Genomic DNA, 129386 nt, shown 5'->3' with positions numbered 1-129386 from the left:
ATGGAATGGAGAGCTGAAGATCTCCACCACATCCACAGACATGAGAAGGGGAACTATTTTTTTCAGAAGGCAATCTGTACCTGGGTGTAAAAAAAACCAACCTCACTGAAACAAGGAACAGAAGCAAATACCTGTCAGCTTTGAGAATCCCATTCAATACAGCTTACTGTAGCTTTTAAGTGAAATATCAATTATTTTCCAGGAGTACTACCATCAGTGTCTTGTGGGAAGAGCTTATTTTTTGAAATCTCAACACAAGTATTTCAAGCCTTGCCTTAAACTTTCTTCCTCTGTAGGTAAAACCACATGCAAACAAACAGATCAAGGGCACACAACCGACATCTCCAGCCCACAAGACTGTGGACAGAGATCCCAAACAGACTTTGATTTTCCTTCCAGAGGTGTGTCTACGCCAGACTTGGCTTCCATCTGGAAGTAGACTGAGAGTCCCTCCTTGGTCCAGACATATCCCCTGTCCATCTTCAAGCCCAATCAGGAAGGTTTTTTGCTGCCCAACTAAATGGAAATGGTTTTCAGAAATGCAGAGATCATGTAGAGTACCTTGTGGTAGAATACTCCACAGCTTTAAGTAGTTACGGTAAAAACAATTGGAAAATCATGTGACTTAGCATATTGAAGTAAGATTGCAAGACTTGTGGACAGAGAATAATATCTGTTTTTTTCAAGCTAAGATGGCCTGCATGTGCATAAGAGGACTTTTCAGATCTTATTGAAAGTTGGTAGGTATTATACAAGCCATACTGATCCACCTGACATAAAGCAGATTAATTCGTATATAATAATGCCAGACATCACCTAAGTAGCACTCATGCACATGTTACCTTCACAGATTGCTTTAAGATGCACTATCTAGAGTCGTCTGTGGGTAACGTATCTGGACAGACACAGTAGCAACAGAAAAATCATTAAAAGGAGGACTTACTCCTCCTGATTCCATATGAAACGGAGTAAAAATTCCATACAAGATGGAGTAAAACTGAGTTAAGTCAGAACTAAAACTTTTTTTTGCCTCAATAGCCCCAGTAAAGGGACTGCACATACAGAATGAACTACTTAGCTGGTTTCACAGAAATGGCAGTCTAGAGAAAGATTAAAGGATATATTGCACATTCTTACAGAAACAATACCTGAAAAATTTGTCAGGCTACAGAGTGTGAGCATTCACCATTAACACCTGCGCTTGGTATTTCCACAGTTCAGATGTCAATTTCCATACAGGTTTACCCAAATACTAAAAGCAAGATTTTTGCCTTCCAAAACCTCACCTTATAACTAGGTTCTAATTCTCACAGTTCATTTATAGGAAAAAGCACTTAACCATTGTTAAAATAAAGAAAATTGTACTTTATGGCAGTACAGACAGTGACTGGAAAGGACCTTCCTAGATGTGACCCAGTCATACACATAAGCTGAGTTTTGCAATACACGTTCCTAACGAGTAGACAGTTTTGTTTCCTCATGCCCTGGTTCAGCTTTAGTTACTAACCTTTTCAACCCATCCAGCTCCATAGACAACAAGATTTAGGAATCTTACTATTATAAGACATAATAAACTTGTTTAAACACCACTCTCCTGACACGTTTTTCTAAGCATGCAGCTGAGAGAATACAAGAGAAGGAACAAACACTTGGCTTTCCCAACTTCTTTGTTTCAGTCTCTAACTCCAAATGGCAATTTATATTTCAACAATCAATAGTCATACACTTGTCCAAGTCAGTAAGTCTGATGGGCCTGGGGAAGAGAAGGAAAATAGGGAACACTAGGAGACAACAGCATAACCCCACTGATCTGGGCAGAATCCAAGACTCCATTTGCATCAGTGTAAGCCTGTATTACAGCAATACTGGCTGCCAGCACAAACACATTCTCCGGATGCAGGCACACCAAGGCCTCCATCACTGTTCTGTCTCCCTCCCCACAAAAATCAGGACCCTGGCAAAAGACAGGAGCAGCAACTGTAAAATGCACATACTACTAATGAGAAACATTGCTTTTGCTGCTGCTACCACTACAAAAGAAGAGGCAGGTGGCATTTAGCTAGTACAGAATTAAATTCCATAAAAATGGGGTTCTGTTAGACAAAAAGGCTTAAAATACATACTGAGGCAGAAAGGCAAGCATACCATTTCAGGACCTAAAATATAAACATAGTCTGAAGTCTTACTTTTTGTTAGGTTGCATCCAACTGTTCAAGCCCCAGCTTCAGTAAAACTATTCACAGAAATAAGAGCATCAAAAGTACCCTTACTGATAAGCAGCATTCCCCACCTACCTCATCATTTTGACCACCAGCTTGTAAGACATTTCTCCCCACTTCCTCATACAACTCACAAGATACCCAAGTCAATAACAATCACAGTATTTTCACAGAATGAAAAAGCAAAATTATTTTAATACGCGGGGTTTGTTGTTTTGTTTGGGATTTGTTTTTTGATTGTTGTTTTTTGTTTGTTTGGGTTTTTTTAATGCTCTTAAGGGACAGTACTACCAGTACTGGTCCCTTGTTGCAGAAAGCTGTCCTATAACAGCACATGGCTCCCCAGACAGATGTTACCTGCTGAAACACCTGCCCATATTAAGAGCAGATTTGACTTACTGTCTTTGCTTATCCTCATCAGGAGCCTTTTGGTTCTTCTTGACAGACCACCAAACACCATACAGAGCAGTATAATCTCTACTGGTGTGGGAGTGACATTCTAACACAACAAATCTGAGGTGTAGGTGTGTCTGGCTTTTTTCCCCTAACACCACAAAACAAACAGAACAAGCAATCTACTCAAGGCCACACAGCTATCTTCCCTGTGTTTACACTAAAAGCAGTCATGTGTACTAACATAGGAGGCATCTGTTACCAGTGTAGAAATCCGCTACATCAGTATTTCTTTTAATTTACATCACAGGCTACATAACTATGGTTAGGCAATATTACAATACACTTGGAAGATTAAAGTAGTTTGTGGGCAGCGTAGACTAGTAACTTTCTCTACTGTGTTTCAGACAAAGCAAGTCACATTGTGTCAGCTGACAGTTATCACCCACTCATGACAACAGGAATTTCTAGAAATTAAATACAAAGCACTGCTGCTTTGGTAATTATATAATTTTGCCTTTGTGTTTACAGCTCCAGTGAGAAGGAAAGTAAGTATAGTTCAAGATACCACTGCCATTTCCAAAGCATTTCTACACCCACAGATTCCACTCTTACCTTCAAAACACTACAGCAGTGATATTCATTGTCTATAGATTTAACTTTCATAAAATAGAAGCTGTGATATATTAAACAATCTGATTTGGATATGCAGGGAAATCCTCATAGGTAAGACATTAAATCTAGAACAAGAACAACTGGAACCACAATGCACTTCTCTAGATCTAGGTCTACAAATTCTTTCGACCCTCAGGAGGCGTTAACTTTAAAAGGCAGACCTAAGTCACACTGAAGTTACAGATTCCGCGAGTACTGCCACCATATGTAGTCCTGATCCCCTTCCCTGTCCTCTCCTAAAATCCACAACCATTAATCATCCTACTCAGTAGAGCGAACAATCATACAGCAAATCATGTAGCAAATCTTCAGATAAATCCTGTGATCTCGTACACAGCACCAAGAAGAAAACAGTTTTAAGCCTTCCGATCCACCTCACCAGAGCTCATACAAATGCCAGCATAGGTGCAGCCAGGAGGTGGCAGGAGAACAAGAAAGGAAGGCCAGAAGCAGTGAGAGCTTCTCAGAGTGCTCATGGAAATGCCACAACCCTGCAGTGCCAGCCTACACCAGCACCACAGGCTACAGCACGCTTCAAGCTAACAGTGAAATGGATGAAGATGGCAGAATTGAGGCAAGAGAAAAAGAAAAAAATACTTTCATTTTGTAAGCTGTTGGCTCCTCCCTCCATCATTCACTAATACAAGGCATCAAGTCTATATGGAGCCAGTGAAGCAAATCAACAAAGGCAAAAGAACACACTGAGAAGGCAAGATTTTTTACAATACAGCAAGAGATGCCCTTTGGTCTATCGATTGTTTTGATATGACTACTTAGTTCCATTACTCCATCAACATCAAATCCGTAAAAAAAAAAAAGCATCAGTTCATTTATTCCAGACACGGTGCCATTAAAAATAATTGTCGTATTCTTTGGAGGTGCAAAATCAACAGGTGGTTTTTGTGTGCGTGAAGTTGAAAGAAAGACATATCCCTGACCAGGGATAGTTCAGAGATTTTCTTAAGACCTTCTGAAAATGAAGCAACCTACAGACTGCTCTTTCCACATCCCAGAGAGAAGTTGACCACTGAGGGAGTCTTAATGCTCAGTACAATATCTGGATGCTAGGCATCAAATCTTTACATTTAACGATTGAGCTGTGTAACAAAGAAAAAAAAAATGACAGGATTTGGAGCTCTTACAGGCTAATCTGTTCCTGGAAACAAGATAGTAACCCTGTTGATGATTCAGGAACTCCCTGCAAGCACGTGTCATTTTTATTTTTGTAATTTAATCTCCAAGGAACTCTGACTGGGGCCTCAAAGAAAATACAAGCTTCTCTTAAGGAACAGAAGTATAGTGTATTTACTTCTGCTGTAGTCCAGAAGAGCAGAGAAATATTTGCTCATTCTTAAAGGAAACCTGAGGATTACTCAAGAAAGGATATTTAACCTGAAAGACTTACGGCACAAGACAGAGATTGCTGATAGGTTATCCTAATTTTACTAGAAAAATAATGGCAGATAACAGATCTCTGAACTCAATGGAAAACATGATCAAAGCCAGACAGATTTCCTAAGACATTATCTTTTGGGGCTCTTATTTTTGTAGTTGTGCTGAAGACTCGAAGTCCTCAAAGTATTTGATGAATATTTCTAGCACAAGTTGCTCCAATATAAACTCTACAAAACGATCCCTCAGAGCAGATCCAATCTCCTATAAGTGGGAAGGGTTCCAGGTTTCAATGACCAGGCTTTATTCACTACAGCACAAATTGCAACTTAGGAAAACTTCTAAGGAACATACACCAGTGTTTCTCAAACCCAAAACAAGAAAGCAGCCACTCAGAAGAGTTACACTCCAGCTCTACTGAAAACTCCCACTAAAGTTAAGCATGTGCTTTTGGCAAAGCCACTACTTTTATGTGGATGAGTTGCATCTGAAATATCACATAAAAGTACTCTGAACTTAGACTAACGTTCAGAACAGACACCTTCAATTCTGAAAAACAATCTACAAGAGCATCAAGCAGCAGCATCTTTTAAGCCCTTCTGAACTGCCCACTTGACTAACATCAGTTCTTTGACATAAAAGCTCTACACTGTACAACTGTAATTTGAGGAGCTATTCAAGCTATCGTTCATGGGATATTTTCAGCTCCACCTGATTTCTTAAACTAACAGAAATACATCACATATAACACATATATATGTTAACAATTTAAACCAAATTAAGGTATCCCTAAGCTAAAAAAAGAATCCCAGCACTGACATCTGATCTCAGGTAATGAGCATGCTAAGAAACGAATGGATGTTATCTGTAGTCACGTTAACCACTTGTTCTGGTTAAACAATGCTGTCTCCATGTCATGGAGACATGATGTGGAGCTGAATCCGTAAAATCTCTCTTTTTTAATTCCCTCCCATTCTAAGTAACAGGATCCATGCTTTCAAACACCAGAGGAACACTCATCCCAAATGAGGCACCCTCCCAGCACCAGGGGATGCTACTTATTGGGGGGATGGGATGCTAATGCATGTTGGGTTTGGGGACAGTGCTTTCAAAGCTTGCTTTCTTTTGCTGCCCTCCACCTCATACACCAATTGCATTCACAACACACCCAGGAGAACCTTATTTTACACACCAAGCAGGATGATCACCAGCTTACAGGCCACAAACAAAAATAGCTTTGTGACCACAGACAGCTCAACAACCATGTAATTATTTTCCCTACCAACTGACTTTCTGGTAAAGAAACACACTTGGGCGACTTTCAAAATCCAAATAGCTGGTAAACGTCTAACACAACACTAGAAAACATTAGAGATGTGACAAAATGGGATCCAAACACCTCACAATGCAAACTGCTGCCAGCTCTTCACCAGACTAGATTTCTCAGCCCAAAGACACAGAAATAAGCTAATGCTTCAGAAGACCCAGCAGGCAGGTTTGTAGAACACCCTGCACATGCTACCACAACACAAGGAAAAAGAACTAAAAAGACAAAGACCAAAGCTGCTCCAGACCAAGCTCATGCTTGAACAGCTCCAGCCCTTCCCCCAAGAGCCCAGGCCCAGGCAGGTCGTGAGAAACCCTCGACTGTCTCGCTGGAAGACTCTGCATCTGCCCCAGGGGAAGGAGGAAAAACAGGCTTTCCACCTCTCAGGATTATGCCAGGAACAACACAGTGCCATTAAGAGATCAGGGCAGCAAAGCCCATGAAGTGACACCATCAGAGCTCCTTCCAAAGCAGACGTGAGTCTCTGCAATAGTCAACAGCAAATGCACCAGCAGAATTAGGAGGTGCAGAGGTGAGATACAAACACTTCCTAATCTGTGCCTTTAGTAAAAAATAAATGCCTCCAAAAGAAAAAAAAAAAGTGATAACAGGAAACTGCCATCTTCACAGGCTGACAGCATGACTGGTTACACAAGCAGCACAGCTGAAGAGGAAGAAAAAAAATAAAGAAAAAAAAAAAAAAAAAAGAGCTGAACACCACCTTCCCATCTCACTTGGCCCAGCCCAACAAGGTCTTTCAGTTGAACTCCGTTGAACTCCCTCCTGCTTTGCATAAGCAGACCACCACTATGATCACCTTATCAAAACACCCTTTGCAATCCCAGTGTTCTGCACACTTTGCAAAGAAAGCCACTTTGTTGTCTTTAGGGAGTCATCTCGCTAACTGCCTATCCATTAGTTTCAAGTCAGAAAACTTTACAGATGAACCTTCCACCTCCACAGGCTTGTCAAACTGAAGTAACTTAATACTCAGGGCAGGGTAGAAAGCTTTGCTGTCTTGTACCCTTTACTCTATATATCTATACCACTGCATTCATATTCCACACAACATTATGTACTTCCCTGAGCACCTTTTAATAACAAGTTGTTGAGCGGAAAGAAATGCATATCAAGGGATTCAGCTCCATATCCCAGCACTCTGAAGGCTGCCATTGCATAGAGACCAAGGTCCAATATCTCAGGTGTCTTCCTTCAGATGCAAGTTACTTGAGGCTATTCCCTTTGTTTTCTACTCCAGGAGTTCCTAGATGTCAGAGTACACGTTTCAGCATTGATTTTATACCCCAAAGCAAGAGCAGAGAGCTCTCGCCAAGCAGAACAAATCACGCTCTTTTTGAAATATTAAAATTCATGGTATTCAGCTGCCTCTAAATACTGCACTTCATTCAGCTTCCTGTAGCTGCAACTGCAGCAACTGGAAGCGGCCTCGTTACCTCCAAGTCCACCAATTATTTAGAGAAAACACTTTTCCAGAGAGACTCAGGTATCAATTATTTAATCTGAGCAGGAAACAAAAACCTTTAAAACAGAAAAAAAGATTTCTGTAAAGGGCTATTCGGCACATGAACAAATTTGCTTTTGTACACTAGCAACCTGTCTGAAACCAAATGAAAAAGCCCCTCCAAAAAACACACATAAAAAAAGCCAAGAGCTCATATGCACACACAAGCTCAGCAAGTGCCGGAGTCTATTAGTGCCAAAGGAAAAGTCCCACGTACATCAGGGGGCTTCAGCACTGGTCTTCACATGGAAGACCTTTATCAATTTGTTATAAATTCCTGCTCTCTAGACTGGGAGTTTAAAACAGAGAAGATCCTTTGGAACACCAGGACAACATCCAACAATGCTTACTGCAAAGATCAAGAGGAAGCAAAGCCCTGTGTTTACTACAACCTTGCCTTTCACATTCAGGTTCAGATTAAGGATGAAGACAGCCCTAAGATCTTCAGCTTTTGCACAGACTTCTAGAGACAAGGATACAGAAACAGCTCTCAGAACAAATACATGTAAGCAGGCACTCTCAATAAGAACAGAAATTCATTCACTTACATATATATATCACGTACAATCTTTACTACAAGAAAAGGGATAAACCACTGCTGTTTTAATCCCAAAAAGGAAGAGATACAGGAAACACTGAAGCTAAACAAGTGCAGGTCCCCCCTTCCAAACAGGGGCTGAGGCACACTTTGAACCACAAAGGAAAATAAATTTACTTTTAAATCCTGCTAAGAGCTCTGGGTTTGGATATAGTTCTTCTTGTGGTCAGCATATTTTATTTTCATTTGCTAAAAGTTTTCTGCATAAATGATAACAGAACTCAAGCATCAATAATCAAGCAGAATGATACTTCTCCTCTCTCAAAGGACTTCACTTCCAAGATTTATGTCAGATTGGTAAAGAAGGTCAGCAAAAAGCCCGTCCATTCAAGTCAGTGGTTTCAACTGCAAACACTGCAATCCCTTATCCAATGAATATTTGAGGATTGCCATTTTCCACAGGTTAAATCCTTTGTTGTAATCCTCAACTGTGACATGTCTAAAATACAAGAATTTACCTGATAATGTTTTTTTCAGCTCACTGACCATACTGAAAGCAGGTTTTGTTCAGTCATCCAGAATAAAGAGAAACTGTTTGACAAAGCAAAAAAATCAAATACAAGACATTCAACTGTATCCAAGTAACTGAATTGTGGCTGTTCTCAAAGTAAAGCCATCTGAATCTAGATGCTTCTGTTCCCCCCCTCCTTTTTTTTTTTTTTTGATTGCTAGATTAAAATCAGATCTCAGACTTTCGGGGGGGACCCAAACTATCAAACTTTAAAACACACAGATATCTAACCTTGGTGATCTTCACGCTGATCACCTCCAACATTGTTCTTAACCTGTTCTTTGGCTCATGCTCAGCCAAAAGCATCTGATAAAGTGTCAAGAAGAAGGATCCTGTTCCTCGCCAAGCCGCACTAGGAGCTGGAAGGCTGCATCGGTACCCTCACGCAAGCTACCAACACTACAGCTCTAGAAGAACCATAGATTTTAGGACTGTGCAATACTAGTGAGGAAGACACATGACCACCCTTTGGGGATACAATCAGAAATCACCTGGAAAAGGTCTATTTCTTAATTCCCCTTTAGCAATAGCCTGCAACATTTACTCCGAAGTAAAAAAAAAAAAAACAAAACTTGAGGGTTTGATTTACTTTATGTGAGGTACTTCAGCTTAAAGCAACGTGAGAACCATAGCGTGCTCATGGACTTTGTGAATTGCAGCTGCTAGCTTTGGAAATGCACCACAGATGCCAAAGCACAAAAGTCTGTTCTACCAGAAACAGTAAGTTTTGACCCAGGAAGCCACAGTGCAAAGCAGTACAGCACAAAAAGCCCACAAGTAAAAAACATTCTTGATCCACATGTGAGTGAGGCATAAATACCTCCTTTGTCTGGTGTCTGAAACACACATATTTTACCATACCCCACCCAAGTGGAAACTTCTTTTGTAAAGGCAGAAAATTACATAAAGGGAAGATCTGTAGGAACCGTTTTGCAATAGCTCTGAGAACTCCTCTTCCCCCACACACCCCTCAATGAGATTTCTAATCTAACACAGTGAGATTAGAACAAGAGTTTAATTTATTCACGCTCAGGGGTGCTCAAACTGTACCACATCTAATACACGATGGAAAACTTGATAGAAGACTACGAGAATTAATTGTAGGCAGAAAATTTGTCAGCAGAAAGTTCCCCCCCCCTTCCCCCCGCCCCCCATCTTGTAGGTAATGGCCATCTAGTAGCCACATACCAAAGCTTCATAAACTAAATTACCCTCTAAGAAAATCAGAGGTCAGTCTGAAGACAAAACACTCTATAAGGGATCAAAATGCATACTCCTCAGTTATTCATTAGAAGTCAGCCTACCACTTAAGCTTATTTATCCAGATTATCTACACATTTGCATCCGGACATGACCAAATTCAAAACACACCGTATCAACAATTTTCTTACTACACCTAAGAGCAAAAAGTTACATCTTCAACACCAAAGAAAGTGCCCCAATTCGACAGCATCTTAGGGCTCAGTGAAAGGGCTTTTTATGATCCTTTCAGTATTACAAGGCCTAAAGCTAGCAAAAGGTAGCCCAGAACATACTCCATTTCTGTCCTGTCAGGTATGTTATCCATACGAAGGCTCTTACACAGACACTGCTCCCAACAAAAGATAACTTTTTTTCCTTTTCTGCCACACTCCCCACTCCCCTCAAGGGGGTAGGGAGGAGAGGAAAGAAGCTTTAAACAGGAAAACAGCATAAGATTAATTATTCTACAATGTACTAAATGTCAGACAAAGCTTATGCCCAGAAACAAGAATAAGACTCAATTAAGACTCAAGTGAGGCTTCTTCTGATTCAGTCTTCTTACCTGGAGACTAGAGATAACGCTTGGACACAAAGGAAGCTACTGGATCAACTTACACCACATTAAAAAACCACACAGAGCACACACCAGACAGAAAAGCAACTTCCAATGATAGGGATTTAGTTCTAGACCTCATCTTTAGCAAGTCCATCTATGAGTGAAATCAACAAAAACAAAGCAAAATGCCAATCACATAACTTGCTTGCATATTGTTTTTCAACACTACTATAAATGCATCTCCAAACTTTTGGGAAGCTATTTCTAAAAACTGCTGTTTCAGTGGCATTGTAATTTTGAACATGAAAACCTTCTAAGGACAGGCAACATCACTGTTCTTCCCTCTCCACCCCACAGGAACAGCTAAAAGGACATACATCACACCCTAAAAGTACCTTCTTCCACTGTCATTATCCAGAGGCTAAGAACCCCATTCCACCAACACAGATGTCCTGGATTTGGTTTTTTTTTTTTAAAAAAAAAAAAAAAAATCAAACAAAAAAACCCCAAACCCCCAAAAAACTGCAAAGTAGTTACCCCCACAGCTCATTCCTACTTCACAGCAATGACTAGCTCTGAATTCCCACTTGACCTCTTCTCTCCCCACACAATTCCTCCTTCTAGCAGACAGTTGTAGCATCTCAACCATCCACACTCAAGCATTTAAAGCTTCACACATTTATTATAAGTATAAACTGGTTCAGGAAGTCATAAAAACGTGCGAGTACTGACGCCTAACTCACTGATGGAGATAACCAGAAAGAAGTTCATCACCTCACTGAGCATTTACAAACAAGATGTACCCTGTACTTCTATTCTATTCTGTACATCCCTTTTTTTTTTAAAAAAAAAAAAACAACAAACAATGCTGGAAAAAATCTTATCCCATCAATTATCTTAAAATATCCTTCCCTCCACCAAGACCTCTGAAGACCTACTAAGGAAGGTAAAACCAACGCAAGTAACTTACCTTATTTTTACCACTTTTTTTTTAATTCAGAAAGGCTCAAAATGAAACCACTAAGCCTACATTGAGCACGTGAGGTAAAGTCAGACGTATGCTTAACAGTCTTACGCAGGTACTCAGAAAGTGTAAAATCGTGGTTTGTCCTACACACACACAAAAAAGACGGTACTGAAGTCAGTTAACACCATGGATCCTCCATAATATCAAGACCTTCCCGCTCAAGCTTAAACCCTCTCCCTTGAAATGCATAACGGCCATTCCCTTCCTTAAAAAAACCACCCTAAGTTTACAAAGGGGAAAAAAAAAAAAACAAACCACAAACACAAAACACCTTCCCCACATTAATCATGCATAATGCATTTTACTTTAACTCCCCTCGTAAGGTCTGTAGCAGTCACAGGCCACAGAAAAAAAACAAAAACAAAAACAAAAACAAAAAACATTCAAATGAAACGACAAAGACAACCAGGTAGAAGGCAAAAGACCAATCGGGAACTGGTGATGTGTTAGTGATCCAAACACCCATTCTGGGGCCCCACAGGAGCCAAAACAGGCCCGGCCTGTTTCGGCGGGAAGCTGAAAGGCTGTCGGAGAGGTCCCTCGCTAACACAGCTTACAAGTAAAGTTAAAATTAAAAAAAAAAAAAGTTACAGGCCTCAATCCTCGCACACACGGAGCAGTTGCTTCTGCCAAGAGCAACGCCTGGATCGAGGGCAGAGGCTGACAGCAGCCGGTGCAACGGCGGAGTAAGGAGCTGGCAAACACCGCCCTGCGGCTGCAGCACCCCGAAAGGACTTCTTTTAGTCTTTCTAAAAATAAATTATTTTTCTCCCTTGTGGCACCCCACTCAGTGAAACAACTTCACGTGAGCTGCCAGAGGAAGCCTCGCCCGGCCTCTCCGGCTTCCTTTCACGGATACGGACAATAGCAGTTGCTCGCCATAGCCCCGCGTTTTCGGCAAACAGGAAGTCTGAGGGCTGCTGCCCGCTCCGAGGGTGGACAGCCGGGCAGCGCTAGCTCCCCGCCCGGTTCCATGGCTGCTGGTTCACACAGGATGTTGCTGGGGAGAGCCGTGCTCCGGGCGGGGGTGGTGAAGAAAGGGACATTCCGCATGGCGGGGACGCGACGCGACCCCTCGGGACAGATGACTGAGGGGGCTGCCTGGGCCGGAGGCAGGGACTCACCGGGAGCTGCAGCCTGCTCGCTAAGTTTCGCCAAGCTGGGCGGCGGGCGAGGCGGCGGTCGGCGTAAATCAGGGGTCCCTCTGCTGCCTCGGCTAGTCCATGGACACGGCGCGGCTAGTCAACAGCGCCAGGAGTGCCCCTCCGCGGAGTCGAGCCGCCCCGCCGCTCCGGCCCGTGCTCCGAAGGAGGCCCAACTCTCCCTCCAAACCCCCAGGCTCTTGCGGGCCTCCGGGCGGCTTCACCTGCTGTGACCCCCGCAGGCGTCCCCCAAGCTGGCGGCGGCGCTCCGAGAGGACCCCCGAGGGCGGGCGGAGGCTGCGAGCGCCAGCGGCCCCCGACCCTTCCCAGCGGCGGGAACGGGCGCCCCTCAAGTTCCCGTCGCCGCTTTCGCGCGGGCGAGCCCCCGCAGCCCCCTTCGGCAACCCAGCTAGAGGAAGACTGTGAGCGCTCAGTAAGGCTCTCGGCTCTTTTCTTTCAGACTAGCTTTCTGGTGGAGATGGCCGCGTCCCCCACCCTGCGGAAGACGCTCCGAAAGCTGGCCCGTCCCCTCAGGGGCGTGTCCTCCGCCCTCAGGGGCTTTCGGAGGGAGAGCCAGCCTGCCCGGGACAGCGCTTTCAGTGTGGCACTGAAGGCACAATGGAGCTTTACCTGGAAAGCTAGAAGTCGAAGGGGAAAAATAAAATAAAACAAAACGACCTGATAGAGTATTTTGAGTCTCCAGGCGACCCAGGGCTTCTAAATCTCTTTTTCGAGGTGCTGGGAAGATAGAAAGGAGCGGCTGAGTCGTGGTTTTTAAACTCGTGGTATTTGCTCACACCTGAGGTAGTCACTGCCTGGCAGGTAGGGAAATGCCCTTCCCTGTCAAGCTTAGCTCCTAACTTCCGCGCACTGCTCCTCTTCCCTTCTTGTCTGTACCTTATGATCTTTCTTGATACAGGGAAACACTTCTGCTACCTTCATTCTCTTCCTCATATATAGAGCGAAACTTACTTTCTTCAGTGCTTCACTAACTGTGAAAATACATTTGTGTGCAAGGAAGGGAAGGCTGAGGAAGGTGGTTCAACACCAGAGGTGTATTACAGGCCTTCTCACATTCTCTACTCTTCCTTCACCTGCTCCAGGGCTTGGACTTTGGAGACTTCCTTATTCCCCCCAGATCAGGAACAAGCACTGCTCATAAAGCAGCAATCTCACAAAGTGCTCAGCTAAAGGGTGAAAGGAACCTTTGAGCAATTCAACAGGGTGAGCTTTGTACTTCTCTTGTGAGGTAGCTCTCCGCTAGGTCAAGGCTGACAACCAAAACCATGCTAGAATTAATGTGGCATAAATGCACACTTCCCTCATGTCCCATCCCACTTGGTGGATTTCGGGGTAAGTGAATGTTTTGTATCCTCTCTCTTAAAAGGGTTTTCCTCTGGACAGCAGAGACCCTTTGTTCGGCAAAGGTAGCAAGTTAATAACCCTCTTTGGTCAGTAGATTGACAGCAATAACAGGCTTTAAATAGTAACATTTGACAGATCGGATAAAGATAACGTTTCTCAGATCACATAATAGTAATATTTCACAGATCAGACAAAAGTATGGATTTCCCTACTTCTATCTAATAATATGGAAAAAAAAAAAGAGTAAAAGAGAAAGAGAGAGAGAGAGAGAGAGAGAGAGAGAGAGATCACCACTCCCGGGATGCCACAACATCTCGCAGGTCCGGTCTGATCTTTGGTTCTTCAGTGGTGGGTGCACACCTGTCTCTTGATTATTGGTATTTTTATTGTCCCTTTGCATTAATATTTATGAGTCCTGTTCATTTTATCCCCTCCTCTTCTTGCTTTCCCTGCTAATTAGGACACAGGCGCAGAATACAACATTTTGGGGGTTCCAAGGGGGTTCTGTCCACTACAGATAAGGGAGCGGGCAGATAGAGTCCAGTGCATCACCCACCCACTGGTTGCATTGTTAAGATTCCTTATCATTCCCTACATGCAGTTGTTCAAATAAACGTTTAAAAAAAAAAAAAAAAGGCAGGGGAGGGTTTGCAGGCCTCTCTGAGGTTGCAAACCAAAGTAAAATTGAATTGACTGGTAAAGCTGAAAGAAGATGCTTGAATAAGAATCACCTGAGTTTTAGGGAGGGTCCAAGGGGAGATAGCAAAGGTCATTGGATTATCATGTAGTAAAAAGAACTAGAAAAGATCCTTTCTCCCTCTCAGAAGTATTTAAGTTGTCATACAGACCACTGAATTACATCTCCAGAAAGTCCAGAGCCAAGGCAGAAAGCTCCAGTGTGCTGCTTCTGTAAAAGATGGGAAGACACAGTGTGCAACAGTAACTGCTAAGATTCAGCAGGGGAAATGGGAAATTTCAGGGAAATTCAGCAGCTTTAGGATGTAAGGACTATGGAATTAGGGAGGGCGTTCATCAGTAAAATAAAGGTTCTCTTGCAATTTATTAAAATAGTCTTGTAAAATGGTTAGTGTCAGCAGTTCACAAAGTAGTTGAATTGACTGTGTTCACTGTTAGCACAGAGATAGTTTGAACAACTTCTCTATGTCCCATTTATTTGCCTTTGACATTATCTCTGTTTTGTGTGCTTCACTGTGTTGCCAAGAAAATTAAGGTAAAAATCTCATCCATCACAGAAACATTAACTAAGTTCTAGGGTAAATTGGAATACTTTTAAAAGACAGTCACTTTAGCAGTAAAAGGGTGTAATAATACTGCAGGAATGAAAGTGGTATGACCAGAGTTATTCACTAATTCCACTATATCTGCTCAGCGTTATCTTTACCATCAAACACAACTCTTCAGTGGAAGAAATTTCTATTTATGCAGGAAGGTTTCTGGAAATCAGAGTTAAAGTTGGAATTACCATATGGTACTTATCATTATGAGGTTAAGGGGGGGGGGGGGGGGGTGTGTGCAGGAAAAAAAAACCCACAGAAGCTACTGAGAGACTTTAAACAACTTCAAATACAAAGTAGCTGGACCTGAGAGAGAAAGTAGAAATATTTTAGGGAAAACCTTTACAACATTTTTGAGATCAAATAGAAGAACAGATGGAACTTCTCAGATATCAAATACAATTAGAGTGAATTAGACTGAATCAGTGATTTAACTTTATTCATCATATCCCCACAGTATTTTCTCCATCCCCCCGGCTCCCTGTGCTGTTACCAAGTGGCTATTACACCTGTCTACTCCAGCTCCACTAAATCAGCCTCTGACAGCAGTCTGTGGGGTAAAGGAAGCCACTCACACACTGGCAGTATCTAAAATTAGTAGTACTAAACTATAACATATAAGTAAGGATTACAGTGAGTCTGTTAATAATTTATTATCTCGACACGCATTTAAAAATATCTACATACCACAGACTGTATTGTTCAGTACGGTATATCCTTCCTTTAAATTTCTTACTTTAAAAATGAAAACACAAGGTCGCAGATGCCTTTTCTAACAGCTCTCTTCTAGCCTAATCAGAATCCACAGAGGTCTCTTCCTGGCATCTTTGTTACGCAAATCTTTTACTACAGGAAAAAATTCAGGTTTACCGCTGACTTTCATTTTGGTTGAGGTAGCAGTGACATCCAGCGTTCAGACAGAAAAAGAAATTCCCTCATTCTTTTCTTTCTACCACAATCCATCACAGGAAACGCATCAGAAAATGGCAGGGATTCCTTGGCATTCTTTTCTTTTCGTGGATATTCGCAAATGGCACCAACTGCAGGCAGTTTGACAGCATTGAGAATGGATAACCCACGCAGGGAAACAAAAATGCAGAACCGGAAATAAACGGAGAACACCCTCTGAGACGGACCATCTTTCTCATGGCTTTAAAAGACACCGCAGGTAGGAAGCGTAATCTGGTTTTTTAAAAGTAAAAAGCACTTTCCTATATTACACCTACCTCACTGACTTAACAGAATTTTTCTTCTTTATTTTTTTAACCCTGTTTTTGTGCTGAAAAAAAGATGAACAGGCTTACAAACAAGGGAAAGTTGATCAAAGAGAAATTACTACAGGGGAGTTTTTTTCCTCAAGCCCGGAATAAACAAACTTTCAATTATTAGAGCTTACAGAAACCAGCTGAGTGTTGAACTGTAATGTGATATTTGAGGCACTCAGAAGCGATTTAGATTTTGTGTACCTGTTGTGTTAAAAGAAAAAAAATCAAAACATTAAATGCATATAAGCAATAGGGCCAGCAGAGGTAGCTGTTGGCACAACAAAATCAACAACTATGAAAAAACTTTATTTCAACGAACATTCTACATGTAAAGAAGAAAACATTTTTAAAAACCGGATAGTCAGACCTTGCAGTCTTCAGCACTGGAAATTCGCTTTGAATTAATTTATTCCTCCTTCACTATTTTGCTGACATTTTTATTTCTTCGAGACTGCCCATTTCCAATTCCTATTACCTGTTGCTAGCTCTTAGGCACTGCATATTTTCTATCATCTTCTCCATTTGTATTTTGTCAACATGAAGTCCAGAAAGGATGAGTCAACTCCAAATAATCCCAAGGTTGGCTTAAAAAAACCCTGATTTATCAGAAATAATTCTTCAGAACATTTTCAAATACTATTTGGACATTTTGTGGCTCCAAATTTTGACTTGATCTCTGAAAGACAGGGTTAGAAAACTTTGAAATGTGGGTAAACTGACATAACTTTTGAATCAAAAATACGTTGTCCCGCTAGCCATTTACGGGAACTATCACTGTTAACAGTAGGAAAACACTCTCCCAGACCTAGGTCTGACATGGCTACTGTATATACATATGACTTTGCTGAAGCTGACAGAGCAGAAAACTTTCAGTCTCTGTGAGTACTTTAATAAACATCCTCAAAAGGACTTCACTGGTCTTCCTAAAAATGTTTCTACACTAAAGGAACATTTCATCACGTTGTAGCATTAGTGATTTAGTTGTTTGACAGCCATTATACTTCAGCTAAACATTCTAAATGTTGGACATGATGACTTCCTGCTTCTGCTTCCAAGATCACAAAACTGGGTGGGCTAACAGCAGGGCTGCAACCCCGTGGCACCCTTGTCATCACCTGGGCTTCCTTCAGTCTGACTGAAAGAACCAGCCTCCAGCTCTGTGTGGAATTCAATTGGATATACACAATATTGTAAGCAGATGCTCTCCAGATTTAGCAGGCTCTGAAGGCACTTCACTTTATCTTAAATTTCTTGGAATTCATCTGGCTTCCATCCCATTCTCCAAGGACTGTTTATGCCTCTCATATTTCATGTTTACATGAAAGGCATGAACAGCCCTTGGAACAAGGCCTGAAATCCAGGTCTAAGATCAGTCCCTTCTTTACCCGTCTCTCTGCAAGATTCGTTCTCTGCAAATGGCAAAGTTTTCCAGTTCCTACTGTAAAGAAAACTGAAAACTCTATAGGAGTCATGATCCAGAATTCTCTGCCTATTTTAAGATCTTTGTTATTAGTAGCATCTTGCAACTGTTAAGAATGAGTAGCTCACACTCATTTCTTTTAGTATCTTTTGTGTTTCCTACCACTTGCACCCCAAAATAATAATAGGCCTACCGCAGATAAGTGGCCACTTACACAATGCTTTGAACTTTGCAGGTTTGTAGAAGAGTTTTAGGTGCCTTGTGTCAGGCACTACAGCTGCTTTCTTTCAGTGGTAAAACTCAGGACAAAAAGCCCTCAAGCACAATTCTTTATTTCATGGAGCAAATATTGGGCAGCTGTCTGGCTGCTCTGGATGTCATTCATAGGAGCCCACCTCCAGTCAGTCATTTTATGTCTTCAGGCACCCAACAGCTTTTTGACACCATCTTATGGGCATATTTACACAGGCAGCTCAGAACACAGAGACAATACATGGTTCTCTGCACCTGTCCATGACTCCTAGGAGAGCCTTTATAGAGAAAGTCTGTATCATGTAGTCAACTTGCTGTAGACTTTGCTTCTCCACTCTCCAAACTCCCGCTCCTTCCTCCATCCCCCAAAACAGTCAAACACAAATTTCAGCTGATAGTAGCATACTTTAGTCCAATTTCCATTTAGTTTTCAAATGAAACACCTTGGTGATCGTATGAATCACCCAAAATCTTCACTGCTAGTGGTGTTTCAGGGAACTGTAAAGAACAGACTCTGAAGAGCACATAAATATTTTTAGTTAAAATTAGTTCTGTCTGGACATAAATATTTTTTAAAAAGTCAGAATTTCTTCCATAATGATGCAATTTTAAAGCCTGCATAACTGATTTAACACAGACCAAGGCCAGGCTGCAGTGTTTGTGAGGCTTTAGAGGTTTAGGCATTTAGGTTTCATACAGCCAGCACCATGTATGACCATTTTTTTGCACACAATACAAGTAGATAGGCACTGGCACACAGTGCAAAAATGGGCATATTACCAAAGTTTCAGAGGTGCAAAGTATTCCTGTTAGTGCCAATGATACACAAAGGTTTCATTAATTTTAAGGCCAGAAGAAAGCAGAACAGTTCAGACTGACCTGCTGCCAGGACAGAAGAATCCTTCCCTTTTATTCTTCTGGTAGCTTAGTACATTCTAGCCCGCACATCTTTCCAAAGCCTTTTACCTAGCCTTTTACGTTACACCAGCTAAAGAAGGATATGCAACACTTGATATTCCTCTTGAAGTGCAATGTTAAAATTTTGTTTAGACTTTGAAACATAAGCACATTTGGAAAATTCATGCTGTCACATTCATACTTCAGTCTAGGTACATATATTTGGCTAGGTATGGTGCTGGCTCTCATGGATCATACTCTGCAACCCTACAGCTGTTTTCAGGAGTAACAGCCCAGCCACTCTACTGCAGAACTCAAGCCAGGATGGAAACTCTACCTAATCTGCTCTCTGATATTGTTCCCTTTTTTTTTTTTTTTTTCAGATTCTTAAACGCAAGAAGGAACTTGCCCTCGTCCCACAATTATCTTCTGAAATCAATGTTAGATGTTTTCAATCTTCCTTGCAGGGAATCACACAAAGCGATGGAAGACCTAGAGCCAGTAGTTAACCACCAAGAAACTTCCCAGGTAGACACAGTGGCATGTCTCCAATGAAGGATCTCAGAATAATCTAGACTGACAGCATTTCTTCTAGAAACACAGATGTGTTTACATGTTAATGAAAAAGCAAAAAGCGAAGGCGTTTCATTTACATCAAGTTTTATTATCCTTCAACCTCAGCTGGTACTCCACTACCCCAGCCTTAGCAGAGTTTTGCTCCCCTAGGTAGACAGGTTTTCAACTGACTGTCTCTGACTGAAAACATCTAGGCTAGGTCAGATTTTAGACCCAGCCTTTCATTAATACAGTCAGACACAAAAGAGCAGTCGAAATCCTGACCACCTGAAAGGGTGCCAAGCAACAGAAGGAGATCCAGGAGAATTTTCATCATTTTCTATGTTTGAACAGACAATCTTTCCTCTGCGTTGATCACTAAATAGTTAAGAAGCAATTAAACTGCACATTCAAAAAACAGCTGCATTTACATTTCAAGCTGTAATCAGAAACGTGCAACTGTTTTTCCACTTATGAAGTGTCTTGTTTTATCTTCTCAGCAGCTTCAAGGACAGACGGAAGGCTGACTTTGTCTCCAAATTCTTTCTCACGATGCTCCAGTAAAACACCCTAGTCAAAGACACAAAACAGAAAATCATACACTAGCCTCTCCATGGGAGATCAACTGTCCAGCAACTGAACAATTCCAGTAAATAAACTTTTGGTCTCACAGGAAACATAAAAGCCTCCCAGATGGCCTGCAGTACCTGTCCTCCTGCCCCAATCACATATACTCCTCCCAGGGTGAATCCTTCTCCTTCCAGGTTACCACTATATCCACTTTTCCAAGCACGGAAGAAATTTTGCCAGACTCCAAAGCGAAAGAAGCCTGACATCATCATTTTTCGTCTGCGTGGACCATAGAAGCCCTTCTGCAGGGAAACAGAAAATATCTCAGCAAACAAAGTGAAAAGGACTTTTCCTCCCAAATGAAATTCAGGAAGCCAGCCAACCCTGTATTCAAGAATGGCCGCAACACACAAAAGCTAACCAGGCAGAGCTAAAAAGAAATTGCCCCTGAACTAACCTCTGTAATGCACTACCTGATCAGTTATCTCCAGCACAGACAGCTAGTGGTATTGTCACCATTCGTGTGGATTTTAAGATGATCCAGGTATTTAAGCCCCATGTACATCTACATCCTTATTGCTGACAACAAGGTTGCTTTGTGATAAACATCTTTTTTTCGTGTTTTTGAAGTACGGCAATAAAAATGCTGGTAAAGAGATAAAAGTGGTGCCAAGTCCTGAAATTTTATCAGGTATCTGTTTTGGAGTTTGTTTGGGTTTTGTTTATTTGTTTGTTTTTTAAATCAGCCTGATTCTTTCACACAGGCAGAGTGGTGAGGGAAAATAAAGTACCTTCTAGTTGATTGTGAGTATTACATATTCTTTTTCCTCCAGAAGGCAAATGGTTTCTAAATGCATCTTCTGGGCTAATGAATAAGCAGGGCTGTGGTTTTGTAGGACACAAGACTGGTGAAACAGCATGTGCCAGTGTACTGGGACAAGCCACATCGCTGCAATTTGGCCTGTACATCATGAATTAATTATGTCTGTCACCTTCAGACCTTGATTCACACATCACAAGCATCAGCAAGTAACAGAGCCAGTGGAAGAAAGGAATAAATATTAATAGGCCACATTGTTTATCTGTTGAAGGGGAGGAGTAATCCTGCAACAGCATGTTACCACTGCATAGCTACAAAGCAGTCTGTAAGCTGAGCAGGAGATATATATATATATAGATAGATACATATATATATATATATATATGCAAAGCTAATTAACTTCTTAAACGACAATGCTACTAAATCCTTTTTCATTCAGACCACATTCTGTCTATATTATTCATACAAGCTCTTCAAAGAGGACATTCATAAGCTTATTTTTAAACAAAAGAACACCACCAATTTCACTATACCTTTTCATCCAGGAAGATTTCTCCTTTGAAATAATGCTGAAAATCCTCCACTTCAGTCTCTATCTTCTCTTTCACAACAGCATAGAGAGGGATACCCAGCTTAGACAGCTGAGGTTTCAGAGAGGAGAGCTCAGAAGCCTCCTAAGAGAGAGAAAAACAAAACCCAACCAAACATTTCAGGCAGTAAATGGAGGTTGGAAAGCTTCACCCTGAATTTCAGGAGCATCAGAAATATACATAAATTCTAGCTCGAAGCACAAAACAGAAATAAACTTGTAAATCAGACATTTAAGCTAGCTCTACTCCTAGGCAGGTCTTCATTAGATTTACTAAAATCTTCTTCATTAAGCATGGAGGAAGGAGATTTTCTGAGCATTTACTGGATAAAATATTAAAATCTGGGAGAAAACATATTTTTCACTCAAAGCTGTAGATATACCTTACCTGTGCTACGACTTCAACTATCTTTTAAAGTAATACAGAATAGATACTGCCTGTGCATCACTTAACTTTCCCAGGCCAGAATTTCCAATCCTCTCTTCTAAGTAGAAATACAGAATTATCAGCCCTTTTGCAAAGTATTTTGAGGGCTCTGTGCAGGAGCAGGCTACGCAATTCCAGAATAAAGTAATGGAGTGAAGATGCACTCTCCTTCCCATATCCCCTTGTGAAAATAATCAGGGAATTTCTTCATACACCTTCAGTATCCTAGAAGCAATACTGCTTTTTCTGGTGTGTAGGAGTGTGAGGTGCCACCACTCATCTGCTGGGTGCTTTCTTCTGCTGAAAGAATCCCAGCTCTCAGCCTGTACAAAGACCTCGGAGCTTTCCAACAGATCAGAGTGCACACTGAAATATGTTTCTTCTCATCTCCAAAGAAGAAAGGACGTTTTTACTGGACAAAACTTCCACAAAGAACTCCATGCTTTAAAAAATGGACACAGTTTACATGAACACCCCTCAGCCACGCAACTGAAATGCCTCAAATCAAAGGCTTGCAGGACATCTAGAATTTACCGAGTATCAAGTTGCAGACAGATAGGGGTGAACAGACAGGAGAAAAGAGACTAGAGAAAGACATCAGTAGGTGAAAGGGTAAGGGCAGCTTTCCAGTTCACTACTGTGTCTTTTCCAGAGGAAATGAAAAAGGATGAATCAGCATCACAAGCAAACGCTTGAGTACTGAGTGGTGAGAGTTAAAGGATCATAGCTTACGCTTGTTAGATCTTTCCCCTCTTTTCTGTTCTTAAAGATCTGGTAATTTTTTTCTGTTTTTCCTCAACAAAATGCCTTATCATCTTCCTAAAAAGGGAGTTAATAACAATTTTATCTGGGATTTTTTTTTTATATAGTTCAAAACTCTCATAACCACAAAACAAAAAAGATTTGGATTGCGACCTAACATGCCTGAGAACTGATGGCCCAGGCTAGTGCAGTGGGGTGCCCTGTAAAGCCAGAGATCACTGTCTCTGGAGAGATAGTGATACCATCAAACCGTGATCAGCTTTTTGAAGAAAAGCACTTCAGCAGTTCAGTGGGGTTTATTTTGTGTCTCCTTGCTTGGCTTTTGGGAGGGGAGAGAGAAGGAATAATGTAAGAGCATAGTTAAGTTTTAAAATTATCAAGAGATTAGACTTCAAGCAGCATGCTAGGACTAGACCTGATATGGTTTTCTTCACTACTATTTAAAAATGATACAGTAAGAGAAAGCAAAGAAGTCTATTTTTGTGGGCAAATTATAGCACCTAACAGCCGTACAGCCTTACCATAGGGCTGTGACCATTTCATCTAGTCTATGAAACTGTTTTCTTGTTTGTGTAAAGAGCAGACAAGCGCACCCTAGCAGAATACTTCCTCTCTCCACCAAGGCAGGGACAACCCGAAAGAACAATTCTCATTTCACTTTGTCCCTCAATAGTTCAACTATGGCTTTTCTGCTACTTTAGACTGCTTGAGTTGATACCTACAATACTGGGCAAGCCCATGGCACCTTCACAATGACTGGAGCACTCGACCACTACACGGCCAGATCCAGACTATGAGATGTAGAAGTGCCGTCCTGTTAAACTTAGTCTATCTTAAATATCAAAAAAAGGATGCAGATGATAAAGATAAAAGACTCCATATTTCTTAAGTTTACGGGCCTTAATTCTCAAGGATCCAAAGGCATTATTCCAGTAGGATTTGTGACATCCTTTGCAGTGGATAATGGAAGCATGTCCTCACCACTGATACCAGGTCAGTGATCCATGAGGTAGAATAGCCAATTTTCAATGGCACCATTGTGTCCAAGGAAGTATTTATTCCTTCTTGGTACTGTCAACAAGGATCAAGTTCAACATCCTTTCCAAGGTGTAAGACAGTGGGAACCAAGCGCATTTTGTCTCTTGTAAAAAAATAAAAACCTACTGCCTGCAGGTTAACAGATATGGCAAGTCACCTGTATTGAACCATTCACCAGCTCAGAGTCAGTGACAGTGGGGAAAGAAGCAGCTTTCATATTATGGAGAAGTATTAATGGAACAAAAAAAAAAAGGGCAACTGAACTGGGCAAATGCTTTGAGTATAGAACAATAAAAAACAGAATCACAGAATCATAGAATGGCTTAGGTTGGAAGGGACCCTAGAGATCATCTAATCCAACTTCCTTGCCATGGGCAGGGACACCTCTCAACTAGACTAAGTTGCACAAGGCCTCATCTAACCTGGCCTTGAACACCTCCAGGAAGTGGGCATCTAAAACCTCTCTGGACAATCTATTCCAGAGTCTCACCACTCTTGCACTGAAGAACTTCTTCCTAAGATCTAGTCTAAAGCTATTCTCCTTCAGTTTAAAACCATCTCCTCTTGTCCTGTTGCTGGACACTCTTGTAAAAAGTCCCTCACCAGCCTTCCTGTAGGTTCCCTTCAGCTATTTGAAGAAGTCTTCTCTTCTCCAGGCTGAACAATCCCAGTGCCCTCAGCCTATCCCCATAGCAGAGCTGCTCCAGCCCCTGGATCATCTTAGTGGCCCTCCTCTGGACTCATTCCAACAGATCTATGTCCCTGTTACGATGGGGATACCGAAACTGGACGCAGTATTCAAGTTTAGACAATTTAAAAGCTTTTTCAAACACTTTCACAGTTAAAATAGAAAACAGTTCTTTGCCCTAATTAGCTGATCAGCAGTGTGACTGCCTCTGTTAAAAATTTGAAGTTCTGAACCAAAAATAAGAATTAGAAAACTAAATTTCTCTCTCCTCAATTTTTTCCTGAAAGAAAAAACACCCCACAATTCTTTGAATTGGACTGTTTATTTCTACTTAGGAAGTCAGCATTAAAAAAAAAAAAAAAAAAAAATCACTAATGAATTCCTGTCTGACTGTATGTGAAAGGCTCAGTCAGGCATGTAGTGCATTCTCCTGCCTATGCTACACCTGTTCAGAGAGGAAAGTACTTTAATCTTTAACCTTCCATGAATACTACACATACTTAAACAGTTACTACTGATGGGAGCAGATCCCTTAATTAAGTGGTTGCAATATTAATTACTCCATGTTATAGAGTAGTGAGTAACGACATAATACCTATTTTTCCCCATAGCTATTGGAAAAATAATGGCCAAGGTGCAAGTGATGGCTGTTCCCAGGCACACGGTACATTCAAATCGTGTTTTAAGTGTCTAGTCCCACCTCTGTCTAAGGAGCCTAATGCCAACTTAAGGACCAAATTCTGTTTGCCAACCCACCTTGTTAGGGAACAGGAACTCCTTGTCTTCAGACTCCTTACCTTCCTGCCTCAAGTTCAGCATCCAGAACAGTCAGGGACTCCCCTTTCTTTATGCACGTCTCTTTTTTGCTGATGAGCTTTATCTGATGGCTTTCTGCCACTCCCATCTTGGGCTGCTTTTGACCAGAGACTACCTGGCTCACAGAGATTTATTTTGGACATATGGAATACAACTAGCTCATAAGACTCATTACCAATTGGATTTCATAATCTCCCTTTCTAATTACCATTGGCTAGGCCCCTGGCAGATGTAAAATTCATGTAACCACCACCTTCAGAAGGAAAATGCTCAGGACTTAGACTATACAAACCTGCTGCAAAGAAAACTAAACGTGCTGTTAGTTGGTGAGCAGTTTGGGCTAGGCAACAGGACCTTTCGGATACTTCTGATGTATTTAATGACCGTCCTATTCCCCACCACCACTTTATTTAAAAGAAACCTTTGCAAGTAGAGCTCAGCTCTTCCTAATTAATCCCCAAGCCCAGTGAGTACCTCTCTGCACAAAAATCATCCAGGTCTTCGCACAGCCATGATCACTGCACCATTCTTCTTCCATAGTTCACCTGCCTTGAATGTTCTTTGTTCTGTTTATACAGGAGAAACAGCACCAACAATAATATCAGCCATATCAGTTTATAATAATTAATGCTTTAAGGATAACACAAAGCACTGCAGAGAATTCCACATTCAAATACAGTTCTATTAGAAAAATAAAATCAATATGCATAACAAGGTATTAATGCTTTATTTAATTTTTAGAACTCTGTCATGTTTCATCCAGAAATACCAGTTTTGGTTGCTTTTCGTTCACCAGAATTATGTGCTAACAAGGACACAAAACTATGCATTATAACTAGGAAAGACTAAGAAAAACTCTTCCAACCCTGGCCTTACCAAAGTTCTTATGAAAGCCCAGTTGTCAAAGAAACATCCCGAATCTTACCTGATCCCAAAGTTTTTAGCTCTATCTCCTCTAAAAACTCCAATGTAGCCTTTTCTGGCTTGGACAAAAATAAGTCTGTGTTAGCAAGGATGATCCCTGTCACAGCTGCACCAACGGCTCCAAGACCAACAGACCACATGCCCATGGTGAAGATCCCGAAGTCAGGCAGGAAGAACATTTCTAGAATGAGAAAGAAGAAAGCAGCTCCAACACTGCACATCAACGATGCCAGACAAGGAGGAACTGTATTAAAACAACTGAAAGCTCACAAGGATATTTTTTGTTTGAATAGAGATGATCTGTATATTTATTAATGTACTGAACTGTGTTTTAGAAGATCTAGATTACATTCCAGTTCTGTGCCTGACCCACATCAAAACTATTAACAAGATATTCTTACTTTTTCCTGCTCCGACTAAAAAACATTCATGATTAAAGTGCTCAGGTGCAATGGGGAAAAAGATGATTGAAGTACATGTGTGCAATAAAAAGCCTCTAACAAGATGACCTCTATGTTAGCCAGTAACTTAAATTATTACAGTAAGCCAGTAGTTTCTTTCAAAAAACAAGCATTTGTAGATTAAATGTCTTTTTTCCCCCCTCATTAATCTATATTAAGCAGTGAACTTTACAAACATACCACAGAAGACTTAAAAAAAATTAATAAATCTATATCTGGTTCACCATAACTGGTAACCTTTCCTGTTCCTTACAGTTCCACATTAGAACCAAAGCAGGCACCAAGCCAAAATTAGAGCTCATCAGTCATGCCTGCAGACAGAAATATGTAGATTTGCAACCACTTTATTAGACACAGTGATCCAACATTACAAACATGCACCTTCTATATGCTACCCAATTTCCACTCTTGCTAAAGCAGAAAGTACATCAGGAACAAACTCACACCCATCAGTTAGAACTGATAACATTGCAATGGAAATCATTACATATGCACACTCAAGTGTTAAAGCACAAACACTGCTTGTTGTTACCAGTAACTCTAGTTTGGTGGCAATTTTCTTTAACCACCATCCATTCACAACCCGCCCCCCTCCCCCAGCCCAATCCTGACTGCTGCACATGTGTCACAAGCCTGGAAAAGGCTGACAGCCACCTTCCAGTGAGGCAGTATCAGTTATGAGGATGCTGGAAAGCACACTTAGCCCTGCCTCATAGACAAAATTCAAGATCCAGCTCTGAACAGTAACTGGTACAAGAGTCACTGGAGTTTTGAAATATAAGAAGTCACTGTACACTTACATCACAACAGTTATGTGTTACAAAGGGCTGTAGATTTGCAGTCACCCAACTTCAGTATTAGACAATATGAAGAATCAAATTTTTTCCAGAGCCACCTGCAAAACCCTATTACCCGATAGACTGTTTTGGTCAATATTGCTGTCCATATATACTTTTGTACAGGAGACATTTTTTCCCCTTCACAAATATAGGAAAATATTACTGTTTTGACCTGCAACTAGCAATCAACCAGAGACACACATAATCTTTATCCCAACAACTATCTGTTGCCAGAATTCAGAAAGTAAGAACGAGTAGCTCCTCGCTTTTGTGCCTAGAATTTTCCGGGAGAAAAAACCTTTCCATCCTTAAAACTAGCCCCAGAATACTACGGACAAACAAATACAACCAACTGCCTACCTGCAGAAATAGCTAGAAAATATTTTGAAACAAGATTGCTTTGCTCTTTTAACAGCATACTTGGTACCAAGGAAGACAGTATCGCAGCATCTAGAAACGTCAGTAATCCATGACACCAAGCAGGAAACAAGGCCAGTTTACACAAACATAATGCAGATAAGAGAACACATTCTACCCCATTTCACCACTTAGTTCTAACCAAGGGAAAACTTCCTTGACCATATCTGCTTTCTCTACACACTTTTTTCCAATACAGTCATACTGTAATGACAGTTTTTTGATATCTGCCTCTGACTCAGATCAGAGACCATCCTGACCCCAGAATGACAAAAATGTAACTGTAAATGTATTGCAGTTATGCAGCAGTATCTTTGTGTTAAGAGAGTCTGATTATCTCACTGTTCTTTGGACTTGAATCTTGTCTGGTCAAGAACTGGTTTTCTCTTAATTCTTAGCTACAAGAGAGGGGGAGTAAAAACCAAGTATTAATCCCTTGTGCACGTCATTTGTCTACAAAAATGTTGCCAAATTTGTGGCAACTGATCGATGAGTAGTTCTCACATAGCTTTTTATTATTAGCATTGCTAAAAGCCAGCTTCTACTTAGCTGTAGTTGATAGAGAGGAGATCATTAAGCTTAGTCAACACACCTCTTTAATGTATTTGTACTCTTTGGTCTCCACTCACTGACAAAAAAACCCACAATTCAAATATGCAACTCTTTTGCTATTAAAATAAACAGGGGAACAGAGGAAGCAGCTCCAGATGGTGATACTGAAATTCCTCCCCTCCTAAATTAACACCATAGCGACCCACTTTGAAAAATATGTATGGGAAACAGCAGCCAGGATTATGAAAACATTTGCTAATGAGACAGGCTGAACCCTGACACATCTATGTCACTGAACCCCAAGTAAAGAGACTAAACGGAAAACAGCTGAGCATTTGCACCTAGCAGATTCATTTCTGTTTACCTACTTTTTAATAAGGAAATCTGAGGCTCAAAATAACTTCACAACCCTCCACCTCACCTTAAAATACAGACGCTACTGCCTTGTGATCAAACTCTATGAGTTTTTAAACATCAAACGACAATCCACAATAAGAAGATACAACCAGGCATCCCATAAGCCATAATGCACAAGGAGAAGATACAATAGAGGATCCCATAAGCCTTTAACATTTAGGTGCACGCACTCACCAGACCCCATGCAGCCTGCAGGAGCATCAGCCACCACCAGCTCCTCCCGAATGCAAGCATAGGCAGGAGAGAAGACTCTCTGGTGCTGCTACGGGTAGCGAGTAGGCAGGACTAGGCAGGAGTCCAGCTCTGGAGCTTTTGCCTTGCAGCCAGGACCTGGCTTTCAGCAATATGTGCCACAGTCACCCTGCAGCGGTTATGAAAGAACAGCTGTCCAATCACAGCAGGATTGTTTTAAAGGTATCTTAATAACTCAACTTTTTATCTCTTATATCTTTTTTTTTTTTTTTTTTAAATAATAATGGTTACCCTCTTTATGGGGGGTGGGTACAGGAAACAGGAATTACAAAAAGCTTTTCTGAAGCTGGGAACACAGCACTAAACTTTAAGACCTGCATGCTAAACTATGCTTTTCTGTAGAACTGTGCATTTTTACAATTAATATTTTCCTTATGTTTCAGCCTATTCTACTTCTAAGCGCCCCACATGCACACTGCAGGCCAAAACAATACAAACAACCCTGGAAACAATTAAAAATCCATCACAATGCACAATTTTAGAAAAAAGTTTCAATATAGAGGCTGTACTGGTGAATCAATCCAGCATTTCTATGCTTGGTTACCTGCTTTACTGGCAACATCCCTTTGCTGAAGAGCATAATTTTCTTTGGAACTATCAGGTCTGCACACTCTCAATTGCTAAAACCTCCAGAAAGGAATGAGCACTTCTCTTTACAGAGACCAGAGGCCAAAGAAAAAGGAAAAACATCTTTTTGTGTTTTTTTGTGGTGACCACAAGAGATTTCCAAGATAACAGTGAGTTATTTTATGGTCTATCAGTACTCAGCTAACCAGAATTTAAACAAGCTTAGTCTTAATCCTGTTTTAAGTGCCCGTTGATGGCCTTCACTTTGTGTAAAGACCAGTTAAAACACGGTTTTCTAGATGTCTCATTTCCCTCCACCCACAACCGGAGAAAAAAATTGTCATTAAGTGGATAGCTATTCTTAAACATTTATTTTACCAGTATAAACAGGACCTATTGCAGCTGTGTCAAAAACCCCCTGGAAAGTCTGTGTGTTCAAGTTGACAATAAAACTCAGGGTAGCACATAGACTTACTTACATAGTTTTCCTAAGAAGGCAGTTGAGCAAAAGTGGAGACGCTCCTGGGCACCCTCACAAGCTGGACTGCACTAGCACATATGCTAGTCTAAAATGGCTTTGACTACTGCTCCTTCCCTTCTTCTCCTACTCCCAACCTCCCCAAGACATTCCATATGAAGCCTAAAAATCTTTCAGAGCTTTGTCACAACTTGCATATCCCAAACAATTTGAGCTGATTGTTTTTTATGAGCCATTTCCCCCCCCAAATGAGTCATATGATTACAAATATCTTTGTAATCTAACTCTATAAAGAAAATTTACAATTCACAGTAACCTGGTAACATGCTCATCAAGATTTCACGGGCTTTTAAAAACCATTAAGGATTATAAAACAGATTGATCTTCAAAATTAGCCCTGCTTTAAGTGGGGATTTGACTAGAGAAGCTTCAGTGTCCCTTCCAACTTAAATTGTCCTTTACATTCCAAAAACAATACAGAAAGAAACCTCCTAACATTTCTGATGACATGAATGTAAATAATTTTCACAACAGGAGGGATTTTTTCTTTTCACCATTGTGAAGATCCTGTAACAAACCATTCCTTATGTCGCAAATAACAGTCATCTTTCTAGCTTTCTTCCCAGTCTGCGCATGTGTCATTACTGAATTCAGTACAACACTGTGTTTGGCTCTAGCTGAAGAGAAAGCTGCTGTGTTTAGCAAGCAAATCGTACTCCTTTGAAAGGAAGTTAGTTGTTAGACCAAATAATCTCCCCCATTCTCAGACTGTTTTAAAGAAATCCAGCATCTCAACAACCCTTCTGTTTTGAGTGAGAGAGAGCAAAGAGCTCTGGCACAACACTGGAAATCTTGCAACTCTGTAGTGTGTGTTCAGAGAGAACAGATACTGCTAGATACTTTGTGTGGGAAAATTCAAATCGCTGCTCAATCAGCAAAATGGAGATACAACAGAGATGGGAGGAAGTACTTGGAGCACAGAACTGCAAAGTACTTACGAGAAGGTGAAACAGGCTAAACTCACAGGTCTGCTGGGGATCCAGAAGAGGAAAGCGGCACGCTGTGGCAGTCTGCAGAGGTGGGGGGGGCGGGGGGGGGGGGCAAGGGGAATACCGACAGACCCACTAATAATGCAAAACAAAACCACAGCGCTCCTCTGGGCAGCAAATGATCCCTCCTATTCCAACCCAGACATAACTCCTGCAGATTCAAGCTTAAATTAAGAATTATTTTTCCAGCTTTTTGGATTCTTAGGCCTTGCTTATACTTTAACTTTCACATTCCTCCCATTACATAATTCCTAACAGCAAAATTGCTACCAAAAGCAAAAATACAAGATAATCAAATACGTTTCTACTCCAACCCATAGGACATGGGGGGGCTCTATGCATAAATGAAGCTGCAACACATCAATCTCAGTAGATACACCCAGCTGAGGACAATTTTCCCACAACTTGGTTTACCCTTTCTGTTGTGTGCTATGAACCAGGTCTGATGGGGTAATTGTCCCTGTGGTTCTAGAAGGCAAGGCTGAGAGGACTCCAGACTGGTACTTCAAGCAGCCTGAAGATGCCTTCAGTGGATTTCTTAAGTCTGAGTAGTGCAATTGCACCCAAGACCAAACCAACGCATTAGGAATGACATGAGAAAGGAGGCAAAGAGTCTCTGTCTTTCACTGATCTTGCTGTGCTTGCTTACACTCAGGTTAAGTCACACAAGAAAGCCGGGATCACCAGGACAGGCAAGAGCAGGATTTCAGACCTCAGAACGTGGGGGGAAGCGGCAGAGCTCGGACGGTGAGAGCAGGAGGCCATCACGGCCATTCAGCGGGCGGCGGGAGAGCACCTCACCCCTCACGCCCGTCCTGCACGGCCCTCCCCGGCCCCCCCTTTCTCACAGGTCGGTAGCCGCGGCCGCCTCTCCCGCGCTCCGCTACAAGGGCCTGCCCGGCCGGCACGCACTGAGGCTGGGGCGCAGAGAAGGAGCGGGGATGGGGCGAAAGGCCGGGCCGGGGCGGCGCAGCCCGCCCCCCGCGGCCGGTACAGCGGCGGTTCCTGCGCCCGCCCACCCTCCCTGCCGAGCGCCCCCCGCCCGCCCCCCCCCGCACTCACAGTGCCACAGCGCTCCGCGCCGCCGCTCCCGGCCCCGCGGCCGCCGCAGGGCACGTGCGGCTGGGTGGTGCGCAGGCACCGCCCCCGGGGCCCTCCGCGCAGGCACCGCGCCCCGCCGCGCAGCGGGGACCGGCCCCGGCAGCACTGAGTGCCCTTCGGCCAGCGCCTCCGGGGCTCCGCGCCGAGCGCTGCAGCGCGTTCATCCCCGCCGCTACGGACTGGAATGAACAAAATCCTGCTGTCCCCTCCCGGGACCCATTTCCCCTCACTAGGATTGGTTTGGGTTCTGGCTAAGCAAAGAAAGAAACGAAATCTGTTTTAAGATATAGTGCTTAAATGTCCTTAAGGCAACCCCCCCCCCCCCCCCCCCCCAAACATAACAACTTAAGCCCAAGAATGTAGTGAGTTTATCATTCAAGTAATCTGATTAATGGGGCACTTAAAATGCTTATATATACATTACCTTCAAGACTATACTTGCTCTGATAAACCAGCCAGTAACATGTCACGACATCACTTAACGAACGCGCTTCTTCAGTTACTTGTGGCCACTAGGCATCGCTCCAGCCAGGAACTCAGAGGAATTGTCTTCACTACCTTGGGACCATCTTCTGAGGTCTGTCAACCTGGCGCTTGCAATACGCAACACCAAACACAGCAAGGGCGTAGCAATGACAGCACAGTCTGGTCAGTAACACAACGAGCAGCTCAGGGGAATGAACATAACCTCGTTCATGGTATCAGAGAGTCTACATTCCAAATAAATGCCAGCTACGGGTTTTCAATATGTCCCGAACTTACCTAGACCAAATGGCCTTTTCTTACCTCTCTCTTAACTGGGCGTCACCAGGCACTGCAATTAGACCTGCTCAGTTTACTTCTTATTTGCAGTTTCTGTTTATCTTTAGCATAGAGCTTGGGTTTTTGAGGAATCTCACCACAAAATAAGGTCTGTGCTAACTGGAAGCAACAATAGCACAGACCAAAACGAAGGCAACATACCACGTGTGCTGGGATGCACCAGGAAACATCACCTGGAAGCCTGCCCGAGCATCCCGACAGACCCCTTTGAGCACATGACCACACCACTTCCCAGAGGCTGGCTGCTCCCTGACCATGCTGCCCTGCTCCTACCGCAGAGCACAGCAGGCCTGCGCTGCGGGACAGCAACACCAAGCAGCAGTTTTGCAAAACAGATCCCCATTATATCATGTTGCTTAGTACATGTCAGAATGACATGGTCTCAGGCAGTTGCAGGGAAAAGATTTTGGGTCTTTTTGCCCAAAATTATAGTAGCTATGCTTTTTTTTTATACACATGCTTTTAGAAATGAAATGGATTTTAAAATGCACTAAAGTCACTCAGACTTACCAGCAATTAAAAAATAATTCATGGCAGAAACAGCATTACCAGACTACCTGAAAGAGCTGGGGAATCTGGGTGGACTGTAGGGTTTGGGGCCGCTTTTTTGCTTGGAAATCTATGAAACCAAATTATAGCTCTACTTTTTAACCAGCGTGGGAAGGTCCTCTGTCAACACCAATCATAATTTGCTGAAGTGGCTTTCTCACTGTTTCTGAAATGTAATCAGCATTAGAATATATTTACCTTTGCCAATGTGCCACAGCAATCTTTGGAAAAACATTATGACAAAAAAATGATTGATTAATTTGGTCAGCCATCACCATATAATTAAAACACTAATTTCTGCAGGCTGTCAACATGCCTTTCTTCTGAATTTCACAATGGTTGTAGCTCCACCTGTCAACATTTGGCAATGACAGAATTGCAGCTCCATTATTTTATTGCCATGGTAAGCACACAAAACAATAAACCAAACTTTTTTCTTAATGATACTTCTGCATGTTACACCTCTAACAATCTGGCAGCTGGCTTTCACAGTTCAAAGGTAGCCAGTATTCCTGAAGGGGGAAAAAAACCACCTATCACAAGATGAAAACATCTTTTTATTTAGTCTTTGCTCTTGGTAGTCCATGACAAGGCATCAGGCAAGAACAACAAGCAGTTAATCACAGAAGTAACGCTGACTTCATCTGTCCCTCTTGTAAAAAAGGAAAAATGCACAAAAATCTGAGCCCACATATCTGGATTCCATCCAAGAATATCTTCCTACTTTACAAAACAGCAAACCCCCTTGAATGCACGGACACTTTTAGTAGATGCAGCGCTCAAAAATGGTGTCATGCAAATACTGGAATCTAACCTTCTCTGCCTATGTCTCCAGAAAGGCTTGCTTTCCATGAAAAGCTACTGTGCTGCATCAGTGGAGTTGCAGCAACAACTCCTTTGTCCTTATTAGACGTCCTTACTAGACAGCCTTTGCTGCCTTTGCTTTAGAAAGGTAGAGAGGTTTTGGCAGAGAAGCTGAATGGGAATTTGACCTCTTTGGTCTTCTGTTTTTCCCTCTTGATAAAACCATATTATGATTGATCTATAGTTTAGCTTTTCCATACACCTATTCAGATGTTATTCACACATTTTTTTCCTATTAAAAAGAATAATAAAGTCCCTAATGCCCACGAAAAGAACATTTCACAGAGCAACAGGCACCAATATTTGATCTAGTTCTCAGGTTTTGAATAGTGTTCTTAAGCACATTGAGCCCTTCTCTTCCTGCTTTCATAATTCAGTTATACAGCAGTTAAACTGAATTAAGAGTATCAGTCTGCAAACTGCTTGTTTATCAGTTAATTAAAGTTCCCTAGCATGCCTGTGCATAAGTCAGCCAGCATGCACTGTATCAGTATCTATGCTAAAACATGATCTAGCATTACGAAACTTTCAATTTATATACAGAATGACAAAGCTGTGTGTTATTTCAAAAGTTAATTATTTCTGTTTCTTGTTGGATCATGCTTCTATAGATCAGCTGTAGACCAAGGGCGGTTAGACAAATGGCTTATATTAAACAAACTGTCCTTTCTATCAGGAAACAGGAGATCTCAAAAGCAACAAGGAAACAGACAGTGGTGGGCTAAGGCAGGATCTGGGCCCTATGTTTTTAGAAGGATTTCCAGACTGATTAAGATTTTCAATATTGAGCCAATAAGATTGGACGCATATAAACAAAAATACAGCTTGAACTTTTCACCCATGTGCTTCTAAAGGCATATCCACACAGATGCAAACTGACAGGTTTCAGCTAGACCAGGCAAAAGCCATCTTGTGTTTGGAGGCTGTACAGTGATATGTACTTATGTGGTGGCGTTTTCTACCTCATCCTGATTCTCAAGAAATAAAAGCACCAGTCTGTCTACAGACAGCCTGGACACAGGATCTTAAAGTTATCTTAAGACCACAGTGCGGTAGTCGCTGAAGAAACCAAAGGACCTACAGGTGCTTTAAAATCAGTTTCACCCACATGAGCAGTTCACAGTGGAACAGCAAGAAGAGATTGGTGCAACACCCTCCATCTGGACAAGAGCGGGAAGAAAGAATTAGTAAGTCTTTTATGGGTATACAGATGCTTATACAAATGTCTTTTGGCAATGGCCTAATAAACACTGAATCACAGAAAAGCCTACCATTTACAACAATGCAATAGATAACCAAAGCCTTTGGAAAGAGCGGATGAGGTCATTAGTCACAGAATCACAGAATGGTAGGGGTTGGAAGGGACCTTGAAAGATCATCTAGTCCAACCACCCTGCCAGAGCAGGACCACCTAGAGTAGCTCACACAGGAACACATCTAGGCAGGTTTCAAATGTCTCCAGACAAGGTGACTCCACAGCCTCTCTGGGCAGCCTGTTCCAGTGCTCTGTCACCCTCACAGTGAAAAAGTTTTTCCTTATGTTAATGTGGAATCTTCTATACTCCAACTTGCACCTGTTGCCCCTTGTCCTATCATTGGCCATCACCGAGGAGAGCCTGGCTCCATCCTCCTGACACTCGCCCTTCACGTATTTATAAACATTAACGAGGTCACCCCTCAATCTCTTCTCCTCCAAGCTAAAGAGACCCAGCTCCCTCAGCCTTTCAGCATAAGGGAGATGTTCCACCCCCTTAATCATCTTTGTGGCTCTGAGCTGGACTCTTTCAAGCAGTTCCCTGTCCTTCTTGAACCGAGGGGCCCAGAACTAGACACTATTCCAGAGGCAGTCTCACCAGGGCAGAGTAGAGGGGGAGGAGAGCCTCTCTCAACCTACTGACCACACTCCTTCTAATACACCCCAGGGTGCCATTGGCCTTCTTGGCCATGAGGGCACATTGCTGGCTCATGGCCATCCTGCTGTCCACCAGGACCCCCAGGTCCCTTTCCCCTATGCTACTCTCCAACAGCTCAGTCCCCAGCCTGTACTGGTACATGGAGTTGTTCTTTCCCAGATGCAAGACTCTACACTTGCCCTTGTTGTATTTCATTGAATTTCTCCCTGCTCAGCTCTCCAGCCTGTCCAGGTGTCTGAATAGCAGCACAGCCTTCTGGTGTGTCAGCCACTCCTCCCAGTTTTGTGTCATCAGCAAACTTGCTGATGGTGCACCCAGTTCCCTCCTCCAGGTCATTGATGAACACATTGAATAGTACTGGTCCCAGTACCAACACCTGAGGGACTCCACTAGATACAGGCCTCCAACTAGACTCTGTCCTGTCTGTCCTTCAGTCTCCAGTATCTTTACATCAGGTAAGTGTAACTGAATTGAATCTCCGTGGCCTATAGTCTTCCTTTGTTCCCTTTACTGCAGTGCTACCTATACTGTTATTCTATTCCAGTTTTTTAGTTTGTCTCATACTAGGTAGGACACTGAGGCCTAGTAAAAAGAGTTATTTTTAATGACTATTCAAGCCACTAGAATAGTGATCAGGTTTCAGGCTCTATAAGCAAAAACAGGCTCCTGAACATCCCGAAATATCCATATTGATAGCACCGAAAAGGCAGGAACTGCACTTCTGTGAGATCAGGACATCTGAGGAAAACAGTAATTCTGCAGTGGACCTGGTTAACCGCCCACAACTACCACATAGTCTCTATTAAAATCCAGGCACCCAACATGTTTCTAGGCTATCTCTTTTTCAAGCTGTTGGGGCAAATCTGACCTGCGTAATTCCTTGCTGTAGGCTTCAACAGTAGTTATGCACCTTGCAATCTATACAAGCCATCAGTAAGGACAAGGCTTGTGTTACTAATACAATTAAGTAAAGTGTCCTTGGCCTTAAGACAGCTAGCTTCTATACTCAAACAACATATCTCACCAAGTTGGTTGCATGCAGCTAGAAAAACTGGTGTAAATATTTTTTTATATACATATGTAAAGTTTGGAGGTAACCAATTTGTACGGTTTAAAATCACCTGTTGATTTACTGGTTGATTTTGCCGTTACTCGGAATTATTTGTTGAAATACTAAGGAAGAAAACTGGGCTTTCTCTAACAAATTTGAGCTTCTCCAGTAGTAGATGAGCTGCTCTTAATATTTAAAATCCGAGAGAGAAATTCCATAACCTCTTCTGCCAACACCTGCGTTAGAAAACCAAAATAACCCTGCTATTAAAAGTGTTGACGCCAATTTGGTTCATTTTGACAGAACTTGGCTAGGAATCAAACACACAGGCCAGCAAACCTCAGTTGCAACTTGTGGTGGTAAGGCAGTAATGAGTAGCTGGGCACAGCAAACTTCTAATCTAGCAGAGCTACAGCCACACTCTAACCATAGTCTTAGAGTTAGGCTTTTAATCCTCTTACTACATTGAATTATTTGTGCAATTCTCTTCTGCTAGAGCAAATACCAGTGTTTTACTATCACACTTAATTTCAACACTATATATCTGTACTTTGTTAGCATTTGTTGTCTTTATAGAACGTATTAACCTATGAAGGGCCACAAAATACGTATTTCATCTTTTCAATGTATGGTTTCCATTTCATTCTTTGTGGATGTCGTCTTCATCTCTGAGGACACCGACTGTGTCCACACTGACATCTACAACGCTTACTTAACTTTCATCACAACGAAAGAAAAGCAATATAACAAAGCACCTAATGCACAATCTGAAGTATCTGAATGACTCTGACTTAAACCGACAGGGGCATACGTCAAGCAGATAAATGCAAAAGAAAGACATTCTACTAAGCAAGGTACATTTCAAGTCCGCAGCATCACATCTGCAAGTTCTATTTCCTGAAACATATGTGTTCATGTGCCTTTAATGGGAATGTAAAGGACTTCCTGTAACATTTCCAGCAGAATACAGAATTAACTCATGATCAGTCTTTCTTCCTAGAACCAAGTTATATCCTAGGTCACTTTTTGGTGACGCTGGTTTAGTCACCTAGCCAGAGCTAAAAGTTCACAAAGCCATCATAGAGATTTTGCTTGAATATTTTGTTCATTAGATAAAGCTTGTCAAATCTAGTAATTGGTTTGAAGAACACATAGTTTTCTTTTAAGTTGAAAACAAAACCCCAAACGCCATACTGTCTTCTTTCAGTAACGTGTTTAAATGTATTTGCGCTCAAGCGTTTCTCCCCACACCCACTTTGCTCACAACCGCTGTCATTTTTGCCACTGCATAAATCATCAAACTTCAGTGTAGTACATACTTAAAATGATTGTGTAAGGGGTAAAACTCAAGTACTTCACGGATAAACCATTTTGTTAAGTTGAAAACAAGCATAATTTTAATGCATTTTGTTTCCTGTTCTTGATTTAACTGGTTATATTTGGGTGATAAGCAGTTGATAGTGGAGTTTGTAATGGGTGGTGTGAAACAGAGCACTGATAATATTGAAAAGGTCACCATTTGCTATGCTGCACTACCAAAACAGCATTTTTAAATTGGGGATTGTTTATGCTGCACTACCAAAACAGCATTTTTAAATTGGGGATTGTTCACGCATCTTGCAGGTTAGGCTTAAAACTCAAGACTTCTGGGAGAGAAGGGAGATTGCTTAGACATGTAGAAGGGGGAGTGGTAAGGCTAATTGCATTTCAAGCCACAACTCTTCAGGAAATGATACATGTCATTCTCCATTCCTGTGGTTTTACTATTATGATCCAAGAACATTCACAGAAAACAAAGTTAGCACCCTGAGATGATTTGGCAAGTGGTTTTTTTGCTTATGCCAGTTATTGTTCTAATAGAAAACCTGCTCTGGTTAGCTACAGTTGAGAAAACACTGGAGAAGAGCAGAGCTAGTGAAATCCTTATTAAGTTACAGCTTTTCATGTGTAGTAAGAGACAGACTGCAGGCTTAAAAGACTTACAGAATGTGAATGAAAGTCACTTTGTCTGGGAGAAGACAGGTGAAAAAAACGACTAAAGATCTACCAAGCCAGATGAGCAATATCCTAAATGCTAAATAGGGAGGACAGCGAAACCCAGAATTATGAACTGTAGCCATTAGACTCACATAGAAACCATTAGTTGTGTTTTTATTGAATGAGGGGAAGCCCTACGTAAGCATTTTAAGGATGACTCAGAGAGGCTCTGAATTGAGGCAATTTCTAGATGAGAGATGTGCCAAAAAACCCCCCATCATCAAATGCCGCAGGCCGAACTTTGGATGAAATACGGAATAAATAGGAAGAATTTTGCTTCCACTTGGAATTAAGACTGTATTCAGGCTTACCCTATTTAGTCCATTTTTAATATTTTAACTATTGCTATCAAACTATTCAGCTCAAGAACCACAAAACACCATAGATCTAAATAACTGCTTAAACAGCTCCAAAGCAGTTCATTGGGTAAATACAGCCAAACTTTTCTCCCACAGGAAGTAGTCACCAGTAATTCCCCTTCCATTACGCCAGGGTTTTCACTCTCTCAAAAAAAAAAAAACAGTAGAAAACTATTCACATACTAGAATAGACTGACAACTTATCCTTCCTAGGAAGCATTTCCTCCATATGCACGTGAGAAACTACTACACAATGAAGCCTAACATAACTTTTTCAGACATGCTGATTTTGTTAAACATGAAGCAAAGCTATATGGAATCTTTGTGCTGTAACTAAAGAAAACAGATCTAAAATAACTAGAATTGAGAAATGCAGTGGGCTTTGCACTTATGAAAAAGTTGCAAATGACTTCAAATAGCCCTGCTGTCAAGTGTATGTTTTTAACCTCCAGTGAGCCATCAAGCTTCCTGAATGTTCATACTTATGTCCTAATCACTACTTCCTTAATATTACCAGCCAAGTTATCTTTTAGGGAAAGTGGTAAGGTCACTGTGACCGCATGTTGGGTCTTATCTGATCATTACCTTAACCACCCTATGATTATTTTACACTATGCCCTGTAATTATATTCTGGTATTCTCCACCTGCATTGTCTATTCCAAAATTTTGTAAAATATTAAATAATCACTTCTTGTCACTGTATAAATAGAGCATCTGACCAGAATGAATGACCTGCAGGATACTTTCCACTACCTCAAGTAAACTTGTATTGTTTGAAGTTTTAATATTAATAATGACTAAAAATCCAAATATACAGTTTACAAATTGACCTGTTTCCTTACAGAAGACTTCAGTAGTTGCACCTCAAAACTCACAGCTAATGGAAGCTTTTAAAGACTGTCTCCACAACAGTCAGAAAATTCATAAAAATAAACAGGGTTTCATAATCGTGAGTAAAAACAAAGTTCCTAAACAAGACAAAAACAAGCCGAGTGGATAAAGGGAACAACAAAAGTCTAGTACTTTATTTAAAAAATGGCTTTTAATATAAATCTGAATACAAATATAACCAAAACACCCCACAGTCTTCTCAAACAATTCCTCAAGGTTTTCTCTTATCAATTCCCTGACAATTTTGCAAGCGCTTGTTTTCTCTGTTCTACAGTCATATATTCACAGGCTTCCAAAATATTTACTATAATTAAAGTCTGTTGAACTGTTTTTGCTTTTACCCATATTCTTCCATTCATTCCCAGTACCAGCTCAAATGGGTACAATTGTGACAACTCCTGAATTATTTCACATTTGGGAGCCAAGAGTCTGTAAATAAAATTAAAAAAAAAGTCAGAGGAAGAAGTGCTTACATTTGATAGACACCACATTGTTATCAACCAATAACTAAACCACAGTATGGCATTACGGGAGCTAAACAACATCAAAAGGCATACTGATCAAGTTGCATATACATCCAAAATAGCAATACAGTACCAGATTTTTAATTCCCCTCTCATAAAATACATGCATCTAAAAAAATACAGCACTTGTGAATTTAGTTGTTTTTTCCTGATTAGATGCAAAGATGACATTTAAAGTGAATTCTATGATTTAATAAATTCTAAAACTACACTGTTTGACAAAGTGACATGTTTAAAGTACTGTTTGATAAATTTGATACCAGAGTTAAAGATGTGTCTTTCAAAACATGACTTCCCTTCTCCTTCGGGAGACAATACTAACACCAGTAAACATAGAATATTTTGGTTTTATTAGGTGACAGCACACTGAAAAATTAAAGTGTTAAGAATATTGTAATACATCTAGGATTAAACCAAGCTTCAACAGGCTTTCTAAAGAAGAAACAAGCATATCAGGATTTAGCAGTTCACTTGTAATACACTGTTATTTCTTTACTCGCATACAGACAGAATTGGGGAAACAAGCAGAATGGCTGCAAAAATATTTGTCTCAGCTCACGCTGACTCCCAATGGACATGTAAACCAGACAAACAATTACCTTAAAAAACAGGTATGAAATAGCTGCTCTGCATCTCCACATTGTTTTTCCAAAGAACAAAAACAACCCCCCCACACCCAAAGCCAACAACAAAGCTTGACTATCATTTATCCATATAATCTGGTTTTCTTTGATAGTCACAAAAATCTTGCATTTACATTGGCATAAGTAACTCTGAAGTTCACAATACATTTAAAAGCTTATGAAACAGTTCCTGGATTAACATGCCAGTTTTAAATGAAAATCCCACAAATTTTTTAGCTGCATCCTTATTTCAATGCAATTTATTTTTCTTTGGAAGTCAGAAAAATAGTGTGTATTGATGTGGAAAGACCCCTTTAATCAGCTGTCAGTCAAATGTACATCCCCCACTATCCCATTAAGCAGAAAAAGGACAGTAAGCATTTCCAATTTTTAAACTCCAAGGTAGAAGATACATACCTGAAACCCTAGCCCTAACAATTGATTTCCCCAGGTCACTAGTTTTATTTTCCATACTGCCTTGGTGACCACATCACTTCTGTTAAACAGGTCACACAACACCACGTAGAAGAGACTCTAAATCTCTTAAGAGGGAAAAAAAGATTTCCTTCTAGGCCAACATCCATGCTCTACTCGGTAAAACCAGTATAAGTGCACTAAAACAATTACATACTCCAATTACCAAATTGTCCACACAGCTCAGAGGAAACACCTGAGCAAATCCTACCCACCATATTACACGTCAGAGTGACTACTTACTTTTTTTTAGTACTTACTTTCTTATTAGACCTAAGGAAACTTTAAAGAGGAAGCCATCTTGTCCAATGATTCCCATCCCACTTGATCTTCCACTGCTGTCTATACAGACCATTTCTGGTTCCATGTCTTTATTTGCTACAAGGAACTGACCATAAATAAGATCTCCCACCTAAACAGTAGTAGAGAAGATCACACTAGACATTTGTAAGAAATTCTCAGTTGATAAAAGATCCTCTCACAAGGCCACAAGATAGTTTTAATATATTGGTCATCGAAAAGTAAACTGGTATAATAAGAATTATTTTCTCTTCTTCTACTAAAGGACCCATCTTCCAGGCACAATTATCTTGTGCCACTACTGGAATTTGAAAGATACAAAAAAAGGTACAGAATTTTATTTCATGGACTGTTCCTCTTTTAAATACCAAACATGCATTCCTTTCTAAGCAACGTGCTCTTGTAATCATTTATCAGGAATTCAACAAAAAAACCCTCCACTAACCTATTTTGTTTTTCTTTACAGTCCATTTTTACGTTCTGGTGACGGTATTTCAGTTGAATGCAGCAGCTATGGCACGCATGTGCCACAAAACTGTTTATAACAGCATCATTAAAAATACATTTTCTACCAGTATCAGATTGTTATAAAGCCTTAACTTCAGAGCGCCCCCCCGGATGCACATTACTCATGAATTACATCTGCTGCTCGCAGTGTTACTGAAAAAGTTAAAACGTACGGAGTGAAAAAGCCTGCCATCTGGCAGACAGCAAACATGCTAGGTACATGTTCTCTTAAGAAGCCTCAGAAAGCCCACCGCCTAACCGTGCAAAAAAACCTCCGAAGAGGGTCAAGGCGAAATCATTGCAAACAAACCCGCACTCCTTTTACATGCGCCTTACACTCACAAAACGTAACAGAAGCACCACCAAGCGACATCACTAAAGCACTACCGCCAACAAACAAGAGCATTAACCTGCACGTTCGGCCTGTTCCTCTTCGTGGCGCCTTCAAAGGCCAAGTAGGACAGCGACGCCTGCTGGCTCCCGCCGACGTCCAGCTTAAACACGTCTCCCGCTTTGGCCGTCACGATTCCTATTACGTGGTCGCCCTTGACCGGAACATACTGCAAACGGGGTTGGCGGATAAACGGGTCAGGCAAGCACGGACAAGACGGAGGCTTTCCCGGCGCCCCACTGCACACACCCGGTGCCCCCCGCGCCCCTACCCGCTTCTGCTGCGAGTCCACCCAGTAGGCGCCGCCCGCCGCCGCGCCGCCGCCCGCCTGCCGGTGCCGCAGCAGGCCGCACTTGGTCACCAGCAGCCCGGCCCCGCACCGCCGCAGGCCCGGCCCGCAGAGCAGCCGGCCCCGCGGGGCCGCGCCGGCACCCAGCCGCAGCCGCTCCCCATCCTCGTCGGGGTGGGCGGGGAGGAGCAGCACATCCCCAGGCAGCACCACCTGCCCCACGGACGCCGCCGCCATCGCCGCGCAGGCGCAGAACCGCTGCCGGGCGCCGCGCAGGCGCGGGTGGCGCCGAGGCGGGGCGGCCGGGCTGAGGCGGGTAACGCCTCTGCCGGGCGCCATTAAAGGGGCAGCCGCAGCCCGGTGGGTGGGCGCCCCCTCAGCCCTCGGGGCAAGGGCGGCTGCGCCTTTGCCGCCCTGTGAAACGTAGCCGCAGAGCGCCGGCGACATCCGCTGGCCAAGGGCGGCAATACTTGCTCCCGGCCTGGGTTTTCTGCCGGTTGCTCTCTAAGAAATACCGACGCCAGGTCCTTGCCTCAACAGCCGGTCCGTGACGCCGGTGCAGTCTTCCCTTCCGGCAAGAATTCATTCTGCAGTCTTCCGCTGCTGCCAGGCGATACTAGTGCGATTAAGAGCTAGAATCAATACAGACGCTGAACTAATTCTCTCAGCTGTAACTATCCGCAGGCGTTTTAAACGCCCGATTACAAGTTGCCAGTCAAACTGGGTGGCCACGTCTGAGGTGGGTGTCAGCCGCGAAGTCCGTGGAGGAGGAGAAAGGATGGCTGCCGCAGCGCTGGAGGCCTGGCTGGAGGCACGGGAGATCCCCGCCGCGGTCGAAAGGGCACCCTGCGCTCGGCTGCAGCACCCTCCGGCCGCGTCAGCTCGGGTCCCCGGCCAAAGCTCCAAGAGCACCTCCTTCCCTCAGTCGCTCTCTACATTTATCTCCCAGCGGATACACACACGCGAACCAATTCAGTCTCGGAACTCGTGAGGGAGGACCTGCACGTTGTCAGGTGGCTGCACCCAGGACTGATCGAAGACGCTTGTCGTCGTTGTGGAAACCCCTTCTGTTACCAGCGGGAACCGTTCACCGAGAGATAGCGTTACACGCGTTTAAAACGGGTTCGCTCCTAGGATGACCCCTCCGCCACCCCGACCCGGCTGTATCGCTGCGCCGCTCGCTCATCCCCGCCGCCTGCGAAGGAACAGGCTCTTGGGCGCGCCCGCGATTTACCTCCGGCGGCCGGCACCGCCCCCTCGCCGGGCCCTTCGTCCAGTCGCGTACCCCCTGAAGGCACGTAGAGGTCGCCGTGCGCCGGCGTGCGGTGTTGCTTAGCAACCCAGCGCGTTCTGGGCGGCGCGCGGCTGGCCGCGGGCTGTAGCGGAAGCGGGTGGAGAGGCGCCCGGCGGCAGTCGGTAGGAGCGGGCGTGGGGGGGCGGTTTGTGGCGGAGGCTGCCGTCCCGGGGCTGCGTTGGGTCTTCGGGAGCTAGTGCCAGGGCGCAGCAGGAGCGGGGCTGCTCCCTGAGGGAAGGCGAGAGGGGGCAGCCGTAGGCGGCCATAGCGCGGGGCGGTGCCAGAGGCCGAGTGGCGGCAGCACCGGGTTCTAGTGACAGTCCGCGAAGCAACCGGGCGAGGCAGGGTAATGTGCCAGGTCCACCAGGGAACCCCAGCATCGCCCCAGGCGCGGTGTTGGGAAACCGGCCCGCCTAGTTCAGGGGAGCAATAAAGGCCCCAGCCTATGCCTAAATAGAGCCCGGGGCAGAGGTCGTGGGTGGAGGCTCCAGGTGAAAATGGTAGGGACAAGTGAGGTCTATTTGTGTCCTCAGGGCCCTGATAGCGATCTCTGGGCCTGCCGCTTCAGGAGCCGGTGTGAACGCGAGAGGTTTTGCGTCCGCGGCTTTTCCCACAGAGCAGCGTGAGGTGCCCCGGCTCCCTCCTGCCGTGCCGGCCGTGTGGTGGGGGGCTGCTGCTCGAGGGGCGCCGTCCTAGCGAGGGGTCCGCTGCCGCCTCTGGGCCGGGGCTGCGCCGGGCGGGTTCGGTCCCGTTGACAGCAAACGACGGGTGTTGCAGCACTGCAGAAATCGGGTTGCAGGTGTGCTGCGTGCTCACTGGCGCTGGGCTAGTAAAACCTTACGTGTGTTCAGGGATTTGCGTCTTTCCTAACTGTATAGAGTGATTGCTTCAGACCCTGGTCTTGGGTACGTACCCTAAAGACAGCTTTGTTAGTTCAAACTAAAACCTATCCATAATCGTTTGCAGAACTTCTTCCCTATTCTTCAAGTATCTGTATAGAAGTTTTCTGTTGTGTTTTTGTTTTTTTTTTTTTTTTTTTTTCTGTCATGTTGACCCAGAGTTGACAGCATATTTCTGAGTAGTTTCTGAATTACATGTGCCTAAACGGTACGGATGGTTTTGAGCATTTTTTTCTTCAGTGCTTGGTATAACTTATCTAGCACTGGAACTTCTGAGAACTGAACCACTATTGAATTTAAATAGGCTTACTCTTTTTATTAACTTGGCAATTAATAGAAGAATGTCATATTCAGTATTTGGTGGCTGGGGCAACAATTCTTAAAACCCCTAGTTTAATTCTGACGTTGATGGCTAATGTCTGTCTGTCTGTTGTTAGTAGGTGTGAATGGAATCTCAGTATCTGAAGAGATGCCTGGGAAGTTGCTTGAAAAAGGGACTGGCAGAAGTTGTAGAGTATCGGCCAGCAGATCCAATAGAGTATCTGGCACATTGGATTTACAATTACAGAAGAATCTTAGATGAAGAAAAAAAGGTGGATCCATGTTGGGCAAAAAATTTCGTGACGATATAATTGATGCTATTTAATCTCTATTTTTTTTAATTGAATCTGTGTTACCTCAAATAGAGAATGTTGGAGAGGACTGAGCTGGAACAAGAACGTGAGGCAGCCCTGGTAGAACTTGAAAAGTTAAGAAAAATTAAGGAAGAAGAGCTAATGATCCAGCAGAAACTTGAAGAACAACATCAGGTTAATAATACTTAATTATAAATGGTATATGATGCTGTGGCATCTTGTAGCTCTCTGTATACTTCTAATCTCTGTATAATGATTTTGATAGAAGGTAGCATAAAACAAATATTTTAATCTCAGTTTTCTAAATAATAACTGAAATGATTAGTCAGCACATGGAAAGGAAAACTTACATACTATGTGGTCAAATGCTATTAAAAAAAGAAGGAGCCTAAGTTAAAAGCAACCAATTCAAGACTTACATGGAAGTAGCTTAAAATAAGTAGCCTGTATTTGTAGTTAATTATGAACAAGAGCTGGTGCAAATAAAGCTAGAAATCATTGCAAAAATTTTTGGGAGGCCTGGGAGTAGTAGCCAATCATAACAGTAACGTAAAAAAAAGTAATGAGAACATATACGCAATTATAGAGTCCTGAAAATGGTTGGGAATCAAGGAATGAAGATTGCATATTTAAGCAACATGTATAGCTTGATTCAATGAGGTGCCTTTTTCTTTCCTTAGCTACCTGAAGATTCTGTTGGCATAAAGCAATTTGAATCCTATGCTTTGTGGACTTGAAATACGAGAAAAAAAGATAACATCTGTGTTTCTAGCTATGCTTTGTAAAGGAGTCATGTGAATTTGACCACATGTTTAACAGTCTTAGTGTTGTGTGGTAATGTTGACATTATCTGACTGGGTTTTTTTACATGGCTGACTTTCATGATGTTAAAATCAAAAGCATAATTTTGTATCTGTGCTGGTCTAATGAAGCCCAGTTCTAGTGTAGGATGCATTCATTCTGTTTCACTTGGTCAGCGAGGGTCAGCTGTCCTGGCTGTGTCCCCTCTCAACTCCTTGTGCACCTCCAGCCTCCTCGCTGGTGGGGCCATGTGAGGAGCAGAAAAGGCCATGACTGTGGGTAAGCCTGCTGAGCAGTAACCAAAACATCCCTGTGTTATCAGCACTGTTTGCAGCACAAATCCAAAACACAGCCCCATACTAGCTACTGGGAAGACAATTAACTCTTCCAGCCAAACCAGCACATAACCGCTCACAGAGTGCTACAGGAAACAATATTCTCTAGGCCCTAGTGCAACAACACATTCAACAAAATGTGAACACTTGGATTATGCATTTTCTGAAGCTTTGATGCAATAGGACTTAGGGTCACAAAGAATAAACGCTTTGTATTAGGTATTTCCTATTGGAAATATTAGAGGTTGCTTATGAAGATGATTAAAGTCAGTGACATTGCTTACCAACCTTTTCTATAGATCTGATTCTATATGGATTCATCTGTCTATACAGCTCTCTTTGATACTATACCAAGTATCAAACTTAATCCAAGGTATAGGAGGTAGTGAATATAGCTTGATAAAGAGTACACGGAATGAGACAGTACCTTAAGTGTGCACACTAACGTCTGTTGTCTATTTCTTCTTCCTCTTGGTAGCAAAGCCTTTCTATTCATGAAGTCTAATACCTATGAAAATGTTGAGTCAGATCATACTGAAAATGCTTGATGTTGTTAGCATTGCATTTATGTTTTGTGCTTCCTTTTTATTTTATTTAATATTTCAATCGTGAAATACATTGTAAGCAAAGAGGTGGGGAAGATGAATGTGGGGTTTTTTTCCTTCTAATTTGTCCTTTCTTAAACTGACTACAGGGTCAGTTGGAACAAGAACGTAGGGAATTGGAACTGCAGAATGAAGACGATGAAATGCTGTTGCAGCGGCAAGATCAAGAGGTTTAAGCCAAAGCTTAGACAGTGGTTTGAAAATACTGTTAATCAGCTGTCTTTTCCAGATGCAGGCACTAAATATGAAACACAAGGCAGAAGCCCATGGATGTTGAAGTAATGCATAATTCTTTTTTTAAAAAGTGAAAATGGGGCAAGAATGTCTAGCACCTTGCTTCCAGTCTGGGTTTTTTATTTGAGTTTTGGTCTGTTCTATTAGGTTTATTTAGTTTATATTCAGAACAGAGTGTAAATTTATTGCAAAATTTAGCATAAGGTCAGCTTAGTTGATGCTTTCACATTCCTTGATGATATTTATGAGAAAGTAGTTGTCTTGGTTTGAAAGACAGGTGTTTGCGGAGGAAGGCAGGAGCCTCCCTTGAAATGGAAAATGCAACCCTTTTCCCTCCAAATTATTATAATTTTGAAATTAACGGGCCTTCAGGCAAAGATATGGGGAATAGGAATAACAGTTCTTTACTTATATATAACAAGGCAGGGAAAAAAAAAAAAAACAACCCACTGGTTTACACTGACAGAGTCAGAAATACAACCTGACACCCTGTTAGGGTGGCAGTAGCAGTCCGATAAGATGGTGGCTGCAGTCCTCCTGAAGCGATGGATGTAGTTCTGTTGAAGCAGCCATCTTGTAAAAGAGTCTGGTCTTCCTCCGAAGGTCCAGTGGTAAGTAGGTAGCTCTTGTCCTCTGGAACTCCATTGGGGGGGAAAAACTCCTCTGGGAATCCAGTGGAAGAAGGCTGCTAGGGTGTTCGAGATCTCAGTTTTTATTTAGCATGGACTGCTTGGCTCCTTCCCCCCGGGTGGAGCATCTCACAATGGGATGGGGAGTCGTGAGGCAGTTCCTTGATGGGCCATTAACAGGAGATAGTCCAGGAGCGAGTTATCTATGGGTCAGGCGATAAGGCATTGTTGTGCCCATTAATAGAAGATAGTCCAGAGGGGGGAGGCAGGGAGCACGGCCCCACCTGGTCTCAACAGCTCCTGAAGATGGTAATGAATACTTTTTTTTTTCTTTTGGCACATTTATACTACTGTCCTAGGTTACAGTGTACACTCACTCATGTCAAGTTTTAAGTGTCTGGACAGTAGTGTTTTACAGTGTGTCAGCGCAAAGTCCGTTTACTGTACCTGGAAAAGCAACTGTGGTTTGGAATTGGAATGCCTCTTGATCCTGGTGCACAGGAATTTATACTAACAGAACAGTGCATATACAGATGTCCATGTAAATATAAGGTCTTTTAATGCTATTTCAGTAAAAACATACACTGATAATTGGCATATTTATCTCAATAAAGCTTTTAATGTGAATATCACTTAAATTTACGTGGAACACGTCATATTTTAGAGATATGTATGTTTTTAAAACACTGCTAAAATACTGACAGAACATAATTGTAGAAAGATGACAGCATGAAAGTGACAGAAGAAAGTGAATATGCAGAAGCTGAAACCAAAATTCCTGTTATTAAAAAAAAAACCTGTTAAAAATAGTCTTAACAAGCATACAAAGACCTTATTCACACACTAAGACATTTGTATAGCGTGCATCTAAAGTATTCTTTTTATATTAATACATAATGTCGTTTTAACACATCTGAAATATTCTTTATAGATAATTATTTGTGACATGGAATACTTTTAACTGAAAACTGGTTTTCATTACCATAGGAAAATGAGAAGATGATAGCTGAACTTACAGATAGACCTGGAGTGCCTAATTTGACCAGAGTTGAGGAGCTAGATGAGAATGGACAGTTGGAGGTAAGTGTTTAGAAAGAACAGGGAGATTATAAATGATTGATTCTTACAGATTTAATTTTCTGTGCTGACTTATCAAAGGTTAGAACTGTTGCAGTTAAGACTGTGCTTTTTCTCTCCTATGCTTTTAAGGGACAATATCTTGGCCACAACCTCCAAACTGCTCATAGCCTGTTCTCTGGTACAAGTTAAGTCGTTCTAAAAGGCTGTGTGGTGTTGGCTGACTCAGTCCTCAAGATTTAAAATGTCCTTTTGTATTCAGATATGTTACAAATAAAAGTATGAATATTCTCAGAGAGGAGGCAGCCTTCCTTTACCATGTGAGCAGATAGTCGTATACAACATGTACTAAATCACAAAAGATGACTCGCTTTTGAGTGATTTAAGTTATTTATATATTTCTGGTTGGTGTGAAGTATATTTTTTGTGCAGCAGAATGCAATCTTGTGTAGAGATATCTGAGTAAGCATTTAACATATCATACCAGATCTAAGGACACACTGTTCACTAAGGCTAGTACCTACTGAGAATCAAGTTATCTGAGCCTTGTGCCAACGTGAATGTACTACTTTCAGTACTGCAACTATGGGTCTAGATTGTGATCCTCAGACATCTTCTATGCCCAGCTGGTTTTGTTTTTTTGTTATTCGTTTTATAGTTGACAGTTCAGGGAGAGAACATGAATCAGCCTTCTTTTATTGTAAAGCATGGCAGTACATTTAACAGACGATGCCAACTCCTGTGAAATCACTCAGCTTATGAGTGGTCATGAATATATGATATGTCTGACTCGTTCCAGTTAGTGGTATGACTTGAGATTTTGTTACACTGGTTTTAGTACGTCATTATCAGAACCGTTTTTCCTTTATTAGCCTTAATAATTTGCTTACTTAATTTCTGGTATCAGTAGTGTAATTCTAGCTCAGAATTTATGTTGTGATATTAATAAAAATTTATGTTGTGATATTAATATGCTTTATGCTTAAGGTTAAATAACAGGCTGTTTTATAAGTGCTCTCTAAGTATATTTATGAACATACTTGTAACTATACTTATGGTCAAGTTTTCACAATGTTCAGTTAATGCTGGCAACTGACAGAATTTCTCTTTATTTTTTTAGATTGTAACAGGTCTCATGGCAGAAGCAGAACAAGAAAGTTCCCAACTGATCTGAAAGTAGTAAATATATTTTCTACTCATTACTTGCTGGTCCTGAACTGTAATATCTTAATTTATGTATTTTATATATAGAACTGATTTACATACCTGTTGTTTAAGTTTCTGTGCTTTCTGGGTGTTTGTAGAAAGACTGTTAGTTCTGGGATGTGATACTTTCTTTTTGTTCTTAAACCATAGTAGCTAGCACAGCCGACTCTGAGGAAGAAAACTGCAACTGAAATGAAAGTAGTAAATGTATTTTCTACTTATTTCTCATTGCTTCGTGGAACGTAACCATAACAATTATAGATATAATTAGTGGGTCAACATTATTTTGGAGTAGAGGCTACAATATGATAATTTGAATAAATATTAAAAGAATAAAAGGTTATTGAAAAAGGATTTTCCAAGAATTTGAATGGTTTCTGATAGAAAGAGGGAATGCTTTGCAAATTAGAAGGTGGAGAGTTCTGCACATCAAACTACGTGCAAAAATCCAATTTTTTTCCAATTTATTGGAAGAAATAAATTGAACTTTATGTGACTCGGTAGACAGATGAACTAAAAGATCTTGTCTGGCTTAGAAATCATGAGGTGCTTTTTGTAACACTATGTTTTATAGGCTATACCTTTTCTGGGTATCATGGGATATTAGGTGAGCTGCAAGTGTCTGCATATCAGTTATCAGTTTTGATGAGTCAAGTCTTGAAATAATCTTTTCTGCGTTTGTCTTGAATTTGCAAATCAATAAACTACATCTGTGTTGTCTTCACTAGATACTATTATTAGTTCTCAAAGCTTCACTACTAAAAAAATTTGGAAGAATATTTAGCTTGATCCACATTTGTCTCTTTAAAAATAAGTTTTATAATCCTTAAAGATTGCATTAATTTTTTATAAGAACAGATTTCTGTAATCGCTGATATCTTGGTACATGTTGTCAACAGTGTTCCGTTTCTGTTCATTGTAAGTGGAAAAGACATCAGCGTTAAGAAGTCCTACCCTTCTTGGCTAAAATGTGCCTTTATATCTCCGTGTCTTCTAATAATACGAGTCAGTTGGATAATTAACATTAAGTTACTGCCAATATTGTATAATGAAAATACTCTTCATTACAAATTCAGTGCATAGTTAGTCCATTCATTGCATTCTTCAGTTTTGGGATGAAGGAGGTTTTGGGATCATTTCACTTTAATTTGTTTATATTACAGCTAGCTTCAAGGGTTTTGCTGTCCTTGGCAAACTGTTAAAAGTATCTATATACCCAACAGGCAAAGGTCAATCATGTAATAAATATTTTTCTGCTCCAAGTAACTTGTTCTGTTCATGTAGCTCATACTAAGCATAATCCTATCAGTTTTTGAAAAGGTAAGCACTATTGATTTCTAGTATAGTAATATATTATTTTTCCCTTAAAAATAATAAAGTACATTTATTAAAAAAAACCCTGTTGCCTTCTTTATTGCTGTATTGCCTTTTGAATGCCGTTAGTTGGCATGTTTTATAGGAACATGCTTAAAATCAAGAGAGGAAAATGTCACTTTCCAGGTATAAATACTTAGAAATGTTTGTGTAACTTTTTAATTAATGAAAAATGGAACTACTTTTGTGAAAAGGTGGTCAGTCTTTGCTATCTACATTTATTCTGCATTGGTATAGGTTTGCAATTTCTATGACAGTCAAGAACCTTTTCTATGGAATGGATATGCCTTTATGGTTGATATTCCAGTAAACTGATTTTGTCACCGTTTATGATTGTATGTATTAGTAACAGTTAAAACAGTATCATTTTAAGGAAACATTTTAAGACACTACAGTTCTAGGAACACCTGTTAACACAATGTGCACAGCAGCTTCTTGTGCCAGTCTCAAAGGGATGGAGTAACAGGGTAAACAGGTGGACTTTCTCTTTTGAGCCAGTATGTCTAACTGAATCTTATTAATTAGATGAAAATTTTCACAAATTGATAAGTAACTCGTGTCCATTTACATTTTATGTCCAATCATGTGGACTATGAAAATTTCAGCCTTCATACAGCCTTCGTATTTAATTAGGAAATATGTTCAAGTTTTAAGGACATATTTTAAATGCTAGTAGATGATTCTAATTACTACTTCCAACATGTGGCTTTTATTTTCTGTCTTTTCATAACATTTGTGTCTGTCTTTGGTTTTGTTATATGTGTGTCCACTAGAGTGCACCCTAAATAAACACACTGGTGGTTCTGTCGGTTACAGCCTGTGAAAACTACGACTTTTATTTGTCATTTTGCTTCAGATTATTTTTAACTGTGACTTTTTCTGCAGTTCATATTCCCCATTCTTTTTCTAGATATGAATTTTTGGATGGAAACCTTTATCAGAAAATTGCTTATCAAGCGTCAAAATAAAATGGTAGATTCTAATTTACCTATTCCTTTGCTATTATATTATGTACAGAAGACAGAGGTTGTTGAAATGTTTATAGAAATTCCCATTTTTTCAGGATTTGATGTGCATAGACCTGGTGCATTGATAGCCTTCTACAGCTTTACAGGAATTCTAATGTTGGATATGGGACCAGAGGATAAACAGTTCTTGGCTCAGTGCTTTCTTAAGGTGCAAAGCAGCCTGTAGGTAACTTGGAAATGCAGTTCACAACAGAGATGACTTCTACTTGCCTGGAGGGAAATTAAGGCAGTTTGAAAACAGCTTTGCCTTCTCCTTCTGGAATTTAACCTTTGGAGTATAGCAAAATAGAGCCTGGAACAGCAAGAGAACAGAGGAGAAGATACTGTTTTATCATTACTGCACATGATGTGATTTTGGAAGTATTAATACCATTTAACCTCTGCATAAAATCTAAAGTTGTATATTGAAAAAAAAGAGATGCAATTACCTAATCTAACTTCAGCTACAACTTACATTCACTTTGAATACGTTTTTGTGGAATGAAGAAGATGGAATTCAGAGGCAGATGGTGGAAAATGTTGCTGAAAATAATATGCTACATACTGACAGGAGATTTATGAAATTGTCATTTTTCCTTTCTTCAGAGTAGAAGCAGACTTACATAGGCTGCTGTCAGACCCCATGTACAGATCCTCCAAAGAATGTGCTGACAGTAACGTGCCCATTCACAGCTGTTCTCATTCCAGCAATACTGAAGCATAAAGATGAAAACAGATATGAAGCCCAGAATAGGACAAAATGAATCAGATTAACTATCAGTCTGCTCACAAAGATGGAAACTCAGCTTTGCAAGGTGAGAAGCTTTTCTCCTGCAAGGAGAAATACGTGTTGCAACAAGCACATTTTAATGTTATCTTTTAACAGAATAGCCTTTATTAAGTCTGCAGTCCCCTTTCTTATGATGGATGATTTACCTTCATAGTCTAAAGGAACTTATCTTCTTGTGAGCAAAAGCTTTATTCAGTTATTTGCTAATGGTAATGACAGTCAGATGAATTAGTCTGGATTAAATGTAAAATTGAATTCCTCTGAACTTTGCTAATACAGTTTGCTCACATTTGAAGTCAGCTATTAATTGCTTTACTTCTGTGAAGGTTTTCCTGTACTTAGATAAAGAACCTGTACTTAGATTAGATATTGACTACAGCTAGAAGAGAGAGTGTAAACCTGTTATTTGCTGATAACCACTGATCTACTTTTTAAAATATCTTACCAATACACTGGTTTGATGGGGTTTTTTACTTTTGTTTGTTTTCTGGCATTATCATTATAAACCCTCATGCAGTCTTTGTGCTTTATACTTGTGTATTTGTTTCAATTAATGCGATGGAAGAAGATGTTTATATAAGTATTATTGGGCTAATAGTAGCGAAAGAAAGGCAAGGTAGAGGAACATGTCATTTGATCGAGCTGTCACAGTGTAGCAAACTTTTTAAGAAGCAGAAGACTGATTCACAGATTTTGAGAGCTCTGGGATTTATATCCAACTTAAATGCTGTGGGTCTTCTGTTAACCTGCACCTTGCAAAATCAATATCATGAAACAAAATCAGTGTTTAACTTAGATCAGAGATCAGAATTTTTGTCGTTTATACTACTATTATTTATTTGAAATAAGTTACTATGAAAGATGCTACACCATGAAAAATTATGTTTACTAGGGCCTGTGTGGAGATGCTGAGTGCTTCCATTTTCTCTTCAGTAGGACACCCAAAATCAATGGCCATTTTGAAACAAATTGAGATGACCAGTTCCATAGATTAGTGTTTTGACTATACAGGCACGAGTTAATTAAGGGGGAAGTAAAAAAAAAAAAAAAAAAAAAAAAAAAAAGTTACGTTAAACCATTTTATTATTAATACCAAGCATGTTTGTATTATCACCTGAAAGTAAATCCACAGGTCAAGTAATGTAGTAAGTAGAGAAGGTTGCCATTTGCTTCTTGTTGGTTAATCTTATTTGAGTTGTTATCTGTTATGAAGGCTGTATTGATGTCTCTGTACTGACTCAGAAATATATCCTTCATTAAAAATCAGAACTCTTCCCCATCTTTTTGCATCTGGCATAATTTAAAATGTTGATGTACTTTAAACAATGATGTGAAGCTTGCGTTTGATTTAGAAAAAAACCCTTGATATTAGAAATACCATAACAAAGATATCTGAATAATCTTACCCTCTCTGAGGAGTATTTAAAAGGTTTAGGAATCTTTTAACAACCTGTCCAAGGAGATTTAGCCACTTTCTGCCTGTAGTCATTCATGGATCTCAACAGAAGTTGCTATTATAATGTTTTTTTCTCCTCTTAATCTTGGGAAAGTAAGTGTGAAAAATATGCGATTTTTAGTTTAATGCAAGAACCCATTGGTGTTTGAGTTCAGCAAATCGTTTTCTGGACAAAAGGAACTATTTTACTTAGTGGTTCCTCTGTAATTTAGACATAGTCTATCATATTCCAGATAAAGAAATTAGCTTTTTCTGGGGGAGGTGGAGGAAGGATGTCTGAACTTGATGAGTATCTTGGTTAGTCTGTTTTTCTTAATGAACTGAAGCATATTTTCAGCTCTATAATAGAGCTGATTGTTGTTATTTTGTTTCAAAAAAAAAATTGAACATTTTTTGGTGCACTGAGGATGTGGTCTTCCAAGGATCTCAATTTTGTGCTTATTGAAGTTGCTGAAAAAGCTGTGGTTGAAATCATAAGAGGATTGAGCTCTCCACTAACCTGAGTATGAGTTCTACTCTGAGAAGCCATCTCTTGTTAATTTAACTCTTAATATACTTAATATTAAATCATGAGAGAATTTATTGACTCAAACTACCTGTAGGGAAAGATACTGCAGAAATAAAAAGAGATTAATTGTTGCGGGGCAGGTGGGAGAGAGGAAATATTCAGGTAATAAATCATTCTCGTTGCAGCAAAGGGGGACTCTGGCTCCCCTTTGCTCAGTTACAAGTCACATTCCAGGGAGTGTGTTGGGCTTCTCCAATCATTCTGCTTCGTTTCTACTCCACCTCCTGAATGTACTTTCTTCCAGAAATGACTGGCTGCACGCAGACACGCCTGTATTTGGTTCATTATTATCTTAAGCAATTGCGGTTTTGCCACTGATGTGTTTAGTAGATAAGTTTAAAAAAATGGTATTTATTTAACCAATAATTGTAACCCTGGAAACAGGATCTGTTGTTTGTTTTATTGCAAACCTAGCTGCACTGAAAAATTACCCTTAGGCACTGACAGCTGAAAATTTCTGGGGCTGTGAAGTTCTGAGACAGCTGTTCTTCAACATTTTTTCAGTGGGCATATATATCTGTCTAAGTTGAGCCTATAGAAAAAACGCACCGCTATTTTGTTTTTCACTTGGGCTTGAATTAAGTGTTATTGTATTTGATTGTATTTTAAAACTATTTATCGAGGTTTCTCAGCAATAACTATGATCAGTCATCCCTCTGAAACACTAACTATTCTCTTGTCTCAATAGATCATGTTTTTATAGACACTGACCTTAATATCTTTAGGATAAATGTTTTTACTACTGGTCAAATGTAGGCCACTGTTAACTCAAACAAGTATTCCCCTTACCCTTCTTATATGACTTTTCTAGCGTTTTTTTTTTTTCCAAACTATCACTTGGATACTCAGTGTAGTTATATGATGTATGAATCTGTCTCAGAATTTGCCCGAGCTTTGCTTGGCACAAAAATCAGGAGAATACAGCCAGATCTATATATTTCTATATACTTGGCCAGACTCTTGGCATAGAGTAGAGTACTGTAAAGGCAGGTTTCCTTTTTTTTTTTTTTTTTTCCTGCAGTTTCTTCAAATGTCTCTCCAGCAGCTACAGCTGTCTCACTATTCTGTGACTACAAGAAAGTTGACACTTGTATGTGTGGTAAGCTCGTGCAGCTGGTTGCAATACACCGATATTCTTTTTCACATCTCTTTAAATCAAAGGACCATCTAACCTTTAAAAAAAATCCATTGACTATTCTATATTTTGCTTTGTTTGGTAGAGTAAATAAATTCCTAAGTACTAAGTAAAATAAAATTTTATCGCTGACAGTATTTCAATGTTATAAACACTGTAAAAATGAAACCTTCATCTTTGAATAGATTCAAGTATTTGTGAATGCAAAATCTGGAAATGGATTTTGATTCTAGTTTTCTGTCTGTAGAGAATATTTTTGTTTCTAAGGGGATCAGTTCTGTGCTTACTGAATTTACTGGCAGGACTCCCACTTGAGTCCTGGTAAAACATTCATGCCAGCTGCATGGGAATATCTGTATGTGTCTTAAAAGTAATTACACATTGAAATCTCCTTGTTGACCTTGCTTCTAAAGACTTACAGAATCCCAGTGACACGTTTTATGGTACTGCAGAGGTGGACAGGTAACACAATAGAAGTGATCATCAAAAGCCTCTGAACGCCTTGTTCTCTGACTGTTGCTGTTGGGATGCTAAGCCATTGGTAGCAATTGCGTAGTGGTTAATAATAAACTGCAGTGTAGACTTACCATTAGTTTTCTCATTAGCCAAGATTTCTAAAGACACAGATAAGAGGATGTCTTGGAGGAGTTGGTTTATGGCTCAGAAAATACGATCTTTCACTTCACTTTCTATACCTTCTAATATGTTATGTCTTTTAAGAGTTGATAGGTTTTGTTTATGGTAGGCCTGCTCAGTTCTCTATTTTCTGGTTGACTTCTTAGATAACTGTTGAGAGGCCAAAGGCAACACTAGTGTTTCATTACAATCAACGTGGACTGTGAACATAAGAAAGGAGCAGTAGCAGGAACCCTGTAAGCTGTCAACCTCAGACACAGGGAACAATCCTCTGCCTAAGAAATGGAATCAATGATTGGTATGAATTTAGGAAATTAAGGCAGTCCTTAAATCCAGTAGTAGGAAAAGTTGAAAGAGGGAAAAAGAACCAAGGGATGAGAAAATATTGCAGTGGAAGAATAAAGAGAGATACCCTAAGAGCAGCTCTTGCACATGTTTACCTATGAGCTTCTACCCGTGGGTACCCTATGTACCTATGTAGGGTAGGGTTTAGGATGTTAAAGAGAACAGTTGGTAGTTCTGTCCTTCACCTTCCCTGCTTAGTAAAGCTGCAGGCTTCAGTTTCCCTTTACAGAACACAAAGCGAGTCTGCTTCCTTGAGAAGATCTAGCGTTGCTGGTCCATTTCCTGGGGTACCGTGACTTTTTGATGAGCATAACTGGAATACTCTGCATTGCAGAAATGAAAAAATCAAAGATCTTAATCCTTAAGAACCAAATTTTGAATTTTATAGTCTCAATTCAGATTGAAAACACTGACACTAGATCATATTCAGGAGGATTTTTTGTTAGTTTTAGTCCTTTTTGCATGTTTCCGTACAACAGATAAGGTGTGACATTCTTAGTCCTGACACTTTTCTTTGCTAAAAATGTTCCTGTTGTTATGGGCCAAAATGAGATTATTACACCTCACAAGTCCCACTTTAGTTCTTAGCTAGACCTAGTGCCATTTGGCAGAAGGGTAAAAATTTGCCCTCCCAGAAAAGGCAAAGTTGTGGCACACCTACTAGCAGAAGGGCCTGGCTTGGTTTAGCATTCTTTGGTGGTTCTTCTCTGTTTTCCAATAGAGAGTGAGTAGGCTGCCAGTCACAAAGAACATAGGCAATAAGAAACCTCTAGATGCATGTCTTTATTGCTAACAATTTTGGAAGGATCATTAAAAGAGTACGTTTTTTTTCTACTTTTAAACTTTGATAGTCCTGCATGTGACTTTTGAAACATTGCTTTTTAAAAGGTTATTACTTGCGTTTCAGTCTTGTGATAAGCATTCTGTTGGAAAAACAATGGCATAGATAACATGACTTAGTTGTGCACTTAGCCCAATATATATGAAAATTTATGACAATAATTTTAACAAGCTCCATGATACTATCTTGAAAGTTGAGAGCCTAATTATTCTAAGCACCTTCATCTATCTCATTTCAAGATATTGTTACCATTAGGTGCTTTCAGACATCCTGTGATGTCAAAATACTTGTTTAGAGATGGAGAAAGTAATAGGAAAAATTCATTATGCTGTAGAAAAAGTATGTGGGCAACTATATATATATTTATGCATATGAAAAAATGTTTCCAGAGACCTCTTATCTGTGTTGTTTCTTTCTAGTTGGTTTTGAATCAACTCTTAGCGTAATAATTTTAATACTTTTTTGAAAATAAAGCCAAAACAAAGATGGAGGGGGGCATAGTGATATCCTGCACTGCACATCTTGTGAATTTTTTCTCACATTCCCTATATTTTCCCCTGAACACAAAGTTTCAAAACTAATTTAGAAATTGCAAGGCAGCATTTCTGGAATGCTATTTAAAATGTCAGTAGCATATAGTAATAGGTCTTTTACTTAACTTGTCTTAAGAAATCAAATTTGTTTAATTAGAAATCTGGAAAAAATCCTGAGACTTTTAGTTTGTTTCAGGGCAAAGGACTTGGAAAAAAAATTAATATCAGTGAAATTGTGAGATTGCGACTATGTCTATAAGCCTGAAGATCTTTTGGTGAGACTGAAATTTTCCATTCCACATTCCATCTATGAATGGCAATCTGTAGAAATGTTTGTGTGTTCTGGTTACTGTGTACATTTTTGTCTGGTACCATTTATATACTTGTATTGTTTGATGCTATATACCTACATGCATTCTCTAATGTCTCCTGTTTAGACAGATATGTAAGAATATTTTTGGCTGTGTTTTATTTCAGACTTATTTATCTGAAACTTCTAAATGACTAGTTGCAGCGGCATCTTTCAGACATAGGTGAAAGATAATGATTTTTGCTGTTTGGTAGTATATTTGCTTGGGTGAAGTATATGAAATTGCTATTTGAATGGCAACCTTCCCTGGCTGAACCAACTGTGGTAACAAGGTCAGGTTGGGGCATTTCTGAAAGGTGTGACCAATCAGATCATTTAGTTAGCAGTTTCCTGCCAACCTCAGAGCACCACCAGTGTATTTGAGCTCTGTAGCAATGATGGTGGGAGCATTTCTGAGAAAGCTGTAAATAACCCATGGATAGGAATCATGACTAAGAAAGTTGCTGGATGTATGTTGTATCTTCTTCAGATAGTCATGCAAGCCTAATTCTGGAGCTCACAGTATTGTGCAGTCATTTTCAGTCATACAAAAGGGATGTAAAATTCTGCTATGCATTATTTACTGGATTAGTGCTGAGTAGATGTGTTTGCCTGTGTCAAGCAGTTCAAGTATGTAAATATTTTCATTGCGAGCATAAAAGAGGTACATCTGCAAATATTGGTTATTGTTTCACATACACTATGCATATAGGGTAGACTTATGAAGGTTTCTGATTGCTAAATGTTTCAGAAAAGTAATTACAGTCCTATACAGCATGAAAGAAATGTCTCTTCTGGCATTATATATCTAGAAAAAAGTCAAAAGTGTCTGAATTTAACCTAATGTTCCTTGTCGGGAAGGCAGAATTTACGAATTCCACCACTGTTCTTGCAGATAGGTTCCTGAAACCTGACTTCATGTACTAAAGTCAATATTTGTTTCAAAGTCCAAAGACCACCTGTACTGTAAACATCTGTGAAACTGCAGCAAAAACTCTTGGGTAATGGCTGTTTAAATGCATCAGTCTGTTTCCTAAGGTACTGAGGAAATCCTAATGGTTGACATATATACACTAATAACGTCACAAGACACATGAAAGCAGAAGATTGTACAGATCCCAAGCTACTGGAAGACAGCTGAAGTTCCCTAGCCAAATTGTTTTTGAGATATAGATCCATGGCTGTAAGGGGGTTTAGTCTGGACAGGTGATCAGACCTGTCATGAACAGCAAGGAGTCCTAACTATTCCCCAAGAAAGGAACTGTGTCTGTGTGTGTATCTGATGTGTGGTCACAGCCTATGCAACTGAAATTAAGGGTTGTGCTTTGTTACATGTCAGATGAAAAACTTTTCCTAGCCAAACGACTGACCATAGCAACTGGAAAAAACATCCAGGAAAAATACATACGTAGCTTTCTGTAAGGCTAAAGGGAGACCAGTTCTAATTGGGGACTTTTCCACTCCTGTCCAAGGCATAATTTTAACAATCGCAGAATGGGTTAATTTATTAAATTTAGCATAATAACTTATAAGCAAAATGCTAACTCTGAAAGTTATACACTGTTACATTTGCAAACTGAGAAAAATTTTTGCTGTGTGAGGTGATGGAATAGGGCTCCATTCTTTCTCATCTACCCCCTCATCATTTATGGAGGACCCAGAGAATCTATGATTCTGTTGTAATAGGGCTCCATGTAAGGATGTAACACAAACAAATGCTTGTACATTGCTCTGTAGAGCTAATAACTTACACAGGAAAAACTGCCAAAGACTAAAGGCAGAACTAATTATATACCAGTACATTTTAATGCTGTTTAAATGAAGCAATAAAAACCAATCATTGTAAGGAAAACCTTAAACTTTAACTAATCTTGCTATTTTTCCACCTTTGCTGGTATGACAATGGTAATTTATGAAGACTGATTATAAAATAAAGACTTTTAAAAATTATTATTATGCAGGAAACTGAAGTGTCTATCTATGAGGTGTTAAAAATGCCTATGTTTGTAAATGGATGTTTAGTTTACAGAGCCTTGAGGAATGATCTCGGGGCTAGGACATAAACAGCTAGGACTTTTATTAATAAATAAACAGAAAATTAAGTTGTATTCAATTCTGCCTAGTGTCCCAGTTCTGAGGAAATAATGCTCCCAGTGAAATTAGTACCCAGACTACAGCTGACTTTAATGAAAACAAAATTTAGTCCCCAAAGTAGCTTTAATTATTTCTGAAGAAGCAATTCAAAGTTGCTACTTCATGTATAAGGCCCTGGCACATGTTACTTCATGACATGGCCATAAGCAACCTGTTCAAGTTGGTCCTGCTTTGAGCAGAGGGTTGGACTAGGGACCGTCCAGCCTCAAACATTCTATGATTGTGATGTGTTAGAATAGAGAATTTGAGGTCAAACACACACATGCAAATAGGACAAGTGCATCAGAGAGAAGCAAAATTAATTCTTTTCTTTGATGTTAGTAATGGAAGAACCTGGAAAGACTTCTTAGGGAGTGGGAGGGAAGGCAGATGGGAGACGCAGCAGAGGATCTCTCTGAAGCTGAAGTAACTGTGGAATATTACATGGAATGCACACCAATAAATTGGTGTGAGTGGCATTGGTATTCACTCAAAAAGTTGTAAGAAAACTAAAAAATGAAAGAGCTGAATTGCTTATGGTAGTGTGCAGAGGTTGCAGGAGGGTCCCATATTCCAGAGAAGGAGAAAGCTGATATGAAAAAACAAATGTGGCTGATAAACACCCATGTGATGATATGAACTGCCTCCTTTTCTTCTATGATCACAACTGTTTTCTGTGCCTCATGATATTTAATTAGCCCTGAACGTTTATGGGTCAGTGAAATTCTGCGCATCTGAGAGGCCTTGAGCCACTCTCATTTTCAGATAGTAATAGATAGAGGTGAGAGTTCTGAAGCAGGTATGAGTTCTGTGTTGAGTTCCTGATGTTCAAGATCTATTACTCTTGTCAGGCTTGTCATTCTTCATGCAAAACAAATAAACCCAGCTAAACAAATCTTCCTTGTGTTAACTTTAAAAACAAAACAAAACATCCACCTACCCCAAACCAAAATGTACATGCTAAATCAAGTCTTTTCACCAACGAACCATAAAGCCCTCAAAGACATCCCTGTGAGGCTTGCACAATTTAGTCCTTATTTCCAATAGGAAAAAAGATGAACTGCAATAACTTCTTGAAAACACACTATTTGTATTATATGAACTACTCCCAGTAAATAGCACAAAAGAAATTAGTATTAAAGAAATTTTAGTGTTAAAGTTGTTTTTGTAAACACCTGGAAAACTCTTCTATTTCCACAGGCGTAAATTAGGAGTAAACTCCTTGCACGATTTTGTAAAGTGAGAATAAAATAGCAAGATAAGAAACTTAAACTGTTAGCCTATTAAACAGTTAACTTTAGTAAAATAAAGTCTTACCTGATGATAAAGTTGAGAGAACAAAGCAGAAGTATTTAGGAAAGCACTTTCCTATGTGTCATTTGTACGCATGAAGTACTTCTAGATATTGTTAAAGTGAAGCATGTTTAATGATAATCATAGAATCATTGGGTTGGAAGAGACCTCTGAGATCATCAAGTCCAACTGTTGACCTAACACCACCATACCCACTAAACCATGTCCCAAAGTGCCACATCTACAAGCTTTTTTTTGAACACCTCCAAGGATGGTGACTCCACCACTTCCCTGGGCAGCTTGTTCCAATGTTTGACCGCTCTTTCAGTAAAGAATTTTCCTGATGTCCAATCTAAACCTCCCCTGGTGCAACTTGAGGCCATTTCTTCTTGTCCTATCACTTGTTACCTGGGAGAAGAGACCAACCCCCACCTCGCTACAACCTCTTCACAGGTAGTTGTAGAGAGCCATAAGGTCTCCCCTCAGCCTCCTCCAGACTAAACAACTCCAGTTCCGTCAGCCGCTCCTCATCAGACCTGTTCTCCAGACCCTTCACCAGCTTCATTGCCCTTCTCTGGACCCGCTCCAGCACCTCAGTGTCTTTCTTCTAATGTGGGGCCCAAAACTGCACACAGTATTCGAGGTGCGGCCTCACCAGTGCTGAGTACATGGGCACGATCACCTCCCTACTCCTGCTGGTCACACTATTTCTGATACAAATAATAATGGAATTGTAGTTTTAAGTTACTGTGAAGTGTGTCCTCTCTCCAAATCCAGTCATTGTCCTTTGCATTTGAAAGTTTTGGTGAGAAAGACAAATTGCATAGCTTAAGCACTGGTTTTCCTATAGCTGATTCTAGTCCTGTAGAAGTTTGTCAGAGTTCTTGATACAACTTCCTCCTCACTCAAAAGAAGTCGCCTAAAAGTTACCACAGTGGTGAAACAGTATGGGTGAATGAACCTAAACATTTCTTTCAGTGAGAATATGATTCTTCTGCAGCTGAAGCAAAGATGACCAAGTCTTAAGGATACTTGCTTTCCTTCCTTCTCCTTCTGCTGTGATAGTTAGTGTTTCTCTATAAGCTATTAGCTCAAACTTGTTTCGTCATTTCTACAAATATCATTTGTCCATGTAGACTCCATTCTCAGTGGTTTATAACATAAGTGGGACATCAGTAGAGACAGCTAGGGAGCTGGAAAGGAGTAAATAAAAGGAAAAAAAAAAGAAGAAAGGGAAATATGTTTTAACCAAAAGGATGTAAGTAAGACAAAACGAGGGAAGAGGAGAAAAGCAGATAAGAGTAGGGAAGGAGAAGGTGAGCAAGTAAAATGATCTGATGAGAGCATGTCATGAGAGGTCTAGGGTCAAGATAATTTATCAGTCTTGCCTGTCTAGAGAATCAGAAGCATCGATAGCAATCATTCATGAAATTCTTTTCTCAGTTAAATCTTGTTCACTTCATTATTTTCAAGGCTTTCTCAAGGCTGCAGTAAAACCATGCCTTCTGACAGCTGTTAAGTGTTCTATGAACTAGAAGGAGAGTACTTTTGCAGAACTGCTATGAGTAAAAGTGGCAAAACCATGGGATGCTGCCAAGCATGAAGACTTACAATTAGTAGATTCACACTGGTATTCCAGTGGTTGGGGTTGTCATTGTAGTCAGTATGAATAAATACTTAGAGCAATACAGAAGGACAGTGTTATTTTTACATCATCATTTCCCTGTCTTTAGCCTCATTTCAAAGCACAGGAGTCATACTGATTGAGAGGATTTTGCCATTAGGTATCCTCTGAGTGAAGGTCAAAAGATTCTTAATGCAATGATGGGCAACATATGAATTATAAAGAGATTTGCAGAGAAACTGACTTTCTTAGGGCTCAGTCCCACAAAGCTGTTGAGTACGGCAATAAAGTTAACAGAAAATTTGGTAGCCTGTTACACTGATGAGTCATTGTCAATAAAATGGAATAGAGAAAATGCTGATAACAATCATTTTAGGTTTTTTTGGTTTTTTTTTTTTTTTTTTTTTTTTTTTTTGCGTAGGCAGAATATCTGTGCCAAAAAGACATGATGGTAGAGCACTATGTTACCTTTTTACAAATATTTAACAAGTCAAATTGTCTGGAAAGAGAAGCCAAATTAAACATTACCTAACCCTACAGTGGTTTAGAGTTGGTCACAGATGTCCTAGAAGAGAACATGCTGAGACACTTCATGGCCTTAAAGCAAGTGTGTTGCACTTCATAGTAAAACCACTACTGGAAGTGGTTCAAACTGGAGGTTTTACACAAGTTATGTGACATGCAGGTGTGCAGCATTTCTAGAATACTATTACCAGAGAGGCTATTTTAATGAAGGGTGACCCTCCATAAGTCTCAAGGACCAATGCATTTAACTAGACAGAATTGAGACCAGAAAGAGGAACTGTAAAAGCAAAATAAACAATGGACCTGCAAAGTCATTACTCACGTATGTCAAATTACTTGCAGTCTTCAGCATTATAAAAGCTTGTGGTTTTTTATTTTTATATGGGATAAGAGGATTGTGGGAGAGGCCTGTTTCTGCATTCTGCTTGCGTTACCTTGAAAGCAAGAATCTTGATTCCCAAACTACAATTTCTGTCCTCAAGTGGCGTTGAAAACCAAGAAAAAGCAAAACCAGAAGGAAGAGAGAGTAGAACTCGCGGACTGACAATATTCAATCTTGCCTCCTTTTGCTGTAGGATTGTTTGTAGAATTAGAATGAAAACTGTTACAGGTACAAAAAGAATTTTTGTCAAAGGAGTTTCATCCATTTCCATTGTGTCTTTCTGTGATTCCAAAAAGAAAAAAAAAATCTGTTTAAGAATGAATGCTTATCAGTGGTGTTATTTTACTTTAAAAGTTAATATAATTTTTGAATGTCACCCATTAACTAGGGTTAATATAATTACTTACTCTTTGGTATTCTATTTTTTTCACAAATTCTATTTTTCTAGGTGGTGTTAATGTGTAATTTATTCAGGCTGTGACAGAATCTTTGTGTCAGTGGGGTGATGACAGTTTACTCCAGAGAAAGCTGTGCCTCATAATGTGTACCTGATGTGTGAATTCTGCTTTTTTAAGTGCAACCTGTGCTTTTCATTCTGTGAAATGAATTCTGTACAACAGAAAACAAAGAAAATGACTTTGAAATGGACAATTCCATGTTGATGATAACTAGAGAGGTGGCAATGCTATAGCAGATTACTGGTGAATGTTCACAGGCATTGATTATTGTTTTCAGGAATGTAGTCAGAAAGTGAAAATTCTAATGTATTCTTGGATATATATGTAGCAATGCAGAAATTTGAATCCAAGGGGCCTATAAAGTGGTCTTTTAAAATAATACTGACCAGGGGTTTGAAGTAAACTAAGTGAGTTTTTAGATTGAAGAGTTATAATGATTTCATTGCTGTGAAAATTGCAAGGGCTATGGAACAAGCAGTATGTTACTCATTCCAATTCCAGTATCAGGTACACTTTGATTAAGAGAGTATGATTCATTGTTCATTGAAGTAAAGCAAAATTTTTATTTTGGTAGACCAATGATGTGGTCTGAAATTGAGACTAGAATATTTTCTGGTAAGGAACTGAGAATAATTACACTTTTTTATAATGGTGAAGTAGTGCTGGGCATTTTCTGGATCTCCCCCAAGGGTATGTTTATTCTTTTTTTGTATGCTAACTTAATGACACGTGTACCCACAAAATGCCATCTGTCTTCATACCTGTCATACCATCAGCATATTCCAGACACAAGTGATCTGACAAGCAGAAATTTTCCATAGCTGAACTGAATACTGAGTACTCAGATGTGGCAGTTATTGTATTTCTAAAGGTTCTGGAATGTAGTATGAGAACATGATAGAAAAAGAGAATTAAGATGGATCTGAATTAATAGAACAGGGGACAGAGGAAAAGAAAAGCAAAGGCTGAAGGGAGAGGTCTGCATAAATGAGAAGCACTCATCATGCTAGATGTTATCAGATGTTCTGTCTCTCAAATGTGCATGAAGAATGAATGAAAATGAAAAAACAATTTCAGGATAGAATTCTACTTTTCTAGAGATGAAAAAGTAAAAGTAAAATACAGCTTTACGGTGCAGAGCAAACTTCTTCCAGTGTTGTGCTAGGAAAGAAATGCGTATACAGATTTTTTATCTATCCCTGTAAAACCACAACACAGAGTTGGAAGCGCAACATAGATCCCAGAATTAGGGGAGAGACAAACTGAAGAAGCAGCTGATCTGAACTGTCGCCAGTACTCCTGCATTACTTCATGCTCACTTGAGTTGGTAAGATAACCCATCTTGCATGGGTTGAATCCAGAACGTTTCTAAGAACTGAGTTAATTAGTGAGGTATCCTAAAGTTAACTAACTAACTCCCCTGCCAAGAAATGAGCTCTTCCATTTTCCTCACATGATTATCTAGGCACTTTCACTTTTCCATATATAGGAGCAGCTCAGGGACTGACAGATCAGGCTAGGTAGGGATACAGACTTCAGGCGCATGCATACTCCTTGCATGTGTACACAGATGCAAGCACATGCTGATTTCATACACTGAAATTCATGTCAATGTAAGAGCTAGTAAGTGAAGACAGCGACAGTCCTGCTGGTAAAGAACCTTCTCCTTTAAGAGAAGGCACTAAAGGTAGAACTCTTCAACCACTGTTTATAAGAATCCATCAGGAAAAGCATCACAACCATGAATGGACCAGTGGATGGTTTATGTGATTACACTCTGGATGATGAAGGGACTTTCATGTTCACATCAGAGTCAGTGGGAGAAGGACATCCAGGTAAGAAACAAGCTCTGACAAATGCGTAAAAAGAATAATATTTTCATTTAAAATGTTTTAAAAGCCTGAAGAAGAAGTCATCTGCTATTAATCTTATTAGAGAAATTATTTATAACAGGGTGCTTTTTACTTTATTTCTATTGGACCTTGTCCATATAGACTATAGAACCACTATAACTACGGTGCTTCCAACAGGAGTTTACGTGCTTTTGCAGGCTGTGTGTTACACTGAGGAGGGCATGGGTTTATGGTTGCTGCTCCTTCCTTTTCATGTGAATTTCTTTATTACTGTGGAGACACTACTATATCTCTGATAGACTTAAATTTCACATATGGATAAGAATGCATAGCTTGCTTCTCAAGTTCCATATCTTTATGGGCCCTGTGAAACTGTCCTGCATATACGCTGTGCTCTATGTCACATGTCATAAACTGTCACCCATGACAGGAATATCTCTAAGAAGGCTGTTTTAAAGCCTTTAAACATCAGCGCTCCCAATAGCTGTACATGGCAATGTTGCTGATTTTTTTCCTCCCATTCCCTCATCTGATGCAATATATGGAATTGCTTAAGCAAATAGTGGACAGTTATTTGCTAAACTTTATGTATGGTCAGCAGAGCTTAGTTCAATTTTAATGAAAACAAATGTTTGTCCACCATAAACACGTACCTTATGTCAACATCAAGTGTTCCCCCAAGTGAGGCCAGGGGACAATAGACAGTTTGATGTCCTGAAAAGTGTATTTATTTTAGAAGCCGACTTGGCATCCTGTACCTTTTGCTGTAATAAGCCTTTTCCAGGTCTGTACTCATGTTATGTGAGTAAATCATAAATGGCTGGGATGACAGCAGAGAATAAAAAGGTCAGCAGTGAGAATTTTATGTCTATAATTTTTATACTCTTCTGTAATATTAACTTATTACTGCAGATCAAATCCATGGCTGATGCAATTGAATACATTTCTGTCAATGTCAAGGCAGCTACATCAGGTTAAGCCAGTCGGTGTTCTTTCTGATGTAATGCAATCAGAAAATGACAACCACATTCAGTTCTTGGGACATAGGTCCCATCTCAAATTTGTATATAATTACATCCAGCATCTGTAGCGCAATGTGTTTTCATAGGAAAAATAGCATTATACAATGTGGTAATTTAAAAGTGATGATAGTATTTCCAAAGATGCCAGCTCACTATTTATTCTACTCTAATCATTATTTTTAATACCACTGGGGCAATAATATTTAAGTCTCAGAACAGGAAGAGTTCAACCGAGCTCCCAGGTTTGGCTTTATCCCTTGGGTTCCTTCCTTTACCAATTCTCTTTTGGTCTTGTTTCTTGTTTTAGAATTTGACCTATGTTTTAGTTCTTATTCACATTCCCTTCTTTATTTCCAAAAACTCTACTGGCCCTCAGTAGGTCTTCTTTTAAGCCCCACGAGCATTATTTTCCTCCTGTGCTGAAATACTCATCAGGCCTTTGAGAAAAATCTTACCGCTGGTTAGATTTGTGTACATCCTGTCATCTGGCAGAGGCTGCTAGGTCTCTGGCTACTGCGAGTTGTGAAGTGGCAACCTGAGAGGCTTATTGTAGATGCAGTGGAAAACTGGTATTTACTCGGACATTTTCAAGTCGGTGATGCTTGTAACTTAATTTTAAACAGCCTAGGTGTTCATGTAGGGTGCTGAAAACCCAAAGATACAGATTTTTCCAAACCAAGGGAGGACAGGTTGACAGTAAGTGCCTCTGAGTGGTCCTGCAAATTCTTGTTCCTGAACAAAGCCCAAGCAATAGGTCTTAATGGTCTCAGCGATAGCTCTAGTTTCTGAGAGCAAACCCATCACCCTTACATCCTGGCCAAACCCCCCTTCTCCCTCTCTGTGGTTTTACAGGAGAGGTGTAGACATGCCATTAGGTTTTTATCACCCAGGAAAATCTTGGCTATTTCTTAAGATGAGGCCCAGTGTCTGAGGCTGTAGTTGGGCTTCTGACATTATCAGTAGCACTAGAATTTTATTGTGAGTTTCAAGTTCCTCTGTTTGATACCAAATGCATATGCTGCGTGTTCTTGATTATTTCTCTTCTGTATTTGATAGTATAATTTTGCTAGGGGGCATTATGTGAAGTAAAGATCCTGTACCAGATCTTTGTCTGGTGGAAATTTGGATTGTTCTGATTATATTAGCTGAGGACCGAATGCTTTAATGGAGACCTCCTTCTTAATAAACAAATCAGGAGAAATTACATGCTTATTTATTTGGGTATACAGAGAACTGCCTTATACCTGCACAATGCCTAGGAGTTGTGTGTCACTAAGAAGCCCAAATTCCACAGAAACAAGTAATAGCTGGCAATAATTAACACACAGGTATTACCTATGCTCCCAAAAGACTTTATAGAAGACTGTTTATCTCACCTTCTCAGTCTAAATTCTTCAAAATCAATTGGGTATAAAATTTTGGACTTCCTTCCAGGTCTTTAATCTTGGAATTTAGTGGGGTAAATTCCACACTCTCTGAATACTTACTTGTGACTTTTTCACTTCAATATAATAAAAGCACATAGATAGCAGCATGGGGAAGAGAAAGATTTTTTTTTAGATAGCTGGTTTTTATCACTGCTCCATTTTGCATTGTTCAGTAGTACAGTAGTATCTGTCCATGCTGCACAATAGTTTCACTGTGCTTTGAAAGGCATCGTGTGTTTCTCTGACCCACAATGTCTTACAGGTGCCAAACCACTTAGGATTAATTCCTTCCCCTATCTGGTGTGACTTCAGGTGGAATTTTCTGCAAAAAAAATGTCATTCAGTTTTCCAGTAAGTATCAAGGAATCCCTTAAAAAATATAAGACAAGATATCCGCTAAAAGCACCGTCAAATTTTCAACCATATTAAAAACTTACGTTTATCTACTGGATACTCACAGAAAAAAAATCACAAAAGAAAAAAAAAAAACCCCAAACAGAAAATGCAGATCTTTCCAGCAAGTTGATGCTTGCCTTATATCTAATTGTCTTATATCTAATATTACATATACTTGACAATATCTAACATTATATATTCTTAACAATATATATAATACTTCAGTAAACTCTGTGTTGAACAAAGAGAACAGATGTACAAGATATTTAAACAGTGTAGTGTTCTTATTGAAGTACTACTGCAGTTATCAGCACTCCTCGAGAGTCTTTTAAATAGGAAAAACTTAGTATAGCACAATTCAGCTATTCAAAGTCTTTCTAGTGAAACTTTTTTTGGTGGAAAGCTTATTTTTTTGATTAAGTGCTCTGTGTTTCTTGACTGTTTTTTACCAGAAAACTGAGAATTGCTGTTTATCATATTTTGAATACATATTTTCATATTCTAGTTTAAAATTATTTTTCTTTGATATAAATAACATATCATTTAAAATACCATGTTTTATTTTAATGATCACAGGTTTTTAAGAAAATCAGCCTTACCTTTTGAAATGTTTGATGTTTATTATATTTACTACACCACCAAAGCCAGAAGTGTGGTTGTACCTGTTTGTTGTGCTTCAATGGGTAGAGGTTTTTTGAGTTAAATTTTCAGTTGTTAACTGTTGTTTATAGATTTATGTGTGTGTGTGTTGTGAATCCATGAAACTGAATTCTTGGAGAGGTCCTGAGAACTTGCAGATGTCACAGCTTCTGTTAGGCTCTTACATAGTCTAGATTCACATAACAAACCTATGTCCAACTATCTGGAAAACTGTGAAGCTCCTTCTAATTATTTGAGATCCCTTTTGTTGTTGAATACCTCCTTTACTTCATAAATTGGCAAGTGGACACTTGAGTAGGGTTTATCATCAGCTCTCCTAGACTCATTACTTCCTTTTATAGCCAGCAAGAGCTGTTTTATGGCTAATTGACATCTTTGCCATAAGGCTGGGTCTGTAGGATGATTTGATTTCATGAAAAGAATTCATGGATATCTAATACTTTCCTGCTCAGTCAAGAGATCCCTCGGCCTAGACATCCCTTTTGTAGTATTTATCCTATTGGATAGTAATCTACTACATGAAGGTATGCATGCACAGAATTCTTACCTAAAAAATATTACATTTTTTTTTTTAGACAATAGTGCCTCAGCAGAGGTGGTCCATTATGCTTTCCCTGTTTCCAAAAAAGAAGGAACAAAAAAAGGAAGGAAATAATGGACAAACATATTCTGTCACATTTACCAGCTAATGAGAGAAATGGGATGGTTGAGATGAGAAATTTAACACAACAGAATGAAGGGTGCACAAAGCCTGCTAAGCATTGCTAAAAATAGAACACCTGGTTTTATTTTACACCGGGGACCTTAACTAATAGAAATGCCATTAATTTAATGTATTAATCACCCAATCAGCCAGCTAGATTTTGCTCTCCATTCTTGATAGATGTATCTGTATTTGGATCTAGTTGCACTAGAACTGCTGGTTGTTGCACCAATAATCAGACATGATACGAATTGTCAAACTGATTTGTCTCAGCCTGTTTTAATCTAAAGGTATGTTATCAGCATAGCAGATTAAATTATTCTAATTTATTGTTTTAATTGATTAAATTCTCACATAGCTTTTTAAAGACCAGAAGGGACCACTGTTATATAATCTGGTCTGACCTTCACACGTAAGTAATAATTTTTCATGTAGGAATTCTTCAAACATGCTAGTAAATGATGATGGCATTTCATTCACACCCTTTTAAAAAACATTAATTTTTCATCTAGAGATTTGAAAGAACAAGGAATCCTGCATACTTCTAGATGAATGTTTTCAATGGCTCTCACCCTTTTAAGGTTTTCCTTTTTGAATCTTTATCTGTCTCTCCTTAATTTTCAGCTATCAACTACAGTTATATTATTGTCCATCAGTCAAAAACTTTCTCTCAGCGTATTATTTTTAGGTTCTTAGAGACTGTGATCCCAATGCCTATAAGGATTTCCTCTGGTAGGTTGCCTTTCCTTCAGCCTTTCAAAACTTGATTGATTTAATCCTGTAAGATAGACTCTTCTGATTTTGGGGAATTCTTCTCGGTCTGTCCCAAACCTTCCCGCAGCTTCTTAATGTCAACTTTGGAATACCACCACCAAAATGTAGTATTTCTTTAGCAGTCTCGCTAATGCTATTGTATGGAGATAATTTAATTTTTATGGACAACTGTTCATCTGGTTTTCTGTCATGACCTTTCCAGAGTAAGAGTTTTGTAAGACAAACTCTCCCCTTCTGTAAATGTGGACTATGCTTTTTGTTCATGAATGTTTGCTGTGTTATTTCTCTGAGAGGGAAGCAAAAGAGCTGCTTTTCTATCTACCAATATCCATAAAATACTGTAGATACTAATACAGTTCATGCAAAAAAAAACCAACAAACAACCATGAAAACATCCTGTTAAATCCTCACTTATTGATTTCACTGCCTACTGTGGCTCATGTTCCCTTGAGACATTTAATGAAAGTTTTTGTTCATAAATTAATTTCAAGCACAGCATGCAAAACCAACATAAGGTTCTTTGTACCAGATAGGTGCCATGAGGAGAAATGAGGATGAATTAGTCATATGGGATTACCTGTACTCTTCTTGAATGTTTTGGAAAGATATCCCTGTGTGTGCCATACAGGGAACTTACACAAACATGGGACACTGGCATCTAATGCAGGTGAGACATGCTTCATGAGGAGCAAGAACAGGGATAAAGGTTATTCCTGGCATAGAAACTAGGTGGTGGGAAAAGGACTACAAAGCAGTCCAAATCTCTAGCAGTTTACTGCAGGGCATTGGACCTGCATGAAGAAGGTCATCTTATCTCAGTTGTTCTGTTGTCCCACCCAGGTAATCAAAATTTACATATTTTCATCAACAATTTTTGCTTTTGTCCTTGAAAATGTGCCTATATTTTCTTATATAAATGGAAATTTTGAAGAGAGTAAGCACAGGTACATTTTAATCACTCCTGCCACCTTTGTCCCCAGTCTTGCTAAACAAGGTTCCTTTGGACTTCTAAGTAAATTGCAAGAATGGTGTCTGATTCCTGTTTGGTAATAATTGTCCCACATGTAGTAATCCATGTACAGTTCTTGCAAGGCTGAAGGTTCCAACGCAGCTTACATTTGCTAATTGTCCTTTGTGTTTGTTCTTTTTGTATTGAAGTGGTTAATATGGGAGATAAGAATGTCAGAATCATATTAGTCCTCTAGTCTTTGATTTGTCCCTCTTGACTAAACGTACACCTTTCTCATGAAAATAAATGAGAATTTATTTTGATTAAGGTTAAATATATTAAAAGTCTTTAATGACATACCTTACAAAACATTGCTTTTCAACAGATTGTGTTGCAAATGGCAAGGCAGGGGATAATTTCTTTGCCACACAGCATGTTATGGCAACAGCTAAACATAATATGCAATACTAGACTTTTTAAAAGAAAAATAAAATTCAAATATATGAGAAAAATTACCATTTTGACATTAAGGGTGCTGCCCTTTTGTGCTAATGAGATTAGCTACATTATTTGATTAAGATTCATTATTCATTAAAAAGGTAAGAAAAGAAAGAAAGAAAAAGATAAAAGATTATTGTGATAAACCTGAGCTGAAACCTTTAAATTTGGGATGCAACTGAAGATACACTCAAGACTTACCTCAGGCAAACTGCAGCTGGTACACTTTTCTTGCTTCTGTGTGTGTTACTCACTCCCCTGCTTTAGGTGGGTTGCAGGAATTGTTAGGAGATGGGATTGCAGGATGGTAGGGAGCATTGAGAAGAAGCAAACCCAAAACAGGCACTTGACTGAGCTGTGCATAATCTGTATCAATCTAAACACTTTTTCAGGCTTTACCAGCAGTGTTGGTCAGGTACATTCTAACTTTCTGTTGGGAGATGGAAGTTGATGGTGGAAAATCACCTTCTTGTTAGAATGCTACTGATGTGGAGTGCATGCTATATTGGTTTGTGGTGTTAGACAAGGAGAAGGCTGGGAGGCCTCTCAGGTAATTCTACGCGTAACGTACTTGTTTCACACTTAAGTGCAGAAAACTACAGGTAAAGTTATAGTCAGTATTAGTTTGCACTAGTAAGTAAATTCCCTCTTGTATCTTCTGAATTTGCTTGCAGGATGTTTCATATTGGTAGAGTAGGGTTACCAGTTGGACTTGCTGATCTCAAAGGTCTTTTACAGCCTGAATGATTGTATGATTCTATGATTCTATATGTCTTTCTGTTTAGCTAGCTTAAACACTCCAGTAATAAGCAATAAAAGAACCGCTTGCTGAAATACCTACCTGTGTGCAAACAGTCTGTGTTTTGTATTGAGTGCTATGGTTTTGAATCACAACTTTGATGTCTTGCAGATAAAATCTGTGATCAAATCAGCGATGCTGTACTAGACGCCCATCTCAAACAGGACCCGAATGCCAAGGTTGCTTGTGGTAAGGTGCTGCTTTGCTTTAAGTTGTCACCCAGTCACCATTCTGTTTTTATGATGTTTGCGAAGAGCTTGATGCTATCATTTGCTAACTCATTTTACTCTCAAAAAATTACATAAGAATTACAGTCTTCAAGAGAAGGAGAAACGAGAAGAAATGGTAAAAGTTTTTATAAAGCCTGAATCCTAAGCAGGCTATAGAAGGGGAGAATAGTTAATTTTGTGTGTGGATTGAATTTTCCTGGGAGAAACAGATTTGAGTTCATTACAGTGGATTTTTGAAAGAATATTTGAATATTTGGTTGAAAAGTTCAGTTACTATATTTAATAAGGTACTAATTTTTCTGTCCAAGTTCCCATAACTGCTTGTTTTTTGAAATATCTTCAGAAAGAGTTGTACCACCAATGTAACTAAACGCCATCTTCAGATTCTTCCTCCTGGGACTGGAGGCAAGTTTTCAAAATAGTTGATCACTGATGAGTTTTATTTAGCTTCTCTATGTACCTTAAAGTGATTAAGATTAAGTGGATTTAGAAATCACAGCTTAATGCTGTATTTCCCTAAAATCTGTGCATATCACTGAATCATGCTCAGTGTTTTGACTTTCCCATTTGTAAATCGGGCATATTAATCTTTTCCTTACTTTCAGACATATGGTGAATATGAAAAGAATTTGTTGTAGAAGGAGCTAATACTGCTAAAAATATGGGTGGAAAGGACTTAGATGTATATACCCAGTAGACGTCTCAAAATCACCGTCATCACAAAAGTAGTTATTTGTCTTATTGGGCCGGGTTATTCTGCTGTTGTAATCCTGTTTTCATCTCTGTTTTCAGAGACAGTATGTAAGACAGGAATGGTATTGCTCTGTGGGGAGATCACATCTCATGCTATTGTGGATTATCAACGAGTTGTCCGAGATGCAATTAGACATATTGGTTATGATGATTCAGCTAAAGGTTGGTGGAAAAACTCATGAAATCCCTGAAGAGCAAGCAATAGGCAACTACAAAACAGGTCTGTCACCACTTCGATATATGGGCTTTAGCAAGCCTGATAAAAACTGAATATCCTGTGTGAAAGCTGCTTACATGGTACTACGTGATACACTTTCTGGCTTTATCCCAGTAAGTAGAAAAAACGTCATATATTAGTTAAAACGGAAAGTGAGTAGGCAGAATATACTTTGAACTGTGGTATTAGGCCAGAATAGTTAACTGCAACTTGAGCCACAGAATCTACCACTCCTCCAAACTTGCAAGAACTTGAATCTTGATTATTCATTCATCAAGCCAATTGATGCATCTTGGTGCAAAAGAGAGGGAAGAAAAAACCTAGTTCATTTCATTGTACCATTATATATTTGTACTGTGGTAGCATCTAGAATTCCCAAGTGTAAAGCAGGTTCTCATTGTGCAGGGTGCTCTGTAAGCGCAGAACAACTACTATGATGAGGAGTATGCAGTCCAAATCCAGTTTGTGTATTGTACAAATGATAAAAAAGACAAAACGCTTTATATACCAGACATATTTCACTTTGTGATTTGCCTTGTATCTGTTTATACATTACAAATATTCCAAGTATACTGTTACAATGAAGTGTCTCTTTTAAGAGCTTTTCGTTAAAAAAAATGTTGTTTCCTGCAGTCACTATTGAATTTGCAGGGAGATTGTGGTGGGAGAATATTATAGCAGCACATCTGCAGGTTACCTCCACCATGTGAGAGTAGTGCTTTCAGAAAACGCTGGCAAATCTAGTAGGTCATAAATCTCCTTTTTAGCCTAACTGCCAAAAATGATAAGGGGAGATGCAGTGACCCAGTAAAAACCAATTTCTATGCAAAAGTAAAACAAAAAGTAAAAACAAACAATTGCACACAGAAATATAATTTTCTTCTCTGCATAGCCTACTTAAATGAAAGTGAAGAGCATTCTTCAAGTGCATCATATGCATATGGACTTGTATATAAGTTGAACTGGCTGAACATGAGTTTGGTCAGCAGCTGCCAGTAGCTACAGTTCTAGGAAAGGTTGGATTTGGAGAGAAGGCAGTTACTATTAATACACCTAGGAACAGGTGGAAAATTTTGCCACAATCTTCTGTAAGTTTTTCAATTTCTTTTTAAAACCTTCCGTTTGGTCTTTGAATGTAATATAGTGTAAATTTCCACTTCCAGGTTTACTGAGAGACTGTGACAGTCACACAAACTCCCACAAGAGATTTAGATACAGACACTGCTTTACATGTATTACAAAAAATGTATCAGAGAGCACAGCCTTCAGTTGCTGAAAACATCAGCTCCTAGGAATTCACATAGAAAGTTTTAATACTATTTATTTGGGAGAGGTACATTATCTACTTTTTGGACTATTTTTCTGCAGTTAACAATCCATAATATGAATTGGCTTGACACAGGGTGCCAATGCAAGAGAAAACAAGCAGTAACAAGCAATAAAGGCAACCCTATATACTCAAGCCCTTCCCAAAAAAGGTTTCAAGTATTGTATTGGCAAAAAAAAAATGAACTAAAAACAGCAGTTAGGTTTTGAGTTCTGAACATGGTACCCTTCACAATGAAAAATTTGTCATATGCTTCAATGCTATTTTCCTTAATTGTGACAGGAAAAGCTAATTCAGTGCTATTTTTTTTTTCTCAAATAGGCTTTGACTACAAGACTTGTAATGTTTTAGTGGCATTGGAACAGCAGTCGCCTGATATTGCCCAAGGTGTTCATCTACACAGGGATGAAGAGGATGTTGGTGCTGGAGATCAGGTAGACATAACAACATATCTAAAACATCAAACCTGTTTGAATGGAAAAAGTTCCCCCATCTTATTGACCTGTTTTCTAAATTAAAACCCATGTAAAGATTTCCACACTTCCTTCTTGGGCTACCCCAAAACAGAAAACATATTTTTATTAAAACAGTTGGAAGTTTTTGAGGGCAGATTTTTGCCCGGTGTTTGTTATAGCACACCATGCAAGTCAGGAGAGCTTTGGCAGTTTGTAATAGCTGAGGATGTGTCCTCTAGAACTTAGCAAAGGTTTTTTGCTTATGTATTTCATGTTTTTGTTGGGTAGCTTTAGATTCATTAGACCATTCATCTTGCAGACAGACTTGCCTTGTAAAATGGAATAAACAAAGGATCTTTTAACTTTCACAGAGCTCTTAAGATTTTACACAGCAAAAAATTAGATGATGTTTCAACTGTCTTCAGCATTAGTACAATGAAGGCAAATATGCCAGAGTACTTTTAATTCTCACTTATTTCCCGGAGGCAGCTGTTGTAATAGGTGTTCCACATAATTAAGGCTGTCCAAGCTGCATTTCTATGAGCTAAATAACACATGTAGATAATTATGGTGTTCCCAAGAGAAAGATGCTAACATAAAAACTCCATAATCTGATTGATGCCTGTATGAGTGAGTTTAACATTTACAGTAGTTATCATTAGTAGTAATATCTAGTTTACAACAATGCTGTTGAGAACTGTAAGTGGAGATACCAGAGTCCAGAGGCCAAGCTAATATTGTTCAAAAAACCCTTGAGGACTAAATTAAAATGCTTTTATGCTGTCATGGGGACATAATACTACATAAGATGAAAAGATATCTGACTTTCTTTGACACTTTAATGGCCTCCCTTCCCATTGGATCAAAATACCTTCTTGTCTTTTTTTTTTTCCTTTTTTTTTTTTTTTAAATCACAACATGCACTGGATGAGGAGAACAAAAATGCTGCTAACTCTATTTAACAAATGATCATCTGATGCAGGGAACATGACTGAGTAATAGTAGAAGCTATGACTAGAAGCATGTGGCATTGAAAATCTGAGGCAGGTGCCTTAAACTGTTGAACAGTATGTCCTTCATGGATTATTCACATCCCAGTCCACTGAAAGTGCAGATGCGAGCTGCAGTATAAGTGTGTCTATATTCAAACATAGAAGCCTCTACAACCTTTCCAGGCTAATGGTAACACCTTTCCTATGACAGAATAATCCTGAAATTGTTCTGCTCCAACAGATATTTTTTTCTGTGAACCAATATGATTTTTTCACAGAATCTTCTAGAAATCTTTGTCCAGGTTTCTAGCTGAACATGTAAAGCTTCAGGCATTCAGTGAAAAATTCTAGGAACGTAGTTTGTTTCTAATTACACTGTAACATGTTGGAGCCTGATCTGAGTTTAGGCTTCTTGCACTGTAATGTAAAACAGTAGAAAAAAACCCTGAGACTACTGTTTACTCTTTGCTACAGATGAAATCTTGTTGCCTTTGGTTGTGGTGCTTTTAACAGTGATTGAAGCGTATCTTCTTCTCCTGTAGGGTTTGATGTTTGGTTATGCAACAGACGAGACAGAAGAATGTATGCCTCTAACAATTATTCTTGCTCACAAACTGAATGCCAGATTAGCAGAGCTGAGGCGTAATGGAGAACTTCCTTGGTTGAGGCCTGACTCCAAGACACAGGTAAATACTGCTATGGATAGTCCAGGTAGTTGAAAACTAACACTTTTTCTTTCCAGAAATCTTAAATATTTTTAAAGACAGCAATTGATGGTGTTCAGAGTATCAGGATAACCTACAAGTAGCAGATATATAACCTACAGGTAGAAGATAAAGCACTTCCACTGCTTATGATGCTGTCTCCTCGACTGTTGGAAAATGGTTAACCTGTATCAGAGTGCTAGGAGCACTTAACCGCCTACCAGTGAAGAAACATTAACCCTTCAGGCCTAAGTGGTCTGTGCTCCTTGAAAAAGTGACAGGGGATCCAAAGGATTTATTTGTATTTAGGGATTCGGGCTGGCCTTTTTGAAGATGCACTGAGAACATAAATTTCTGAGGCATGGGAGTTTCACTGGAAATCCCAAATGAAAGATAAATTTTAGGGAATTGCACAGAAAATCAGATTGTCCATACTGAGTGACCTTCATTTTTTTTTCTCAGCACAGCAAAAATGGAGAGTGAGAAAATAGGCTTCATTTCTCATACCTTGGCAACAATGTGAGCAGTGATCATTATACTGTCAGCATTGACATTTTGGTACAATTTTGCTCTTGGAATAGCATAGCGTGATGTTTGATGTAGGTGGGTAATACATTTTATAGCAACTTTGTTTTTTTCTTCCTCCTTCTCCCTGTTCTGTTCAGGTCACGGTTCAGTATATCCAGGAGAATGGAGCAGTCATCCCAGTGCGTGTTCACACCATTGTGATATCTGTGCAGCATGATGAAATCATTTCACTGGAGAATATGCGCAGAACCCTGAGGGATCGTGTGATCCAAGCTGTTGTCCCTGCAAAATATTTGGATGAGAAAACTATTTATCACCTACAACCTAGTGGACGCTTTGTTATTGGAGGGCCTCAGGTTTGTGTTGTGTTATTTGAGTGCTTTTATCAGCTTGCCTTTGTCATTGGGTGTGTGTCTTAAAAGAAATCTCAGCTTTTTGGCATGACAGTCCTAGGGTGTAAGAAACAAGCTGCCTAGTGGAAGTTTTAACTGCAGTTGTATGTGGGAGAAGCACCCAGGGTTTCATGTGCTGTGTGCCAAAGTAACCTTTGAGGGCATGGTTATATCATACCTGTGTTTTGACTGGGCAGCCAAGTTGAGCTGAATCTTACACTGCGTGTGGAAGGTACAGCCCAGCTCTTGGTTTCCTCAAACCCTTGAGTCCAGCACTGAGACACACAATCCTTTCTCATGGAAAGCACTCCTGACAGAGAGATGGACAAGAGAAGGTTTACTTCTCTTAGAGTGAACTTGGTTTTCAGATCTGTATAGCTCACACTGTTCTGCCTGACAGCAATGAGAGCTGAAGGTGTTCATCTGTTCTGAAAATCAGCCCCTAATAGGCTTCTCCTGGAGAGAAAATAAATGTCGCTTTTGCTTTATCTAGGCACTGCAGGAGATGGGATTTATAATTTGACCCTGCACTCATAGAAGTCTAGGCAGAACTTCCACTTTGTAGGATCAGGACTTTCGAGATTTAGTTTTTGAAAACAAATTCACCATTCACCAATGTTTAGTCTTCAGTTCCCTTCAGAACTATCACAGCAAAAGTTCAAAGCTCCTTCCTGAAATTAGGTCCACTTTTACAACAAATCCAAGTAGTCATTATTTTTCCTTTGCTGTTCAAATTCATTAATTTACTGGAACTTGCCAGAATTATTTGTGAGGAGATGTGTCTTTTTTTTTTTTTACATTAGTGCCATGGAACAGGTAGGAAGGTGTCGAGGTTAATCATTATAATAAAGATTATACAAAAAATGTATTTTTCATGTAGTTGAATTGGTTATATCACTGTGATTTTGTGTACCATTGACATCCTAACTGCGGACAGATGGAGAGGCAAACTTGAGCTGTAACTTGGAGCAAATGAACCAATGCAGCAATCACAGCTTCATACAAAAAGAAGGCTGCACATAAGAAAATTTTCAGGTGTGCACTGAACTGCACCCATTTTAAAATGTAATATAATTACATTTGGTAAGCCAACCAGAAATAGCTTTTCTACTCTTGTGGTGGAGCTGTATTACTTATGTTTGCACATACAAACACAGGCACGTTGCAGTGTATGTTTGCAGCTTTTTAAACCTCGGATAAGTTTACTTAGTATGGGTCAACATGCTTGTGTGTCCATGGCCTTACAACTGCTATCATCACTTGTGCAAGTGATGATAGCATTGGGGCAACCAGAAAATAACTATTTGTTTCCTTGTCTTTTACGTCTTGAACGTCTGATTACTTTTCATAAGAGTATTATTCAGTTTTATTTTTAACAATGCTAGCTATAGAAGGCTGTCTTGGTCTTCAGCTCTGTTCATCTAAGGAAGATGCATGTATTTCCCTTGAGATTTTCACCTGATGTTTTTAAGCATGGCTATACCTTGAATTCTGGCTATGGCAAAATTAGTAATTTTGCTGCTATCAATATTTTCCCAACAGCAACCCAGTTACCCAACCCAGTTACCCACTGGTACTGTGAGGACATTACAGCTTGTCACAAAAGTGACTTCCACAACTTTACAAATGCATTTGTGCTCTTTCAACACCTTTAAAAGGAGGGGCGGATTTTTTCCCTTTCACCTGTCCATTTCTCTTCCTCTCACTCGGTTCTGCAGTTAAGTCATGATGTAACATGAGGTGTTCTCATTGCAACTGTCTGTGCCATTAGAAATTAAGGTTTGGATCAAGCAGAGGAGCCCCAGGAGGACAGGAGCCTTTAGACACACTCAGCTATCTACAGTTCAGATTTACATCTCGCTGCTTTCTCAGCAGAATGGAATAAACAGTGCCAAAGGTTTTCTTCTGTATATATGCACAATCTTTCTAAGAAAAACTTTGACTCTCTACTTGTGTTTGCCATGCAAACATTCCAGCAGTTGAATTTTACTGACATGATATTCTGTAGACAAAGAATTTCAAACCTGCTTGTACAGGTGGAAACTGAATTTCAAATTTGACCATGTTTCCATTTACACCAGGAAGCTTAAGCATTTAGTAAATGGGGGGGGGGGAATGTGTGTGTCAGAAGATTGGTCAGGTACTGATCAGCTAACCGTGATCAAATGAAAATATCAAGTACTTGTGAGGAGCAATCAGGATAGCTGTGTAGGCAGCTAGAAGGCTATCTGCACTTATTTAATGGTTTAGAATTTTAATCTGTAAGTATCTGTTCTTAGAAAGAAGTAACCTTTCTTTCTCAATTACCTATAACTGCCTGCTACTCCATACCTGTTGTGTATAGTTTAAATTAGACTATAAATATTTTGGGCTTGGTAATGAGTTTTTAGTACATATTTGTATGACACTCTCTATAATGATACTCCATTGGAATTGTTGGGTGCCAGCCTTCAGGTAATGATGTATAATGTAGCACTGACATACCTTTTGATGATAAATACAAAAAAGACATCTACTATTTAATACTCAGATTTTGACCACAAGATTTTTAAATTTTTTTTTAACAGTGTGAAATCTCTCCCTGGTTCCTATATGGCACATAGTTTGTTAACAATATTCTGTATTCAGTTTGGCTGTGGTAGATAGGTCATTTCTAAACCAAAATTCCCACATTGTCTGGAATATTTACTTTTGAAACAGGCAGTGCATGCTCTACCTGTCTGGATGTAAACCTGTTTGCTTGATTACCAAACACAATTTGTAAATGCTTTGTCTTGTGAACCTGACCTTAAAGAATATTTGTAGCCACTGGTGTAGCTCTGTGAGATAAGTTTGTTCCTTCGTCTACCCCACAGCAATTCATATGCGGTGAACTTACTTATACAGGTGGAAGACTACATTCTTGTAGTCTTCTGAAGGATACATAGCCATGTTTGAGATTTATAATAAAATGGATGGTAAAATGGACAAATTCTTTTACTGATTCAGGGTGATGCTGGTGTTACTGGTCGAAAGATCATTGTGGATACTTACGGTGGCTGGGGAGCCCATGGAGGTGGTGCCTTTTCTGGCAAAGACTATACGAAGGTGGACCGATCAGCTGCATACGCAGCCCGTTGGGTGGCCAAGTCTCTTGTGAAAGCTGGGCTCTGTCGGCGTGTTCTGGTTCAGGTATGGTTTGCTATGAACGTTGCTTTTCTCAAAAAGATTTTTCCTTTTCAGCTTTACCTTGAACACATGTTGTACAAAACACAATGTAGAAGCAGTCTTGGTGATGGCTTGGGGTTGAAGAAAGGAAGGCCTTGATGTGCTTAGTTCAAGTCACCAGTAACATATCAGCTTCTTGAAGCTGGAACTTTTCATTTAGCTTTCATTTTATTGGCTGTTTTTCTGGACATTTGTTGAGCCCCCAACCCTCTGACGCTTACTGTCATGGAAATATAAGCATGGGGTGACTAGACAATGGGGAAGAACGTTATCCAGAGATTTCAGCATTTTCAAAGTTTTCTATTTTTTTCTACAAGTACAGATTGTGCAAATATGGGAATATATGAAGGAGAGGCCTCAGTTTTGCTAAGATGGTTCATGAATGAATGCTTTCTTCTGTTGCATACTGTTGCCCACTGAAGCATCATGTTTCTTTGCTAACTATGGTGTCTTTCTTACCATAGGTTTCTTATGCCATTGGGGTTGCTCATCCACTGTCCATTTCACTGTTCACTTATGGAACTTCCCAAAAAACAGAGAGAGAGCTGCTGGACATTGTGCACAAAAACTTTGATCTTCGGCCTGGAGTCATTGTCAGGTATGGAAACACAAAAAAAGGAAAATCACATCCTAGAAATTATGTGGTGATCACATCCTAGAAATTATTTCTTGCTTCATTAGATGTTACAGTGTAAGAGTCAGTCTCTTGAACTAGCATGGGCTTGTTCCATGCAGTACAGAAGAGACTGTCTCTCATTCTGTCTTTCTGTCACTCTTCACAGTTGATAACTTTTTATGGATCTACCTGTGTGCTGTATCTTTTAAGATAACAGATGTACCTTTCAAGTTTCACATGAAGCATATATTTTCAGCATTTGGCCTTATATAGTATGTGGAATTCAAATAAAATAAAATAACTTTCGTATTCCAAGAATTTTAAGTTACTTCGCTGTGAAAAAAGCTATGTTTTGTTTTACAAAATGAATTGAAGGTTATTTCCTTATTATCTGTTCCATTAAAATTAATAATTCTCAATAATAAGGACTTTTCCTGTAGCTGTAGTTCACATTTAAGTTTTGTTGGCCCTTTTATGGTTCTCCACTGGATGTGTTCACTGGTGTGCTTGCATCTCCAGAATATGCTTGCTTGACGAAGGGTGTGAAATGGATATCAACATCAGGATTTTAATGGTAGTTATCATGAAGTATCTTAATGTGAAGAATTTTCACTTCTTTTTATTATACATACAGGGATCTGGACCTAAAAAAGCCCATTTACCAGAAGACTGCATGTTATGGTCACTTTGGAAGAAATGAATTCTCATGGGAGGTGCCTAAAAAACTTGTGTTTTGACACTAGCAATCACACTTTAAAAACAGAAAGGAAGATAAGTCCACTAATGATGGGGGTGCTTCCAAAAATCAAATTTGACAGCTTTGTATTCATCAAAAGGAATTTTAGATTTTAAATGGAAAGAAAGGAAAAGATATTTTCTTGGAAATTGATTTTTTTTGACCCTCAGTGTCTTTCATTATCTAAGATACAAAGGACAGTCTGTTTTTTTAATCAGCATAAGACAACAAAATGCAGTTTACTTTTTATTGCTGCTCTGTTGGTTCTTTTGATAAAGGCAAAGTATGACTCAGGTATCCAAACCAGTGGCTGAACCTCAAGCCTTTAATGGGCAAAGGCAAAAATGACTTTCCCAACTCTGACTAAGGATCAGCAGATTTCTTGCTTCTAATTAGACAACAGGAAATTCTGGGGTCCAATTTCCTTACTGGAGTTAGCATTGCATACAGCTGGGGGTTGCTTTGATGGGAGAAGGCTAAATATCATATAACTGTATCTTGGCCTCTTTTGTAGAAGACGTTAACGTATATGTAATATTTAAATCACCTTCACTGCATATGTGCTGTTGCTGTTGTGTTTTAATTACCTGTGGTTTTGAAACATGTGTTCTCCTATAAAACAACAATCATAGAATAAAAAGCTTTTTCCTACCATGTATGTAAAGGTGCTTCTTTTTCTATTTTTGTTTTTAAATGTTGCAGTATAAAGGTCCATCTCAACTCAGCCTCTAATACTCTTGTAGGATTTTGATTTACCAACATAATTGAATTTTATTAGATTTTTGGAATTGTGATATGAATTTATCTTTCACTACATATCTGATCACTGTTTAGTCCTGTGATTAATAGAAACTCAGTGAAAAAGTACTAGATTTTTATTTTTAACTCTCAGGTTTATGCTATACAGTATTCTCTCATAATTTTTGCTAGGTTTATTGCATGGCTTACCAGGTTTGATGTAATTTTGGAATAAAATAAAGTGCATAGAAATAAATGCAAAACATCAATAAATACGTATAGCACAAGGTTAAAAATTGGACCACTACCTTTCCAGCAATCTCTCTCACCGAAGAACTAGCCGCTAGATGGCTGTGTGTCCTTCCAGAGTTGTGGGAGCAAGTCTGTGCAGAAAACATGTCCCTGTCTGTGCCAGTACTCGGGTACTAAGTCTGGGTACTGGTGCCCTGTTACTCCTGCTGGGGACAGTGACAGCCTCGCCTTCTGACAGATCAGGCTAGCTGGTGCGGGTGGTAGAGTGGATATGATCCAGATTGAGGACGATATTTCACATGTGGTCATGTGCTATATTGTCCTATAAAGTGACAAATTACTTTTTGCAAGGGAGTGTGGATTAATCACAGATTTGTTTAAATGGGGAGGGTGTGAGATCACATTTATCCTCTGGGATCAGTTTTGCTTGTCAATAGGCAACAAGGATGAACCTAATCGTGCAATACAAGTGTTATCTATGTATGGCCCCCAAGAGTCACTTAATCCTAGCTTTGTGATTTAAGCAGCACCGTGTTAGATCTTCTACACTGGAGAAATGCTGCCACCTCATGTTTCGCTCCTAACTAAAGTTCTTTGTACAGTGTCTACCAAACAGATGTTGAGGTGGAAAGAGACTGTCTGACTGTGATGATCATTAAAGAAAAGCTGCCATTCATTCTCTTCAAGTATGTCACAAACAACTTTTAACTGTTCAAGTCAGAATTTGCTCCACTTTACTAATTATGCTAATGTGCTACATGTACTGTGTAAGTTGAGATGAACAAGTAGTAGGTTTACATGTAGCTCCTGATCTCCCAAGGACTTAGAAAATTAATCAATGGACCTTGTTGGACACCTGGATACATTTTAACAGGAAAAATATCTTAAAGTGCAGCTGCATCTCAAAGAATGTATTGGCGAAAATTTCTCAGGGACTATTTTCCCAGCTGCATATTGCTCATCTTGCAAGGAAGAAGATTTGTTGTGTGTGTCAGCCTAAAAATGTAAACTGTTTGGAGCCAGGTCCTATTGGTCTGTGTAGAAACATAAAGCTTGGCCTTCAGTAGCAAAGATTTGTTTTGCTAATGAACCTTTACCTATCAGTAATGTATACAGTGGTATTTTACTACTAATAGGGAATTTGCCATTCATGCTGCCACAGAATGGTTTTGTGGAAGTGTTACAGTCCTATACATACCAATCAAGACATCCCTGAGATAGCATAAGGCGACATATCTTTGTTAATGGAGAGGAGGCCTTGCCGTTGGCTTCACTTCTTCAGGATCTCCTGGTCATAACGTGTTATATTACAACTAGCAGAAGCAAGCAAATGAAAAATAAATAAAAAGAAACCCTAAAAAGTGCTGTATAAATAAATGTGTTGCATAAAGCAACATGAAAGCAGAATGTCCTCATCTCAACAAAAACAAATATCTGCAGACAAAATGAACAGTTCTGCTCTGGCAGTGACAATAACAACCATTACAGAGATTGTTGGAGAGGGAGTGCATGTGTCTCTACCTGGTTTGGTGGGCACGCAAGGTCAAGGCAGAGGGTTGGCAGTGGGAGTGTGTGACAAGCTGTGATGGATGCAGTCAACCCTCAACCAAACTCGCAGTAGTTTGGTACAGGCTCCAAAGTAGCTAAAGGCCTGAGCCATAGCAGGGCCAAGGACTCCTTTAGATGACCCACAAAGCAGCAGTGACCCAGTGAGCATCCATGCAGATAAGCCTGGAATGCTGACTGTGCGATTAACACATGAACCATCGTGCGTACCTTTCCCGTTGTATGCAATTTGACTACGAGCTAACCACTTTATCCCATCCAATATGACAGCCTAAGTGAGCCACCTTTGAGCTCTCTCTGCTAGGCAACATGACTGCATGGCCGGGATCTCCCCTTGAGCTGGGACGCCCCTCAAGGTTGCTCCTTGAGGCAGTGAGACCTTTTACCAATGACAGATGAGCCCAATTTGGGTGTTCCCTGAAATGCAGCTGGGCTGCACACAAGGCAATTCTCCCCACGAGCAGGGATGCCTCTCAAGGTTTGGGATTCCTTATGTGAGACTAAGAGGATCCTTCCTTACCCAAGGCAGAGACACCCCTTATTTGCAACAGGTCCTTGGTAAGTGACTGATAGCATGCTGTATTAATGCTAATGAAATCCATGTGTCTAATTCCGTTAGACATAAACTGTTGACCAAGTCCGGGAATAAGTATGGATCCAACTCTGGATCCAGCCACACCTAGATCATCTCTGAGAAGGAGTTTAGAAAGGGGGTCCGTCCTGAACCTTGTGACTCAATGGGAGGGTCTCCCTTACCTTTCTGCATCTCCAGTCTCTCTGTAAATCATTCTAGCTCAATTCTAACTCATTTTTCCTATGTATGTTTCTTCCATGTAGCAAGTAATACAGTGAACCTTGCCATTGAACTTCGTTAAGTCGCACTTTTATAAATTTACATTAAAATCACTTTTGCTAATACTTTTGACAGTGAGTCTTTCAGTGCTTTAAACCAGTCATTTATGACACAGGCTTTTGGGTGAAAGGCCATGACTCTGAAGCCTGCAGTTTATAGATGGAGTCAGTCAGTCACACCCCTAGCAGGCGAGCATTTACTGGATAATTGGATTAATCTGCTAGTAAATGGACAGGGTAGAAATTGTTGAACTGTTGTAGTAACTTTGCTAGCTGTTGAGCTTTTCTCATAAATGGAAATAAGCATATGAGGTTCAAGGCTCCACTAAAAAAAAACCAATAAACAACCTAAACTACAAATAGAAATATCATGCAGTTGCTAATATAATATACACACAGAAAGTAGATTCATGTTCTTGGAACTTTCCCCCCCCCCCCCTCTTTTTCTGCTGATGTTGTTGCTTTGTTTGATCTGTGTTTAATAACCCAGAAGCTGGAAATTGGAAGCCATAACTTGCTTTCCTTAGCAAGTAGCTAAATTCTGGATGCTACAGCATATAGAGCACATCCCCTTGGTCTAAATAAGTTCAGCTATCATTTGATGTTCTGAGTTTTCTCTTGGAGTGTGATATATATAGGGTTGACCTCTGTAGGTAAGGCACACAAATCTCTTCTATATGAATGTATATATGTGTGCGTATGTGTGAGCAAGAGAGCCAGACAGACAAACACATACAGATGGGGGGTTGGGGCAGGGCAGGCAGAGAGCAAGGGCATGCAAGAGCGTGCATACACTAAACAAGTTTACCGTAAACTGGCTAATCTGAAAATTTCCCAGTGTGGTTGGCAGCAGCAGGGAAGTCAGGCTGCCTCAGTACCATAATGAGACCTCCCCTTGCCCTCCCTGAACCGTGCTGGCAAAATCTCCACTGGCTTCCCAGCAAGTTGGGCAATGTGTGCACTCTTCTAATGCCTTCTCAAGCACTGCCTCAGAGTGAGGCACACTGTAAATCACCAGTGACCCACAGACACGCAGCTTTGTGCCCGACTCCAGTGCTTCAGCTCTCAGGCTCCACAAGCAACAAATAACTAGCTCCTGGTCTCTCACAGAAAAAAAATGCTGTTCAGCTCCTGCCCGCTCTGGAAAACACTGCTTTTTATAAGTTTAGTAGTGCTTCTTGCAGGTAAGATATTGCCATTCTTGAACATGACTAACTATAAAATAGTGGCTGTCTTAGAGAAATGAAGCATCCCACTTGGGAACACAACCCCAGGTGGCCACAGATAGGTGCTCAGATGACTGTTTAGAATAAATCAGTATTCGCACATTTGTTCACAGTTGAGCTCTGATTGCCTCAGGTATACAAGGTAGCACTAGGACTCTAGAATAGTGGCACAGTTCCCATAAACAAGTATTGTTACGCAGTATTTGGGGTTTGTTCATGTGTTGGCAGGGATTATTAACCAGCTATGCACCTGCTTCTGTTTGTGTTTTAGATTTTGCTGAAATCAAAGCTATTGCCAGTCAAAGTGAATGTGAACATGCAACCATACAGGATGTGAATGACAGTCTTGAGGTAAGAGGTTGGCTGCATCAGCCAACCCAGGACCTGCTCTGAACAAACCTTTGGTGGTGGGAGGAGCAGGGCCTCACTACATGTGCCTGTGCAGCCAGATGAACTGGCTGGGCAAGCACACCCTGTGTATTGCTCTGGCAATGCCTGGCTCAAAACAGAACTACATGGTGGCAAGGGGAGCAAGATGGAAAAGCAGAAAAAGATTAGTGTCATTTGACCTCCCGTGTCTTTGACCCTCCTGCCACTAGTCAAAAAAAGTCCTTGTAGGTGTATTTTTCCAGTTTTGCTTTGCCCCAGATATACAAATTGGCTTGAACATAAACAGTTATGTCCTTTGCCTTACATGCATAATGTTGCTCTCAATCTTACTTTCAAATACAAAGTGCTAACTATTTCAAATACAAGTAAAGCCAGTGGACTGAAGGCCTATGTTTTATGAGTTAGTGCCCCATCTTCTACGGGCTAGGCATATCACAAGTGAGTGATCAGACAGTGAGCCTTGAATATGGCAGAAATGGTAAAGAAACACCAGGGCAGAGCCTATAAAAATTTTTTCACACAGTCGAGACATCTGTCTGTAAAACAGTAACACAGAACTAATAGCTGGGGTTGGGTCTTCATACCAGTACAAACTGTGAGCTTCTGCCTGGAGTATCAGTCTCATTACATGGGGTGAAAGGCTGAGGGTGGCACTTGCCAAGGAGGCATTCTCCCAGGTGTTCAAGGTTTTTTCCTCAGAGATCTGAATTATGTTATTTTCTTTGTATGACTGATGCCTGTCACTTTCAACAATATTTCTGTAAGCTTCAGCCCAAGAAGCAGAGTTAGCCATTGCTGGCTAGTGCTTCAGCAGCCACCACTGAAAATTTGACCTGCTGTTTTTCTTGCATCTGTGTGAGTTCAAAGTACCTGGTGCCTGTTGTAACGGTGGCATGAAATTGTGTTTTGATTGTGGCTGGATATAGAGCAATAGCTAGGTAAAAATACAGGAACTTCTTTGTTTACACACATTCAAAAATATCTATTTTTACACACCCCCCCCCCCCCCCACACACCCCCACACCCCACCCCCACCCACCCCCATCTGCAAGTTGCCAGCATTCAGAAGATAAGAATAACAAAACAATGTTTTGTATAGAAAGAATATATGTACAATTTTTTTATAAAGGCACCTTTTCATATATATGAAAAAACCCACCCCTGCCCCTATCAGTCCTCCCTCTTGAACTCAGTATAATGGAAAAGCCCTATCTAGCCACTGTTTTCAAAAAGTGTTACTGGATTTCTTCCAAAAAACTTATGGGGAAATTAATGTTACTTAAATCTATACGATTTTCAAGATGGTTCTTGTTCTGCATTTAAAAAAAAAAAAAAGGAAAAAATACTTGACCACTTAAACGGATTCTGAGGCCTTTCCTCTTCAACTTAGCCTTTTTCTCCCCTAACTCCATAGAAATATTCAAAATGCTTTCATGAAATGATCGCCAAGGGTGAAAAATCTTCAATCAATTTCCTTGTCTGGAAACTCCAAGAAACACTTGCTCTCCTGCACTCTGCTCAAAAGAAATGTGAGGACCCTCCTGAACCGTTGCTCCTCTTTGCTGGGTGTTGAACAAAGTGGCAGAGGAGAAGCACTGAGGAAATTTTTTTTTACCTGCAGTGAGAGTGAGCTAGAGTGTCTGAATTTCTTGCGGCGGGTGGGAGGGTGGGCGGCGATAAGATAAAAGATATCTCAGCAACAAGTCAGAATATGAGTGCTTAATCACTGTCATGGTAGGCATCTGGGAGGAACCAGCTTCAGATGCTGAGCAGCAGTGCAGAGTCTCAGAGGCAGCAGGGCCTGCTCTGCCCTCCAGCAAGAGCCTCTTTGGTGTCTGGGAGTGTGCATGTCAGTCATATTTTTTTCCAAGAAATAACTGGATAGTTTTAGCCACAATAGTACCAAATTTCAGTGTTGTGAATGCAAACACCACTTTTAACCACTTTTAAAGTGTAACTAGGGCTGACAGGGACTTTGCTGTCACAGGGACAAGTGATATAGAAAAATTTGGTGCTGCCAAAAAGAAAAAAAAAAAAGAAAAAAAAAGGGAGGGGGGGAAGGTTTTAAATGTGTAAAAATGCTTACTTTGACAAAGTCATCTAGTGGGGGCAGTTATTACCCATACCCAGGTCAATGAGTATGCATATGATTTGCTTGGGAAGGGGGAGACTTTTGTGCTCACTTTCATGCTGATATGTTGTTTTCTGTCTCTCTCTTTTTTTTTTTTTTTCTTTTTAATCCACTCAAAAGTTTGCAAGCAGCTACCTCCATGCCCAGTCCCACTAGCCCCTAGAAACGGCGGGCTGGTGTGTGTCACCATTGACAATGCTCAGTACTGCAAACCCATGTGCAACAAGGTAATATTCATGGTTTGCTGCTGCTATATTGCTGCATTTATTCATTAATTTACAAATGTTTATTGAGTAATGCATAATTTTCCTTATACTATTTTTTCCTCCCTTAGGGCAGGGAGAGGTTGTAGTGTTTGTATTGACCTTCACTGGCTGAATATTTCTCCATCTTATAGTTACCATCATGTAGCCTAAGACACTGTTTGTTTTTTCCCCATCTTTGTTTCCCAAGGGTTATGACTTTCAATTCCTCAGAAGAAGCAGACTGTATGAAGTATGTGGCAACACCACTGGGTTTTCCTGGACAACGCAGCTTGTTGGGGGAAAAGAACTGGCTGTTTGTAACCGTAAGTATTTCTCAGACACATCTGATCACAGGGATGGGAGACTCCATCTGTTTTGTTTAAAAAAAGGAGGAAGAAAAGTTTCTCTTTTCTTGGCATGTGTGACAACCTTGGTATGTGTGACATTGAGACACCTAGTGCTGGGCTGGCAGACTGATGAATAGGAAATCATGTTAGCTTTAAATCTATCACGAAGGCCTGAGCATTGCTATTTCAGCTTGGTGGCAGCAAATAGGACATTTACACAATGTTTGTGCGAAGATGCACAAGGCCTGTGTTGCCCACTGGACAGACAGCAGTAGAACATAAAACTGCTGTTTATCTTGCAACAGAACTTGAAGAAACTCAGCAAAATTGGCCAACACCTGCACTATTCAATGTATGTACATACAGTAAAAGCCAGCAACTGGCTCCCAGACAGCAATGCTGCCCTTTTCATGGGGCAGCCCAAGGGTTTTAGGATTGCTCCCATTGTGTCCTGTGAGCAATCTGTGACCTGAATCAGGCTGCCTGACTCTGTTGTTATTGCCTTAATATAAAAATCAATGTGTGTATAGATACACAAAAGGGCCAGCCTATCTCTCCTATGGTTAAAGGAAAATATTTTGTTGTTGACAATGCCTTATGGCTAGAGTAGTTGTTTCCCAAGGCTTACCAAAAGCAATCATCTAGGCACCTTTATTCCAAGTGCAAGTCTTTAGTCTGGGAAACGGGAATGTCAGCACTTGTTTAAAGAAAAGGATAAATCTAAACGAAGTAATACAGCTGCTTTTTTGTGTTGTTGTTGTCATCTTTGGTCTTTCCAGCCTCTGAGATTGCCATGAGTGGAGCTGAATCTGCCTATTTCCCCAACAACAGCACCTGTCTGCACACATTAGCCTTCACTGAAACTCAGAAAAAGCAGCTAGACATCTTCCTCAAAGAGCTTGGTGATCAAGGCATCAATGACTCCAACAGTGATGAGGAGGCTGGTTGTATCATCTGTGGTGACTAGCATCAAAAAGCTTGTGCCACAGACCAATCAGCTATCTGCAATTTGACATGGATATTTTGACAAGAGAAACAGAGCAGTTAAATCATTGCTAAGACATGTAAACACACAGCTTTTATTTAGTTAAAGGACTAGAGATCATAGTCATAATTTGACCTCAGCTGTTGCGTACAGATATGTAGGCTAAATGTAATCACATAGATCATGGCAGAAGTGTTTCAAAGAAAGAAGATTGCTTTTATGGCTTAAATTTGTCTACCTTGAATTAAGTAAGAATTAGAGTTGTTTAATGGATGTAGTAATTAGTTAAACCCAATAATTGTTACCAGAAATCATCTTCTGTCAAGGGTAATCTTTACTGAGAAAGTGCCATACTTTTAGTTGCTTTTACAGTTACCAAGTAATCACTATTGTTGCTCTGATGACCAGTAAAACAATGCAAGTCACAACAGTTACTGGCTGTAGGGATTTAAGTCTTCATGCATGTGCCTGCTTGATCGAGGGTTAAATCAGGCTGTACATACAGTTGTTCAAGGTGCTGTGTTTTGCATGAACTACAAACTTGAAGCACTGCAGTTTGTTGGTGGGACAACTCAAAGGTTTCTCCTGTATTTATCACCTTGAGGACAACCAACAGAAAGACATAGAGTTTAGGTATACTTTAATGCCCTTCAGAAAGTGTCAAAAGTCAAAAAGTGCCCTGTATGCTTGCTGTAACCAGGCAAAATGTCATGAAAAACGTAACATCAGTCCAGTACAAAATGTGAGAACTGGGATTGCCCTAAACTAGCAGATATTTACATCATGTCTTCTCTCCCAAAAAGATGAAGGAGGCAGGTGTTGAGGGACACACATGAGAAGCTCTTTGTGTGCCAGGGATCAGCTTCAGTCTCCTCTGTTCAATCCCTGTGGGGCAAAAACATGGTGGCTCTGGAAAGGAAGTCCTATTGACCCTTGGTTTTCTCCAACAACAGCTGTGCCCACCATGTGGGATCCAGGGCTGCAAGTACTTGTCTGCACTCACACCTCCTTGCACTCCCTGGGTGTGTGTGGCACGCACACCTGTGGGGGCCTCCCTTAGGCAGAGGTTGTGATTACCACAAGCTATAGATTAGCTTTGGAGGGAAAGTGCAAAAGCAAATGAGGTCAGTTGGTAATAGAGTTGGGATGGACCATACTTGAGGTAGAGCTCTAGGTCTCCGGGCTGAGCACAGCGCTGACCTGCTGGGATGCCCTGGTCTCAGCACAGTAGTGCTGGGGCAGCTGGTGGTTCTAGCCCAATATTTTCACAGCCTCTGACTAGTTGTCCTCCCTGCTTTTTCCCTCTCTTCATTCTCTTTCTAAACCTAGTCTAAATGGGGGCAGGTTTGGCTGTTGCCAGAGTTAGCAAAAATTTAGCTGGTCATCTGAATTTGTAACAGAGCTAAACAAGAGCAAATATCCAAGTGAAGTTTTTGACATTGATTCTTCTGATGAAATACAAAACCACTTGTTCCTGCTCCAATCCCCATTCTTCTGTGAGCTCTCCCTCTTTTACAGGCCCCTACATGCCCCCATGTGCATGTGTACTCTGGAAAACCAAAGGTACAGAGTAAGCAGTGTGAAAAGCAGAAAACCCAGGCCATTGTCCACCTGGCACTTGCTGCAAGTGAAGACCAAAGACAGCTTAGCACTGGTAATCCAGTTTATCTGTGGAGCTGTAGCTACAGGACAGACGTGCATGTGAACTATTATGAAATCTAAACAAAAAGCTTAGTTACTGCTTGCTTGGTTTTCAGTGGAATCCATGCTTGGGGTTTTGTTTTAATTTTCTTTCGTTGAGCAAATGTTGAAGCCATAGATCTGAAGACAGCCAGCTCATCTGTTTGTGTTTGTTTCCTTTCTCTTCTTTACCTTTTCTCTATTCCTGTGAATCTCTCAGACACAGACAGCATAGTTACATGGTACACTATGTCTAATTGACCTTTACCTCATTCATCAGTTCAATGATTCAGATATATAAAATAACACACTATCTTTCAGACTCAGAATCTGGTCATTATAAAAAAACCATCGCTTGCTTTTGGGCCCAGAACCAGACAGTCATATGACTATGAGTGTAGCAGACAATTACACCCACAAAGGGATGAGTTGGCTGCTTATAAAATATGAGGCAGTAACTTAAGTCATTGTGTTGGAGAAAAAAGTGCTGTAGTCTTAAAGAAAAGCAATGTTTTTTCAATCACTGGTGTGTTGGTTTGTTTCTGGCAAACAAATAATCTCTCTCAAATGAAATTATGTCTTTGAGTCTTTCATTTCCAGCCAATTCATTATCAGATGATCCTCAAATAAAATATCTGAAGGACTGAGTATTATTTCCCAGCACCATTTTCCTACTGGTGCTAAAAAACTTCTTTCTCTGAGTTATACTAAGTTATTCCAGCACTTTCCAAAACAACCAACAAAAGAAAAGAAACCCAGTGTTGGATTTCATGAGAAAATCAAACCCATTGCTCTTGTAAACTTACAGAAACTGTTAAATCTGTGCATCAGAGATCACACTAATGAGCATCCCACAATGTGGAAGAATTGGGCTCGAAAGCTTTAATTTCATGTGGCATAAATTTGATATTAAGCTGGAGATGGGATTGTTGGAGGTTTTTTTCATAAACTTGCAGAGAAGCAGTTTTGTTCTATTCCCAACATCCAAGTTATTATTTGTCTGGCTGGGCATATCCGAGCACCAGGTCATCTCTTGTGCTCCTGCTCTCATCCCAGGATGAGGAGGGCTTTGTGTTATGGCACTCAGGATTTGCAGAAAGAGGAAAATTCATACAGAAGTAAAGAAATGAAAAACATTTTATGCCATTTTAAGCGTACACTGCATGCTTTTGATATGTACACCTGCATAACTGTCAGTTGTCTCAGCTAAAGGCTTCAGTAATATTTAAAGTGTAATTATACAAAGGGAGGCTTTCCCGATCTTAGTTAAGGGAATACAATGTTGTATTATGCTTGCTTCTCTTTCAGTCTTGTTTTCAGTCCATTACAATGCAACAGAACAAGTCAGTCTAGGAACTAAGCCAACAACGGTAATTACAACGTAGCCAGAAAATGGAAGGCAAAGTGCTGAGAACTGTAGTACATGAAGACAAAATTATACACATTCTCTTCTCACAGGAACTTAGCAGCAATAGACTGGGAAACCCATTGCTTTTGGATGGATCCTAGGCAGTAAGAGTGATCATAAGAGATGTTATCATTCTGAACCACCCTTTAAAGGGATCAGTGGTGTTGCAGCTAGTACCAGGGCTGGCTCACACTGAGCCATGCAGCGAGATCTGCGGCACACGTTTCATTCTCCAGATCACAACTGCAGCAGGGGGCAGAAACATGAGAAAACTCATTATCAGCACTGCAGCAAAAATGACCAGCAGTATTTCCCATGGAGCCAGGGTCATTTCCACCTCCATGTCAAGAGTCTGAAGCTGTAAAGCAAAAAAATACACTGCATCACCTTCTTGCAAATAGGCATTACAACTATATAGATGTGTTTGGTTTAGCCAGCACAGGGCTGTCAGTCTCTTTGGCCTACTATTTTCTCATCCTGAAGAACAAACCCATTTTCTCCTGCTGCAGGCTCCAGAAGAGCTCCTGTGTGCGCTCTCTCTCTCTCTCTCCCCTTGAGAGCCTGCCTTTTCCTTTTGGGGCAGTTGCTGATGCTGGTGTAGGATACTATGTCCACCGTGAAATGCTGTTCCTGACTCTTGCGCAAGCATTTGTTCCCTTCTCTTTAAAATTTTGATTTTTAAGGCACACCCCTCCCACTTAGAGCATCATTACACCAAATGATTATTACACTGACATGTACCAAAGCTAAATCTGAGAATAAAAGCATATGATGGAAAGAAAGGAGAACTGTAAGTCATCTGCCATCATAATGTGTATTTTATCTCTTTTTTTTTCCCCCTATAAAGTAGGCTTTAAAAACTTTTTGCTTGCCAGAGAACTTCAATAGACACTCAGTAAAGAATTATGTGCTTTGAAAATGACCTTAGATATATTTTAATGAAACTGTTAAATCTGTTGAAAACTGATCTCTGTTTGAAATGGTTTAATCAAACACGTATGAGTTTAAGATGCAGAGAGGTTTAGCAGCTGGGCAGTGGGGTGTATGTGCAGACCAGAAGCAGAGCTAGTAAGTCTCAAGTCTTTAGTTTTGCAAAAGGGAAAGAGTAGACCAGTTAGGAAGGAGTTAAATCATGTTGGTTTTTAGACAAGAAGCCAGGACTGTTAACAGGTGTGTCCTAGTTAATGAGGGCTCCGTGCAATTCCTTCAGCACAGGAACTACACACCTGAGAGCCGTAACAAAGCTGAATAAAAGCTGGTGACCAGGGGCTAAACAGTCCATTTTTCCTCACTGCCTCTTGCCCCTGTGCCCTAGCAGTAAGGAGGTTTCCTGAGGGGCTGCAGTGATGCCTTTGGCTGGGGAATTTGGCTTAGACTTCACCAGAGGAGATCTCAGGTTTGTCTGTTGCTTTTCAGAGTGAGTGGTATACTGGGTTTCTGTAACTAAATCCTGACCCTGATGTGAAGATGATGAGTGAAACAGAGTTGATAGAATATGCTTATTTAGAGAGAATTAGAGTACATGGGGGAAGCTAATGAGTTGCCAGCAATTTTGTACCTGGCTTAACAGTGTTGAAATTGCACTCAGCTCAGTTTTACTGTGGCCTGTGAGAAGCAGCAGCTGTCTGCTGACAAATCCTGGAGGATTTAGGTAATGATATTCCTTAATGAAGGCTACCTATCTGTTAGGCAGACTAGATGGAGTTTCTCTTGGCTGCTAAATGAACTAAACTCTGCTGCTCAGACAAACCTTGACTCTTTGGTGCCAACCTTTCTTGTATGTTTATGCTCTCCTCTTGTTATTAATGTACCAGCTTAGTCTTTTTTTGAGAGACACAAACTTTAACAGTGGAAAACATGCTCCCTCTCCAGACTCAGTGCCTACCCAGCCAGGGTTGGTGTCTGCCTTACAGCAGTGCCAAGACCTTTCCAGAAACCTCAGCTCTTACGAGGTTGTGTCAAGTTTTACAGGTAGATTAATGTTAAGTCTTGCAAACGGGGAAAAATCATGGAGGATGTGGGTGAAGCTGCCCTGCTGCAGAGCCTGGAGCATGCTTATAGCTGCTGCCTCCTTCCCAGCAAAGCTGCATACCTGTGGCAGGATGGTCACTGGTGCTGGAATGCTGCCCACCAGGTTCATTCCCCACAGCCGGCTGTGCTCTGTGTCCATTTTCACCTGAGCTACAAAACAGCTTCTTGTTTTTCATCTGCTCAGACCTGCAGCCCTGATTGATGTGGGCTGTGCTCTGAAGCTTGTTAGGCTAGGAGAAGTTCTGACCTTTCTTGTGGTGCTCTTGATTTCATTTGTCTCTTTCCCTCTGGTCGGTGGATGAAGGCAAGTCTGAGGCTGTTCACAACCAGGGGAGGCAGCTGTGGAAAAAGGGATGTTTGTGCTCAGGGAGCTGCCTTGTGCTGCTTCATTGCTGCACACAGCTGCTGCACTGGGAATATCAGAGGTGGGCCTTGTCCTCTAATTTAATATTCTTTGTCAGCAAATTAATTCCTTTAAATAGCTTAATTTCTGACTTGCTTTGTGGTCTCTCATTCCTGCCTTTTTCTCTGTCAGGCATTTCTGTTAACCTCTTCTCTTGCTGCTGCTACTTTTGCTTCCTTTTCCAGCTTTCATTTCAATTCTTGCTGTTACTTTACTCTCTTCCTTGTTCCCTTCTTTCAGTTTGTTGCAGTTCCCCTGTTTGGACAAGAAGTTATTCAGCCATAGTTTCCATGGGAAATCCCCTGTTCCTGTTTTCTGCTCTACTGATCCCTTGCTAGCACCTGGCTAAGGCAAAAAAACATCCCCCAGCAGCCTGATCTGGGTGAGAACGAGAGCAGAGTATTGCCCCTTTCCTTAAATCCTGTCTGTGAGTGAAGGTCACACGAGTTAAACTTCCACAAAACAAACTTCCAGTGACCTTCAGCTGTACTATGTACTCTTTTGCATGAGAAAAAGGTCCTAAGACACTGGAAGCTGAGGATGAAGGAAGGCTATGTTTGTTTTCTCTGAGAAAGTAAACACCTGGTTTGAGGTGAGGAAAGCGAGGTGTGCTTGAGCATGCAGACAGTAGAGGCACCACAGGGAAGCATCCTTCTGCTTCATCCATTGGTGAAGAAGACATAACATATTACTATGCTTGGATAAGGGATCGCTGTCCTGGCAGTTGTACCACTGGCAGTGAAACAAGGGTCAGACAAAACAGCCCTATATGTCCATGGGAAGAAGCACTCACTGGGAGGTATTGCTGTCTGTGCTTTGGTCCTTTTGAGGAGCTGAAATGCTTGGTAGTCAGAAAATAATGGTGAGAGTGATATTGCAGAAGTAATTGGAAATCAATGTGTGATAGTGTGGAGATAGCTTCAAGGAGTCAAGGCTGTGTAGTTTAAGGCTGTAAAGAGCAGCAGTTCATTTGCCAAGGGCTTTGTTTGCCTGTGGGAGTTATTGACTACATTGGCTTCAGCTAGATCAGCTAGAAGATGGCTGATAACTGATAGTAAGTCTTATATAATGTCTGGAAACTATTAATTTGTCCTTCACCCACCTATTCTGTTCTTTCTCTGCACTTGTTCTTGTGTTTTAAGGCTTTGTGCTCTTAGTTTGTAAGTGCTGCATAGGCCCAGGGTGCATATGCAGCTTGCTTTGGTCATTTGGGGGCTGAATACATCAACAATCATTATAATGATGCATACGACATGAGTCATGTCATACATCAGTATTCCCATATTATATAATTTTCAGTAAGATACATCATAAATAAGGTACGTTCATGATGATGGAATTCATCCCAAATAGAAATAGGTGCACTGACAAGTAAGTCTGCTAAACTGTGTTGCAGGTAGAGGCTGGAGGCCATGACTCAATGACCCTTCTAAATGTTGCTCACCTGTGTCAGCCAGCCTGTGTTTCATCCAGCACAGTTGTAAAAGATCTCGGACTGCTCAGCTAATGAGGTGCTTCTCATATTGATGGTGTTTGATGTGTGGTTAAATAATCTTTCCAAGCAGCTAGTATCCCTGCCAACTTTCTAAACCTGTAAGGTTTGATTATGGGAGGGTATGAATGAGTCAAAATAGCAGTCAACCAAAACATAGCTCTAGAAATACAAAAGCAGTGATGTTTCTTTCAGAATAAATATACACTGTCACTGGAGCTTTGCAAGTTTCTCAACCAAAATCCTCCTCAGTGATGTGTGAGCATATAAAATCTGGTCTCTTGATCACAAAATATTTTGCAGTGATGGATGCCCTAATCTATCCCCTGAATTTAACAACTGGGTAGAAGAGTAAAGTCCTCTGCAAGGACTGGAGCTGAGGGCAATAAATGGAATGCAATAAATGGCTTCTTCAGAGAAGTATACAATAATGAAGGCATTTGGTAAGGGGGGAAAAAAGATACCTATTAGAGAGTGTGATTCTGGTTGTACCTTCAATTTCCAGTGTTTTATTTAAGATTTGCCTGAAGCTACACAAATTATTTTTTTCTGAACTATAATTGATAGAAGACATTTTTGGACACTAAAGAAGGGGCCATCTTAGCACAGTGGACAGAATCCTTTCTTGGAAAAATCACAATTCTATCCTTATACCCGCCCCAGAAAACAAAATTATAACCTTGTTACATAATTCTGGAAATGAAGCTGATATGCTTCATTAACTGCACATGTTTAATACAATTTAAAGTAGGTCTTGTAAAAATGTATGTCTTGGATTGTGGATTGCTTCACTGCTCCCCTTAGCACAAATCCATTTATGAACTGTAATATCTTTAAGATCATGGCACACAGCTGTTGCAGAGGACTATATAAGCAGGAAACAAGACTTGCACCATAGTTTATTTAGTTGATGTACTTGTCTGCCATCTTACAGCCTGCTGCAATATAGAAAAGCCAGGAAATACTGTTTATTTGATTTGAAGCCTTAACTTTTGATTATTAGGAGAAAGCAAAAACACATATAGGCAGACAGGGTGATTTACTCTTTGACATGGGCTGCTCTCTTCCAGTGCAGCAGATGGGCAGGGTGTAGCTGAGACAGCTGCCCTGTAACTTCTGCCCTGCAAGGAATCTACCTCAATATTTCCCCACTAGCTGAAGCTCAGACTGTTTTCCTGCCTGCTGCAAGCATGTCTGTATTGATTGTAATCTCTGATTCTAGCTGTAATGAACCTATGTTGTCAGTTATTTTTCTCTCCTGATCTTGCATTTTTGTCTCAAAGTTTCTCATTAATATCTTTTGATTTTAGAGAACTAACAGTAAGGAAAAACCTTATGAAAACCCAGATCTAGTTATCCCTCTATCACAACACAGTTGGGGAAAGCTATACTTTCTCAATGTATGATGAGGCAAATGCTGACGTAGCAACACTATTATGCAAAAAAGGCTTATTCGCAGTCTATGGAGGTAGTTTAAAGGTTTAAACCAGCCCTCTAAAACTTATAGGGGTCATTGTACCATGAGTTCTCCAAGCAAGATGCTTGTGGGAGGCAGTAAACTCCCAGTCTGTTACTCGTGGTTCCTCTGAAGATGTTTTGCATGGGGCAGAAAGATGATCTGGTATATGAATTGGCGCCTATTTATATAATTCGCCCTTCTCCAAACTTCAGAATAATTGCCTACCATGTAACAATTTTTTCTCTCTACTTGGAAGGGTCACTAATCTAGTACTACTGCTGGGTGACCTCTGGGAACAGAAAAACAAACTTTAAAAAATTCTTTGGGAGCCTAGTCAATTTGTAAGTGCAGCCACCCAAAGGCAGAATGGATCAAAGTCTGCAAGGCCTGTTTCCTACCAGTGAATTGAGTTATATTTTATCTTATTTCTATCAGATAATCTGATTTGTAACTACAGCACTTAATATCAATCAAAAAGTACCTGAGAGCAAAAGACTCAGAGGTGAACAAGAAATGTGGGCAAAAACTGTTTGCCTTTCCTGTTTTTGAGTTACAACAGAAAAGCTGCAAATATTTAATCTCCCCCAGTATAGTGTTTCAGGCTTAGGTCAATATTTACATGCTTTTAGAAAACTGATTCTGTGTAAATCCTGTGACTCTTAAATGACTTGTTTTAGATGAGAATGAGGTTCAGATGAGAGCCTCAGTGCCTGCAAAAGAACAAATTCATCACTCAGTGCTGCTCTTACTGAGTAAAAATATTGCTGCTAAATATTTGTAAAGCAAGCATAAACATGCCTCAGGCTGACACCTGCTTATGGGCCTGTGTGTCTGAGGATTTATGGAAGCACATCAAGGAAATTAGATCCTTGACTAATGTCCAAACAGGTGAATTTGGTGTTTAATTTTGTGCTGGGTGGCCTGCTCTAAGATTTTTCTTTCTAATGTTACTTGAAACACTCGGCAACAGCATTGGGTTCTACCCCAGATGTTCTCATAGGCAAGAAAATACTGACAAATGTAGGCATATAAATTTGTGGTAAGTATCAGTTGCAAACACCTGGCTGGAAACACATATTGGGAGATTTGGTTTTGCTGCTGTCCCTGAAGCAGGTAGCAGGGCAGTGGTGTTTATCATGTATCTTGACAAGTAATCACAATTTGTTTAGCCTCTTCCACATTCCACGTTGGGGGGAGGAGGGAAGAGAAACTATTCCTACATCAAAGAAAATGATTGTGGCTTTAAGAAAGACCAATCAGCCAGAAGTTTTCTACAGGAACTCTAGGCCATTCATTGTACTATTTGGTAATATTTAAGTGAGGATCAGTCCTTCCCTTTTCCTTCTCCATCTCCAAAGGCAGGATCCTATTCAGTATAAGCTTGGGTTTTTATTGTTACTGAAACAGACCTAAGCTAGAGCAGACAGTACAAAAGAACTTCTATATAATGTAGTTGTATTAGCACTTTTGGGGAATACCTTGGTCACAGACTTATCTTTGTGTTATCAAGCGACAGCGCTCAATCAGTAAGTTTCTTGGTGGAGATTAGTACAGTCAGATTGGATGAAAAAACACAATCAGTAGCATTAAACAAAAACATAGATCTAAAAATTAAAGACGGAATATCAATATAAACAGGGACATATGTGGGGAGGGGTTTTATTATCTAGATGCGAGATCTGCCTAGTTAGATACAAAGATTGAATTTCACTTGTTTTAGCACAACTGGAGCTGCAGAACACTTCTCACTCTGCAGAGGTATGAACACCTTTTCTCCCAGGTGTGTACTTTAGTGGAAGAACAAGTCAAAAGGGCTAATACAGCAACAGCAATGAACTCGTGCTGCTTCCTGTTCCTCTCAGCGATTTAAATCTTTAGCCTTCAAGTGGGGAAAACAAGTGTTACTGCATACTTGTTCTCCAATGTAACTACCAAGTTCCTATTAATATTTAAAGATAAGGACACATCTAGAGTAGTTTTCTGAAGCGGTCATTACTGCTGCATGTCCATAGGGTGCCTTGGTGAATTTCTATGCTGCTTCTGTGACTGTGTTATAAGCAGAGGTAGCAAACAGTAGGAATGTGAAAAGTTCTGAGACTTGGATTTCTTGCACAGTAATTGTCTTGAAATGAAGGTGATGATCAAGAGACAACTATACTGCAAGTTAAAAGTGTCACTTAAAACACCTGTAAAAAACAAGAATCAAATTCATGAGTCCAGTACCTTGGGTAAAAGGCTGTATTTCAACTATGTAAAACCTCAGAAAGTTCTAATAACACTGCTTTGATCTCTAGAGGGCCAAACCTTTCAAATCAAAAGAGTTATGAAAATGCTCAGAATCGTAAAACATTAAAAGAAATATCACTGAATTTGCTTGTATTATAAATTCTCCTCAACAAGTAACAATTGAAGAAAGTGCTAATTAAAAATATCTCAGTATTCACTTTTAAAAGGATTTCAGCCTTTATAAAGCATGCTGTAGTTAGTCTGATTACTTTTAAGCAAAATGTGTACATTTAGCTTTCTGAATAAAGTCACTACAGGATGCAAATCTAGCTTAAAGAATTTAAAAAACAACATATGAAGTTTGGGTGCAGAAATTAGAGGTATAAAATTGGGAGAAGATGTTAAAGAAAGGGATGATGAAGACAGCATATTTAATAACGCAAAAGTAGTGTAGCACACTGCTGGGATTCTGCTGATCATGCCTTTAGTTGCAATGTGCTTCACCTCACTTCCAAAGTAAGCAGGTGACTACAATAAAAGTTACAATGCAACAGAAGTTTCTCATGCCTTATTTAGAGTATGCATAAATAACTTTTTTCTGGACATGTAAATTCTGATTTTTGTATTCCATCTAATAAGGCGATTTTATGTGTTATCTTAGAGTTTCTGGCATATGTCTGTTAGTTTTCTGAATTTCAAATGTATTGTAGAGAGGGGTTATACACATCTATAAGTCAAACTGATGTTTCCTGTTCTGAAATATTTAAACAGTTCTGAATAAACTTAAACAAGCTGAAGGTCTGCTGACTTTAAAAGGAAAATAAATAATTGCTGCATGCAGTGCACTTGCAGACATAACTCTATAAGCATTTAGCAAACTCTTTTGTTATTAGTGAACTTAAAATAAATTACATGAATAGCAACTCTATATTTTCCTCTCTATCCCTTCTCTGCTGACAACCTCTTAACCAAATAAGGGGATAGCTAAATTCTTTCTAATTCTTGCAGAAAGGTCAAAAGTGGTTGAATTTAAGTTGAATGTTTGCATCTTTCTCAACTTGACTACCCAAAATAAGTTCTGGCTTTCTCTAAAGCTTGTGTGGTCTGGGAGGCATTCAGCTCTTTTCCCATCCACTCTTACCTTCTCAGTGTCCTCAAGGTGTCTTGCAAGTCTTGCAGTTAAAATTGTAAGTCCACCTTCTGCTGTCAGACAGCAAGAGTGCATGTTAGAGAAGGTGTTCAACCTTCCAGACAAACCAGGGAAGGTGAGGGCAGTGTCCCCTCAGCTGTGCACAGGTACTTGTTTGTATAGTGGTGCCTAAATCACCTCCCACTTGGTGTTCTTAAAGTGGCACGATCCTTCCCAAAGAAAGGGTGTAGCCATTCTGCCTTGACCGCAGTTTGCTCAGGATCAGCAAAACAATAGCTGGCTGTTCACACATGCACAAGCTGCTTTAGGAGACAGTCATTTGTAGTGAAAAATTATGGCCCTTTTCCTGTCAGGAAACCACTTGGGGTTTTTCTTGTAAATCATCTTATTTACTCAGAAGTGAATAATCTGATAATAATAAGCAGTCAGAATCTGAGTTAATGAGCAGCACATGCAGCCTTCAGAGCATGAAGGCTCATGACAGTAAGGATATTGCAGACCCAAGGGGTTCATACACTCAACTCTTTGAACTATGTACGTTCAACAATCCACTTGCTACTCACAATCATAGCTTTATTTAAATAATTGAAAAATCACAGCTACAGTCAGGCTGCTGCAGTATCTATTATGGAGTAAAAAACATGTAAGACACTTTTTCAGAGGCTTTGCTAAGTCAGCTTTCTGTTGTGGAGGTGGCACTACACAGTCCCTGAGAAGTGGCCCTCTTATCTGTACACAGTACTGCATCTAGCACTTGTCTGATGACAAGGAAAGATGTGAAGGTCAAAGTGTAGCCTGGGTTAAAAACCCATTGGTGGGGACAATGAAGTCTGCAATTGTCTTGGAATGGATATATCCAAAGGGGTGTACATTTGCACCCACTGAAACCGAAGTTCAGACTTCAAGTATGTCCCTCTAGACCTCTAAGTCAGCTAATCAGCAATAGATTTTTTTTTTTAAACACAAAGCACAGAAAATATGAACTAGGGTATTATTACATAAAATAACTGTTAAGAATAATTTTTCACAACAGCTATTTTTATAGAATTAAAAACCATTTTCTGAACCTTTGTTTGGGGAAAAAAACCCAATTGTTTTCCACTGTACAAGGCATAATCAGTAGCGCTTTTCCCTCCAAACTTGACATGTGACTTCCACCTCTCTATCTTTGACACTAGTATTTCATTGATCTTGCCAAAACCAAGTTCCTTTTTAAGTTTCTTTCCAAGAAATCTGCTTATCCTGCTTTCTACTAACTCTTAAAATTAATATTTTAATCTTAATTAATCCTGGTTGTGGTGTCATTACTACCACTTTTGGAAACGGTGCTCTCCATTGACTGAAAATTGAACAACATCACAGTTTGGCTTGTCAGCAAGCTAAGTGGTTCAGTACATGCACAAGTATTGGTAAATACATAGTAAATGGTGGCAGTCTTATAAGGCATAACTAGTATTTAAGGTTAGGATAGGATGGATTAGGCTTTTCAAATAAGATCATAAATGTTTCAGAAAATAACTTTGAAGTAAACAGTTGCCAGCCTTGGGGAATCCTGTCTGCAAATCAGAGGATACTGTGCTGCCCTCCCATTCAGATTTAGGAAATAAATCAGGTGCTCAAATGCTGAACTAATCTGCTTTTCAGGCCAAGACTGCTAGTTCCAGACCTGACTGCTCTCCATGGGGTTGCTGGAGGAAGCAGCTTCAGGCAGGGTGAGAAGTACTTGCTTTGAGGTTTTAGGTCCTCATCTAGTACCACAAGTAGCTAGAGTGTCTGAACAGGGCTAGCATCTATAGCTGTGGAGTAATACATTATGTCCTTTACCCTTTTCTCTGGGAGTCCACAGGGGAAAATGCCCAAACACAGGGTGGTGGGGGGAACATTTCTTCTCTGGCACATAGTCATTAGACTGACACTGAAGGTGACTTTTTCACACACCTGCAATTAGCTCTAATTTTGAGATAACTTTTAACTCCCTGGAGATAAGCAGGATAAAATAAAAACCTTACCATGGCTTGAAATGTTTAGGGGGTGTGGGGGTGGGGTTGTCCAACTTCTTTTTATCAGGCTGACATTAATCATTGTAAACTTCCTAAACTTTATTGAAATACGATGAATGGAAAACTACTGCATGAGGTGATGCCTATGTTCCTGTTTTCTCCTGCTCATGGCAGGGTTAGTTTCACAACAGGAGTCATGCAAGGCTGAAGACTGTGGGCAGGTGAACTGATGGGTGCAGGCAGATACTGGTGAGCTATAAAACGTTTGTGAATATGAATAGCATTTGAAAGTGAAACAGTGCCTACGGACTCCTGAATCCTCATTTCCCTTCTACATACATGCTTCAATGGGTTACCATACCAACACAACAGTCTACCTAGATCTTACATGATATAGGATTCAGTAACTTACATTTTGGCTATATTTGTCCAGAAGTAGAGCATTAGTTAAGAGCTTGTAGATCTTATTTGCTGAAAAGATGCATTGGATAAACTGAGGACTCTTCTCACAAAAGTTTTCTCTTTGCATATGTTGGGATAACTTTACAGTTCTCAGAACAGGGAAACATGGTCCTATTTAGTATGCATTATTGTGATGAAGGATTTGAATATTGCTGGAGTGAATAATTAAGTAACCTGTGGAAGTAGACCACCTACAGGCACCAGATTGTTCAAGCAGAAAGATGTCTTAGTTTGACATTAGCCCTGTTGCATTTATCATTCTAAGCAAATACCCGTAAGATAAATTGCTTAGTTTGCAGTGAATAACAGCAAGAATGATTCACAGGCCATGACATCAAACAGAGGATGGAATGGAGGCCAGGAAGATCCATGCCTTGTCACAGCAAGTGATAAGAACATATACTCAAAATATTTGAGTAATTGAATTTAAGCCAGTGCAGGAATGTTGTGCGTGGCCGGTTGCTGCTCTGGAATTACAGCGATGTGCACAGCTACAAGGCTCCAAGCAGCCCTTTTGCTGGCTCCTGCATTCACACCAGCTGTGAGCTTGCCTTCCCTCCACAGTTACCTTCATACTTTGACTGTTCTGTCTCCCCATTGAACAGAGGGTGAGAGGAGCTGGCCTGGCTCTAGAGCTCATAGTTTCCTTACTCAGCTCTCCATGACCAAGCTGGAACTAATAAAGTGCATGTGAGTGTGAATGATAGCCAGGCATTTGGCTTTATGTATATGGAGACATGCCCAGATGCCCAACCAGTCTTTGTACCATGTCATGGAGCTTATACAGAGCCTTTATCACCTAAGCTATGTTGAGGTCAGCTGCCCTAGAGAAAGGAAAAAAAAATCATAGACATCTCTGGATGTGCCTGTTACATACTGCACAATGGCAAATCTAACCTCAGGAACACTCAACTTCAGCAGGTGACTCAACTCCGGTAACAAAGTTGTCCAGAAAGTTTTTGACTTAGTACTTCAGCTTGAGCTGAAGGGTGCAGGCTCTGAGCAGCTTCTGCACGGAATGCAGAGTATAGTCTGCTTCAGAAAGGTAGGCATCCACCAAGCTTAGCCCCATGGGAATCCCAATGAGAGATTGCCAAGCAGCTCTGTGGCACCCAGAAATTAGCTGTATCTGAATCTCTCTACTATCTAGCTCAAAAGAACTGGCCTTGTCATGGATCTATTGATCTCCCTAAATGCCATAGGTACTATAACTTCTGTTGGCTCCTGTGTGTTTTCTTCCACACACATCCCACGTGGCATGAGACCTTGGGCTTCTTGTGCTGCTACCACTTTGAGTCTGGAAAGGGATTAAGAGTTGCTGGAGGTGCCACAGCAGGTACATGAAGGTTAAAGACCTGCTGCCTCTAAAGTTTTCCCATGGGAAATGTGCGCCGGGTGAGCAGCGCTGCGCATTTCTTCTTTCAGGGGATTTTTCATGGGTGAAGATGGCCAAAGAGATACAGGCTGATCAACAACAGTGGTATCATGAGCATCTGTACAGGTAGGTTTGGTGAGGGGAAACTTACAGAAAAGCATCAAAATACACACAACTTAGAGGCTTGTAGGTAAATGGGTGCTGGAAGATCTTGTGACTGCAAGAAATGTGCCCAAGAAATCTACTGTTTGCTCTTGTAATAAGCCAGCACGCTAACAGAGCAGTAGGAACCCATAGGCAGTTGTATCAAGAAACTCAGAGGGCAATGAGTAACATCAACAGAACAGACAAACTGGATGCTGCTTTTGTTATAAGTAATTTCCTCTTTATGGCTGGCATTTGTCTGAAAGATAAATCAGGCTGTGAAAGTGATTTTTATTTTTCATGCTGCATTGAGTTCACTAGCTACAAATGAAGAGACAAGGGATAGGCAAGCATATTCCAGGGAGCCTGCCAGAGAGCAGCAGGGGGAAACACTAAAAGTGACAGACAATAAGGCAATTCTGGCTACAACTTCTGTTCTTCCAAGTGCCATCAGTGTACATCTCCACACATTCCTTTTCCCCTTTGACAGAAGGTTCATTTAAATGCCAGTTAGTATAGCTCAGCTGTGTACCATCCAGGAACTGGACTATGCCTGGAATTAGAGATTCCTTTATCCCTAGGTAGGTGTAGGTATCAAAACTTTTCACAAAGTACAGAATGGCATCATGTTCACCTGGGTTCCTTGGAGTGGCAACAGACCCTCCAGCCTCTTTGCATTTTTTCAGTGTAGTATGGAAAGCAGCTTTTTTCCTATTGTTAGCAAATATTTTTCCTCCAGATGGTGTTATAATCTTTTTCAAGTGGAGGAGGACTGCAACGTGAGGTGAAAGCTATTAATCTTTTATGCATTGTTTTGTGGTCACTTTGCCAATTATAATTCCTGCTATTTTCCTCCATAATTTTAGATTAAACCCAGGAAAAGGTAAAGGAGAGGAAATCAAAGATAAAAAAAGAAAAGAAAGACAAACACCAAAAGCCAGAAGAAATCTGAAAAGAGGAGGGGAAAAAGGAAGGCAAGCATAAATATACAGACAATGAAATAGGAGAAGCACAAAAGAGATTGGAGGAGGGAAGGAAATTAGGAATTCTACATTTGGAAAAAGTATATTATTATTTTCTTTGAGACTCTGTAGAAGCTCTTAGAAATGGCTTGCAGTATACAACAGTATTTGAGTGAGTAGGATCTTAGATGTGATCTGGTTGTGATTGTTTTGCTATGTTTTCAGTGTGCAGTTTATTTGTCTGTTAGGAGCGTGAGGTGCCCGTGGAGCACTTCTGCATACGCAGGGATTCTAATCTGATAAATTGACGTGCTTGCATGTGTACTTCAGAGCTGTTACCTAGGTGTCTCCCACTAGCCATGAAAAACTAATTCCCCCTCCCCCCATTTGAGATAGCACTCTCCTATCTACCAGTGAACAAAATATAAATGGAATGCAACAAAACTGTAGAAAATCTTGCCTTTTTCCTAAGTAGCCATTTAGTTGCTAATCTTGTTTATGCCCACTATCCAGGTACAGCAGAAAGTAAAGGCAGATAAATTACCTCCTTCAAGTCTGGAAATCTGATGTTCCAATTGATGGATAACATCTTCCATTTCATTATCAACCAGCTGTAGAAAACCTATGAACAAAACCAGCTATTATGCACTTTGCATTACAGATTGAATCTTGGCTTTCAAGACACAGCAGAGGTAACTATGTGAAATTAATACAAACTTTTAAGATGTTTGACCTGTTTTAGTGTACTGCTGTGTTTTAAAGAGGGGATCTTTTCACATGTTGATCTTTGTAAGCATAGGGAATACGTTCCTGGAAACTACCTGCAGAGCAGTAATGGAAAACCTGAATTAGTAAACAGAGTTAGTCTTTATAAGTGATTGAGCCAGTCCGGGCAAAACACTGCCACTTGTTGACAGAATCTTCAGGCCGTTCAAGCACTTGCAGCTCCACCCTAACACCTAGTAACAAGTTTCTTGTGCCCTGTGTTATGGAAAATGATATCCTTTTCTCTGTGAACTGAACCATTGTGTCATTAAGTAGGAGAGATTTAAACATCTTAGTTCATACAAGGAATGAATAAAGATGTTTATTTTCTTCCAAGGAGAAGCCACATCAGATTATACAAGATAGCACTGAGTTTACAAAGCATAAAAATAGAACACAACAGTAAATCTAGATAGAAATGCAGATAGTAACTGTGTGTACCTGGTGTAAATCCTTCATCTAGCCACTCTTCAGGCAAGTGCACAAAACCAGGTGATGGAGGAATTCTTGCAGGTTTACCTTGAGCACAGCATGGGAGCAGGAAAAGGCTACTCCTAAGAGTTTGTGGAATAACTGTGGAAACAGCATTATTTAAAGCCAAATGTAAACCAGACTGTTTTACTCTCCAGTGCAGATTCCAGTATTAAAAAAAAAGCAATGTTTCAGAATTTTACTGTCTGGGTTAGAAGTTTTCTGTACCTTAAGCTTTGCCCTCAGTGCCATGAATGTCATTACGTATGCAAAGTTAAGTTGTTTCAAATAATTAAAATATTTTTCACAAGACTCAGTCTGTTAGTCTACAAGAGTCTACAGACCAAAAAACCAAAACATCCCCTTCAAAGTTTTTTCATACAGCAGATACTATTATATGCCATTTTTCTCATGCAAAAAGCTATAGTTTCAGTCTTAACTTTACAGAGGAGCAATAGACACGTGTCTGCTGTAGTAAGAGAAAGCCAGGTTAAGATAACCTGGGACATGCTGTCTTTATCAATTGGTTTAAATGTAAACAATTGTTAATGCTTATCCTTCCATTATGGCATCCATCATTTAGAGCATCTTCATCTCATGTGATACCCTCTGTAAAAGAAGGTGAATGTTTTAATAAAACTGAGACAGGAAAAAAAAAATCTAAAATGGAAAGGTTTGTAACAGTTTAACAAGATTAATTATTCACGTGGAAACCTATTTAAAGATGTTCAACTTGCCTAGCACCTCCAATGCGAAATAAGAAAGACTCATTAAATGGTCTCAATTATAGGGCATGTAACTTGAGATTCGTCTTGTTACCTACAGGAAATACAAAGAGCATGCAATATGATACAAATTTGTTTATGGATAGAAATTTAATGAATTTTAACTTGAATGATAGAGGGGAGGTTTTCTTCAAGAAGCAAACACACTTAAAATATGAGGAAAATATTTGAGGGTATTTTCTTCATTTGTAGAAACACTTTCACACATTTAAAAAAAAAAACTCAGCAAAACAACCCTGGAGCAGAACAAAGCAATTTCTCAATCCGTCTGAAATAGCAATTGTTGCCACAGAACATCTGTGTAAATGTTAAATTGTAAATGTCACTGAGGAGAAGCCAAAACAAGTTCACCTGAAATACAATATGCACCAGGAACACCATCATTTTCATTACAGACTGAGGACTTATCAGCACTAATTACTGAAATCCTGTAGTTAGAGTCCCATAATTGTAGCAGCAAAGCCAAAAGACAATGGTACATCTGCAGCATATGTAGAGGTAACCAGCCCCAGAAGTATAAATTTAAATAACTTATAGAATACTGTAGAGGAGGTTTATATATCAGAAGTAATAAGTTTTATCCAATGGAACAATGACCTTTAAGTGAAGGAAAAAGCTGCTCTGAACCAGTCCTGTAAGCACAGAGGCCTCAAGATGCAGAGCATTGCTGAAATGGAAAGGCATTGCCATGTATTTTTGAGTTATTCTCAGATGACAGTTGTTTCTATCTAATGGGGACTTATAGGAAAGGAGTTTGAGGCTGTGCTCCAGTTCAAACAAGTAAGATGCAGTCACACCATCCTTGTTGTGACAGGCTAGCATCCTGATGTTGCAGCAAGGCTAACAGCTGAGTCAGGAATAGGTGCTTTAAGACTTAGATAGGGAATGTGAGTAATATCTGTATTAGTCTAAGATGGTACTGGATACAAGCAAGCCTAGATCATGTCCACAGGAACTTGGCACCTCTACCCTATGCTTTCATACTTAGGTTAACAACTGATGTAGAGTCCTTTGTCATTGGTGGTGTGCCTGCAGAAGCCCGATTAATTCCTGCAGCATTGTTTATTGAGTGCCCTGGAAAATGCAACAGTCCTGTGAAGCAGTACCCAACTGTAGGTACCTTGACAGAAGAGGGCCATTTTAAAATTGCACAAGTAATCTTTGTTTAAAGTTTCTTGTAAATTTCAAGTTTCTTAGCTTTTGAGTGTTTGACTTAATGCTTTTAACATTCTTGTGGCTGAGGTTTTCTAATTGTTTTGTGGCAAAAAACCCAACCAAACCAAAACAGAGAACATGAGACAAGCCATTACCTGTGGTCCAGATGAGCCCTAGAAAAGGTCACTGGCAGAATCTGGGTCTTTGCATCTGTGGTAAGAACAACTTTAGCACTTCAGCTGCATCTGAAAGAAACTGCAGGTTAGTCAATTGTGAGAAGAGAATGAGGCTTGGCCTTCATTAGTTTCACATGCTGACTGGTGGCCTGGGAAACCTGGAGGGAGACAAAAGTTTTTCTTGTGTGATAGACTCCTGAGGAAAAACTGATTTAGACTTGATAAATTCTGAACTTTTCTTCTCTTGATTTTCAGCAGCATACTGACAAGATGGAGGAAACTAAACCAGATATTTAAAAATACTTATATTTCTACTATGCTTATTTATGATTGCCTAATAGAATATTCTATATAACTATCATAACTTTATTTTCTGATCTTGCTTTGAGCTGTGAAGCTCAAAGCACAGAAGCTCATCAGGATTCAAGGATATAGATCTGATAAAGAACAAACAATTTCTGAGTATCGAGGCAACTTTTCTTCTGTTTCCACATCTGTCATTAAGAGGTTTTATAATTTCAGTGCTAGTGAAGCAAATGAAGGATGTTCTGAGAGTAGCGGTGTTGCACAATGTAGGTAGGTAAATGCAAAACATGCTAAGGACAAAAGCTGGTCAACACTGGCTTCTCAGCTGCTTTGAGAAATATAGACACTAGAATTGAATTTCAGTTTATGAAAGTGGGTGTGTGTTCCTCCCATGAGCCTGTTTGTTAGTCTTTTCTTTGTATACTTAATCTCCTGAAAGTTTTTTTTCCCCTTTATAGTGCTAGTCACACCACAGATAACATTGAAAAATCTTTTTGTATTCTCTCAGTTTGTATTTAAAGGGCCTCAACCCCATATATATTTCCTGTTTACATTGATTTTGTGCTGTTCCGCTGCTGTTGCTTCCATCCTACCTTGCTACCACCTTGTCCTGTGCTTTCTGCATTTCCTTTTCTCTTCCAAATAATTATCTGGCTGACCCCAGTAGCTCCCTTATGCCTGGGAATATCAGGAAGAGCACAGAGCATGTGGGATGTAGTGTCTCCCCTTCTCAGACAAGGGCTGATGCTATTCTTGCTGAGCTTTAAAAACAGGAAGCAAAGAATTCAGCAAGATATGGACACCTGGGATGGCAAACTTCAACATGGCTTTTCTAAATTATGAGCAGCATTTTAGAGCAGAAAATCTTCGGTTTACCTGCAGACAGTGTGGTCAGTGCTTGTAAATACTACTGTCATCTTGCTCCACTGACAAATTATGTGTGAAGGATCCAAGTGAAGGGTCACTAGATGTCTCCGATATGTCACTTGGTACAGCTCAGCTGAAAAACACAGAAAGAAACAGAGTTCATGTTCATAATGAATAGAAAGGAAGACAATATCTCATCTCTTCAATAGCTGTTAATAGCAAAAAAGCACGTTTATGAACCAGATGAAAATATTATTCCATATATTCTGCAGTTGTCCTCCATTATATGCAGAAGAAGGTTAAATTGTTCACTACAGTCTTTACTACCATAATTACCATTGCTGCAGTCTCCTTGAGGGTTGAGGTACCCTTGCTGTACAGTTCCTTTCGGCTTCTGAGCCACAAGGGCACAGATGGGTGGAAGTTTCATTCAAGGTTTCATTGGCATCACACCTGGCTTATCACCCTTGAGCCAAATTCTGCCAAACCCTGGTTTCCTAACAGGGCCTTCAAATCAAATCCAAGCTCCCTTATCGTTTTTAGAGGTGCTACTCCAATTCTGAAAAATCCTGTATTGATTGTGCTTTAAACCCAGGTATGTTTGTATAACTGTAGGCTAATATGATTTTATAACAGTACATTTCAACTTCTGATAATGAAAATCACTTGCAATCTGACAGTTTGAGGTCCAGACAAACATGTCTGTATACCATTACACAATACTCGCAAGAACATAGATTTCCTCTGGTTCATAAGATTTGTAACAGGGCCATTAGTCTTTCTACCACTTCTTAGTGCGGTTTCAAAACTAGCTAACAAATTTCCCAGTGGCAAATATTTCTTCACCTATTTGCACTTATTGTTCTTCTAAAGAAAAGCTGCAAATAAACGTATGATTAATTTTTACTTTGTATTTGCAGCACTGCTATGATATTGCAGCAGTGAGTATTGGTATTTTTCCACCATGTATGTTATTTTCTCTGGAAAAGAGCAGAGGAATAACATAATTATTCTTTAAATTTGGCTTCAAAATTTTTTTAAAAATTAAATAAAGTAGGCGCTAGTTACAATTTATACAAGATAAGGAAGCCCTGACAGCCTGTGTCACATGCTACCAGTTGCTGAGTTCACAGAAGGTTGAATTTGAACACAATTTTCCCAAGAACCATGGGGCTTGGGTTCTTTGAATCAAATCTCTACAAAAATCAGCAAGTCACAGAAAAATACTTATTTGCTGTAATCGGAGCCACTTCTTTACATGTGGCAGGGAGAGGTTTTTGAGTGCTCAAAATTGCTAATAGTCTTTTTAAGCTAAAACATCTAATTAAATTATACCATTATAAAAGAGGGTATTACTGTAGACCAGAGAGAATTCTCTCTGAAATAAATATCCATCATTGTTATGGCCAGACAAAGCTCTCACTGTTAAATATACTGTAATAACAATTGTATTAAACTTCTTCTATGAGTTACTGTAATCCATTTGCTTCAAAAGGGACTGAAGTTTTGTGACCTTTTAACTTGTACTAAGATCTTAATTCTCAAAATCTGCTTTTAGAGTATTTGAGAAACGAATAAGTTATTTTTCTGAATTTAAAATCTTACTGTTAGATTGCTTTTCTGTAGCAAATTATTATAAATTATGGAAAAAAAGACTAACCTGGATTTTTCCTGGTCTGGTCATTATGCACTAGGGATTATTTTTGCTCGTTGCATTTTCAAGGAAAGATTTTATCAAAATTATTTATCATACAATAACAGAACAGAGAAACAATTTATTTTGTTTGTTCTTGTGCATGACCTCTCTGTCCATTTAAAAAAATTCCATTAATACATGAATGCAGAATTTGGCTTTCACAAAAAATAGACTGAAATGCTTAAGTGTTTTAAACAACATTTGAGGGTTTACATTCATATGGTTATACACACACAAAGCCATCTAAAGGAACAAAATAACTATTTCTGGATACTTTCCTTTGTGGAACTGCAAAGAATAATCAAGTAACATTTTACTGAGTGTGCATGTTCACCAGGATTTCTTAATTATCATAGGTGAAACCCATGAGAAACAAATGCATTCCAAGACTGTAGAATACTGTTTTTATTAGGGAATTTTATTTCTTCCACATATCTGGACTTGTTGACACTGGATTTTGACGAACTTCAGAGAAAAAAAAAAGGTTAGGAGATAAAAGTCCATGCAAAAGAATGTGGACACAGCTTTTTATAAAGAAGGCAGAAAATGGGCAGATGTCCCCTTGATATCTTCAATTTTATATATATGAAGCATAGTCAAGACTTTGGACACAGAACAAGAAGAGCTGCTTCAGGCTAGAGCATAGCAAGAGAAGAGCTGAGTATGATGTTATATAGAGATATTTTATGCAAATAACTAAGGAGTTTCATTCAATTACCTGAAATGTTACAGATCTCAGTGTGAACCACAGAGGGGAAACTGCTGCCTAGCAGTTTTTTGACTGAATCTGAGGAGGTTTTATTTTTAAGCAGAATTTGTGTGTTTGATTAGTTTTTTCCTAATAGTAATGGCTTCAGCAGAAGGAAATCGAACCTAGTGTAGATGATTTGCTTATTGATGTAATAAAAATTAGCTTTTGAATGAAAAGGTAATATTTTTTTCAACTGGATAAAAGCCACCCAAGTGTGTTGAAGTCTAAATCTGGTTAGACATAGGTGATATATTGTGTTAAGATTTTATACATTAATGGTTTTAACAAAAGATTTGTATAGTCATTTTGTAAATGCAAATGTAGTAGAAATAAATTGTTAATTAACTAAAGGAATAGGAATCTCCTGACTCAGTTGGAGATCTATGTAAATGAATATGTGAATTTGGTTCGGATAATAAAAGACCGTATTCGTAGAGTGGGTTTTTTTGGTCTCTTTATCAAACATGATGCCTTCTTATACTAGATAATCATCTTGCTCTAACAAAGAAGCTGTATGGTTGAAAGACTCAAGAATTGCTAACGAGGTTTACTCATTAAAATGCTATTAATTAAAACACAAGAGGTAGAGGTAGTTTTAAGTAAACCTTCAACTCTAACAGATTTAGCACAGCTGATCAGAGCTAAGCCTAGGAAAATCAAAAGGTATTAGTTCAGCCTTATCTTTCTCAGAGTAACCCTAGAGTCAGAATTTTTGTCATGGCATGATCTATTCCATTCCCATTTGAATTTTTTGGACAAAATGGTATCATGGTCATAGGTCTCAAAGGATGTTAATTTGTAAAGTAGGTTCATGCTTTGAAATATATCCAATGTAGTACTTTTCCCATTTCAAAGTCCCTGTCCACTCTCAGATCAGCTGGAGTGCTGCATGCAGTGTTGGACATGAATCTTCTGCTGCCAAAAGTATCCCCTTATCTCCTTTTTTTCCTACCTGACCTAAAGCTTGAAATGACCATGTGAATAGATCCCATCTCTTCCTCAACGCAGGCTAGGGACAAGGGACAGCACTGCCCAGAGTCATGTCCAGGATCCTATGGGCTCCCTGTACAGAGCCAAATGTGGGGGGGAGGAGGAGCTGGTGTGAAGTAAAAGTGTTTATGACTGTATTTAAACTCCAGTGCTTACTCTTTTATTTATTTATTTTTTTTCTCCCTCAGGTGGTGTGAAAATGATAATGAATGAGCCCAGGACTTCCTCACTGCAAGGTAAGTGTGTAAGAATTTGCTATTCATGGTACTTACTGAGCTCACACTGCTCACCAGCTATCCAAACTGAGCAGCGGTGAAAATATTTTGTGAAAAGATGCTTTGTGATCCTAACAGATTTGAGCCATGGTCTGACTGAGTGGTTGCTTGGCATGACATTAGCAGAGAAACAGCTTGTGCTTGAACTGATTGAACTTCCAATTTACCTCCTCCGAAACAGTATGTGGTTGTTCAGTGGTTTGGGAGAACACGGGTGGCCTTCTAACACTGCAATGGTCATAGCTTTATGATCAAATGTGATATTTTAGGAACAAAATGCGATCTTTAGTATTTTATATGTATATTTCTATGTCTACATGGATCTAATACAATGTTTATCTTGCTGGTTTATAGAGAATGACTTCTGAAACTAAGAAAATTAATTGTAACTGGTACTGTTTATAAAACAAAAGTTAAATATGGACACTGAATGAATCAGTCCATGCTTCAATATGACACAATATAAGCCCTAGAATTGAGAGATGTACAAAACCAAGATTGTAATTGTTCCACTGAAGTCAACCTCTGTGCACCTCTTTTAAGGCAGAGGCTATTAAATACTTGGAAATGCTGCTACTATGAAGTCACAGGCAATTTTAACATCAGACTTTTCCAATATCCTAAGTTAAATCTTGGCATTTTCCTCTAATCTTCACAAAGGCCCAGTGCACAGAGACAGTCTGCTATGAAAAATGAATTCTGAGCTATTCTCAACCCTCCAAAAAGACACAAGTATATCAGATTAGGCACATTTTATTTAAGTTAATCACATACCACATTTGGCATTTTCCTAAGGATAAAAAATACTGTAATTCCTAAAATCATTAATTTTAGATTTTCTGACATAGAATAATTGCAGAAATTTTATAAGATGAGACACAGGATATTTCATTGCCTTCATACTCTGAGGTGGCTGAAAGGCCATTCCTTGAAATTCGCAGATTGTGAGGCGGTACAATTCGCAGATTGTGAGGTTGCAATTTGTCATCGCAGCTCGCATCATTGTACATCTCTGCATCTTTTTCTGTCCCTTTGCCATTGGACTTATATTGGTGCCACATGGTATAATTCAGAGGCGTGCTATTTACACAGTTAAATTGACCTGAAGTCTCACCCTCTCTAATGCCCAAGTAAGCGTATTGGTTATACTGTTTCACAATACTCAAAATAGCTTTATTCTCCTCCTCATTCATGGGAGTTGCAAGAGTTTGTCCAGCCTCATTACAGGATTCTAGTGCAGATGCAAAATCAGCTTTCTTCCAATTGCTGGCAAGTATTTTCTCTCCTACTTCTCTTATTTCCCCATTCAAAGCAAGCACTAAAACATGAAAAGAAAAAAGCCTAGTTAGCTTTTTTAATTTCCTGTGGCATATTGATAAGAAATCAAGAGATGAAGAGAAAATTAAAAGTGGTGAGAGGAACAGAGGGCAAGAATGAGAGTAAAGGACGAAGAGGAATAAAGATCTTCAAAATTTTACCAATTCACTATTTTTTCACTAATATATCATTATGCTGCTTGTGACCATCTGTCACTGTCTTCTCCAAGACAAGGGTGCCCCCACTAACATTTGCTACATATACACTGTCAGCCCTATTATAATGTGTGGACTCTTTAAAGAGGATCAATTTTCTTCAAATTTTAGCAACTGAAACGGAGAAATGATAATTTTTGTGAATTTCTTCTCAGTAAAAACCATTTACCACCTTTAACAATCTGGTTGCTGATAGATAAAAATACTAGCAACATGGTACAAGGCTGGGGAGTTCTCATGAGTCCATGTGGAAAGTGAAACACCAGTTGGAATATTTCTTTTTTTAATAAAACAAATTGGAATAAATGCGCATTAGTGTTCTTGAGAGAAAACCGCTTCTCCAGGGAAAATGAGTTCTCATCCTGCTTTGGATGAGAAAATGGACTTTTAGGAAGTAGTACCATTTTCAGGTGTAGTACCATTTTCAGGTGTGATTTCTTTCCTGCAAGTCATGATTCTATAAGTAATTTTGCCTATTGCACTTAAAACTAATAGTGAGCTGAAAAAGTAAAAATGCAAAAAATTACCACTGTCAAGTCTGGAAAGTCGGTGTTTCAAATTTACTAAATCCTTGTGGAGTCCAGTGTCCAGAGAACGAGGTAGACCCACACAGATAAAAATAAAAGTTATACAATCAAGTAAAACGAGGCTGTGCTGATAGGAACAATTCCTCATATAAAATTAATAATTTTCCAAAACTAACTAGAATGTTTTTTTAACATCATCTGGCATAAAATAAATTTTTTCCTAGTATTTTTTCACACTCTTAACCTATATTAAAGAAAACAAACAAAAACCCTCAACCCTCTGAAATGCTAATAATTCCCCTCTGCACGGAAGAAAATGAATTTTTCTAGGTTGAAGCCTTATGTTTGTCATGTCTGTGAAAATGGCTTTGCTAAAGAGAATTTGTTTAATTCTAATAATTGTTAGTGAACAGGCACAAGGGAGATTTTAGGGAACAGTTCCTAACACACCATATTATTTTCTTTTTAATCTGCTGGGTGAATGCTTTGTCTTTTACAATGGGAATCTTATTTTAATGGAACCCATAAACATTGGTATAGCAGGGTTTCTGCACAGATTGTGTGAAATAGTCTGTCCAGCACTGCTTGTTAAAGATGGGAACTCACTGTAAAGGTAGATACTTTTTTCATACAAATTTCCATTGGTAACAAATGTCCTACATGTAGAATAAAGTTACCAGTGTGCTCCCATGACTGTGTTCCCATTTTCACAACTAAAATAAATGACAATGTAGAATCACAAAATATTGCTGCATCTCCCTCCCTCTAAGTTGCAATATTGCAACTTTTACTGCACTTCCCAGTCAGTATAAAACAGGATAATCTGTTGTTTGTCAACCCAATAAATAGGGTCCATTTGACTGACAGAACATTACATGGACATCAACCTTTTTTCACACTGTGGTCCAATGTCCCCTTTTTCTTCTATCTCACCGCTAAGGAAGACTATTTCTTCCAGGAGTCCCCACTAGGCTTCCAGAGGGTTTGTGAAACCTGGAAAAGAGAATTATAATTTTCTTTCCAATTGATTCATATTCTGGGAACTTCAGGATGAAACAACTTGATCCCAAACTGAAATGTGTTACAGCTACAAATGATTTTGGTAGTGCTTTAGCCTTGGTAACAGACCTGCAGAAAACATTTGTACACAGAAAGAAAATTACACAGTGGAAAGTGTGTTTCTCACAAGACTACGTTTGCATGTACCATCTTTGAATACTAGAGGAACTTGCCAGAAGCCTTTTAATTGCACTTGTAAATACTGGAATAACCTTTTCTTCACACTTACAAAAAGCTCCTGCTGTGAAAGAAGCTATTCACTTTGGAAAGTCATCAGAAAAGCACTACAAAGATAGATAGATAGATATGTTTGAGTATTGATAACTTGTTCATTTGCCCTCTTCTCTCAGACGAGATAGGAGGCCTATCATTTAGAAAAAAAAAATTAAACTGACCATTTCCTCCATTCAGTTTTCCCTCCTGCTTAATGCAGCTGCTTCCTTGAGGGCACATGTCCTTCTGTTTTTATTCATGCAGCCTTCATGACAAGGATTTGTTGCAAAAAAAAGGAAGTTTATTTGTCTGGTAGATGTGACTGTCCTTTCAGACCATCTCCTCTGGGCAGTCTAGGGATACCAGGTAGCCCGGGAATTTCTGGATGTTTATGCAGCACATGGCAAGTCACTAGCAAAGCAGCTACTGCTGTGAGCGTGTAGGATTAGTAAGACAACATGATTGCTCAGGCCAGCTGTAAGAAAACCCACATATTTGTCAGGCAATGATTCTGTAAGAAATTGTAAGTATTGGCTTATATAACAGCAAACTTTTCTTGTTTGTCTCCCACCCCCCCATTTCATCCCTTGTTGAAATTTACTTTCTTCCCTTGTTTAAATAAAGTCTATAGTTCAGGTATAAGAGAATTTCCAGATTTATTTTGATACCATTTTATTGCTTGTACACAAAACTGTTTCTAGACTCACACAGATTTGTATGCTCATTACAGGATGACAGCTACATGTTTGGGAGTAGTGAAGACAAATCATCCTCATTGTTATCATTGATTAGCTGTTGGATTAATCCTTGAGAAATGATGGGCTCTCATGTAACTGATCACACTTAAGCCATTAGTTGTCTGTAAGGTCTATAATCACTCAATGAAATATAGATGCATATGCTACCAACCTGAAAGGCACAATCTGTTGCAGCGGTTGTGTGCTGCTTTGGAGCTAGTTAGCCTTTCTTTAAGCACAGTACTATTTAAGCATGTTTATTTGAAATAAACAGACTGATAGTGTTTTCCATATGGGCAAAATTCTATAGCTCAATTGACATTCCTATCTTGTTTTGAACAAAATTCTACAAGCTTGAAAATGTCAGAGTTAGTCTTGTAGAAAATGCACTTTTGCTGGTTGGCAATAGGCCTATTCATCTTATTTTATCCTTTCAGATATAACATTAAGTATCACTATAATATCACTGATATCATGACTGAAAAGCACTCAAACTATAGATCATGGGTTACAATGCAGCATTTGGTAATGCTGTGCAGTTTTAAAACATGAACTGATGGACTGTAAGACACTATGGCATGGAGATGGCCAGTTATTGGCATAATTTGGTTAAAACAATGAGAGAGAAAGAAAAGTACAAGATGTCAGAATGGGTATCCCTTTCTAATGACATGACCCTGATGGGTTGACTCATACAAAACATATAACTTAATACCTTTGACTTCACTCTTCTTTTGGCATGAATTAGAGAGGATCATGTACTACACTACACTCTCTTAAAAACTTCTTACAAAAATTCAGAATTGACAAGATCATTTTAATTGACACATAATTTGTTCTAAATCCAGCTCCACTTAAAGTTGAGAGTAAAATCTTGGTTGGATTGAATTCTGCAATATTATTAACAGCTGGGTTAATCAGTTAAAACAAGTTCTTTATTTCAAAGCATATATGTCAATCAGGATCAAAATATCAGTTATTACTATTTATTAAATGGATATGCTAAAACTGGACTGAGCTCTTAAAAAAAAAATAATCTTCCAGAGTGACTCTGTCATAGAAGGCTTTTGACATTATTCTAAATCTGCATCAATACCCACTGTTTTTAAGGGCAAAGTTCACTTGTTTTTCTAGAGGAATAGATCATCAAAATCAATTCAGTAGGACATAACCTCGAACATAAGCATATTCAATTATTTTGTAAATTTCAGTTTTTTGCTGCATGTAGAATCTGTTCCAGTAATGCACTGTCTATTCCTTATGGTCAAGATTTTCCACTTTAACAAGTGGAAATTTCAAATCCACCTGAGAACACACGTGCTGTATTAAAAGTGCTGTCAAGTTTCATGTGTTGAATCTGAAGTGTCTCAAGTTGTTCACGCTTTACTATATTGAAGGCTAGCAGATACCTCTGACAATGCTGACCAATGTCTCAGAGTGGATTATTAAAGTCTCTAACAGAAATCCACCTTGGGTGGCTAGGAATACTTATGTCCCTGAGATAAGGAAATGCAATTACAACAGGTACTCTGTCTAGTGCAGATCATCCCCAGAATTATATTTGAATGAACTATTGCATCTAGTTCATAATTGGATTATGATGCAGAGTCAGAGTCCTGATCTGTAAAATGGAAAAAACAGCTCTTCAGTTTTAATCTAGTTTTAATGATCTTCATCAGTCATTACAATCTGGTGTCCTTCAGGCATCTCCCCATCTACCGAAATTGCTAATATAAGCAAACTAAAAAAAATAGTAATAAAAGAAAATTTAATTTTTAAATGTAAATGTGACCACACAAATGAAAAGGAACAGGTTTGCCTTCTAGCTGAAGTTCCTTGTGATTTATCAAAAGGAAATTCAACTTACCCTTCTACTTCAAAGTGAAATGAAAGAGCAGTTTGCACAAGTGCCCTTTATATAGTGCTGTGTTATATATTTGTTAAATGATACTGCTAAAGTGGAGACTGGATAACAAGGGCACGAATGAGTTTTTTAATTTTGCTTACACACTTGTTATGCAAATACAGAGAACAATTTTAAGGGTTGAGAAATTTCTTTTTACAAGAATAGGAAGCCAAAGTTGGAGAAAAAACAATCTAGAACTAACAGATAACTCCAGATTTGTAAAACACATACAAAATGTATAAAAAATTTAAAGAAACTTTCAGTGATTTTAAGTGATATAGTAACAATCTTTTCTTGTTTTTAAAAAAGCAAAAATGGCATATGACCACAAGTAGCTTTTGTAGAAGTAAAGGTGCTCTTGTTAATTAGAGAAGCATGTTACCTTCCAGATAGAGTCTGATCTGGTAATCAGAATTCTAAACTTTGCTTCCTGTCTCTGTATCTGATGTACTTACCTCACCTTAATATAATTTGCTAGCTGGTGTACACTCAGTATTTCCCTGACCATCTGGTCTCTTTTGCATGTAGAGTGCAGCTGATCCTCACTTGGTCAGAGATGGATCCTGGAAAAATCTGTATACATGCACAAAATTCTCAAATGGAAAACATTTTCAACTAAAAAAGAAGCCAGAGGCTTTGGTCCTCTGGTTTCACAGCAATAAAGATTGGGATCTCATGAGTAACTCTCTTCTGGTTCTGATACCTTCTACTGTAAGGACATTTATGTTTGATCCTAGCTAGGTTTGTTTTATGAGCCTCAGCAAGGCACCAAATCAGACCCTCACTTGTAAGACAGAAATACCTCTGCTTCACAGCTTTTCTGTTTTGCCAATTTACACTGTGGTCTCTTAAGGACAGAATGGTTTCTACTTTTCATTTCCATTTTACTAAAACACCTTAAGTTTTGTCACGATGCTCAACTATAGTGACTTTCTACCCAGCATAATTCACAGACGCAAGCTAACATTTTTAGGCTCCTTGTTCAACACATAAAGAGATGTCTAATATCAACTGGCTGACCTAGCTAAGAGAAAATACCAAAGGTAGAGATACGTTTAGAAGCCCCTTTAGAAGTAATTTAAATCCACTTCCATTCACAACTGTGAGCCTTGTCATGCAGTTAAGTGCTCAGCATGGTCTGTCCTCCCTCTCAAAAAAACAAAAAAGGCAAACTGAGGAGATTGTGTCCTTTTTAGCAAATGATCAATTAACTCTCACAATGTATGTTATGTTATAAACAATCTATCTTCAAGTCCTTCCTCTACCTGATATGCAGCGAAGCTTTGAATGCAGGTTAGTCATTTTACAAAACTCTAATCCCACCTGTTAAAACTATTTTCTTCTGTAGTCCAAATGAGGTAGGTGAAAAGAACTGCTGTTAAGCATATAAAATGTGGATTAAATAATACCCACTGGGTAAAATACCTCGTTTCTGAATCCTGCTACGGTTAGGGAACAGCACAGATACCAGGCAATTCAACACAATGAAGACGTGGGTAACTCTGTTTCTGAATGGCAGCACACCCTTGGGATACCTACAGCTCTAAGAAATTTCTGCAGTTGCAAGATAAGATGGAACTTAATGGATCTGGATTTTGGGAAGTAATATTTTAAATTATTAGGTGCCCAAATTCTTGGAATCTAACTTACCAGAACAAAATCCCATATAAATGCAGTTTCTAAGCAACTCTGTGACAGCTGTAACAGTTAATGCTGTTCTGTGGTGTCACTACCCATATACATCCTCCTCATGCATATGCATGTACCTTTAATACATGAACAACATGAGAAATCTTTGCAGACTTGTACTATTTCTTCTACCTAACACACTTTAAAAAAAAAATTTGGGGGAACATTAATCAGGGACATCAGTAAAGCTCCATGAGATACACACTATCTCTGTCTATTCAGGAAAGTATGGCATGAGCAAGACATGGCTCAAGATGGAGAAAAACTTTATAAATTATTATCTTTTACCAAAACTTTCAAAGAACCATACATTTGATAACAGTTCTTCTCCCATGAGTCAGATCATACTTACACAATGGAAGATGATAAGAAATCTAAAACATAATCCAACATGAGAGATTACTTAATCATTAGACTTACTTTGCTCAGTTATGTGACAGAGAATTAGGGAAAACTAATATACTTGAATAAGGAAGAAAGAAGGTGAATATTTTTTCTGCAACCTGACACCCCTGTAGAATAGCTATGATGCTTGGTATTCTGAAATTTACAGGTAAACCTGTGTGACAATGGCTGAAGATCTTTAGCTAGGTAATACCCACAAATCCAGCCAGGGAACTCTAATGGTTTCAGTGGGCCCCAGACAATGATGGAAAGAGGGATGCAGTAAGTAGAACAATAAGATTCCTTCTAATGTGCCCTAATGCATTAAATACACTGTGCTGTTAATGTCAGTGAATTAAACCCAAAGCCCACAATGGCCTGCTCAACAATTAGCAAAGGAGAACTTGGGGGGAAAAAAAAAAAGGAATCTTATTTTCAAAGATGCCATGTACTCAGAAAGACTGCTTCTTTACATAGCAGCCGTGCACACTACCCTCAAATTAATTTGAAAGCTACAAACTGCCAAGGTGATTTCAAAACCAGAACCGATTTTATATAGCCTTCAAACCTCTAATTTTCAAAAAACAAGGTGAATTCTCTGTGCGCAGCATGCCGTTTTGAAATGAACCTTATCATAGCCCAATCTGCATAAAGCTATGACGCACTCTTTCACATAAAGTGCAGCACTGTACAGCCACGCTAGTTTATTTTAGCAATCTGTGAGGCATTAATCTTTCTTAAACATGTCACTGCGCTGCAAGTTCCTGATATCAGCTCTCTGAGCTTGTCTTGGCACAGCATTTGCATGGTAGGCAGGTGTGGTCAATTCTCCATCTTTACCTTGTTGAAAACAATATTCATTTTTTATGTTTGTCTAGTATTTCCACTGTAATCTACTTGCTCTGCTGTTACAGATCTTAAAATTATCCAGACTTAGGTGCCTTAAGTTTTAAGATGACTTATCGGCATCAGCTTAAGCCCTCATCAGAAATATACGGAACTAAACATATGTGACCTATTGAGCAATGAAACAATCCACTGGGTAAAGTGCTGCCTCCTCCTCACTTGCAGTTCAATTTTATTCAGACAAATCCAAACAATAAATATGGGAAGGTCAAGAGTCCTCTGCATTTGGAAAATAAGAGACACTGATAAAATAAT

The 129386-nt window shown here is 39.7% G+C and overlaps 7 protein-coding genes across 9 annotated transcripts; 3 read left to right on the top strand and 4 right to left on the bottom strand.

The window, feature by feature from the left end:
• Positions 1–19878: 19878 nt before the first annotated feature.
• On the bottom strand, positions 19879–32413 carry PRXL2A (peroxiredoxin like 2A). Of its 3 annotated transcripts, none has more exons than XM_086466794.1 (6): positions 32382–32413; positions 26289–26468; positions 25838–25929; positions 21577–21717; positions 20361–20525; positions 19879–20223 (listed from the first exon to the last, which is right to left on the bottom strand). In XM_086466794.1, the coding sequence occupies exons 2-6, from the start codon at positions 26464–26466 to the stop codon at positions 20125–20127; spliced, it is 675 nt and encodes a 224-aa protein (XP_086322920.1). In that variant the 5' UTR covers positions 26467–26468; positions 32382–32413; the 3' UTR covers positions 19879–20124. The 3 variants fall into 3 exon arrangements, with proteins under 3 accessions (XP_086322920.1, XP_086322919.1, XP_009953237.2); XM_086466793.1 differs by lacking the exon at positions 32382–32413 and adding an exon at positions 29148–29282; XM_009954935.2 differs by lacking the exon at positions 32382–32413 and having other exon boundaries at positions 26289–26605.
• An 8600-nt stretch (positions 32414–41013) lies between these two features.
• EXOSC3 (exosome component 3) lies at positions 41014–44252 on the bottom strand. The gene is made up of 4 exons (XM_086466756.1): positions 43998–44252; positions 43746–43895; positions 42789–42940; positions 41014–41336 (listed from the first exon to the last, which is right to left on the bottom strand). Exons 1-4 carry the CDS (start codon positions 44250–44252, stop codon positions 41135–41137), a joined length of 759 nt encoding a protein of 252 aa, XP_086322882.1. The 3' UTR covers positions 41014–41134.
• Positions 44253–46654: 2402 nt separating this feature from the next.
• Positions 46655–51977, top strand: LOC104342065 (DPY30 domain-containing protein 1). Its single transcript, XM_086466956.1, has 5 exons — positions 46655–46801; positions 46895–47017; positions 48674–48754; positions 50435–50527; positions 51645–51977. Exons 1-5 carry the CDS (start codon positions 46655–46657, stop codon positions 51696–51698), a joined length of 498 nt encoding a protein of 165 aa, XP_086323082.1. The 3' UTR covers positions 51699–51977.
• Positions 51978–68920: 16943 nt separating this feature from the next.
• Positions 68921–86418, top strand: MAT1A (methionine adenosyltransferase 1A). The gene is made up of 9 exons (XM_009958866.2): positions 68921–69014; positions 76372–76449; positions 77283–77405; positions 79109–79221; positions 80777–80920; positions 81604–81822; positions 84847–85029; positions 85530–85663; positions 86316–86418. The coding sequence occupies exons 1-9, from the start codon at positions 68921–68923 to the stop codon at positions 86416–86418; spliced, it is 1191 nt and encodes a 396-aa protein (XP_009957168.2).
• A 4524-nt stretch (positions 86419–90942) lies between these two features.
• On the top strand, positions 90943–95131 carry LOC147415345 (uncharacterized). The gene is made up of 6 exons (XM_086467302.1): positions 90943–91009; positions 91323–91402; positions 92856–92970; positions 93693–93799; positions 94026–94140; positions 94944–95131. The coding sequence occupies exons 1-6, from the start codon at positions 90943–90945 to the stop codon at positions 95129–95131; spliced, it is 672 nt and encodes a 223-aa protein (XP_086323428.1).
• A 16240-nt stretch (positions 95132–111371) lies between these two features.
• Positions 111372–116896, bottom strand: LOC104346528 (pulmonary surfactant-associated protein A). Its single transcript, XM_086467300.1, has 3 exons — positions 116803–116896; positions 112486–112563; positions 111372–111751 (listed from the first exon to the last, which is right to left on the bottom strand). The coding sequence occupies exons 1-3, from the start codon at positions 116894–116896 to the stop codon at positions 111372–111374; spliced, it is 552 nt and encodes a 183-aa protein (XP_086323426.1).
• Positions 116897–117593: 697 nt separating this feature from the next.
• On the bottom strand, positions 117594–123969 carry LOC104346527 (pulmonary surfactant-associated protein A-like). Its single transcript, XM_086467299.1, is given in 5 exon segments — positions 117594–117662; positions 121074–121154; positions 121156–121496; positions 122238–122317; positions 123839–123969. Coding segments are annotated over 5 exon segments (702 nt in total).
• Positions 123970–129386: the final 5417 nt, after the last annotated feature.

The sequence above is a fragment of the Leptosomus discolor genome, chromosome 6 (assembly GCF_034619465.1).
Source record: "Leptosomus discolor isolate bLepDis1 chromosome 6, bLepDis1.hap2, whole genome shotgun sequence".
NCBI classification, from domain to species: domain Eukaryota; kingdom Metazoa; phylum Chordata; class Aves; order Leptosomiformes; family Leptosomidae; genus Leptosomus; species Leptosomus discolor.
Note: the sequence above shows the minus strand (reverse complement) of the source record. Positions and strands in the feature narration are given on the sequence as shown.

What these genes read in the sequence shown, in the direction of transcription:
- LOC104342065 (XM_086466956.1), top strand. Translation starts at nt 46,655, where the DNA reads ATGGAATCTCAGTATCTGAAGAGATGCCTGGGAAGTTGCTTGAAAAAG. An exon ending in AACTTGAAGAACAACATCAG is followed by an intron (nt 47,018 to 48,673) that starts GTTAATAATACT and finishes AACTGACTACAG; the next exon opens with GGTCAGTTGGAACAAGAACG. An exon ending in TGCAGCGGCAAGATCAAGAG is followed by an intron (nt 48,755 to 50,434) that starts GTTTAAGCCAAA and finishes TCATTACCATAG; the next exon opens with GAAAATGAGAAGATGATAGC.
- LOC147415345 (XM_086467302.1), top strand. Translation starts at nt 90,943, where the DNA reads ATGCTGTTCAGCTCCTGCCCGCTCTGGAAAACACTGCTTTTTATAAGT. An exon ending in ATGTGAATGACAGTCTTGAG is followed by an intron (nt 91,403 to 92,855) that starts GTAAGAGGTTGG and finishes CTAACTCCATAG; the next exon opens with AAATATTCAAAATGCTTTCA. An exon ending in GCAAACCCATGTGCAACAAG is followed by an intron (nt 93,800 to 94,025) that starts GTAATATTCATG and finishes TTGTTTCCCAAG; the next exon opens with GGTTATGACTTTCAATTCCT.
- MAT1A (XM_009958866.2), top strand. Translation starts at nt 68,921, where the DNA reads ATGAATGGACCAGTGGATGGTTTATGTGATTACACTCTGGATGATGAA. An exon ending in ATGTTGGTGCTGGAGATCAG is followed by an intron (nt 79,222 to 80,776) that starts GTAGACATAACA and finishes CTTCTCCTGTAG; the next exon opens with GGTTTGATGTTTGGTTATGC. An exon ending in GTCGGCGTGTTCTGGTTCAG is followed by an intron (nt 85,030 to 85,529) that starts GTATGGTTTGCT and finishes TTCTTACCATAG; the next exon opens with GTTTCTTATGCCATTGGGGT.
- LOC104346528 (XM_086467300.1), bottom strand. Translation starts at nt 116,896, where the DNA reads ATGAAACTTCCACCCATCTGTGCCCTTGTGGCTCAGAAGCCGAAAGGA. An exon ending in TCAAGGAGACTGCAGCAATG is followed by an intron (nt 112,564 to 116,802) that starts GTAATTATGGTA and finishes TTTTGTTCATAG; the next exon opens with GTTTTCTACAGCTGGTTGAT. An exon ending in GATTTCCAGACTTGAAGGAG is followed by an intron (nt 111,752 to 112,485) that starts GTAATTTATCTG and finishes CTCACGTTGCAG; the next exon opens with TCCTCCTCCACTTGAAAAAG.
- EXOSC3 (XM_086466756.1), bottom strand. Translation starts at nt 44,252, where the DNA reads ATGGCGGCGGCGTCCGTGGGGCAGGTGGTGCTGCCTGGGGATGTGCTG. An exon ending in TGGACTCGCAGCAGAAGCGG is followed by an intron (nt 43,896 to 43,997) that starts GTAGGGGCGCGG and finishes CCCCGTTTGCAG; the next exon opens with TATGTTCCGGTCAAGGGCGA. An exon ending in GGAACAGGCCGAACGTGCAG is followed by an intron (nt 42,941 to 43,745) that starts GTTAATGCTCTT and finishes ACTACTGTTTAG; the next exon opens with GTGGGAGATCTTATTTATGG.